Here is a 140,876-nt window from a genome sequence, read left to right as displayed (position 1 = left end):
AGCTCGTGGAGGCTGCGAAACGCCGTGATTTGTAAAGTAATAAATTTCCCATCTCCCTGCCAGCAATGCAAGAAGGATGGGGAGCAGGCAGGGGCCGGAGCCCTTCCCCAAGAGACCTGGGGTGGGGGTGGGGGTGGGGGGTATACAGGAGGACGCATTCGTTGCGTTCTGGCACATCAAGGGTTGGGTCATAAATCCCTTCCACCGTCCCGGCCACTGGAGCAGCCAGCACGGATTTGCCATTACCTTGTATCACCACGGCCCTTCAACCATGACACATTGCTCACAGCGTGGCCCCCTCTTGGTTCTGGTGGGAAAGGCCGGAGCCTCAAGGAACATCCTGGAATCAGAAATGGAGGGGGAGGGGGGGACGGCGGTGGCCAATGTCCCATCCTATCTCCTTTGTGGCCATTTCTTAGGTGAGGTGCCCAGTGCTTCCTCAGTTTCCCCGGGAAGGTGCGTCACAGCTCAACCTGAGCGGAAGGTCAAGGGGGAGCCCTGGAGCGGAGGGTGGGGTGAGCCTGAGGTGGGCTGATCCCCAATTTCCTGGTTGGAGTTGGGGGGAGGTCTGTGGAGGTGCTGAGCAGGCATTGGAACCCCCAAAGGTTTTGACTTCTTCTGGAGCCTGGGCTCCAGAAGGGTGAGCAGGTGGCTTGGCGTTTCCTGGCTGGACTCTTTGGTCTTGTGTTGGGTGATGGCTTCCACCGAGAGGAATCTGAATCTGTGTCTGCCTGATGGATGATGGCAAGGCTCCATGGGGCTCGGGCACGCCACTGGCCGGCCGTGTCCCCTTGCGGGGCACGTGGGCCTGGGACTCAGTTCAGTTCCTCACCTTCCCCCTGGCTTGCTTCCTCTCTCTGTCTCTTTCCCCCTCCTGCTCCTCCTCCTCCTCTCCTCCTCCTCCTCTCCTCCTCCTCCTCCTCCTCCTCCTCCTCCTGCTCCTCCTCCTCCTCCTGCTCCTCCTCCTCTTCCTCTCCTCCTCCTCCTCCTGCTCCTCCTCCTCCTCCTCCTCCTCCTGCTCCTCCTCCTCTTCCTCTCCTCCTCCTCCTCCTCCTCCTCCTGCTCCTCCTCCTCTTCCTCTCCTCCTCCTCCTCTTCCTGCTCCTCCCCCTCCTCCTCCTCCTCCTCCTGCGCCTCCTCCTCCTCCTCTTCTTCTTCCTCCTTCTCCTCCTCTTCTGCTACTCCTTTTTTTTTTTTTTTTCATTTAAATCACACTTAACATGTAGGAGCTGGATGAAAGGGAAATGGAGGCTGGGGCTTTCCTGACTGGATTTGGGGGGGGCACTGCGGGACACCCCCTTGCGGTTAGGACAGCCCTGTCACCTGCAGGCATCCTGGACCCTCACCCAGAGTCTCTTGGCAAGCAGGATGCTCCGGTCCCCGCTCCCCCCCAGCAGAGTGCTACTGCATGGTGGTGGTGGTGGCCCGTGTCAGAGAGAGCAGACTGGGAAGTGGGCTGGGGGAATGGGGAGCCAGGGAAGCCTGAGCCCCAGAGCTGCCCCTGGCCTCTCTGTTCCCCCCTGTCCTTGCATGTCCTGCTGTCTCCTTCCAGGCCGGGGCAGGAGCCCCAAGAAGGAGGCCCAGGGCCCTGTAATGGCGGATGCCCGTGGAGCAGGTGCGGCCTGGGTTCCCCGAGGGTCTGCACGCGCTCCTGCGCGCTCGCACTCGGTGCTGAGAGCGGTCGGAGCAGAGGCTTAGGAGGAAAGAAGCAGAGGCCCAGAGATAGTCCCCGACCCGCCCGCTTCCCAGCTAAGGAAGAAACCCACAGCCACACAGTCATTTTACACACTCGCCTGAGGGCCTGGCCCTGGGTTCTGACTCAAGGCGTCCATTGGAGTCCCTTTCCCTCCTTCCTCTCCTCCCCTTCCCCTCCTTTCCCCTTCCCTTCCCCTTCCTTCCTTTTCTCTTCCTCCAATCTCCCTGTGTCTCTCTCTCCCTCTCTCCCTCCCTTCCTTCCTTCCTTCCTGTCTCTCTTCCTCTCTTTCTTGCCTTTCTTTTTCTTTCTTTCTTTCTTTCTTTTTCTTTCTTCCTTTCTTGTCTCTCTCTCCTTCCCTCCCTCCCCTCCCTTCCTTTCCCTCTCTCCCTCCCCTCCCTTCCTCTTTCCTTCCCTCTCTTCCTCCCTTCCTCTTTCCTTCCCTCTCTTCCTCCCTTCCTCTTTCCTTCATTCCTTTCCCCTTCTCTTTTTCTTTCTCTCTCTCCCTTCCTTCCTTCCTTTCTTTCTTCCTTTCTTTCTTTTCTCCTTCCTTCCCTTCCTCCCTCCCTCCTTCCCTCCCTCCCTTCCTTCCTCCCACCTTCCTTCCTCTCTTCCTTCCTTCCTTCCTCCCTCCCTCCTCCCCTCTCTTCCTTCCTTCCTTCCTCCCTCCCTCCTCCCCTCCCTCCCTTCCCTTCCTCTCTCCCTCTTACCTCCTTCCCTCTCTTCCCTCCCTTCCCTCCCTCCATTCCCTCCCTTCCTTCCTCCCTCCCTTCCTTCCTCCCACCCTTCCTTCCTTCCTCCCTTCCTCCCTCCCCCCTCCCTCCTCTTCCCTCCTCCCCCTCCCCCTTCTCTCTCCCTTCTTTCTGCCCAGGGCCAACCCTTGGTGGGCGAGGCTTTGGGTGGACAGCCCCCTTCCCCATTCTCTAGCCCCCTCAGGTCCCGAAGAAATGCTCCAGCGAGTCACGTGCTCTCCGTGGGTTGGCAGCTGCGTGATTCCTGCTAATCATGAGCAAGGCAGGAGAGTGACTCACGCTGACTTAATAAACCTGCGGAGAGGGGGAGAGGGAGCGGGGCAGCTGATAAAGAGCCGGCGCCCCCCCCCCGTGCCCCCCTCCCCCCCCCGCCGGCGGGCCCCCCCCCCCGCCTGCCCCCCCGTGCCCCCTCCCCCCGCCTGCCCCCCTCCCCCACCCGCCAGCAACCCCCCTGCCTGCCCCCCACCTCCCCACCTGCCCCCCACCTCCCCCCCCCCGCCTGCCCTCCCACCTCCCCCACCCGCCGGCAACCCCCCTGCCTGCCCCCCACCTCCCCACCTGCCCCCAACCTCCCCTACCCGCCAGCAGCCCTCCTGCCTGCCCCCCACCTTCCCCCCGCCTGCCCCCCACCTCCCCCCCTCCCCCACCCCTGCCCCTCCCGCCCCCCCACCACTGCCAATGCCGACTCAACCTTCCGTGTGTGAGTGGTGACATGGGTGCCTTTGTCCCGGTGCTGTGGGTGTCCCGGGGTGGGGTTGGGGGCGTCTCTGCTGGGGGCAGGGGGAAGGGGACCCCGTTTTCCATTCCGTGAGGCCCCTCAGACTTCCCCGCAGACACATAGCTAGTGGACACTGGAAGCAAGCCCTGCGCCCCAAAACCTGAACTTGAAGGTGGGATGAACACGTGGGCCCCCCCCACACCTCTCCGGGCATCTCTAACACACGTCCGGCCGGCCCCGAGTTCAGCCCCAATACTGGTATGTAAAACACACACACACACACACACACACACACACACACACACACACACACACACACACACACACACACAAGTGTGTGTGTGTCCCAGTGGAGCAGGCCAGGGTGGCAGGGAATGGATCATTCCAGAAGGCTTGCAAGACCTTGAGCAGGCACCGATGTCAGGGTTAGTTCTGTTGGTTCGGTGTTGATTTCCCGCCTACCTTGGCTCAGGTGGGAGAGGAAAAGCAGAGGTGCGGGATTGTAGGCGGCACGGGGGGCCGGGGGCCTGGATTGCGACCCAGGGGTCCCCGTCTTGGAGCCCAGAGAGGAGGAAGCCGAGGGATCGGGAGAGCCTTGTTAGACTTGGTGACGCTGGTCCCTTAGGTCCCTTCTTTTGAGTTTCCTGTACTGGTTTCAAGGAGCCATCGTAGTCTGGTAGGTGCAGAGCAGGGCGTGTCCAAGAAGACCGCTTCTGACGTCACAAATCCAGCCTCTTCCTTCTCCCTTCCTTCCGTTCTTGGAGCTCTCCAGAAAAGTCGTGATTTGATGTCATAAGACGTGTTGAAGCACTTGTTGTCGGCATGATGAACTCAGAAGCTATTAGGTTTTATATCATTATAATATCAGTATTATAATGACCATAGGATATTATTATTATTGTTGTTGTTGTTGTTGTTACTGGTACGGAGGATGGAACTCAGAGCCTCACACTCTTTTTGGCTTCTTTGTTCATGGCTGGCACTCTACCACGTCAGCCATGGCCCCAGCCCAGCTTTTTGCTGATTACATTTGGAAATAAGAGTCCTGTAGACTTCTTGCCTAGGTTGGCTTTGAACCATGAACCATCAGGTCTGCCTTCTCTCTCTCTCTCTCTCTCTCTCTCTCTCTCTCTCTAACTCTGTCATGGGGCTGATCTCTGGGCCTGGGCGCTGTCCCTCAGCTCTTCAGCTCAAGGCAAGCGCTCTACTACTTGAGCCACAGCGCCACTTCTGGTTTTCTGGTGGTTCATTGGAGATAAGACTTTTCTGCCCGGGCTGGCTTTGAACCACGATCCTCAGGTCTCAGCCTCCTGAGTAGCTAGGATGACAGGCGTGAGCCACCAGCTCCCCGCTTCCCCCCCTTCTTAGCCTTCTCTTTTTAGGAATAATGAAGTACGTAAGATATAACCATGATCCTGTCTTGAAATCTTTAACCTTATTACTTCTAAAGAGATTCTTAGTCCAAACAAGATCAGTTCACAGTACAGATGAATATATATTCTTTTTCTTTTTGGGGGGGCGTAGAGAGGTATCACCATTCCATACATTCTACCCCTAGAGCAGTACAAAGTGCGGCCTGAAGAATGGATCACGAAAGAGAAGGAAGTACAGCGTACTGGAGATACTGAAGAAACTCCTGGAATCATTTGGGCCTTGGCTGTAGAATTAATTCGTATGAATGAATGAATTCGGGGACCGAAGAGCCTGCCCAACTTAGAAGGCCGGGGAACCCGTGGGAACCCTACAGGGCCTGTTAATGGAGCCTGCCATGTTGGGGATGGATCATGGCCTTCTTGTGGGGATGGCCTGGAAGGTTCTAGAACCTTCTGCAATGATGGCAAATGCACCTTATATGTCTGAGCTGTCCACTAGCTGTGTGTCTGTGGGGCTTGCGAAATAACCACCCTGTCACCGGTGAACTCACGGGCTGCTAACTGGACATCTAATCTTACTTACATTTTAAAGCAAATAGAGCTAGGCGACTATGGGCTACCATGTTGGATTGCATTCGTAGGTCCCGGCTTGCTTGGTTGGCCTCTGTCTGTCTGTCTGTCCTTCATTTCTCCATCAAAAAAACAGGATGATCACAAAGCACGATCATTACTCTTTTGGGTTTTTTTCTCCCCCATTTAATGTATGTAATGTTTAGAGATTTTTGCCTTTTGCATTTCACTGTCAAAAAAAAAATAAGATTTCCTCATAAAGAGCTAAAATGACTCTCTGGCTTTTTATGTATGTAATGTTTAGAGTTTTCGCGTTGGGCTTGGAGACTGAGCCAGATGGATGGAGCTGGGTTTTTGCTCTGGCTTGAGAACTGGCCTGTCCTCCTCTTCCTCAGCCTGGGTGACAGGAGACCCCCCCTCCCCCTCCCCCTCCCTCCTCCCCCTCCCCCCCTCCCCCCTCCGTGCAGAGGTTCCTGGGAGTTGAGCTAAAAGACTACTGTAGAGGGACATGCGTCTGTGGTTGCTGGCAGGGAGGGAGGAACTCTGTGCCCCTGGGCTATGAGTTTGGGGATTCTTAGCTTCTTAGTTTCAGTTTCTGGAAATCCACCATTTGTGTATCAGAAAGCCATTCCATCAGGCACCGGTGGCTCACGCCTGTCATCCTACCCACTCAGGAGGCTGAGATCACAGTTCAAAGCCAGCCTGGGCAGGAAAGTCCATGAGAGTCTTATCTCAAATGAACCACCAGAAAACCAGGAGTGGCGCTGTGGCTCAAGTGGTAGAGTGCTCACCTTGAGCTGAAGCGCTGAGGGACAGCGTCCAGGCCCAGAATTCAAGCCCCACGACTGACCAAAGAAAAGAAAAAGAAAGCCACTCTCCTGTCCCCCATAACTCCTTGTTCTGGTTTTGTTTTATTTTGCTGTATGGGTTTTCTTGCTATCCACTCCCCACCCCACCCCCAGCTGGATACGATCTTGCTTGAGAATAAGAATATTTATTCTTACACACTGTTTAGACACGGTCTTGAGTAACACTTCATCTCTGTACACGCGCGCCTGTCTTCTGTCCTTGTGGATGATAAACAGTTTGCCTAGGAGCAGATCAGGATCAAGATCTTCACCAACTGTGACTCCTGTGAGCTGAGCTCGGGTCTTCCTCTCTCCTCTTGCTTCTGCTCCTAGTGAGCAAAGTCTGCTTGCCAGCTTGCCATGGGCGCTCCCCTGCACCCCGGGGGTGATCTGGGCTGCAGGCATGGGCCCTGAGGGGGGGGGGGAGATGGGGAGAGGGGAATGTGTAGCCCCAGCCCCCTACCCGCCCTCCTGTTATAGAAGGGAGTTGGAGGGGGGAGACCTGCTGAGGGTCAAGCAAACAGCACCCGGTGCCCTTCAGACACAAATGAGGGATTTAGAGGCTAGAAGCTGGTGGGTGTTGCTAGGCAACCATCGGCAGAGCTGTGGGTAACACAATCTGCTAGCCAGGCCTCTGGGCCTCTGGAGGACAAACCTGAACTTGAGCAGCCCCCTCTGGCCTGACTTTCTTCTAGGAGGGATGCAAACGACTGCCACGTGTCTGTCTCTCAGTGGTCCTGCGTCCTCCGGCGGGAGGGCCCGTGATGTCCCCTAGCAGACCCTAGCGTGGGGACCTGGCCTTCTTTCCTTAGCTCATCTTGGGGGGGGGGCAGCCCTCTTGTCCAGCTAGGCTGCCTTGAAGTAAAGGGCATGGGCCCCAGCTCATTCCTGACACCTCCCACCCCATGGCGGGGTCTAGAGTGTTCTCAAACCCTAGAAGGTAATCTGATTCCAGTGTGCACCCCCCAACCATATACACATATACATTTCTCATGTGTCCTCATGTCCATTTGGGGCCCTGGGAGACGCCAGTGGCATCTCGTTCGCTTCTTGTGAGCTGGCCCTGATGTCAGCCATTTGGCCAACAAAAGGAAGTCAGGGGCCTAGGCCTGGGGCCTAGCCTAGCAGCTTGCCTGGTGTCCTCCAACTTCACGACCCACTCTAACCCCATCTTTGGCCTCATCCGATTTGGCCTTTGGTGTTAAGGTTGTGCCTTAACCGGCAGGGCCTGGTCCTTCGGGCCCGTGGCCTCTCTCTGGGAGGCAGGATGTGATGTCACACCTTGATGCTCCTACCCCCACCTCAGGGAAAGGGGAGGAGCTGGGAAGATACTGGAACCTTCTGGCTCCCCAGCCCAGGGCAGCTCTTGGGTTTGTTGATTGGTTCATTGAGTCACTCAACAAACAGGTCTTGGGCATGCTGGGTAAATGCGTTCACCTAAACGGAGTGCTGAGAGGCCCAGGGTTCTATGCTCCCTGGCCTACCTCACCAAAGCAAGAAAGCCCTCATCTCCTGTATTTTTTTTGGGGGGGGAGCTTATGAATAACAACCCTCATTCGTAGACGCCTGGAGGTATAAGACAGTGCCTGGGAGGGTTCAGGCCGCCATATTGGCCTCTCCTACAAGAGGAAACTTCTGGAGTACCTGGAGCCCTGGGGTCCCACTTGTCCCTGAGGAGTACTGAGGGATCTTGAACGATGGCTGCCCGCGCTCGGGTTACGCAGCCCGGCTCTCGGCTGGATTTCAGTGTGTTGATCCTCTTGGAGGAATGCAACCGCAGCCATCCCAGTTATGCATTTCTGAAATCCCCTGTGGTGGGCGCTGTGTTTATCAATGCACACATCTCCCAGAGGTAGAGAGCTGCGTAAGTAAAACCACATTTCTGTTTTCCAGGGTCTCAGGTACCAGGAAGGTGGAGGGACAACCAAGCCAGCTTGGGGTGCAGCACGGGGTGCATTCTCAGACTCCAGAAGAAGGTATCCACGGATAGAGATTAAGGGATGAAAACGTGGGCAAGACTTACTTTGAAGAGTCATGAGATTGCTCCAAGAAGAGCAAGCTCCGTTCTAGATGACTTGTCTGGGAAGTCATGTTGTTGAATTGCGAGCGCAGGAAGTGAATTTGTCCTCCTTCCCCTTTAGGTCATGGAGTTTTTCCTTCAGATTCATTACTGGTGACCCACAATGCCCTGGGGCCGCCCACCCCTCCCCCAGCCCAGCTACCAATGACAGCCCTGTCCCTCCCTCCCCCAGGGGCTCTCTCTGGGGGTCACACCGGCTGCCTGCCTTCACTGAAGGAGCCATCTATACCCTAGTCCTGCAGATGGGCATTCCTTGATACCCACGCTTACAGCCCTTTTGTCCAGTTTTGGCCCTGACCCTGCTAAGTCTGTCAGGTGGCCTGAGGAAAGGAATTTCTTCAGGTCTGGGAGTGGACAGTTCTTGTGGAAGATTAGTACGGGGATGGTAGGGGGGGGCTGGAGTGTGTGTGTATGTGTGTTTATGTGTGTAAGTGTGAGAGAGAGCATGTGTGTGCACACACATACACACAGGCACACTCAGGCTGTGGATGCCTGGAAAGCTCTAGGAATGAGTCCCAATCCTCCTGTCAAGTAATGAATGAAAATATAGCCGGGCGTCTCTGGCTCATACCTCTAATCCCAGCTACTCAGGAGGCTGAGATCTGAGGATCTAGGTTCAAAGCCAGCCCAGGCGGGAAAGTCCCTGAGACTCTTATCTCCAATGAACCATCAGAAAACCAGAAGCGGCGCTGCGGCTCCAGTGGTAGAGCACCTCCCTTGAGCTGAAGAGCTGAGGGACAGCACCCAGGCCCTGAGTTCAAGCCCCAGGACCGATTAAAAAAAATAAAAAAGAAAGTAAATGTAGTCTAAATAAGCCTTCAACCCCCTCCCCCTCCCCATTCGCTCCGGAGATGAAGAGTATGGACTCTGGTATCTTGACTACTTGGGTTCAAGTTCTGCTTTCACAAGGTAGTTGCTGGGCAACTTATCTGATTTCTCTGAGTACCTACTGCATGACAATCTCTAGCGTACTGAGTTGTGAGGATGGAAATCATGCCTGTCAGATGCTGACTGCCTCACCTGCCGTGACTCTAATGTGTGCTGTCTGGTGCTCTGGAGTTAAGAATGATTATTTTGATGCTATCCATCCCTTCCTCGATTGTGCATAAACCCCTCCCTCCTTGCTGGGAGCAGTGCTGTGCGCACGCAATTACAGGGAGAAGGACTAGATGTCAGTTTATTTCATCAGAAACAAATAAATATAGCCGGGCGCCAGTGGCTCACGCCTCTAATCCCAGCTACTCAGGTGGCTGAGATCTTAGGATCTGGGCTCAAAGCCGGCCCAGGTGGGAAATTTATCTCCAATGAACAAAATTGGAAGTGGTGCTGTGGCTCAAAGTGGTAGAACGTTATTAGCCTTGAGAAAAAGAACTCAGGGACTGCGACCCAGCCCTGAGTTTAAGCCCCATGACCAGCAAGAAAAATGAATAAAGGGGCTGGGAAGGTGGCTCAGTGGTAGAGTGCTTGCCTTGCAGGCATGAAGCCCTGGGTTCGATTCCTCAGCACCACATAAGCAGAAAATAAAAAGCCAGAAGTGGCGCTGTGGCTCAAGTGGTAGAGCACTAGCCTTGAGCTGAAGAGCTGAGGGACAGGGCCCAGGCCCAGAGTTCAGGCCCCACGATCAGACCCCTCTCCCTCCCAAAAAAAAAAGGAAAAGAAAAATGAATAAATACGCAAAAGGTAAATCTGTGTCCCAAAGGCTTCAAATCCATACCAGAAGATGATGATTAGTTACCAACATTCATATTAGATGAGTGCTTCCACCTAGGATGTGAGAGTCTGTAAGAGAATATTCCTCTCACCCTAATGATTGAAAAAGCCAGACGGTTTATAAAATCCTGCGCGTTCGGGTCTGTCACCAGGCCTGAGGATGCAAGGCAGTGTCCTGACCTGAAGTCTGGAGGCTGACAGCCTCTCTTAAGGAGAGAGGGGATGCACGATTCTCTTACCCTGGGCAGATGGAGAAGGAAGAGAGAAGAAAACAACCACCACGGTAGTGAGCTTACAAGAGCCATTATGACTTAGCTGCAGACACAAGGAGTATCTCCTGGCTCACTCTTGCAGGTGGGCCTCTACTGAGCCCGTGAGAAAATTGGGGGGCGGGGGCAGGCAGGAAGAGAATGCCACGTGGTCCAGGACCTGCCTATGATGTAATCGAGGTAAGGGAACCAATAACAATTCTCCCATGCATCTGACCTTTTGAGAAGACGAGGCAGAACTTGTCTGCTACTGGAAGATAGAGGAACGGGTTGCCATATCACCAATCCCGCAGGACACTGAGGCCAGAACCGGGGAACCACGACACGCTCTTAGGAACAGGCCCGGGAAAGAGTCTGCTGACATCAGACATTTTCCCAAACTAAGTACGTGTATGTGGGGTGGGGAGGAAGAAGAAGCTTCTGGAAGCCTGAACAGGATCATAGTCAAATCGCTCAAAATGGAGGATGGGTAAGAAGGAAAACATTTTTACTTAGAAACCTTCCGGATTGGCTAGAGGGGAAGAGAAAATTATGGAGGTGAGCAATGATCATGAGAGACAAATGACTTTTCATCAGGAGTTATTGGAGTCAGAGGGCAATGATACGTGCATTTTGGCATCAGAACGGGGGAGAAACCAAAACAACAACTTGTCGACCTATAATATGGAAAAATGAAAATGAAACACAGCGTGTAATTGGCCATGTAAAGTGAAAATAACAAAGGAACAAGGCATTATGGTCCTTTGGGAACTGAACAGGGACAGGAAGAAGAGAATTGTTACAGAGAATGTATTCTATTTTTTTTTAATTTTCACACAGTAATATTGTGTGTGGGTATGTACTAGTACTGGGGCTTGAACCCAGGGCTGCATGCTTTCCCTTGGCATTTTCCTTTAACATGGACTCTCTGCTGCTTGAGCTATACCTTCACTTCTGGTTTTTTGTTTTTTTGTTGGCTAATTGGAGTCTGGTGGACTTTTCTACCCCAGTTGGGTTTAACCTGTGATCCTCAGATCTCAGTACCTAGGATTTTACATGTGTGAGCAATCAGTGACTGGCTGTAAAATATATTTATTTAGGAGCTGGGAAGGTGGCTCAGTGGTAGAGCACTTGCCTTGCATGCATGAGGCCCTGGGTTTGATTCCTCAGCACCACATAAGCAGAAAAGGCAGGAAGTGGCGCTGTGGCTCAAGTGGTAGAGGGCTAGCCTTGAGCTGAAGAGCTGAGGGACAGCACGCAGGCCCAGAGTTCAGGCCTCACGACTGCCACAAAAAAAAAAAAGAAAGAAAGAAAGGAAAGAAAAAGAGTAAGTTATGATGAATTAAAGGTAAAGATTGCAATTTGTAAAGCAGTCACTAAGAGCAAAGAAGTCTGACTACAATATTTATTTAGGAGATGAAATGTAATGCTAAACAATGTGTTCTATCTCCAAACTTGATAGGAACAGAAAACAGAAAGTGTGATGGACAGAAAAAAGAAATCACCCCCATATCCCATTTATATCAAATCAAGATGTATGAATGGTTACACTGAACTAAATACTTTAGCCTTCCAAAGTAAAAGGTAGAGATTGTCAGGTTGGATAAAGAGAAATGAAAACCCCAAGTATACATGCTTTATTAGGAATATTCTGTACTAAACAGGAAGATGGAAACAGTCAAAGTAAAAGACAACATGCAAATACTGCATGTACACAAGAATACAGATAGTGCTATACTAAATCAGGAGTGGACTTCAAGATGACAAAGACATAAAATAGGCATTTTATGTTGATAGCAACGGTTTCATTTCTCAAGAATTAAATCCAGCTGGGTGCCAGTAGCTCATGTCTGTCGTCCTAGCTACTTGGGATCTGAGGATCATGGTTCAAAGCCAGCTTAGGCAGGAAAGTCCCTAAGAGACTCTTATCTCCAATGAACTACCAGACAACCAGAAGTAAAGCTGTGGCTCAAAGTGGTGGAGCTCTAGCCTTGAGCAAAAGAGCTCAGGGACAGTGCCCAGTCCTTGAGTTCAAGCCAACCTCACAACCAACCTTAAAAAAAGAAAAGAAAAAAATATATGTATGTGTACATATATATGTGTATGTATATATATATGTGTGTGTATATATAGTAGTATATATAGTATACATACAGTATATATTGTGTAGTATAGATACTATATATTGTATAGTATCTATACTATACAATATATAGTATAATATTGTATAGTATAGTATATAAATAGTATATAATAGTATAATATTGTACAATATATAGTATAGTATATAATGTACTCTACAATATTATACTATATATTGTACTATATATAATATATATACTTTACAATATTATACTATATATAGTATATATATACTATATATAGTATATATACTCTACAATATTATACTATATATATTATACTATATATTGTACAATATTATACTATATATATGCTATATGTATATATACTATACAATATATACTATATATGTATATGGTGATAGAAATCCTCCCATGGTTGATTCTTGGGACAAGAGATTCAGGGAGCTTGTGGGACTTTGTGGGTGAGAGAAACCATCCATGTTTAGCAGGACACCTAAGACCCCAGCACTTATTTTATGGGAATTACCTTTAAAATCATTTTCTTTTGCTTCAAATCCTTGTCAACAACTTGGAAGCACAGCGTTGAAGGTATACCAGTTGTCATAACCATTACCTTACGATGGGGGGGGAAAATGCTAAGCCAACACCATTTTAAACCAAATTAAAAACAAAAACTTTCAATGCGATCCACATGCTTCTAGCCAGTTCTCCAGCAGAACAGTGACTGCTCTGAGTCTCAGGCCTTGCTGGAGACTTTGGGGAGGCCGGGGTGGGGGGCGGGGCGGGCAGGGTGTCCCCCTGGGCTGGGGCAGGGGGTTAGGGGGCCCCGGCGGCATCCACAGAGATGCATTTCGATGGTGTCTGCTGTATCTGGTCTAGGACTCAAGAATACTTCAAAAGCAGAGCCTCCCCCGCTTTACCTCTCACAGAAGCCCAGCTGATCCCTCTTTCCCTGGTCGGTTCATGACATCAAAGCTGGTTTCATCTGCTTTAGTGGCGTCCAGGCCGGCTCTGCGGACAGAGGGATTCTGGAAAGGGGTGAGTCAGTTACTCTGAGGAGTAGCAGCCCCTACCTTCCTCTCCCAGCGACCGGACCCAGTCTGGCCAGGCCCAGGGGGTGTGCTCAGCTCTGAGGGAAGCAAGGCTGAGGCCTGGCTGGTGTGGGCGTAGCTCTGTTGTCTTATTTCTGTTCTCTGTCTTCTTTCCTTGGGTTCCTGGCTAGACTGAATTTCGTCCTCTTGAAACTGTGTGTATATAAATAATCTATGTATATATTTATATATATATATGTACATTTGTAATGAATGACATTCGTGGTAGCTGTCAACAGAAAGAGAATGAAAGGTTGTTTCCCAGATCCTGTCCCTACTCCTGGTATTCATGGCGGAGGTCAAAAATCCCCATGGTGCCGACGGCTCACACCTGTCACCCCAGCCACTCAGGAGGCTGAGATCTGAGGATCGCAGTTCAGAGCCAGCCCAGGCAGGAAAGTCCATGAGACTCTGATCTCCCATGAACCACCAGAAAACCAGAAGTGGCGCTGTGGTTCAGGTGGTAGAGCGCTCGTCTTGAGCTGAAGAGCTGAGGGACAGCGCCCGGGCCCAGAGTTCAGGCCCCACGACCGCCACCACCACCAACAGAAAAATCTCCATGGCTCCTCTCCTGACTCAGTTTCTCACTAACTCACGCCGCCCATGCGAGGTTTCTGTTGACCTTGGGTTCTGAACTTACTTGGGTACTGGACTTCCAGAGGTTGAGGCCTTGGTTTTGTCAGTCTATTCTGCGTCTCCGCTTGTGTGTGTAAACGGAGCTCGATCCAAAGTTTATGTCCGTTCCACCGACCTTTTCAAGAGTAAGATCTCTTTAACCAGGCAGCCCCAGTGAATGTTACTGGCGAGGCTGGGGAATGTAAAGGATTTATGAATGAATGTGCAAAAAAAAAAAAAAAAAAAATCCAACCTGGGGGTGTAAAATGTGGGATTTCAGTAAGGCATAATTCATGTTGCTGTTAGCCCTTAAAACAGGAAATAATATACCCATTTAACTTCATCACAATTTATATTACATGTGCATATTTCTAAACAAATGTTGTAGATGGAGAGTTCGGTAGTAATAATATTTATGAATCACACTTTTAGTTAGCAAAGGAAATGTGTGACCTCTTACATTTTGGCTTGACATTTGAATTGGGTGTCCAGTGTATTTGACAGGCATGATAGATTCTCATTAGCTCCGTGTATAAACAGGAAATGCTTCCTGGGTAAGCAGTTATTAATGGAGGCCATCTTCGACTTTGAACGGTCAGTAGCTTTCTGCTGTTTTTTGTTTTTTAAATTTGATTTCTATCTGTTAAAATTAAATAGGCAAAAGGTGGACGCTGTAATGCCCCAGGGGGTAAACCTGAAGCAAGTTACCAAGTGCCAAGCTCTGAATAAAAAGGCAGAAGTTAATTAAAATTAAAAATAAAAATGACAGCAGAGTGGGTGGCAGGCCGGGCAGCTGTACGGGGAAAAACAAGGGTAGCAGGCAGCTCCCCCGTGGCCTGGCCTGTGTCTTGTCTGCCTCTCTGTCAGATAACCTACAGGAATTAGAACATGGCGTAAGTAAGCCCACACTTAACCTTTACCCACAGCAGGATTAAAGCAGTTTGTGCAAAAAAAAAAAAAGGAGAATCAAAAGAAGGAGAAGAAAGAAAAATAAAAGACTTGAAATGCAGCCAAAGTCAGCGATTTTCTTTTCCATTTCCAGCACTAACTTGGTGCTTGACCACACCATCGCCCAATAGGGGTTAGAGTTGAGGCATCGCCCTAAGGGAATGAAAGGGAATGCAGCCAGCTGCCCGCCATCATGCCAGCCACCAGCCCCGGCCCAGCTGGCCCGTTCCCCGGCTCCTTCTGAGTAATGCTTAGAATCTAATTAAAGTCACTTAGAGACCCGGAAAGTGAAGCTGGCAGGCCCTTCATCTGAGATTTCAAGTTTTCGGAGAGGGAAAGTAGCGTTTTTATTGTTGGGGGTCAAAGTTTAAATTTAGTTTATATCAGATTACCAAAATATGCTTTCAGTAAGGTTAGATTCTCAGGCCGCGAGGAGACAATGGGCTGTAATAAAAGCCAACGGGGTGAGAAGTAATCCCATTACAGATGAACCCTTCACTCCAGCCTCAACTTTGGGAACTCTAACCGCAGGGTCCAGGTCCCCACAGGAAGATAAAGGCTGATACAGGCAGGACCCCCAGCTAGCTCCTCTTCCCCCTCCTCCTCCTCTTCCTCCCCTACTTCCCCTCCTCCTCCTCCTCCTGCTCCCCTCCTCCTCTTCCTCCTCCTTTCCCTACTCTTTCTCCTCCTCCTCCCCTTCTTCCTCCTCTTCCCCTTCTTCCTCCTCTTCCCCCTTCTCTTCCTCCCCCTCCCCCTCCTCCTCTTCTTCCTCTTCCTCCTCCCTTCCTCCTCCTCTTCCTCCTCCTTCTCCTCCTCCTCCCCCTCCTCCTCTTCTTCCTCTTCCTCCTCCCTTCCTCCTCCTCTTCCTCTTCCTCCTCCTTCTCCTTCTCCTCCCCCTCCTCCTCTTCTTCCTCTTCCTCCTTCCTTCCTCCTCCTCTTCCTCCTCCCCTCTTCCTCCTCCCCTCTTCCTCCTCTTCTCCTCCTCCTCTCTTCCTTCTCTCCTCCTCCCCTCCTCCTCCTTCTCCTCCTCCTCCCCTCTCCCTTCTCCCCCCTTCTCCTCCTCCTACCCCTCCTCTTCCCCCTTCTCCTCTCCTCTTAGAGCACTGAAGTTGTCTGTTCATTAACTAAGAGGTAAGCTCCTGATGATAAGCCTTTTTGTATTTCTCTCGTGGCTCTTCCCTGGCTTTCTAGATCCTTCTCTGGCACATAGGAAACACTCCCTGAAGGCTTTTTGGGTGAACCTGAAGAGAACTCAGATCTTCTGTGCAGAAAGAAATGATTTTTTTAGGGCCTGAGACAGGCACTCTTAACTCCGTACCGGATGCTTTTTGCTCATTGGCTGGTGCTCTACCAATGGAGCCACGCCTCCAAGCCCTGGGAAGATATATATATATCTTTTTAAACCAAAGACTCTAGGAGTCTAAGAGAAGTAAAGAGTGTTTCCAGCAGGAGGAAGGCAGCGTGGTCATTCTGGGGGTGAGGGGGGGCAGGTATCAGAACAGCAAACAGGTGCAGGCTGAGCAGGGCTCTGCACCCTTCTGATGGTGGACTAGAACCGGACAAGGGCAGGGGACAGGATTCTCCTGGGAATTCTCATGAAGCAGGCCAGCCTGCTTCCCCAGGGCTGGGGACCCCCGGGCGGTGTCTCTCTCTTCAGAGCTGGCTTTGCTGCTCCTGAGCTCTCTACTGGCTACCAGGACTTTCCTGGGCTCAAGAGAAGTAGGATGGGCTGGGCGCCCGTGGCTCATGCCTGTCATCCCAGCTACTCAGGAGGCTGAGATCTGAGGATCGCGGTTCAAAGCCAGCCTGGGCAGGAATAATCCGTGATACTTTTATCACCAGTGAACCACCAGAAAGTTGGAAGTAGAGCTGTGGCTCCAAGTGGTAGAGTGCTCACCTTGAGCTGAAGAGCTGAGGGACAACGCCCAGGCCCAGAGTTCAAGCCCAAGACCACCACCAACAAGTAGAATCTCACTTCTTTCAACTAAGTAGGAAAACCCTCTTCTCTAATCCTCCTGTAAACCCTGCCTGTATCTCCTGTGACTGGATTACCTTATCTTAGCTCCCTGCTAAGAGAGTTTAAGAGTTGGTGTATGTCTCTTGTGTCCTTGTGGGTTCTCAGAGCAAAACATCGTTTGTCAGTCTTGGAACCCCCAGATCCCAGGCCCTTTCCTCCCAAGGCCTGAGCACAGGGCAGCTCTCCATAAAGTCTGTTCAACTCCTTTCCACAGAGTGGGTACCCACTCAGGCCAGGCACGGAGTGGAGACGTGTGGGTCTGACTCACATGGCCCTGGATCTCCAAAGGATGGGCTGGGCTGCCTCAGGCCTCCACATGAGGCTCAGTGTTCTGGGAGAGAGCAGCCTGGTTGTAGATCACCCTAGAACTATACCTTGAAGGGAAAGAGGCAGCCTTTGCCTAAAGAGTAAGCTCACAGGGCAGGGAAGGTTAAGCGCTTGCCTTGCATGCATGAGGCCCCGGGTTCGATTCCTCAGCACCACATAAGCAGAAAAAGCCAGAAGTGGTGCTGTGGGTCAAGTGGTACAGCGCTAGCCTTGAGCTGAAGAGCTGAGGGACAGCGCCCAGGCCCAGAGTTCAGGCCCCAGGACCGACACACACACACACACACACACACACACACACACACAAAATGTTGCAGTAAGCATTCTCCTAGTAAAGACCTGTGGGACTTAAGCTGAACCTTCCAGTATCTTATATTTTATCTTTTTTTTTTTTAATTTTTGGTCGGTCGTGAGTCTTGAACTCCGGGCCTGGGCGCTGTCCCTCAGCTCTTCAGCTCAAGGCGAGCGCTCTACCATTTTGAGCCACAGCACCACTTCTGGTTTTCTGATGGTTTATTGGAGAGCAGAGTCTCACAGACTTTCCTGCCCAGGCTGGCTTTGAACCGCGATCCTCAGATCTCAGCCTCCTGAGTAGCTAGGATGACAGGCGTGAGCCACCAGCGCCTGGCTCCAATGTCTTTTTTGCACCAGAAACTCCTGTCTTGTATGTTTATATATATATAATTTTATAATATATAGTATTAAAAGAAATGTATATAATATATATTTTAAGTTAATAAAGAATGTATGTGATATATAATATAATATATATTATATAGCATGTATAATAACTATGATATATAATATATATGTATATCTCATATATTTATAGCTGTGAGCTAATCCCCTAGCGAACTCTGGTTTATAGAGAAAGATTGACCCAGTGCAGGGACCCTGATAATCTCCGTCCCGTAGATTTGGGTTCTCTTGGGACAGAGACCCTCATTCCCCCCCCCCAGCACCCCCATGGAACTGTGGGACCGCTTTCTTACTCAAGAGTGGAGTGGGCCTGACCCACGGTGAACTAGAACCAAGGTGGGCTTTTGTGAGAGCCTTAGAAACCAAGCCATGCTCTTGTCCCCTTTGGCGGTTCTTTCTTTGTTCTTCTGGACTCCAGGAATAAGGGCCCCAATAATGCCGTGATGAAACTCGGGGTGGGTGGGTGTGGGGGGAGGAATAGCTGAGGATGATATGCTAATTCTCTTTTGTTGAGCTTCTTTGTATGAAGGGCTTGGGCCAGGGGTTCCTAGACACCACTGTGCATGGGGATGGGCCAGGCAGAACTGACCTCAGGGCCTTTGCACCTTCTGAGACCTTCCTTCCCGTGTCACTCTCCCGGCCGGATCAGGGTCGGGGGGGGATGTGAGGGTGGTCTGTAGGAGGTGGGGAGCTCTTGCTTTACGCTTCCTTTCCCTTAGCCTTTCCTTAAGAGGTTTGAGCCCCGCTGGTGGCTCACACCTGTCATCCTGGCTACTCAGGAGGCTGAGACCTGAGGATCGCGGTTCAAAGCCAGCCGGGGCAGGAAAATCCGTGAGACTCTTATCTCCAATAAACCACCAGAAAACTGGAAGTGGTGCTGTGGCTCAAGTGGTAGAGCACTTGCCTTGAGCTGAAGAGCTGAGGGACAGTGCCCAGGCCCGGAGTTCAAGCCCCACGACCGACCCCCCCCCCCCCCAATAAAAATACTTTGAGCCCTTGGAAGAGCTCAGCAGCACCTTGTTTCCACGCGCCCCCTCTGCTGGGGCTAGAGGCAGAGTCAGAATCTAAAGATAAAAAAATTAAAAACTGGCACAACATTCATGTCTAACACACCCTGCAAACCATTGACAGCTTGGAGACACTAAGCCCATTTAAAAAAAAAAAGCCGCCTTGTTGTGCAACTCCTAACACTTGCCCACCTTCTAGAACACTCCATCTTCCTACACTCTAACTCCATGCCCAGCTAAATAGCAGCCCCCCCCCCCCCACTTCCCAGGGGCAGACTCTGCCCGGGGGTGTCTGCAAGTCACTGGTAGCCCGGTTACCAAGTGGCAGACAGGAGATTTGAACCCAGGGCTGTGTATTGACTGATAAACTGGAGATCCCCCACCCCCCCAGGCATAGACCAAGGCTTTGCGCTGGGCAGAGGGGCTGGCGGGAGGGGTGGGGGGCAGGAGGGCACTTCCTGTGCAGCCTTTGAAGTCAGTGATGTCACAAGCCAGCTTTTATGGGGCCTGGGAGGAGGTAGCAAGCACTTCGGGCGGGCAGCTGGCTGGGCCCCGGGGCCTGCTTTGATAAGACTAGGCCTGAGATGGAGGGGAGACCCGGAAGCAAGCCCAGGGCTGTGGTTTGTGCCTGGGAGTCAGGGCCTGATTTCTAGCCGGGTGGGCGGGGCTGTGAAGACAGGCTGGCGGCCCTGGGATTTAGAGGTTTAGCTTTGTGGCAATCGCCCGCCCCGACTTGCAAGGACTTGGGTTGGGTGGGTCAGACTTAAGGAAGAGCCAGCAGCTAGCAAACAGAGGGGCTGGGGGAGCTGGTCACACGCCTGATGGGTGAGACCTCCCTGGAGATCCCCCCCAAGATGGAGGGAGAGGAGGATCTGGGTTCTATGCTGTCTCTTCTGTAGATCCTCCTCATCAGTCGCCCAGGGCAGGGAGGGCAGGAGCCTGGGGGAGATGAATGGAACTCAGGACTTGCCTGGGACTAAACTCCTCTCAGGAAGGAATCGGGGCTCACCCAGAGGAAGGAGCAGGGTGGAGGGGCTGTCTGGGTGGACGTGGTGATTTTTTTTTTGGTCGGTTGTGGGGTTTGAACTCTGGGCCTGGGCGCTGTCCCTCGGCTCTTCAGCTCAAGGCGAGCGCTCTACCACTTGAGCCACAGCGCCACTTCCTGTTTCCTGGTGGTTTACTGGAGATCAGAGTCTCATGGACTTTCCTTGAGCAGGCTGGCTTTGAACCACGATCCTCAGATCTCAGCCTCCTAATTAGCTAGGATGACAGGCGTGAGCCACCGCGGCCTGGTGATTGTTTTTTTTTAAATCACCTCTGTTCTATAGAAGAGGAGCCCTGGGCTCAGAGAGGTCAAACAACTTGTCCAAGGTCACACAGATGGTAAATGCATTTGAACCGGGTGGCCAGGCTGAGTTTGAGAGGTAGTAAGATTTGGAGGGGGGGGGGGGGCGTTGTGTTGGATCTGGAGCTGTGTGGTCCGTTTGGGTTAAAATCTTGGCTCTGAGCGGGATGGAGGTGGCTCACGCCTGTCATCCCAGCTACTCAGGAGGCTGAGATTGGAGGATCACAGTTCAAAGCCAGACCAGGCAGGAAAGTCCATGAGACTCTTATGGAAAATAACAACATAAGTGGCGTTGTGGCTCAACTGGGAGAGCACTAGCCTTGAGCAAAAGAAGCTCAGGGACAGCGCCAGGCCCTGAGTTCAAGCCTCAGGCCTGGGGGAAAAAAAGAAATCCTGGTTATAGTTCTAGTATTTGTGACCGTTAGCAACTTACTGAACCTCTCCACACCTCTCACATGAGGACAAATGGCACACGTAGCACGTGATGTGTTGGAGAATCGATGGAGGAAAGCAGGCAGAAGGCAAAGCTGTGAGCTGATCTTGTGCTGGCTTTGTGTTCAGTGCTCTCAGCTGAAAGCAAGTGCGACGGTTTTGGGGGAAGGATGGAAAGAAGAGAGCCACGGTTGGCTTGTAGAGTGCCATGGCACCTCACTCCAACAGGGCTGGGGGGGGGGGGAGGAAGGGCTGAGCACACCCTAGAGTGAGCCCCGCCCGACCCCACCCCAAGACAGTGACTGGCTGTGAGGACTTGGGGTGAAACCGAAACTCCAAAGGCCCAGCATGCCCGTCCTCCTCCTCCCTTCCTCCCCATTTCCGCCCGCCCCTCCCCGCTTAGAGATTGTCTTGGGTTTTATTTTGAATTTCATTCTGCAATAGAAGTTACCTTTGTGTATCATTGTGGTCCTAGAGTGCTTTTTCCAAGCATGCACACACATGCAGGAATACACGCATGTACACACGTGCACACAGTTGCATGCATACACACATGCACACACCAGTGCACACATGCTCAAGCACAATGCACACGTGTGCACACAGTTGCATGCGTACTCACACATGTACACACACATACACACACGTACACACACACACACATACACCTCAGTCCTGGCCTCTGCTCCTTCCCCTTCTTTCTAGCTCCAAAAGACGATTCAACTTTTAGTAATTTAGTAATTTAAGTCAATCCAGTTCGTGGCTCAAAGTGGTAGAGTGCTAGCCTTGAGCAAAAGAGCTCAGGGACAGAGCCCAGGCCCTGAGTTCAAGCCCCAGGACAGACAAAAAATTATAGATAGATGGGCTGGGAAGGTGGCTTAGTGGTAGAGCGCTTGCCTAGCATGCATGAAGCCCTGGGTTCGATTCCTCAGGACCATGTACAGAAAAAGCCAGAAGTGGTGCTGTGGCTCAAGTGGTAGAGTGCTCGCCTTGAGCAAAAGAAGCTCAGGGACAGCGCCCAGGCCCAGAGTTCAAGAGTCAGGACTGGCAAAAAAATATAGATAGATAGATAGATAGATAGATGATAGATAGATAGATAGATAGATAGATAGATAGATAGATAGATAGATAGATAGCAGACAGAACTGTATCTATCTGTATATAGTTTTATAGATAGTCATCCTAACTGTTGCAGGATACGAGTGTGTTGATTTGTGTATCTCTGAAGGCTAAAGGATATTGCGTATTTCACATGTATTTATTGGCCATTGTTATCTTATTTTCTCTTTTGGTGCTAGTACGAAGGCTTGAACCCAGGGGTTTGGACTCTCGCTCGCTGTCACTCATGGCTGGTGTTTCTGCCCCTTATGCTATATCTCGAGTCTGGCTTTTAAGGTAACAATGTCTATTCAGTGTCTATTCAGGGCATTTGCTTGGTTTTTAATTGGATTACTTGGTTGGTTTGCTTATGCCATTGTTTGTTGGTTGGCAGTACTGGAGTTTAAACTCAGGGCCCCATGTTTCCCAGGTAGGCACTCTACCACTTGAGTTTCTCCCCCAGCCCTTTTTTTGCTTTGAGTTATTTTTCGGGTAGGGTTTTTTTTTTGCCTAGGAGCAGTCACAAATCATTATCTTCTACACTGCTGGGTTCCTCCCTGAAATAAAGCCAGTTTTTGATTGGCACTTTTCTTTTTTCTTTTTTTTTTGTCAGTTGTGGGATTTGAACTCACTGTTCCTGAGCCCCTTTTTGCTCAAAGCTAGCGCTCTACCACTTGAGCCATGGGTCCACTTCTGGTTTTTGAGTGGTTCATTGGAGATAAGAGTCTTTCGGGGACTTTCCTACCTGGACTGGCTTCGAACTACAATCCTCAGACCTCAGCCTCCTGGGTAGCTAGGATTATAGGCGTGAGCCACCAGCCCCTAGCTTGTGATCTTTCTAATGTGTTGTTGAATTTGATTTGCAACTGCGTTACTGAGAATTGATGCTGAACTTGAATTTTCTTCTTGTGTTCTGATCCAGCTTTTGTATCTGGCTTCATAGAATGAGTTTCACTGCAGATGGATAGATAGATAGATAGATAGACAGACAGATAGATACATTCATCCATCCATCCATCCATCCATCCATCTATACATCCATCCATCCATCCATCCATCCATCCATCCATACATACATACATGCATACATACATACATACATGATAGATACATAGTCATTTCCCTTTATGGAATAGTTTGAGGAGCCTTGAGGTTAACTGGTATAAAACCTCTAGTTCAGAGGCTTTCTTTGTTGGGAGATTCTTCATTACTACTCCACTTTCATTGCTTGTTGTCTTGTTGTAGAGCTTTTGAAGTTGTCTATATCCTCTTGGTTCAAATTTGGATTTTTTTTTTTTTGTCGATCATGGGGCTTGAACTCTTGGCCTGGTGCTATCCCTCAGCTCTTCAGCTCAAGGCGAGCGCTCTACCACTTGAGCCACAGCACCACTTCTGGTTTTCTAGTGGTTCATTGGAGATAAGAGTCTCACAGACTTTTCCTGTCCAGGCTGGCTTTGAACCATGATCCTCAGATCTCAGCCTCCTAAGTAGCTAGGATGACAGGTGTGAGCCACCGGCGCCCAGCTTTGGTTCAGATTTGGTAGGTAATATGTGGCTAGAAATATATTCATTTCTTCTGTTGTTCCAGTTTATTACACTGTGTTTTGATGTACTCTCTAGTGGCCTTCTTCTATCTCTAGTTTTATAAACTTCTTGCCCTTTTGTTAGTGTGGCTAAGGGCTTTTCAATCTTGATTTATCTTTTCAAGGAACCAGCTCTTTGTTTCATTGATCCTTTTGTATTGATCTTTTATCTCATTAGCTTCTTCCCTGGTCTTTATTTCTTCCCATGGAAACAGGTTGGACCCGTTCTTGTTTAGGTGTTTGAGAATGTAGGCATTCATATGGCATAGCTTTCTCTGTGATGCAAAGATTCTGGTAGATTGAGTTTTCATTTTCACTCGATCCTACATATTAAAATTTTTCCCTCTTATTCTGTTGATGACCCATTGATCTTTCAACAGTTTATTGTTTATGAATAAAGAATTATTCTTTATTCTCTGAATTTTAGTTTATCTTGCTGTTGTTGATTTCTAGTTTTATTGTGGTTGGATAAAATACAGGCAGTTATTTAAAATGGCTCTGTATTTGTTAAGACTTTCTTTTATGTTCCAAGATATGACTTAGCTTTGAAAAAGTTCTGTAGACTGCTGAGAAAATGTATATTCTATGGCTGTTGGGTGGAAAATTCTATAGGGCCTTGTTAAACTCATTTGATGTATAGAATCATTTAATTCTGTTGCTCCTCTGTTGATTTCTTTGTCTGAATGACCTACGTTTTGATGAGAATAAAATATTAAAGTCACCCACCGTTATTATATTGAGGCCTATCTGTGCTTTTATGTCCAGGAGTGTTTATGTATTTATTTACTTTTGTCAGTCTTGGGACTTGAACCCAGGGCTTGGCGCTGTCCTTGAATTCTTTTTGCTTGAGGCTAATATTCTACCCCCTTTGAGCCATAGCTCTACTTCCGGTTTTGGTGGTTCCTTAGAGATGAGGGTCTCACGGCCTTTTCTGCCCTGGCTGGCTTTGAACTGTGATCCTCAGATCTCAGACTCCTGAGTAGCTAGGAAGACAGGCGTGAGCCAGCTGTGCATGGTTAAGAGTGTTTATTTTATGAAGTTGAGTATGTATTTTTCAATTGCTATATTCCTCTTGGTAGATTGTTTCCTTTACTAATATTGGTGACCTTCTTTTTTTTTTTTGTCATTCATGGGGCCTGAACTCTGGGCCTGGGCATTGTCCCTTAGCTCTTCAACTCAAAGCAAGGGCTCTACCACGCAAGCCACAGAGTCACTTCCGGCTTTTTTTGCTTATGTGGTGCTGAGGAATTGAACCCAGGGCCTCATGCATGCAAGGCAAGCGCTCTACCACTGAGACACCTTCCCAGCCCCATTGGTGACCTTCTTTTGCCTCTTTTGACTATTTTTGGTTTGAAGTCTGAGTTGTCAGATGTGAGTTTAGCTCCTCCTCCTTCTTGATTGCAGGCTGCATTTCTGTAGAATACCTTTGACATCTTTCCATTCTTTGTCTTCGCCAGTGAGGTGAATTTCTTGTAGACAACAAATGGCTGTGTCTTGTTTTTAATTCCAATCCACCAGATCTGGAACCATTAACATTCAGAGTTATTACTGGGAAGTTTCTGTCGTTTTGTTGTTCTTCCCTAAACCCTATTTGAATCACTACACATCTGGTGATGCTCATTTTTCCTGTATTTTCACGATTGTGTTCATTTTTTTTTTTCTCTGCATAAGATTCCTTTAAGTGGGCTGGGAAGGTGGCTCAGTGATAAAGTGCTTGCCTCTCATGCATGAGGCCCTAGGTTCGATTCCTCAGCACCACATAAGCAGATAAAAGCTGGAAGTGGCGCTGTGGCTCAAGTGGTAGAGCGCTAGCCTTGAGCTGAAGAGCTGAGGGACAGTGCCCGGGCCCAGAGTTCAGCCCCCATGACCGACAAAAAACAAACAAACAAAAAAGATTCCTTTAAGTATCTTCTTCAGTGCTGGCTACTGGTTGTGAATTCCTTTAGTTTTTGTTTAACAAGGAATGTTTTTATATCTCCTATTATGCAAGAAAGCTTTTCTGGGTACTTTAGTCCAGGTTAGCAGTGCTTAACTTTCAGGGTTTGTAATACATTGCCTTCTTTGCTTTGACCTTGAGAAATCTCCTATTTTATGGGTTTGCCTTTATATATGACATGCCATTCATTCTTGCAGCTTTCAATATTCTTTCCTTGTTCTACACAATTAATATTTTAATTATATTATGCCTTAGAGGGTTGTTTGTTGTTGTTTCTGGTCTTGTCTGATTGTTGTTCTAAAAGCATTCTATGGCTAGATGGTCATCGAGCTATCTCCCAGATTTGCCATTTTTCTATGGTTTATTGATACTAGCAGATAAAGGCATGACTTGATTTTTTACATTTTTATTTTTTTAATAATTTCATTTTTTGTATTTATGTGGTACCAAGGAATCGAACCCAGGGCCTCATGCATGCTAGGCAAGCACTCTACCACTAAACCACATTCCCAACCCAAAGCATAACTTTAGCTTGTACCTCTTCTTCTGCATCCTTAATTTATATATTTTGGTCTTTTCACCATTCCTGTGATTCCAGAAGTTGTATGTGTTCCATTCATACTTTCTTGTTTTTCTAAAAAACAATTGTTATTGTAAAGATGATGTACAGTGGGGTTACAATTGCATGAAGCAGGTAATGAGTACATTTCTTTTTGGACAATGTCATCCCTTCCCTCACTCTCTCCAATTTTTCCCTCCCATACCCATCCATAAGTTGTATAGTTCGTTTTCTACATAGTGTCCAGGGAGTAGCACTGCTGTATCTGTTCACCCTTTGTCCCTCCATTTCTGTTCCCCCTCTTATCCTCCCAAAGACAGATAAAGAAACAAGACAGAAAGAAAAGAAAACAAAAACAGCCACAATGGAAAATCCTCATTTCTGTTTCCTGGAGTTCATTTCGATAAATACTATTTTATATGATCAAAGGCACACAGACATTGAGCCTTTGTGTTCTTCTCCTAAGAGAATCCTCCTTCCATCTCTCTGTGTGTGAATGTCCAGATTCCTGTATAATCTTGTTGTGTTTTTTTTAAAATTCTTTATCTGACTATTCTAAATCTGAGTTTTCTAATTCATCTACTTTGTTTAATTCAAGCCCTGGAATTCTGTTTTGGCATTAATCCAGTCTATTGACAAGGCATTCCACTCAACTTTTAATTTGACTTGTTGAGATTTTTATTTCAGAATTTCAATTTGATTTTTTTCAGGGTTTCTGTATCTTTATTGAATTATTTTTAAAAACGTATCCTGCGTTGGCTTTCTTGTTTCATTTAGGTGTTTGCTTTCATTCCATTGTTCGTTGCATGCATTTTGAAATTCATTCAGGTGTTTGTACATGTCCTCCTTTAATTTCATTGTTCATTTTTATAACCATTCTGCTGGGTTCTTTGGGATTTCATCCACTTAACTTTCACCAGTGTCCATTGTACAGTTGTCTTTTGGAGAGTCATACTGACTTTTTTCCCTCATGTTTCCAGTCTCTCTGCATTGGAATTTTGAGCACCTGAGGCCAAGTCATTAGTTAGTAGTTGTAATCACATGATTTTTAAATGAGCACATTTTCAGTGTTTAAATGAGCATGTTTTTAGTTTTTAAGCTGGAGTTTTTAGTGGCAGGGTTGAGATAGTTTCTTACCACAAGACTGGGGATATAGTTCAGTAGCCAAATAATTGCCCACAATGTTTAGCTCACTGGGCTGGATTCCCAACATTACTGAGAGGAAAATGAGCTGAGTTCTCTTGTTTCTTGAGTATGAGTTCTTGTTTTGTGTGACCATGTCTCTGTGATTAGTTGTCCTGTTGTGGGCTACTGTCACTTCTGTATCTTCCCTTTTTTGTGTTCCTGGCTTTAAGAAGCTTTGTAGCTGGTGGACCTGGTAGGTTTTGGCTTGATCTACAAACTCCCCTCTTCCCACCCTATGACCAGCAAGTATCCAAGCCTAAGGATTTCTCCCAAATACATCAGAAAATGGGAGGGGGGAGCAAACAGAGTGCCAAGTTCTGCACTGGCTGGGGGAGAACTGAGGGACTCAGGCATGATTGTTGCCAGACTCGGTGCTCTCAGAGTCTGCTCTGCAAACCCCGCAGGAGGGGAGTGAGCCACCAGGCCTTCAGACTCCACTAAGCAGTTCACCCTGTGGGACAGGGGGAAGCATGCAGTTTTCAGGACCTGGCCAGAGCTCTTAGTCCTGCAAACACATGCACTGGAGAAGGCAGAAGACCCAGGCCTGGCTTCCCAGGCTTTCAGGCTCTTGCATTTCTCTTTTATGGATCATGTTCTTGTGCATGTGGTGCAGGGTGAGAATGAACAGCTGTGTAAAAGGGAGTTATCTGATCCATAAACATGCTACATCTCCCCATCTCTTTAGAGCTTTGGTGTTGTTCATCCATGATTTATCATTTCATCTACCAGTCCTGTAGATCTTTTGCTAGATTTTTGCCCAAGGATTTAATTTTATGGTGCTACTGGAATGGGTACTGAATTAGTAATGGTTGTATTCCAGCTGTTCATTGCTAATGTAGAGAAATACACTTGATTTTTATATATTGCCTTTCTGACTTATGATCTTGTTCTCGGGAAGCCTTTATGGTGTATGTGTGTGTGTATGTGTGTGTGTGTGTGTGTGTGTGTGTGTGTGATACGGGCAATTATTGCATTGAATAGTCTGCCTGCCTTTTATTTCTATTCCTTGATTTGTTGCATGATGAGGACTTTTAGCATAATACTGAATAGGAATGGTAAGAAAAGGCCAGGTGGCTCACACCTGTCATCTTAGCTACTTGAGAGGCTAAGCTGCTAGAGGGGGATCATAGTTTGAGACCAGCCTGAGCAAAAGGGTTTACAAGACTCCTCCTCAATGCATGGCTTGGTAACATGGTACCTAAGCCTCCATCCTACACTGCCTGGTGAGCCGCGTTTTGTGAAGTGAAGCATGAATCCAGTGTACCTCCCCCACCCCATCAAGCTCCTCATTTTGGAGATTCATGTGTGTGTGTGTGTGTGTGTGTGTGTGTGTGTGTGTGTGTGTGTGATGGGACCTGAACTCTGGGCCTGGGTTCTGTCTCTCTGCTCTTTAGCTCAAGACTAGTGCTCTACCACTTGAGCCACAGAACTTCTGGCTTTTTCTGCTTATGTGGTGCCGAGGAATCAAACCCAAGCCTCTTGTGTGTAAGGCAAGCACTCTACCACTGAGCCATCTTCCCAGCCCAAGACTTGGAGATTCTTAGAAGCATTTCTAAGAGCCCAACTAGAAACAGTGGTCTAGTGATCACCCATTGATGAGTGAAGACATAGTGTATCTATACTTGGGACTATTAATTGGTAATAAAAAGGAACAAAATATTCGTATGTAACCCCCCCTCACAAAAAAGTGAATCTTGAAATTATGAAGTGAAAAAAAATTCACGCACTGGGGTTGGAGGCATGACTCAACCAATATGTGAATGTATCAACTCCCAGTCTCAGGCCCAAACAAACAAACAAAAACAGACACTGTATGATTGCATTTTTATAACATTCTTGGAAAGGCAAAAGTGTTACAAACCAGTGGAAGCTGGGGTCTGGGTTCAGGGCCAGGAATTGTCTGCAGAGGTTCAAGGGAGTGTTTAGGAGGGACAGAAGTGTTGATTATGGATCTGTGTTTTGATTGTGGTCATAGTTACATGGTTAATCAAACTGTGTCCTTAAAACAGGCAGATGAAGCCAAGCACCAGTGGCTCATGCCTGTCATCCCAGCTACTCAGGAGGCTGAGATCTGAGGATTCAGGTTCAAAGCCAGCCTGGGCAGGAAAGTCTGTGAGACTATTATCTCCAATGAACCACCAGAAAGTCGGAAGTGGCCTTGTGGCTCAAGTGGTAGAGCGCTCGCCTTGAGCTGAAGAGCTGAGGGACAGCGCCCAGGCCCAGAGTTCGAGACCCACAACCAAGAAAGAAAAGAGATAGAAGCCGGGCGCCGGTGGCTCATGCCTGTCATCCTAGCTACTCAGGAGGCTGAGATCTGAGGATTCAGGTTCAAAGCCAGCCCAGGCAGGAAAGTTCATGAGACTCTTATCTCCAATAAACCGCTAGAAAACGAGAAGTGGTGCTGTGGCTCAAGCGATAGAGCGCTCGCCTTGAGCTGAAGAGCATAAGGACAGCGCCCAAGCCCAGAGTTCAAGCCCCACGACAAAAAGAGAGAGAGAGAGAGAGAGAGGGAAAGGAAATGCATGATCACCCAAAGAATTTTAGGTGAATATTGATAGCAGCTTGATTCATCAGAATTCTAAGCCAGAGATGGACAAGCTGGTGGCGAGCGAGTGAACGGGCTCATGAATCCTGGACACACACATCACAGATGGAGCTCAAACTCAGGCCTGATTCCAGAATGTTCTGTGGAACTCCATGGAGCAGGAAGAGCTATTCTCTGAGGCATAGGGGAGGTTGGACTGAAAGGTTCCAGAGGAACCTTATAGAGAAACAGATCTTACTTTCCACTGGTCAGGTTACCTGTGTGCATACACCTGTCAAAATTCAACAGCTTGGGGTCGCCGGTGGCCAACGCCTGGCATCCTAACTACTCAGGAGGCTGAGATCTGAGGATCACGGTTCAAAGCCAGCCTGGGGCAGGAAAGTCCATGGGACTCTTACCTCCAGCAAAAAGCTGAAAGTGACGGTATGGCTGAAGTGGTAGAGTACCAATCTTGAGCAAGAAAGTTTAGAATAGCTTGAGTTCAAGCCCTGGTACCAAAAAAAAATTTTTTTAACAACACCTTTTAATATAAAATAAAATGTTCCCACCTTGCTCACAGCTCATGGGTGCATCTTACTGTATATTAAAAGAAAAAAAAAGGTGCAAGCCAGGATGTGTATATAGTTTGAAACTTTGATGACGTGGTTGCAATCCATGTGTAATTTAGAATCTGGTTTGAGACATTCTTGGTGAAGAACTGAAAACATAAATTAATGGTGAAAAGCCTCTTTTTAAAAAAAAATAGGATATTATTGCTATTATTAAAGAGTCATACAGAGGAGTTACAATCCATAAGTCAGTTGATGAGTACCATTCTTCTTAGACAATGTCACCTGAAAATCCTCTTTTAAAAAAAATAAAAGATGAAGTTGAAAGGTCAAATCATGGCTGGGAAGGTGGCTCAGGGGTAGAGTGCTTGCCTAGCATGCATGAAGCCCTGGGTTTGATTCCTCAGTGTACCACATATACAGAAAAAAATCAGAAGTGGCGCTGTGGCTCCAAGTGGTAGAGCACTAGCCTTGAGCAAAAGAGGCTCAGGGACAGCGTCCAGGCCCTGAGTTCAAGTCCCCGGACTGGCAAAAAAAAAAAAAAGAAAGAAAGAAAGAAAAAGAAAAGGCCAAATCCTATTGATAAGGATTACTGCTTCCTGTCATTTCTCCATGCTTTGCCTACCCAGTTTGGGAGTCTCAAGTGGGTGATTTGGGTCCCATTTTCTGGCCTCTTATCTCCTGGGAATTTGAATGATGCCTGCATCCTGGATCCAAAGGCCTGTTGTTTTTCAGTCTTTCATTTCCTGCACACATACATACAGGAAACTTGAAGCTGGTTTAGATAATTTCTGTGGGTTTGGGGAGTCGTCCCCTCTCCCCATGATCTTAATGATCTGGACATCATCATTAAATCATTTTGCTTTAATCTGGATACGCAATCTGCCGCGTGGGAGCGGTAGGTACATTGTCTTCCGAAATAAACCTTTGCTAAGGGAAGCCGAGGGCTGGGCTGGCGTGGCCTGGCTCAGTCTCCACTGAGCCATCGTGTTTAATTTTCTGCCCACAGGTAGGCCCTGGAAGAGACAGTTTTTCCCCGATAGCTGAAGGTCCCATGTAGTCAGCTAAGGAGCTGTTTTGTTTATATGTTTTTGTTGGTGGTGTTGGTGTGTGTGTGTCCATAGATGCCAGTACTAGGGCTTGAACTCAGGGCCTGGGCACTGTCCCTTCGATTTTTTTCTACCTCAAGGAAAGCCATAGCTCTACTTCTGGCTTTTTTTTTCCCCACTTTTTTTTTTTTTTTGGTAGTTGATTAGAGATAAGAGTCTCATAGTCTTTTCTGTCTGGGCTGGCTTTGAACCCCAATCCTTAGATCTGGTGGGCAGCTGGGGATTACAGACCCTGAGTCTGTTTGTAGATGAAAGGGATCTTACCCCGGAGCCATGATGTGAAAAACTGACAAATAAATAAGGATCCAAAGATAAGCAAGGTCCGGTGATGCCTGAGCCCTCCCCCTCCCCCTCCCACACCCCTCTCCCCTCATGTTCCCGGCCTAGGGACCACCCCACACCACAGCATCTCCATCGTACAAACTTCTGTCTCCAGTCCCTTGTGAGGCTGTCCCCTCCCTACCCTGTCATGTTTGTAGCCCGCGTACCTCCTAACCCCTCAGCCCACCTGAAAGATCCCTCCACTTTCTGGTGAAAAAGACCAACAGAAAGTTCTTAGGGCTTTAAGATCTTGTGTTACCCCCCCCCTCCCCACCTACCACCCCTGAGCAGGCCCATTTTACACAGGATCGAATTTCCCTTCTTTAAGTAGGAGCTCTGTGTGCCCAACACACACACACACACACACACACACACACACACACACACACACACCCCATCACCAGAGTCATGAATGTGAAGAACACATTTTTTTTTTTCTTTATTCCTCCCCCTTTGGTGTCCTAACATGGGTGGGTCGCGGTGCAGGGCCGCAGGTGTTGATTGTCTGTGCAGATCTGCTCAGGTCTAGGGGCTCCTAGATGGGGTGGGGAGGGGGAGGAGGAGGGGACGGGGGAGGTTACCCCTGGCTGAGGTGGAGAAATGCTTTTGTGCAGTCTTGGGGTGGGGGGGAGTTCATGGCCAGGTCACCTCTACCGCATCCCCCCCACCCTGTCCCCCCCCAACCCCAGCCCCAGTGGGTGGGGCAGAGCAGCAGCTGCTGTGTTTGGTTTCCTTTTGGTCCTGGGGATTTAGATAAAAGAACTGCTTTTATTGATTGGGGGGGACGGAGAGGGAGAAAAGGGGGCAGAGGGGTGCGGCTAGAAGTCAGCCTTTCTGCCTTTTCATTTTGTTTTTTCTAAGCAAACATTTATTGAGCATTTACTGTGTGCTCAGCATCCCGGCCAAATGCTTTTCAGACCCCATGCGTGGGGCAGAGGGGGAGGTTGATTCCTCCTGACAGCCAGCCTCCCTCCCCATGGCCGGTTAGGGTCTCTCTTCTACCCAGGGGGAGACAGAAGCTCAGAAAGGTGAAATGATTGGCCCTGGGCCACACAGGCTATAAATAGTCCAGGGAGAGGGCCTGGGAGCTTGCTTGCTTTTTTGTGGGTCGTGGGGCTTGAACTCGGGGCCTGGGCGCTGTCCCTCAGCTCTTCAGCTCAAGGTGAGCGCTCTACCACTTGAGCCACAGCGCCACTTCTGGTTTTTTTGGTAGTTCATTGGAGATAAGAGTCTCATGGACTTTCCTGCCCGGGCTGGCTTTGAACCTGGATCCTCAGATCTCAGCCTCCTGAGTTGCTAGGATGACAGCCTGGGAGCTTTCTTCGGCCTGGCGGGTTACACCAGGCCTGACTTCTCTCCTCTTGCTGTCCTGCATCCCATCCACCTGCACCCCGCCTTGCGTCTGCCGAGTCTGCCATTCCATTCCCTCAGTTACCTGGCTGGGCTGTGGCTTTTCCACCTGGGTCCCCCCCTCGCCACCCCAAACCCACACCAGCCCCCGGCAAACCTGCACCTTGCTTGACACAACTCCTCTAAGTCCATCCTCCGATGTGGGAGAGCCAGCCCCAACCACAGTCCCCATGTTCTGGAGGACATGCACTGTCTGTCTGTCTGTCTCTGCAACTCCTGCCCATGCTGGCACTGGATAGCCACTGGTTGCCATGGAAACGCCTACCTTTCCCCCTCCTCGGTTCTTACCACCCAAGGAACCTGTCCTGCTGTGGCCGAGTCCTGTCCCTCGCTGGGCCCTCATGGGAACTGCATGGGAGACCCCTCCCCGGTGGGCCTGGGGCCCATCCGTGCTGTGCAGGTGCGGCCCGACCCCGGCCTGGTGGGAACGTCGCAGAAGGAATAGGCCAGGGCTGCAGACGCAGGTGGTGTCCTCTGCTGTGCTGGCCAAGGGGACCCGTGGGGCCACCCGCCCCAGGGGGACAGGGCTCCCCGGCCCGGGGCTCGGGCTGGCCCCACACAGACACGGGGGGCGCGGGGTGAGCAGAGGAAGGCCAGGACACACACGGGGTACAGGGAGCAGGCCGGGGTCCTGCAAGTGGAGATGACAGAGACAGAAATGCGTGGGGCGCGTGTTTGCCAAGACCGAGTGGGAACCCTCCCAGCAGAATGAGGGGAGACCGGTGCCCCCCCCCACTTTAGGTGAGGGGCTGAGGGGCCTCCAGGGAAACTCCTCGGCCCAGTCAGGAAAGGAGACGGGGCTCATCCCCTCTTCCACAGCCCGGGTTTCCTCACTCGTGGCTTGCGGCCCCTGCGCTCGCGGGGAAGCCAGGGTCGTGCGGGTGTTGGGGTCTGGTGTTGGGGTTCCTGGGCTGTGGGGACCACCACCGCCAGCCGATGTCAGCAGTCACCCCGGCAGAACACCACCGGCCTGCCCTGACTCCCCAGGGGTTCTGTTAGGTTGATCCCATCAGTTCTGTGTGTCTGTCTGTGTGTCTGTCTGTCAGCCTATCTGTGTCTGTCCCTGGATCTCCAGGGGTTCTGTTAGGTTGATCCCATCAGTTCTGTGTGTGTGTGTGTGTGTGTGTGTGTGTGTGTGTGTGTGTGTCTGTCTGTCTGTCTGTCTGTCTATCTGTCCCTCATTCCCCAGGGTTATGTTAGGTTGATTCTATCAGTTCTGTGTGTGTGTGTGTGTGTGTGTCTGTGTGTCTGTCTGTCTGTCTGTCTGTCTGTGTCCATGTCCATGGGTGTCTGCAAATACTGGGGCTTCAACTCAGGACCTGAGCGCTGTTTGGCCCTTCACTATTTTTACTTCTGTCACTTGAGCCTCAGCGCCACTTCCAGTTTCCTGGTGGTTCACCCGAGAGAAGAGTCTCCGGGACTTTCCTGCCCGGGCTTGGCTTTGACCCGCCATCCTCAGATCTCCGCCTCCCGAGTAGCCAGGATGACAGGCGTGAGGGCCGCAGGGCGCTGGGCTAGGGCACCTGAGTTTCGTTCCTGTCCCGCGCTTGGGATTGAGGGTGTAGGAGGCGGCGGTCTGTATTTCGGGCTCACGTTGGTCACTTTAATTCCTGGACAGGACTCCTGGCCGTGGGGGAAGGACAGAACCTGTCAGGCTACTGCTGATACCCTAGGCAAACTGGGACCTCCCCCAGCCGGCCACCTACCATGGCCTGGGCGGCCGGGGCGGGGCCCTGACCCCAGGGAGAGCCCCTCCGCGCCTGCCCACTTAGCTCTGTCCAGCCCCCAGCGCGTCCACCGTTGAATCTATCAGGCTAATCTGCCCGGCCCTCGATAAGGGAGGGCGATCGGGTTTCAGGGGGATTTTCCTGGGATTACCTCCGCTAGCCGCGCAGTCTAGACAGGCCTCTCAGTTACGGGGGTACAGACAAAGGCGAGGATGGGGTGGGGGGGGACGCCTGCCTGAGAGGTGGGCCTAGATCCTCCCCCCCCACACACACCACCTCCCCCCTGCCCGCCCGCAGCCTTTGTCAGGGGGTCAGGGCAGAGAGGAATCGGCCCCGGGTCCCAGTCATTCCAGTGTGCCTAAACTAGTGAGCAGGAGACCCTGGATCCCCAGGCCCCCTCCACGCAGGGCCTCTCTACACCTCTCCGGGGAGCTGAGACTGGAATCCTAGCGTGCAGGCCTGCAGTAAGGGGGTTCCTAGGAGCCCGCTGCAGGGGGAGTTGTCCTAGAGATGAGGGAGCAGGAGGGGTACACTGCCCCTCCTCCCTCCTCCCTCCTCCTCCTCTTTCTTCTCTTTGTCTGTCTCTCTCTCTCACACATACACACGTTTATTTAGAGATTGGGTTAGTTGGCAGTTCTGTCTTTGTTTTTAGCTTTAGTGCCAGCCCTGGGGCTTGAACTCAGGACCTGGGCTCTGTCCCTCGGCTCTTTTGCTCTGAGCTAGCTAGCTAGCACTCTACAGTTGGAGCCACAGCACCAACTTGCAGTTTTCTTTTGGTTCATGGGAGATCAGAGTCTCACGGCCTTTCCTGCCCGGGCTGGCTTTGAACCGTGATCCTCAGATCTCAGCCTCCCTGAGTAGCTAGGATGACAGGTATGAGCCACCGGCACCTGTCTTGGTTTTTATTGTTATTACTAGGTAGTTGTACAAAGGGGGTTGCAATTCCCTCAGTCAGGGTGTGAGGACAATACTTCTTGGTCTTCTGCTCATTCTTCCCCATTTCTCCCCGTCCTGTACCTACCTTGGGTTATGTTGTTCGTTTATATAAGTTGCATTGAATGCATTCATTCCTTGTGCTTGCTAAGCAGATACTCTACCACCTGAGTCACGCCCCCCGTCCCTTTTTGCCATCCCATTTTTGCCCAGGCAAGCCTGGAACCACAATCCTCTATTTGTGCTTCCTGCACTAATAACGGGACAGTCAGGTACCATCAGGCCTGGCTTTTTTATTGGTTGAGATGAGATCTTGCGAGCTCTCTGCCTGAGCAGGCCTTGAACTGTGATCCTCCTAGTATAACTAAGATCATAGATGTGAGCCACCACCCCTGGCTGTGCAGTGGGTTTTCTGGAGACAGGATCTTGCTGCGTATCCCAGGCAGGCCTTGAACTCCTGATCTGTCTGAGTGCTGGGAGTTTCAGGTGTATGAAATGCTTGTGATACATTGGTAGGTACTAGGGTTTGAACTCAAGTCCTCCTGTTTGCTTGTCTGCCTTGCTCAGCGGGTGCTCTACCTCTTGAGCCATGCCTCCCATGCCACCTTATTGCTGGTTAGTTTGAAGATGGAGCCTCACAGACTTTTCTGCCTGGGCTGGTCTTGAATCAAGATCCTCCTTAGTAAGAACACAGGGATGAGCCACCAGTGCCCTTTTCTGAATGCGCCCAATGGGAGGATTCTTCCTGCATCCTTCCCACAGGCCTGATTTGAAAGCATAGAGAAGAGAATGTTACAGCAGGTGAAGCGTGTTTGCGGGTCCAGAGTCGTACCTGTTTGAAGAACTCGGCGCATCGGCTCTGGCCACGTGTGTTGTGTGTGATTCTGTCAAGTCTGGGTTTCTGAGACTCGGAAAATGGGGGTCAAATACAACTGCTTCCATTTCTAAGAGCCGACCGTGTTCATTTTTACAGCTGATTCTATTTCCTGCTGTCTCCCTCAGCCGTGTAGAGCAGAGAAAATTAGCCTTTTCTGGTTAGTCCATTGGCCGCTCTTCTCCTCGGGTGTGTGTTTGCCTGTATCATCTTATTTAATCTTCACCTGGGGGGCAAATCTTAGGACTATTTAAAATGTTTTATAGTGAATAGACATCTTGCTATAAGAATGAGATGACTGCCCAAACCACACAGCTAATACGAGCCTCCGTGTGGTACAGACTCCGGGCTGTGTACTGGGAATTCTCAGAAAATGAGTGCCCTCCAACGCTGCCTGTAAGTTAACAGGAAGAATTCAACCTTTCAGGCTGGGAAGGTGGCTTAGTGGTAGAGCGCTCGCCTTGAGCTGAAGAGCTCAGGGACAACGCCCAGACCCAGAGTTCAAGTCCCACGACCCACAAACACACACACACACTCTCTCTCTCTCACACACACATACAACTTATTCCTTAAGAACAATTTAAACAAACATACTGTCCAATCCAATCATCTGTCCTTAGGTGATCTATCCATATGGGTTTTGTTTTGTTTTGTTTTTTGTTGGTCACGGGGCTTGAACTCTGGGCCTTGGCACTGTCCCTCAGCTCTTCAACTCAAAGCAAGTGCTCTACCACTTGAGCTACAGCACCACTTTTGGTTTTCTGGCCCTGGCTGGCTTTGAACTGCGATCCTCAGCTCTCAGCCTCCTGAGTAGCTGGGATTACAGGCGTGAGCCACCAGTGCCCAGCCGTATAGGTTTTCTATTATGACTGTGAAGCATTCTCCCATGCTAGTTGATGATCATTACAGGCTAACAGGTCCAGTAGGGTCTCCCTAGGCTGATGGCAAGTGTGACAGAGGCTGTGTTTTCTTTCTGGAAGCTTCATTTTCCCTCGGCCTCTCCCAGATTCGAGAGCCTGTCTATAATTCCTCAGCTGCTGGCCATCTTCTCCGTGTCCCAAGCACGGGCCACGGCCTCCTCTTCTCCCACCACTCCAACTTCCTCCTCTTCTCTCCCATGCCAAGGATCTGATAATCACACAAGGCCTCTCAGTCCAGGAGAATCTCACTTTCTTAAGGGCAGCCGATGAGTGCCGGAACTGCATCATCCACCTTAATTCCCTCTTGTCACGTAATAGAACTGTTCATGGGAGATTAGGAGTTCAGGGGAGATTAAGACCTGGGCCTAGTATAACATGATCCGGGATAATCTTGCTTGCGTAAGGTCAGCGGATTAGCAACCTGTGCATCTCCGAGAGACCATTATTTCCGCCCACTCCACTTCCGAAGATAAATGGAAATACGTTGTCGATGGGAAGGCTTGCATGTGAATAGACAAGGTGTGATTTTTATTCTGTGTAATAGATATCCCGAGAAAAATGAAGAAACCACTGATAGATGTCATAACATGGTTGAGTTTCAAAACCATACTTGGTGAATTAAATTTTAAAAAAGTAATATGAGCCGAGTGCTGGTAGTTCACGCCTGTCATCCTAGCTACTCAGGAGGCTGAGATCTGAGGATCACAGTTCAAAGTCAGCCTGGGCAGAAAAGTCTGTGAGATTCTTATCTCCACTAAACTAAAAAAAAAAAAAAAAAAAAGCCAAAAGTGGAGCTGTGACTCTAATAGAGTGCTAGCCTTTTGAACAAAAGATGCTAAGGGACAGCACCCAGGCCCTGAGTTCAAGACCCAGGACTGGCACAAACAAAAGACATATTATAGCATTTCCCTCTCATGAGATTTCCAGCAGAGGGAGATCTGCAGAGGAGAGGCCATCTGAGGTTACTTCTGGGATCTTAGAACAATTCTAAAGCTGGGCTGTGGTGGAGAAAGTTGCACAATTCAATAACTAATTAATATCAATGAAGTATACACTTGGGGGTGAATTTTACAGTAAATAACTTATAAGTCACTAAAGCAACTTTTTTTGTGTGTGTTTTTGTGCTGGTCCTGGGGCTTGAACTCCTGGGCCTGGACTGGGCACTGTTCCTGAGCTTTTTTGCTTAAGACTAGGGCTCTACCACTTGAGCCACAGTTCCACTTCTGGCTTTTTTTGGTAGTTAGAGATAAGAGTCTTGGGCTGGGAAGGTGGCTCAGTGGTAGAGCGCTTGCCTTGCATGCCTGAGGCCCTGGGTTCGATTCCTCAACACCACATAAGCAAAAAGAAAAAAAGCCAGAAGTGGCACTGTGGCTCAAGTGGTAGAGCGCTAGCCTTGAGCTGAAGAGCTAAGGGACAGCGTCCAGGCCCAGAGCTCAGGCCCCACAACCGGAACCAAAAAGAAAAAAAGAGATAAGAGTCTCATGAACTTAACTGCCCGGCTGGCTTTGAGTCATGATCCTCAGATCTCAGCCTCCTGAGTAGCTAAGATGATAAGTGTGAGCTGTTGACACCTGGCTAAAACAATACATAAATAAGTAGATGTATATATAATATATATTTAAAGTATTTAAGCAAGCAAAAGAGGGCTGGGAAGGTGGCTCAGCGGCAGAGCGCTTGCCTTGCAATGCATGAGGCCGAGTTCGATTCCTCAGCACCACATAAGCAAAAAAGAAAAAAGAAAAAAAGCCAGAAGTGGTGCTGTGGCTCAAGTGGTAGAGCGCTAGCCTTGAGCTGAAGAGCTGAGGGACAGCGCCCAGGCTCAGAGTTCAGGCCCCACAACCCGACCAAAAAAAAAAAAAAAAAAAAAGAATACAGCTAGATAGAATTTAAAAGCCATGGAAGGTAATTAAAAGCCATGGAGGGCAGTTAAATGGGTGTGTTTGGGAATTTAGCGATACACTGGAAATTTTGAGCAGGTAACTTGAGTGTCTTCCGGTGCTGGTGGCTCGCACCTTTAACCCTAGCTACTTAGAAGGCTGAGATCTAGAGGATCTCACTTCAAGAACAGCCTGGTAAAAGAGTTCACTAGACTCCAACTCCAAAGTGACCAGCAAAAAGCCAGGCTGGAGGCATCATTAAAATGGTAGAGTACCACCTAAGCAAACAAGCAGAGTGAATTCAAAGCCCCGAGTTCAAAACTCAGTATCAAAAAATAAAAAATATCTGTGCTCTTCTGCATACAAAGCCCTAGAAACATTGATGCCTTCATAGCAAACAGTGTATATGTAGTTGCTCAGCTAATATGTTTTCTGCTGGATTGTGTCACAAATGGGAGCAGGCCTTGTTGGAGAACTGGCTGATTTCAGGAGTGGGTAGAAAAAAAGTACAAGTGCCAGAAATGTTGGCGTCCTCAAAGAAGGGTACACGTGTGAAAAGCAAAAACAAAACAAAACAAAAACTTCTGCTGGGGCTGGGAAGGTGGCTCAGTGGTAGAGTGCTTGCCTTGCATGCTCGAGGCCCTGGGTTCGATTCCTCAGCACCACATAAGCAAAAAGAAAAAAGCCGGAAGTGGCGCTGTGGCTCAAGTGGTAGAGCGCTAGCCTTGAGCTGAAGAGCTGAGGGACAGCGCCCAGGCCCAGAGTTCAGGCCTCACGACCGGACCCAAAAAAAAAAAAACAAAAAACTTCGGCTGGCCCAACCTGGCATGTGCTCACGTCAAAATATATGTAAAGATGAGGCTGGATTAGAAGCCATTAAACAGTCATCTCTGGATTGTCTACCCCTTTATGGGCTGTGTGTAAAGGGCTGAGTAAGTTAGACAAGTCTCTGTCCAGCACTCAGTGTAATAATAAGTAGTTGGGGCAGGATTAATTAAAATCATTTCACATTTAATGGTGAAAACACATATGCATACCATTGGTCTTCCACTTGGTACCCCTGCCCTCTATGATGGCAGACTGGTTTTTCTCATTTCTTTCTCTCTTTCTCTCTGCCTTTGCCCTCAGTGGGTAGCGATGTTTTTCCATCACTGAAGTGTCAATGGTGCTTCCTCTCCTAGTCTCCTGTTCCCCGCTCCTGTATGGAGCAGCAAGCGAGTATGGTGGGGACCAAGTTGTTGCCCGATCAAAGACTTGTGGCCTATTTCTTGGATTCTAGAACATTCTGAAGCAAAAGAAAGGTTGCCCTTGAGTTAGATTCCATGGGACAAGTCGTGGCCACGATTGGTTTCAGAGAAATTGACTTTTCCCAGAGCAGTTTTTCTTCTGTGCCATAGCTAACAGGTTACACAGGAAATTGCATTTTGGGGGCTCACACGGGAACCCAGAAAGGTGGGCAAGTGCTCAGCCTGGAGTGTCCCCGCCAAGGCATCCGCCACTTGGGTGGGGATGACCAGGGTGTCATCCTAGGAAAATGACAGCCAGAGGGTTTCTTGAATGAAAGCAACAACATTGGTTGTGGATGACCTAGGTCCCATCTCCAGGCCCGACCTCCAGGCCCAGGGACCAATGGTGTCTCTTCTCAGTATTTCTTGCCTGCTTCTTCATTTGTATGTTGGTTGGGCCATTGTAAGACCTTCAGCAGTGCCTGTCTTTTTCTGGGTGGCCTGTGGAAAAGGCATCTTGTGAGGAAAAATTCCCCAAGACACCTTGCCAGTGACCCCTTCTTGGCTTAGGAACTGTGGGATAGGATGGAGGTCCTTCTCCCCCCCCCCCCCCCCACCATCACCTAGCTCTGAGAAGCTCCTGGGGAGTTTGATCTGCCACACACAAATAGAAATCCATCATCTGGGAGCTGGGAATTGGGTTTCTGGAGTCATTTTTATGTGCTGTTTGTGTTGGCTGCTCTGCTCCAAATGGCTCAGGGCCACCATGAGAGGAGAGGAAAGGGAAGGACTGTCTACTCAGGCAAGGTCACTTGGGGCAGGGTGAGGAGCCTGGGAGGGGTGTGGGGAGGGGGTGAGGAGCCCGGGGCAGGGGGCAGGGTAATCTGGTAGAGTCACATGCCTACCCTTTGGGGCCGGCTCTGGTTTGGGTTGTGTGTTCTCTTGGGAATGGTGGTGGTGGGGACGGACAAGCCAGATTGCTTCCATGGAGGGAGAAGCAGTTTCTCCCCCAAACACAGCCATTGTGTGGCCTGGGCATCCCAACCATCCTTGCCTTCCTCGTCCTCTGTTAATGGAGCTCAGGGAACATCTGCTGTCTGTGTGCCCCTGCACCAGGCCCTGGGAGCAGTGGGACAACATACGCAGGGGTTCTCTCTCCCTTCATGGACCCAGGTGCTCATCCTTCTCAAGGAGGCCAGACTGGAGGCTTTCCCAAGCTTCCTCCACACAGTATAAGGCCAGCTGCTAGAGACATGTCCCCATTCACTGTCTCCTGGGCAGGGAGCCGCACAAACAGATAGATTCCTCCCTCCCCTTCGTCTGCAGCATTTCCCCTCAATACGAGCATTGCTTTTTGTCTGTCCTCCTTGGAATTTGCTGGGTCTTCTAAATCTAATGATGAACCCTGTCCACTGATTCCTTTCTCTAGGTTTTTGTTGTTGTTGGTGGTGTTATTTGGGATTATTTTCTGGTGATAGTAGAGTCTGAACTCAGGGCCTCATGCTGCCTGGGAAGATACATTTTGTAAGGAAACTGAGTCATATTAGAAGATATTAGACTAAAAAAAGAGCAGAAAGCAAACTTGATAGGCCAGATCAGCTTTATATGGGAAGCTGAAGAGCGACGCCGTGGTAACCAGAGGAGAGGCAGGAGGTGTAATGGGGGCAGAGGTGGAGGGACTGGAGTATGGTCCCAGAGGGTGGGTGTAGTGGCTGGATGGTACTTGCTTGCAAGTTTGTTGCCTCTGTTTGTTGTTTGTTGTCATGGCCTGAAGTTGATTACCCAGGCCTGGCTCCAGGAACCAATTGTTGGATCAAACCCCCTGCTTAGTCAGGTATGACCCGTTTGAGGAATTTGGTGGGGGTGGGGGTGTAGGGAGGGGATTGTCACGGGGTGGGGGGGGGCGGGTAGAGAAAGGGTTTTCACATTTTGAGATTGCAAGTTCTTATCACTTTGCGGGGGGGGTTTGGTCGTGGGTCTTGAACTCTGGGCCTGGGTGCTGTCCCTAAGCAATTCAGCTCAAGGCTAGTGCTCTACCACTTGAGCCACAGCGCCACTTCCAGCTTTTTCTGCTGATGTGGTGCTGAGGAATCGAACCCAGGACCTCCTGCATGCAAGGCAAGCGCTCTACCACTGAGCCACCTTCCCAGCCCCTTCCCAGGCCTTTTAACAACTCTAGATCTGGAAGAGGAAGACGATTGCTTCTCTCAGGGCTGTACCGAAGCCAGGCAAAGCAAGGACAGAAAAGCAGACGGACTGAGACACAGACACCTGGGAAATGGCTCCTGGCCCACGATTGGCTTTCCCACAGGCCTCTCCTGACTGTGTCCACATCTGACGTGTGCAGCCGGAACATTCCAGGCTCGACCACTATCCCAGCCATCCTGTACTAATAATACTCAGTGCTTGTCCCATTCAGAAACAAGGTAGAACCTGATCCTGAACAAGCCCCTTCCAGACTTCCTTGCATGTCCATAGCTAGTGGGCAGACAATCCTCAAAACTGGCCAGGTGCCCGCTTTGCAAAGATTCCTGCCCTCAATCCCTCCCTGCTTGCTTTCCCCTCCCCCGCCCCCTCTACAAGCACACAGACAGCCAGAGAACTTGGGGTGCCTGGGCCTTCCGGTAGCTTTGGGATACCAACCCACTGTGGAATAAGGGTTTGATCTCTCTAAGCCCCCAAAACGTAATTGCACACCCCCTCCTTCTCCCCATCATCAGCTCAAGAGAAGAGACAACCAAGGCTGGGAAGGTGGCTCAGTGGTAGAGCGCTTGCCTAGCATGCATGAAGCCCCGGGTTCGATTCCTCAGTACCCCATACACAGAAAAAGGCAGAAGTAGAGCTGTGGCTCAAGTGGTAGAGCGCTAGCCTTGAGCAAAAGAAGCTCAGGGACAGTGCTCTGAGGCACTGAGTTCAAGCCTGGGGCGGTGGGGAGAGAAAGGGGGTAGGAAAGAAGAGAGAGGGAGGAGAGAGAGAGGAGAGAGAGAACCCATAAGCCCCAATGCTTTTCTCTCTAAACTTTTCTCATTTGTTTCAGGGCCTGGCTGTCTACTACACCTCCAGAGTGGTTCGCAGCGCAACCCAGTGCCCCTGGGTATGGACTTTGCAGCCCAAGAAAACTTGGCCCCCGCGTCCAATTCTGTCTTTCTCCCTGTGCATCTTCGGCCAAGTCATTTTACCTCAATTTGCTCATTCTCCAGAACAAGATAATCATATTTTCTTGGGTGACTCAGCTTTCTCCTACTGCGAACATATCTGAGAGTCCACTTATAAAGGGGAATAAAAGGTTTTATCTTGGGTCCTGTTGGAGAGGTTCTGATCTGTGATCTGTTGATCTCAAAATGAGGAGGTAGCTCATCCTGGCAAGAATGGATATTTGCCTCATGGAGACGCGGAAGGATGAGAGGTAGCCAGGAAGATACGGAGGTCCCATAATCCCCTTTTTAGGGCATGTTCCCAGTGACCTCCCGCTAGGCCCCACCTCGTAAAGTTTCACCCTCTCCCAATTTTATGAAGCGAGGGCCTGAGCCTGGAGACAATCAAGATGGGAACATCTATTTACAGAGGTATTCCCACTCCAAGCCAAACACCAACACGGATGAGAGGAACAGATCTATGGCATGGAAAGTTCTGGCACCCACTACTTAGATAATGGCCATTCCACAGTGGTTGTGTATGTCTTTGTGGGAGTGATTATCTTTCCTTCCTTCCTTCCTTCCTTCCTTCCTTCTCTCTCCCTCCTCCTCCTTTCCTTCCTTCCTTTCCTTCCTTCCCTCTCTTCTTCCTTCCTTCCTTTTCTTCCCCTTTCTTTCTTTCCCTTTCTTTTTTCCTCCTTCCTTCTTTTCTTGTCTTGTCTTCCCCTTTCTTTTTTCCTCCTTCCTTCTTTCTTGTCTTGTCTTTCTTTCTCAGTCCTGGGGCTTGAGCTCAGGGCCTGGGCACTGTCCCTGAGCTTCTTTTCGCTCAAGGCTAGCATTCTACCACTTGAGCTTCTTCTGTGTATATGGTATGAGGAATCGAACCCAGGGCTTCATGCATGCTAGGCAATCACTCTACCACTAAGCCACCTTCCCAGCCCCATTATTTTTCTTGAAGTCCTGTAGTTCTCTAGTTGAGTTAGAGACTCGGAGAAGCTAAGTCACTCCCTCAAGTTAGGGGAAAATGGAACTTGGAAAAGTGAAGGGGATGGGTGGGGTGGGGAGAGATGGGGGGGGATGGTGGGAGGAGGGTTGCTGATCAAGACACTTTGTACTCGTTAACGGATATGTTGCATTGAGACCCCTTTATAGAACTGCTGAAAGAGAATAGGAATAATAAGCCAGGAGTCAGTGGCTCAGGCCTGTCATCCTAGCTACTCAGGAGGCTGAGATCTGAGGATCAGGGTTCAAAGCCAGCCTGGGTGGGAAAGTCTATGAGACTCTTATCTCTCATTAACCACCCAAAGGTGGGAGTGGAGCTGAGGTTCAAGTGGCAGAGTGCCAGCCTTGAGCAAAAAGAAGCTTGGGGACAGCACCAGGCCCTAAGTTCAAGCCCTAGGACAGAGAGAAAGAGAGGGAGAGGGAGAGAGAGGGAGAGGAAGAGGGAGGGAGGGAGGGAGAAAGAGAGACAGAGGGACAGGGAGGGAGAGGGAGGGAGAGGGAGAGAGAGGAAAGGGGAGGGAGAGAGGGAGAGAGGGAGGGAGGGAGGGAGGGAGAGAGAGAGAGAGAGAGAGAGAGAGAGAGAGAGAGAGAGAGAGAGAGACTGGCTCATGGAGATGTTGGCCTTGAACGTGGATGAATTAGTGACCAAGGGCTGTGACACCCACAAGTTCAACACCCCCCCCTCCGAGGTAGGCCAGGCCTCAGGCATGCACCCCAGCTTGACAGGATGCACAGGTGGCACCTGGGGGGAGGGGTGACCCCGGGCCAGTGTCCTGTGCAGTGTCCCGCGCCGTCTCCCCCCCCATGGCCCTCCCCCCCCCCCCCCCCCGCACAGGCCCCTCTAGGGCTGAGCTGCCTGTGGGAGGCGGCACAGGGTGCTTGGATGGAAGGGTCAAGTTCAAAGCCAAGAGCAAGCTCGCTCGCGCGCTCTGGATCTGCAGGGCAAGGGTGAGGCCAAGGAGGTGGGGATTCCTAGTAAACCGTCACAGCTCCGCCTCTCCCGCTCTGCATCGTCCCACGAAAGCCACACGTGCGGGCAAGGCCCCCCCCATTTTCATCAGCGCCCGGCCTCAGCCCAGGGTGATGCCCAGTGGAGCCGGTGGCGCGGGCGGCCCACGGGCCTGCCGGAACATCCGAGGGCCCTCCCAGACACTCAGCTGCCGCCCATCCCGCGTGTGGACTCGCAGCCAGCAAACGTGGTGAAAGTTCACTCTCCCCTTTACAGGAGTCTATAAAAAAAAAAAAAGGCTCTTAAAGCAGAGCCCCGGGGCTGGAGCAAGACAAATGCAGGGGGGAGGCGGGGAGGGGGGAGGCGGGGAGGGGGGAGGCTCAGAGCTGCACCCCCCCTTCCCCCCCAGAGCAGGGAGCCCTCGGCCAGAGCCCGGAAGCCTGGCTACCGTGTGGTTTGTCAACTCTACCACAGCGGGCTTGTACCCCCACATCCCCCTCACCGCCCCCCCACACCCCCAGCCAGCCCGAGACCAGTGCCCTGCATCTGGGACGGGGTCTGTCAGGATCTGGTAAGTGGAATGGGCACCCTGCCTGGTGACCTGTGTCCCGATGACCCAGAGGGCAACATGGAAGCTTCATCCACGCCTCCCTCCTGCCTCAGTTTCCCCCTATGTCAGGCTAGGAATGCCTCCCCCAGCCCCCCCCCCCATGTGCTGGCCAGTCTCGAGAGGTGGTCAGAGGGAGAGGGTGGGAGAGACCAGCGAGGAAGGTGGGTCTCGTGAGTGGCATTTGGTGGCCTTAGACAGGACGTCTGTCAGGAGTGTACCTAACACTGGGCTGAAGATGGCCGCCGCAAGCGCATCGGGCTCATTCCCACCGCTTCCGCCATCGTAGCTGACCCTGGGAAAGCTGGGGGGGGGCCAGCAAGCAGGGCCCCCCTGGGATCCGGGGGTGTTTGGGAGCACCAGGAAGGTCCCATTAGAGGGGCCCCCCCAGCCCTATGTAAGGCATCGTTTCCCACCAAGGAACTGGGGTCCGTCAGCCAGCATCAGGCAAGCCCGAGCTGGCCCTAGAGAAGCCGGGTGACCGGTGGGAAGGGAGGCGGACAGCCCTGGAGAGGCCGCGGCCCCTCTGTGAAGAGCGGGGGGGCAAGGGGGGCTCTATGGAGCCTGGCCGCCGGTCCGGGCCTTCCAATGGCTCTGGGAAATGCCTGCCTGTGGCATTTGCTTCAACCCCCCCCCCAAAGCCATGTGACACAGAAAGGGGGACCACTCCACTGAAGGGACCTGTGGACAGTGGACGTGGTGTCCTGAGCATCGCCTAAGGTGGCAGCCACTGGCTACACGTGGCCGCCATCTTCTTGGAACGTAGCTAGCATGAAGGAAGAACTGGGCTCAGTTTAGACACACCACAGGTACATCTGTGGTGCTGGACAGAGACGTGCTAGAATGTTCTTTCTACATTAGACAAGACTCCACTACCTCCAGCAACCCGAGCTACTCACAGGCTGGGCCCCGAGCATGGCGGGTTCTCAGCTTCCACCTCGGTGGGAATAAAGAGATATAAAAATGGTTTCTTGCGGCTAGCTACTCAGGAGGCTGAGATCTGAGGATCGCGGTTCAAAGCCAGCCCAGGGCTGGAAAGTCCATGAGACTCTGATCTCCAATGAACCACCAAAAACCAGAAGTGGAGCTGTGGCTCAAGTGGTAGAGCGCTCGCCTTGAGCTGAAGAGCTGAGGGACAGTGCCCAGGCCCAGAGTTCAAGCCCCATGACCACCAACAACAACAAAAAAGAGTTTCTTGTGGGCCGGGCACCAGTGGCTCATGCCTTGTCATCCTAGCTACTCAGGAGGCTGAGATCTGAACGCTGTAGTTCAAGCCATTCAAGGAGCCACCAGATTGAGTGCAGCAAGAAACGCAGAGGCTCAGGGTCTGTCCACCTCTGCTGGGTCACAGCTCTGGACTGGGCGTGGCCAGGGCAGCCGCAGACCTCCCCGTGGGAATGGCAGTTTCAAGGAGATCCAGCCACCTGCCCAGGACAAGCAAGCCAAGCCCTGCCCACCACCCACCCACCTACCCACGCCCACCCCGCCTGAGCCTGGCAGGGCCCAGAGTTGGGGGGGTGGGTGGAGGTGGCTGACGGGGCTTAATAGACACATTGTCCCCCACCCGTGAGGGTCCCGCCCGGCCACTTCCTCACACGCCCTCCTGGGCTGCATGAGCTCATGTCTGAGGCTGCGGGACGGCCGGGGAGAGCCGGGGCCGCGGCTGCAGGGAGGCCCAGCACCCGGCGAGAAGCCCCGCGCGGGCTGAGTTGTGAAGCGGAACGTTGTAATGAGCGACGCCGGCTGGATTTATGGGGCTGCGCACGTGTGCCCGGCTTTCCTGCCAGGGCCTCCGCTTGGGAACAAAAACAAGTCCTGGCCCGGGAAATGGCGCGACTGGGTCTTAGCAAGAACCCCCCCCCCCCCGTAATTACTGGTAGGCTCCAGCCAGGAGAGACCAGCCGAGGGTCTGGTTGTCTGCTTGGGTCTAGCTGGCCTTGGATGGGAGTCCTGGGGTCCCCATCACGAGGACCCACGGGGTACAGACCTGGGATCATTAGCTCTGGGGCTCTGGGCAGAACACCACGCCGATCTCCATTTTCCTCATCTGTAATGTGGGATGGCAAGTTGGGGGAGGAAGGTGCTGCTGTGTGACCTAGGCAAGCCACACCAACCTCTCTGATCCAAATGCTTTTCTAGAAGCAGGGATCCAAGGTCTGTGGTGCACAGATGCCAGGAGGCTTTGGTAACATGCAGGTCCCTGAGCTCCTTTGTGCTCAAGGCCTAGTGCTCTACCACTTGGACTGCACCGCCCCTTCTAGCTTTTTCTTGATTAACTGGGAGATGAGAGTCAGGTGGACTTTCCTACCCCGGCTGGCTTTGAACCGCCATCTTCAGATCTCAGTCTCCCGAGTAGCTAGGATGACAGGCGTGAGCCACCGGCGCATCTCATGCAAGCACTTTCCTTCCTCCCCCCCCCCCCCCCCCCGCAATGCCCAGGAGTGCATGTAGATGCCCCGCGGGCCCCGTGGGTCAGGTCGGCTGTCTACCTGGCGGGCGGGTAGTAAGTCAGCGAGGACTTCCCGGAGGAGGTGGGAAGGATGGCAAGGTGCCAAGGCCCCCAGGGTGAGCGGGGCTGCAGAAGGCCAGACACAAATGGCCAGGGCAGGGGCAGCGTGGGGGGGGCGCAGGGTGAGGGTGGTGAGGGTCTTCTCCCTTCCCGGGCCTCCAGAGGCCTACCAGGTGGCGTTCCCAACGTCCATGGGCCTCAGTTTCCCCACCTGTGTAGTGGGAACATGAGACTATCTCGGGGCGTTTTGGGGGTGCTGCCCCCCAGTAAGACAATACTGGCTGGGGGTGTACAGCGACCTCAGGCAAACGCACTGCAAGACCCTCAAATCCAGCTCTGTACTCACCGTAGCAGCCACAGGGCCTTGGGTGCCTCTGGTTCTGGGGTCCTCAAGGTAGGAGACACAGACACAGACACACATAGACAGACACAGACATAGACAGACAGACAGACAGACAGACACACACACACACACACAGAGCGCCTAGGCCTCCGTGGGATCTAATGAGGACCTGCCGGGTTTCTGAGGCGCCAGGTCCCCGGCTCGCACCGTTTGACTGACAGCTCATTACCTGGCTGCCATTTTGGGGCGGCGGAATTTAATCCCCCCCAGATGGAAGCCAATCAATCCGCCCATCCGCCACAGCTGAGCTGACGGGAGCCCGGCTCTAATTTATTCTCTGCAGCTTCGGAAGCCGGGGCGTTTTCAAGGTAGACAAAGATCAGGTTTCCCAGGTGGCCCGGCGGGGGATGGCGCAGGCTCGGTGGCCTGAGCCAGGTGATGGCCGGGGCTGAGCAGAGGCTCAAGGCCCAGAGGGTTTGGCGGGCCTGGGGGTGGGGGTGGGGGGGGGGGTGTGCTGGGGGGGGGGAACCATCCGAGGGGCATCGGAATCAAAGCCACCTGTCCAGGGCTCTGGGTCAGTGCCGCGCCCATGTGTTCGAGACTGGGTTCCTGTGGCTGTGAGCAGCGCTGTGGTTTCTGGTCGTGAGTCCCCCCGCCCTCCCCCAGGCGCAGGTGCCAATCTGAGGCCTGTGACAGAGTCGGGGCTTCCTGGCCGGGGCTGGGCCCCGCGCCAGGGGGGGGACATGCCTGTGGACACCTCGTGTCACTGCAGTCCCAGTGGCCGCGGGCTGGGTCCCCAGCGGCTCAGTACCTTCTTCCCGGTGCTCCAAGGGCCTGGGGAAGGGGGGGAGGAGGCATTGGCAGCAGACCTGCCCATCTCAAGGGTGAAACGGGGCCAGAGAGGATCTCTCTAGAAGTTTCCAGCGATGTGCTGTGGGAGAGCGTGGAAGCTGCCTTCTGTTTGAGTCTGAGTCGTATTTATTAGCGCGTCTCTTAGCGACACTCCTCAGAGGTGGAGAGGGAGGGGAGGAGGGGAGGAGGAGGGAGAGGAGGAGGGGGAGGAAGAGGCAGCAGTGTTTCCAAGACGCTCATTGGCCAAGTGTGGCAGAGGCAGCACTGCAGGGCGGGCTGGGGGAGGGGGGTGTCAGGGACAGGCGCTGTTTGCACACCTCTGAGCCCCTGTCAGGAGCCCCTGGGATGTTATTTTGATATCAGGAGCCCCCCCCCCCCCAAGCAAACACAACAGGCCAGGCTAGAAAGAGAAGGAAAGTCCAAGCAAAGATGGCCTCACCCTCTGGCCATTCAGCGTTTCCCCCTCCACCCCAACCCCCCCCACACACCTTCAAAGCCCATCCCACCCCCCCTTGCTCAATGCCAGCACCCAAGATAACGCTGGTGGCGGTGCCAGCAGCAGATAATGCATATCATGGTTGCTAATGAAGACGTGAGCTAGGCCACCCGTGTGACCAGTGATGGACACCCAGAAGCCCCGCCCAGCCGGAGATCAACACATCCCGGTGGGGGCTGGGAAGGTGGCTCAGTGGTAGAGTGTTTGCCTCCCATGCATGAGGCCCTGGGTTCCATTCCACATAAGTAGAAAAAGCCGGGAGTGGCGCTGTGGCTCAAGTGGTAGAGCGCTCGCCTTGAGCTGAAGAGCTGAGGGGCAGCGCCCAGGCCCCGAGTTCAATCCCCACAACTGGCCAGAAGAAAAAGAAAAATGTTCAGGTGGATGCTGAGGGAGGGTCCAGATTGGGGTTGAGGGGGGCTGGGATGGGCAGAGCTGGTTGCAGTCACACAGACCTAGGTTCGAATCCCACCTCTACAGCGTCACCTCTTTAGCATCCTTTGCTAAGCCTTAAAATAGCGGCAGTGTGGCATCTCTGTGTGGGGTTGGCCGGACTTAGGGGGGAATCCGTGTCCCATCTCAGATGACATCTAAAGGATCACGGAGAAGCCTGGGAACCGGCGTGATGATTATTGTAGAAAGCGAGGCTGTTGGTAAGCAAGGCCGGGGGATCCGTCTGCCTGGGAACACCTCAGGATTGTGGGGTTCCACGGCCCCGGGGAAGCACTCCCGGCATCTAGCCAGTGGGATCTTGGGGGGAGCTCCTGCCAGCTCACCACGCTACTAATTACCATTTTTGTGTGTGAGCATTTTAAGAAGTTCCTGTGTGTGTGTGTGCGCGCGTGTGTATAAATACTGGGGCTTGAACTCGGGGTCTCAAGCTCCCTCATTTGGCTTTTTCCGCTTAAGGTTGGCACTCCACCACCTGAGCCACACTTCTACCTTCCTGATTTTTTGCTGGCTAACTGGAGATGAGACTCACAGGCTTTTCTTCCCAGGCTGGCTTCGAACCATGGTCCTCAGACCTTGGCCTCCTCCGTAGCTAGCTTCCAGCGTGAGCTACCAGTGCCCGTCTTTCGAGACTGCCCCGGTTTTCTCCCAAGTCACGAGCCCTTTCCTCCATTTAAACCCGAGGCTGCCGTCGGAGAGCGGTTTCTGGATCCGGGATTGAAGACCTGGCTGGGGTGGGTTGGTTTCGATCATGGAATTGCAGGCAGGTGGTTGGCTCTTTCTCCTGGGCTTCGTGGAAAGAATAAACCTCTTCAGGGCACCTCCCCGGGGACATGATGTTATTTAGGATTATTCCAAGTTTAGAAACATGGTAAATAGCGCGTGCAAATCCTGACACATGCAACGTATTCTTTTGTGGGCTGGCAGGGCAGGGACGCCCGCCTCTTCCGTAGAGCGACATCTAGTGGGCAGTCACGGAAGAGGACAACACATTTTCACCCCCTCTCTCCCTGTCTCTCCTCTCTCCCAGCTCCCCTCTCTTTTCCTCCCTCAGCCAAATTTCTAGTCAAGAAGTGGGAATACATAACATAGACCTGGCAAAGATACGGCTTAAAAAAAATTACTAGCCAGGCGTCCGTGACTCACACCTATAATCCTAGCTGCTCAGGAGGCTGAGATCGTGAGACTCTTATCTCCAATAAACCACTCAGAAGTGCACTGTGGCTGAAATGGTACAGTGCTCACCTTGAGCTGAAGAGCTGAGGGGCAGCGTCCAGGCCCAGAGTTCAGGCCCCAGTATTGGAGATGAGGAGATCTGGAAAAGGCCCATTCTGCTGCAGGCTGGTCGTTTGCCCTTGGCTAGGAAAAGCCGTCCCCTAAAGTGTCCCTGCTCTGTGGTGTCCAGTCTGTGATGTCCATGCTCTGCGGTGCGTGTCCACGCGCTGTGGTGTCGACGTGCTGCAGTGGGCATCCACGCTCTGTGAAGGTGTCCACACTCTGATGGTATCTACATGCTCTGGTGGTGTCCACGCTCTGGTGGTGTCCACGCTCTGGTGGTGTCCACACTCTGGTGGTGTCCACGCTCTGGTGGTATCCACACTCTGGTGGTGTCCACGCTCTGTGGTGTCCACACTCTGGTGGTGTCCACGCTCTGGTGGTGTCCACGCGCTGTGGGTGTGTCCACACTCTGGTGGTGTCCACGCTCTGGTGGTGTCCACGCTCTGGTGGTGTCCACGCTCTGGTGGTGTCCACGCTCTGTGGGTGTCCACGCTCTGGTGGTGTCCACGCTCTGGTGGTGTCCACGCTCTGGTGGTGTCCACGCGCTGTGGGTGTCCACGCTCTGGTGGTGTCCACGCTCTGGTGGTGTCCACGCTCTGGTGGTGTCCACACTCTGGTGGTGTCCACACTCTGGTGGTGTCCACACTCTGGTGGTGTCCACGCGCTGTGGGTGTCCACACTCTGGTGGTGTCCACACTCTGGTGGTGTCCACACTCTGGTGGTGTCCACGCGCTGTGGGTGTCCACACTCTGGTGGTGTCCACGCTCTGGTGGTGTCCACGCTCTGGTGGTGTCCACGCGCTGTGGGTGTCCACGCGCTGTGGGTGTCCACGCTCTGGTGGTGTCCACGCTCTGGTGGTGTCCACGCTCTGGTGGTGTCCACGCTCTGGTGGTGTCCACGCGCTGTGGGTGTCCACGCGCTGTGGGTGTCCACGCTCTGGTGGTGTCCACACTCTGGTGGTGTCCACGCTCTGGTGGTGTCCACGTGCTGTGGTGTCCACACTCTGGTGGTGTCCACGCTCTGGTGGTGTCCACGCTCTGTGGGTGTGTCCACGCTCTGGTGGTGTCCACGCTCTGGTGGTGTCCACGCTCTGGTGGTGTCCACGCTCTGTGGGTGTGTCCACACTCTGGTGGTGTCCACGCTCTGGTGGTGTCCACGCTCTGTGGGTGGGCTGCTCCTCCTTCTCTAGGAGCATTTTTCTTCTTAGAGTTGGAGGAAGGCTTCTGGGCACTTTGGGCAGGTGAGATGTAGACAGCATGCAGCAAAATGTATGCAGGCTTTGCAGGCCAGGCTTCGCTGCTGGTCTGGCTAGGATCTCTCTGAACTGGTAAGCCCGGTCCCTGGCAGCGCGCGGTGCACGTGAGCCGGTGGCACAGACCGAGGACCTTGCTGAGGGCGGCCTGCCCTTAGGACCTCCTGGGGGGGGCCCTCCCCCGTGGACCCTGTCCTGTGGGATCCCCGGCCCACACCGGGCATGGGGTGCCTGCCACCCTTCCCAGCCCAGCCTCAGGCTGCACTGTGAGGTGGGGGTCCCCACCCCGGGTGCAGCTGCCACCGTGGGTATGGGCTGCCTACCCCCCCTCCCCACGGGGGTCAAGGGCAAACGGACTCGGGGGCACACACTCAACACATGCCAGTCGTTAACAACAGTTTTGACGTTTTACTAAACCAGTTCACACAAATTCCAGATTGCAAATGTGAGGAAGGATAACACGTGTTTGTTGTGCCTTTAAAAACTTTTTTTTTCCCCATTTTTTTCAAATCGTTAAGACAAAAAAGTCAACAGGAAATCAGGTCTGTTGCAAACTTCATGATTTTTGTTTCTGAGGGGGCGGGGGGTGGGGAGGGAAAAAAAAAACAAAACAACAACCTAGGTAAAAAAGATCGCCACGGGAGTGCGGAAGCACCACAACACGTCGCCGAGGGGAGGGCTTCGGGCGGGGACTGCCGAGGCCCGGCCCCCGCGCTGCTCTGCGCCAGCCAGGGCTCATTAAAACCAAACTAGAAGAACCTCCTAGGTCACACTAAAGTCAGACACGGTCTGCACAGTGCTCACAACAGCAATGCCAACTATCAGTGCTAACGTAAAAACATTTCAGAGGGGCGAAAACAAGTAAAACTGGAAACCAAAACCTTAATTTTCCTAGATGAGCAAAACTGAAAAGGAAAGGGGGGCCCACCGAAGCGGGGTGCCGAGGGCGGCTCTTCTCCTCTGGCCAGGGCTGGGGGGGGCGGCTCCGGCTAGTTGGCATCCAGCTTGGCCATCTCCTGCACGTAGATGCCTATGCTCTCGCTGTCGAAGAGCACGAAGTACACGGTTTTGATGGAGGAGGACATGGTGGCCACGAAGTAGCTGGAGATGGCCTTCAGGATGAGCTGGGCAGCCGTCTGCTTCGGGAATCCGTTCCTGCAAGGGAGGACACGGTGGTGGGGGCCCGTCCCGCCGGCGGGGCACCCCCGGGGGAGCCGGGCCCCCCCCCCCGCCTCGGGCTGGGTGAAAGCGCCGCGTGCTTTGCGGGCTCGTGGCCACGTGGAGCCGGGCATGCGCTGTGCCGGGCAGGGGAGCAGGCGGCCAGCCCCCCCTACCGCTCCCCAAGGAAGCACACGGGGTTTGGGGAAGGGAACCGGGGCAGCCGGAGCTCCACGCTGCTCTTCCCCACCAGCCCTGCCCGGCGCGGCCTGGAAGCCCGCGCGTGTCCCCCTGAGGAGAGCTGGGGGACAGACACTCGCCTCCCCCCAAAACTGGCACAGAGGCCCTCAGGACCCCCCCCCCCACGGCAGACCAGGGCGCCCCTGTGGTGCGGGGAAGAACTCGGGGGCCAAGTGGCCTCTCCATCTCGGGGATGTCAGCAAAGTCTCCATGCCGATCGTTCTGGAATCTACTTAGGGGCTCCACGTGCGACCATTTTTAGAGGGTGGCATGGGGTGGAAGCCCCGATCGCCCCTCTTCCCAGTCCATGGCGGCCAGGACAGCGGCTGGGCGCTTCCTCGTTCGTGGCAGACGGAAGCTGCCAGTCTGCTTGTGCCTGTGCCCCTTCCCGAGCGTGTGGGGGCCCCTCCTCCCTCCCGCCAGGCCGGGAGGCCGGCCCAGGGTAAGGGGATGTCCCTCACAGCACGCCTGGCCCTGCTGTGCACCCAGGGGCTCACCCAGCCGGTGCCGCCCCGGACAGCGCCCCTCGCTTTGGACAAACATGGCTTCCACGACAGTGGCATCGGAAACGTCTGCGTGCGTGAGCACGGCATTCGCGTTTGTTCTGAGATGCCCATTCCCAGCCGGCGGGGGCCAGCACCGCGGCCCCGCGAGGACCGCAGAGCTCGCTGCTACTCAGGAAGCTGAGAGCTGAGGATCCTGGTTCAAAGCCAGGTCTGGGCAGTAAAATCCATGAGCCTCTTATCTCCAGTGAGCCAGCAAAAAGCCGGAAGTGGAGCTGTGACGCAGGCCGTAGAGCGTAAACGCTCAGGAGGGCCGGCGGCTGGCAGGGAGCGGCGGCTCTTGCTCGCACAGCACCGGCCTTGGTGTTCCGCCCGCCGTTGGGTGGACGTGAATCTGGGTTTGCATCCGGGAAAAGCTCTTGTTGACAAAGCGGTTTCTGTCCTAGGATGCCACTCGGCAGAGGGACGAGGCCACTCCGGACCTCAGAGGCTGCCAGGAAAGAATGGCCCAGCGACCGCTTTCCCGGGGTTTCCAGGCGGGGCTCCCCGGCACAGCCGAGGTGCTGCCGGCTCTGCACGCCCAGCTCCGCCCGCCCTGCGAACATGGCCCCGGCAGGCCAGTCCCAGCTGCCCGGGGAACACGGCTGGCCCAGCAGAGTGCCTCAGCTGCGCACTTCCTGCACCACACGGGAGCCCCGCGCGAGCCTGTGTCCGTGCGCAGGGGACAGGCCCAGGCCCGGAGCAGGGTCTTCGGCCGGAGGCCGGGTGGTCTCTAATGGCCGCATGGCCACCATGGCTGCACTGTCGCCATCACAACACCGCCTAGCAATGCTGGCACCTGCAGAGCCGGCAGCCAGTGCGTGTGATGGCAGGACGGGCTCCTGGGCTGGCGGCCTGGACGGAGCTAGCCACCCTCTGGCCTGTCCTTCTGGAGCAGGGGCGCCCCCACACACTGCGCCGGGACCCCGATCTCCTGATGTGCCCTCTGGGCTCCCATGGGCTCCTGCGAGAATACACGCGCTGTCTGAAGCCCTCCACACTCGGCTTGCTCTGTGATGTTGACGGCCCACGAAGACACTTGACCCCGCGCGGTACGCAGAGATCTGGGTTCACGAGGGCTGCACCTCCAGCTCTGCAGGCACAGGCCGGGGAGGGAGCTGGGGCCGGAGGGACGGGAGGCAGGAAAGGGGTGCGCTGTGTGTGTGGGGGTCGGGTGAGCTGAGGGATGTGGCGTGGATGCTTCTGCCAGGGCCTCTGAGTGGCCAACCACGAGGATCCAGAGCCGAAAGCAATGGTGCCCAGGAGGCGGACACCTGCGGAGGGGTGAGGGGCGTCCTCCTCGGCGCCTGACCGGTCCCGCGCCTCCCGACAGAGAGTAACTGGCTGGCCTTGTGCGCCCTCTTCTCCGCAGGTGGGGTGGGCGTGCAGAGGGGGTCAGGGCTCCCTGCACACCCGCACACGCGTGCGGGCGGCCATCCTGGGGCCTGACCGCGTACGCGGGGAGCACAGGACCGCAGGTTCGAGTCTGGCTCTGCCCGGCAGACGCCGTGCGACCTCGGGTGTGCTATTAACCCTTCCGGGTTTCGCTTCTTCGTCTCTGAGCGTCTGCCAGGCGCTGGCCTCTCAGGGTGGCTGGGAAGGTGCAGGTGAGCACCCCCGAATGGTAGCTTGCAACCCAGCGGAGCGGCTTGCATTCCATGCTCATAAATCTACGGGAAGTTTAATCAAAGATTCTCCCCCAAATGGGCCGTTCCTGCCGTGCTGCCCCTAATGCTAACCAGAGCCAAGGGAGCGGGGGGGGGGGGGGGGGGGGTGCATACACAGGGCGGCCGTGATGGCCAGGCTGCACAGCGGGGGTCCCCACGCCCCCGCCAGGGCTGAGGCTGCCCGGGCCCGGGACAGCGGCCGCAGCCTGTCACCACGTTTGTGTGGACTGTACACCAGGGATGCGAGATGCCGCGAACAAGCCGCTCTCGGCCCCCTCGCAGCCTGTGGTTTACTAGCGGCTCTGGAGCAGCCTGAGAGAGGGCGACGCACAGCTGTGCGCGCAGCTGCAGGGCGGGCGGTCTGCCGGGCAGATGTGGCCCGGAGCCCCGCACATGTGCTGCCTCTGGCGTTCGGCCCTCTTAAAAAAGCTTTCGATTGATGAGTTTCAAAAATAAACTTTTTGCTCCATGAAAAATATAAATAAGTGTGTAATAACAGATGCTCTTTTTTTTTTTTTTAATGGGAATTACTTTTAGGCTTCAATTAAAAAAAATTTCCCAATAGCCGTATGAAAGAGCGTGAAATTATGACCCCCAATAAAGGCTACTACTGCCCCGCTCTTCGGAAGCGCCTTTCATCCAAGCAGATCAAAGTGCATTCGAGGCACTAATTAATAATGAACGGAGCCTCGGAGCCCTCTGGGAGAGGCCAGGAACAGAGAGGCTGAGTTTGCTTCCTAAATACCACAGTGCTGGGCACACAGGAGGGGGACTGGCGAGCGGCTCGCTCTGCAAGCCCTGGCACCCGCACCCCACGGCCCAGCCCAGGGCCACCTTGTGCGGGACACGGCTCCTCTCCTCAGAGCTGTCTCCACAGGAGTGAACGAGCGCAGTAGGAACAGCAGGAGCTCAGGTGTCCATCCCCGCTCCCCGGGTGCTGCGGGCTTTGGGGTGCAGGGCTGAGGGTGGGCGGCAGACACGTTTGCTTATCCTCCGCTGTGTCTCTGCCCGCTGCACTTGTTAAAGGTCCTTCGATCGAGAGGTCCCAGGCCAGAGCTCCAGAGCAGAGCAGAGCCTTGGGGACCTCGCTCACAGAACTGCAGAACCAGAGAGGGGAGGCCCAGCCCCAGCGCCCCTTGCTGGAGGGGCTGGGGAGCTGGAGTGTCTCGCTGTGGGTCCGTGGATGGCGAGGTCAGCTGGTACGTCACTGGTGATGGACTGCCCCCCCGGGGGGAGGAACAGGACTCTTGTCCTTGATGGTGAGGAGCCAGACAGTCCCGACCCGCACTGCCTGCGGTGAAGACGTGTCCCAGGGTGGCGGGCTGCCCGGTGGCTCCGCCCTGTCCCGTCCTGGTAGAGCCGCGCTGCCCTCGACGCAGCCCAGGACATGGCCGGGGAGTGGACGGCCGCACCAGTGTCCCCCCGAGCCTACGCTTACTTACATGCCGTCTGTCAGTGGCACGGACCCCAGGCCACCCGGTGGCATCTGGGGGCGCATGCGCAGCTGCTGAGGGACCCCTGCTCCAGAGAAAGCCCTCAGGGGTGGGGGGCGTGAGGAGGCGAGTGTACTGTTCTGAACACCCTGGTGAGGCAGTTCCGGTCCTGTCTAGCTCATGCCATTTCCACCCGGACCCTCACAGCTCCTGCGGGTCACGAGATCACCCGTGGGTCACGAGGTCACCCACAGCCCTGGGCGGGAGATGGAGAGGACGAGGTATGCGGCCCAGGGCCTCGCTGCGGTCTCAGGACAGCCGTGTGTCACACGCTCCCGGGCTTGCTCTGGGACGGCCCTGTGTGCTTCCATTCCCTGCCCTTCAGAGCTGTCCCCCCGTGGGACGGGTCTGCCGTCCCCCTCCGTGCGACACTTGCTGCTGCAGCTGGTTTTGCGTGGCCTGCAGCCTGCAGCTCGCCCTCTCCTGATACCGGTCCTCATCAGCCCCTCCCCGGCCCAGGTGCACCGGCCCCACAGCCAACGTGGGCCGTGGACCACGCGAGCCCTACCTGCCACTGCCGATGGATGGAAACGCGATGGACTTGAGCTTCTTGTCGTCGGCCAGGGCCAAGCAGTTCTTCACCGTCTTCTCCAGGAGTTCTTCGCACTTGTCTGCGCCCCACACCGGGCTGTTGCAGTGGATCACAAACTTGGCGGGCAGGCCGTGGCCGGCACTCATGGCAGCTGGAGCAGACAAGGCAGAAGCCCGTCACCGGAAGCCAAAGCCAGGCCATGCCCGAGGGGACCTGGAGGCCCTGACCAGAGTCACCTCACCTTGGGGGACAGCCAGCCACCACTCCCTGGGGGACAGCTAGGTGTGGACGCGTGTTTACCAGGAGTCCTGGCCAATTCTGGGGAGCCCTCTCTCCCCAAAGGCAGGGCCTCCACCTCTAACTGGACTGTCGCTTGGGTGCCCCTAGCTGTGATGCACATCACCTCTCCTGACAAAAACGGATCTAGGGGCGCGATACATCCCAGGAGCCCTGAGCCCCACCGCCACCTGCCTGCTGGCTCTCCCTACATCTCCAGCCTCTGCCTGCAGCAGAGATGGAGTCTTTATTATTTGTTTGGCCAGTCCTGGGGCTTGAACTCAGGGCCTGGGAGCTGTCCCTGAGCTTCTTTTACTCAAGCCTAGCGCTCTACCACTTGAGCCACAGCACCACTTTGGCTTCTTCTGTGTATGTGGTGCTGAGGAATCGAACCCTGGGCTTCATGCATGCGAGGCAAGCGCTCTACCACTGAGCCACCTTCCCAGGCCAAGGAGGAGCCTGATTCTTGATCATCATCTGCACACCTGTTCCTCCCTGTCACGCCTCAGGCTAGCCTTGCTCTCCTGTAACAAGCCTACCTATCTCCCCGAGCTCTTGCAGGGTCTGTCTGCAAGACACTGTGCAAAGGTGGTGGTTCTGAGCCAGGCCAGGCATATACGCCCCCACCCCACGGTGACCCCTCCACAACCAGAGGTGCAGGGCACGGACTCCTGGCAGCATGGATGACATGCCCAATAACTGACCAAGACCTGCAGTCTGTGAAGCGTGGCTCCTATACACGGACACAGAGAGGCCCAAAAAGTGGGCTCACTTGAGCCTGGCCTGAGGTAGCAGAGACCCAGTCTCAGAACTAAGTAACTGGGCGTGGTGGCCCATAACTGTCATCCCAGCTGCATGGGAAGCAGAGGCAGGAAGACGTCGGTCCATGGCTGGCCCAGACAAAAAGCAGGTGACCCCAACAAAACCCCTCGTGCTACTGATGTGTAATAAAAGACAGTACAATGCAACGTGTGTCTATGACATATATATGCATTATATATATATGTGTATTATACACACATACACAAGGCTACGTTCTAAAGACAAACGAAAACCAAAAGGGTCTAGGGGCATGAATCTGCCAAGCAAACACAGCCCTTGAGTTCAAACCCTAGTACTTACATATATGTTCTAAAACAGCTCTTAGGATCAAGAATAAATGCATCATTAAAATAAGCCAAAATGTTTTGCACCAGGCTAAGTGGAAAGGGGAGGGCCTGGGCACCAGGCTAAGCTGAATGGCAGGGCCTGGGCGCCAGGCTAAGTCGGAAGGGCAGGGCCTGGGCACCAGGCTAAGTCGTAAGGGCAGGGCCTGGGCACCAGGCTAAGCTGAATGGCAGGGCCTGGGCGCCAGGCTAAGTCGGAAGGGCAGGGCCTGGGCACCAGGCTAAGTCGTAAGGGCAGGGCTTGGGCACCAGGCTAAGTCTTAAGGGCAGGGCCTGGGCGCCAGGCTAAGTCGTAAGGGCAGGGCCTGGGCACCAGGCTGCCTCGCGCCCACTGTTGTGTACCAGGGTCCTAGCCAGGTGCAAGCAGGGTGCATGTGCCCTCCCCACTTGCTGGGGGGCTTGGGCGGCTTTATAACTAGCATTTTGCCAAGTGACCCTCAGGCCAAACAGAAGTGACAGAGCTCGGGGCGGCCTGGGGAAGGCCACCCTTGATTCTTACTGGGCCCCAAGACTGGTCCAGGGTGGGGGGAGGTAAGGTCTGGTGGTCCCACTGGGGAAAGGCCTGTGTGGACGCTGCCTAGTAATTACTGACAGTTAGTCAAGGTTCACTTTTTGAGCAGGTTCTGGGGCGTGAGATGGGAGCCTGGGCGCTGTCCCTGCGCTTTTGCTCAAGGCTGGCGCTCTACCACTTGTGCCACGGTGCCACTTCCAGCTTTTGGGGTGGCTCATTGAAGGTCAGAGTCTCAGACTTTTCCTCCCTGGCTGGCTTCAAACCTCAATCCTCAGATCTCAGCCTCCTGGGTAGCTAGGATGACAGGCGTGAGCCACCGGTGTGTGGGCTAGGATTTACTCTGAAACCGAGCAGGGTTGAACAGAATAGGCATTGGGGTGCAGCTCTCCCTTTGAGGAGGCGGGAAGCCCTCTGTTTTCTGTATCCTGCTCTCCACCTATCCTCAGGACTCGGGCCTGCCAGTCTGCTGAGCACTGCGAAGCTCCTCCCCCCCGGCAGGTTCCCAGTCATTTTCTTCCCTATCCCGGAAGGAGAGGTGTGGGTGTGAGTGGCAGGTGAGCAATGTGGGCGTACGTGTTTTCCATGAAAAGCCACAGAGGGCCAACATCCAGGAGCCCCTCCCTCTGAATGATGATGAGAGATGAACTCTTCAGCGGCAGGCCCACACTCCGGGGACATCCCTGTGCCCGGGCCTTCGGGGGGGGGGGGGGGGTGTCCAAGGCTGCCTCCCCGGGTCTGCGCACCCCAGCTCACCTCCAGCTACTTCTAGGGGCCCGTTCTTTTTCCGGAGTTCCAGAACAGCCTCCACAAACTCCTTGCCGCCCTTCTTCTCCAGCGTGTTCCCTAGACAAGGACAGGGCAGGGCGGTCAGAGGCCACCCGTGTCTGTGGCACAAGCAGACACGGAGCATGTCAGGTGATTACAAACTTTCAATGGTCTGATCAGCTAAACTCCCACAGAGCTGCAAACAGGAACTAATGCCTTGGCTGGGCGGGGCGAAGCGGAGCCGGGGATTGCTTCTGCAGCTCCTGGGCCGTTGCCCCTGGGGGCCGAGTGTGAGTGTGTGTGTTGGGGGGAGATGTCAGAGGTGCAAACACACCTGCCTGCCCCCCACATACACACACAGACATTTCAGAGGCTTGAGAAACCAGCTGGCACTGGCTGCCACGGCTAACACCCACCCACCCTGGTTTTCTTTTCTGGTTCTGGGGAGAAGCCCCAAATTAAGGAGGCTGCGGAGCTGCGTGCGCACTGTGCACCCCCCCCCCCCCCCCCCCGCCCAGGGGCGGGAGGCCTGCCTTCCTCTTCGGCCCACGGAACCGGCTTAGTTCCTGCTTCGCAGCTCTGGTGTCATGTGTGAATACAAGTAAAGGAACAATGATCTCAGACAGTTTTTTTCTTCATTACACTAATGATTCAGAACCATCCCGGGGACAGGGAAGGGGAACATCAGAAGCAGAGCTTAAAGATGAGCGTATGCTACGTAAAAGCTTGGGGAGAAAAGAAGGGCGTTTTGTTGCTTGGGACCGGATTTCTAAAAGCCAAGCCACCTGCGGAGGCTGGGAGCACTGCGCAATGAGCACTCTCTGGAGGGAGGGTGCTCGCTAAGTCGTCCTGCACGGGGACGAAAGCCAAGTGCCTCACAAGATTCCCAGGGCCCGTAAGAAGCTGGGAGGCCTGGCGTGTGGGTCTGGCAAGCAACCATCAAAGGGAGTGACCAGGGGCTGGCCAGCACGGGGGCCTGTCTTCCTTAAGCTCTGATTCCTCCATGTTGCACATTTTAAAGTACTTTTCCCTCACAAGAGGACAAAATACTCCCCTTAAGATTCACCGTTTGTCTTGGAAAATTCAAAGCGTGCCTGGCATAATTCTGGTACGGACTGGTCAAGGTGGACTGGAATGCACCGGCCCAAATTTGGTCTTAATTATCTTAGCAAAACCTGCCTGCTTGTTCTGCGGAGGTGGACTAACCCAGGGAAGCATCTGGAAGGAAGAGCCCATCGGTTGGTCCTGGTCACAAATTAAGACAGCATCAGGGCCTGAGGGTAGGGGCTGAGCCGGGCGCCGCCCTGCTGCGGGGGTCCGGGGCTGCACGAGAGCGCGTGAGCCCACTCAGGGAGCTCTCAGCCAGGGCAGAGGCTGGACTTGCAGAGATAAATTCGAACTCTGGACTCTTGGGGGACCCTGTGTCTGTCTTCCTCAACTCAGGCCTTCAGCGCCCTGGGCGGCCACATGAGCCTTGTAAGGCAGGTGTCACGGAAGGTCACTGGGCCGCTGCTGTGTGCTTGGTGTAACAGCATCACGGGTGTGGGCTGAATGTTTTAAGTGCGTGAGGGCCTGAAGCCCAGCTCGCCCCGCCGGGAAGTAGACCCGTCCAGCCCAGGCGGGAGACCCCAGTACAGGGTCCCGGGGAGCGTCCGTGCAGCTGAACAAAAGGGGCGCGAGCCCAAACCTGCTGCCTCCCATCAGCCCATCCTCAAGCGTGGCGGGCTAAGACAACGGGCCAGCTGTCGGCTGGGACGCTCGGGTCCTCGCTCTCTGTCCCGGCTACGCTCTGTCGAGAGCTGGGAAATTTGGAATGCCAGCACAGCACGGCCCCTGTGAAGACCGCCAAGTCCCTTGTACGTCATCAAACATCTCCTAAGAAAATGGGCTGCTTTATCATTAAAGGTGTTATCTTAGGAAGAGTGTTTACTTTAAAATCATTTACTTATAATTAAATGCTGCTTTAATTAGAAGTGAAATTGCAAGTTGAAAGTCCGCTGGATGCATTTCTCAAACTTAAAAAAACTTAAACCCTAGGTCACAGGCAATCGACCCAGTCAGGACTGGACTCCTACACACACATATGTATATGCACATGTTCATGTAGACACACGTGTACTTTTTAACAAGAAACAGGCCCGTTTTCAACTGTGTTGTCAACGCTCAAAGTAAGGCTCTTGCTTTTTAGGCTTAACTTCAGGGTTAATCGTAAAGCAATTGGCTGATACGCCCCCAAGCATACTCATGTGTTACTCTCCAATATTATTTCATGCTTAGAAAGCAGGCAGAAGTATCAGTGTTCAAAACAGCCTAAGCGAAAATTTAGGCTTGGACAAATGTCAGGCTAAGCCTGTGGTCTATTTCACTGTTAGAAAGAACTTCGGATGGGTAGAAGTTAATCACTGGGGCTAAGCATTCCTGCACTCGAATTCCTTCTTCCAGCGGTCTCGGACTCAGGAATTCCACACCAAACGTGAGAAGGGGAGCCGGCACTTCCTGGCTTTCTCTTTGCCCCTCTCGCACAGCAAAGTGGGGGCTGGAACCAATTGAGACCAGGCATGCGTCTGGAGTAGCCTCCGTCTGGGCTCTTACGAGGCAGGCGGGGTGGGGACTAGTTTGGACCGGCTCGCCGGGCGGAGAAAGCGGAGGTGGGCTTTGGAAGGCTGGGTTCTGGCCTGGCAAGGTCTTCCCTGCAGCTGAGGTGGCCATGGCTGTGACCGGGTGGCACTGCCCTACACGCGTGTCCGGGGAGAAGCAGCAACATCGTCGCTACCTACCCCAAGACCAGACAGGCTCAGAAAGGGCTGGCTCGTCTGGGGGGGGGGGGGGGGAGGAAGGGGGGATCAGCTGGCTCTGCCTGTCCCTCTCCAACCGGTGGGGCCCCTTTCAAAGCCTCCACGTCTCCCCCTGGCAGGCTGGCACTTTCTGCGCTCCTTGGGCCTGCGTGGCTCCTTCTGCCCGAGGAACGTCACCATTTCCGTGCCGCCCGATGGTGTGGGCCAGGACCACGGGCCAGGCCTAGATCACGCCCAGCTACAAGGGGGACAGGCCCTTCACTGTGCGTTTATTTATCTTTCTGCAAGTAAGTGCTTCCCTCCCGTCAACTTTTCCTGGGGTTATGGGAGGAAGCGTATTTCTCTTAAGCGGCTTCTCTGGGGACCTCTTAAACTCCTCTCAAGTCTTGGGGGGTGGGGGGGGGGAGCTTTATTTTAACCGCCTACAGCCTGATTTCATTTTGGCTCGGCAGACTTGGCGAATCCCAACTTTCCATCTAGTTTGTCTTTCCATCCACATCCAAACTCCAGCGTGCTCAGGAGAGTCATTAGCCCCCACTGCAAATCCAGGGGAGGCTGAGAACAGCAGCCTCTGCTGGGGACTGAGGCGAGCTGGGCCGTCTACGGGGCCAAGCTACGGACGGCCAGCCAGGCTGCAACTCAGGAAAGCCCTCATCTCCTCCTGCTCCGAAATGAGCGGACTTGCAGCTTATTAGAAATGGCGCCATCTGCTGTGTTTGAGTCCACACAGAACGCTGCTCTCGGGCTCAGCACAGGTACACGTCAGACTGTATGTGCACGCCAGAGCAAGACCGTACCGCGAGCACCAGTCATGCGCGGTCGGCCAGGCGCCAGACATTTCATGGGATTCTCGCTATTACCAGATGGAGAAAACAAGGCCATGGAGAATTTAGTCGCCTGCCCAGGCCCTACGGCCTATGAATGCGGAGGCTAGCCTGCCATTTCCTACGTAAGCTTCCTGTGCACCAGGAGGGCAGGGCGCCGTGCATTCGTGGGCACGTGCTGGGAGACCCACCATGGAGTGCCGGCTGCCAGCACACGGGCAGGGGCCCTCTGGGTCCTAGAACAGCTTCTCAAGAGCTGCCTGAGGGCATTTCATCAAAACCAGGCGGTTTCCCTGCAGCTCCCGTGGCGCTCCGGCTGGGGCCATCGTACATGCGTGCTACGCTCCTGACTCGGAAGGCAGGACCCAGGGCGCGGGTGGTTGTGCGTGCGTGTGCTCTTTAGAGGACACGGGAGCCGTCTAAGAGGGCTGCTCAGCCGTCTGCCCTCCTCCTCCTGCAGCCGCCACCTCTGGAACCCAGAGCCCAGTCTCCAGCAAAACTGCACCTCGTTGATCAGGGGAAGAAACGGTAGTGCCCGGCCCGCTTCCAAACTAGAAGCGCTCGCTGGCCAGCTGTGGCTGACAGCTCAGCCGTGCCTTCCCCAGTTCACAACCCCGGGGGTCGGGGGGCCTTGGGGGTCAGGACAGCTGGAAGTGTGAAATGAATGCAGCCCTGCATAGCTAAGAGGATCAAGCTATCTGCGGCGGCCGACTGCCCATGCACACACACACGCGGCAGCACCCGGCTGGGCATTACCTACTTCACCACCGATGTAGAAGTCATTGTTTGTCGGGTGAACGACAGCATCACTGTCGATCGAGGCAATGTCAGCCTGTACAACTTGCAACTATAATGGGTAAACAAATGTACATCAACTGTGTTGGACCGAGACCCACACACAGGCACATTTACTAACGCCCCAATGGCAGGGCTGGCCTACCTGGTCGATTCCAACACACGAGCCCAAGGGGCAATCAGTCCACGCAGTGCGCACACATGTGGATGGGGGTGAGGACAGGAGGAGGAGGAGGAGGAGGAGGAGGAATATCAAATGTGACATGTTTAAATTAAACACTTGAATGACAAGTCCAAAAAAAAAATACACATGAGATCATTTTCAAAGGTTAAAAGAAAGAAAACAAACGCCCCATTTCACTTTGCAAAAACCTATAAAACTGGCACCCCACTGAGAAGACTACAAAAACATGGCATCCGCTTTAAAAAAAAAAAAAAAAAAGTGGACCATCAGGCCAAACAAAACAATGAGTTTCTCCATTTAGTCTGCCGAGGTCAACTTGCAGGCTCTGATTTCTGTTCCTGGGGCATCTGTTGTTTTTGCCTCCCTTCAAAACCAAGAACATAGTGTAGACACGCGTGGAAGACAGCCTCCCTGGCGGCCGGTAAAATGCTTCCGGGCCTGCCTTGCCTCTGACTTGTATGCATTTTAATGTGAATGGTACTCAAGATAGAATCCTTGCCTATGATGTCTTCCTTTAAGGCAAGTATCTGTGTGCACAATTTCAAGCAGGGCATTTGGGGGGGGGAAGGGGCGGTCTCAGCCCCTGCATCTCAGGCTTTCTGAGATGCCCACTTTGTATGGGGCCGGCTGGGCCTCTGGGGCTGGCACTGCCTCTGTGGCGCGTCGGCACAGCCTACGTCTCCTGGCCGGTCTCTCTACCAGGAGGACAGGAGCCTCGTTGTGCCGTGGGCTGGCATGGTGAAAAGATGGTGGGCACAGGTGTTTCACTCGGACTGTCTTCCTTCTTCTGCAGGGAGGCACCGTAGGCACACACTCACAAAGAGACGGTGCCCTCTGTTTAACTGCCCCGTCCCCAATAATGCGTGGGGAGCACACGGTCGCACACTGTTTGAGAAGTGACAGTAAGGTGGTAAATTTGGAGCACACCAATCTGCCTGCGGCTGAACGACAGCTCATCGGCATACGGATGTAGCTCGCCTCGCTTTTCTCTCTGTGTGCCAGACCTAATCGAGGCTCAAATGGAGAAACTATTGTTTTGTAGTTACCTGAAATTTCCCAGCTTGAAAAGGAAAACAAAAAACACATGGTTTACAATCCCCTCCCGAGAAACCAGCAGTCAGTGCAATTGTTATGGAAGAGAATTCAGATGTCATGTGCTCGTGGTTGAGGGGGAAGAAGCCAATTGGACTCGGGGAATGCCAGGCCATCTCCACCGGAAGTGGCTCTGAGGGAGTAATCGTGCAAGGGGCACACTCAAACCTCAGTCGTGGATTTGGGGGCTTGCCTTGGGTGGAGGCACAGTCTAAATTCTGGGTTCCATAACTCTTCCTCTGACAGCTGGTGGTGCCGAACCCCGTCCCCAATTACCTAGGTCATCTTTAAGGTCAATGTCAGCATTGGTAGGATTGATTATGGCCTCCACCTCAAAGCCGGCTAAATTACTGATTTCACTGTGAATAAGGTTCAGCTGAAAAGAAAAGCATGAGGTGGGAAATAACGGGAGAGCCGGCAGGTCGCAGAGGAGCAGCCCTGGACACGGGCGAAGACACGGGGCACTCACAGTGCCCTGGGCACAGGGGGAGCCGGGGAGCCGCCAACAGGAATCCACTTCACACGGGAGACTCGGGTGCGGCCGGGCGCTGAAAGGAAGCAAGCTAGGCGGAGCGGTCAGAACCTGTGGGTGAGGCTGAGGGCAGGAGAAAGCAGGAGCCCCGCGGGCCTGGGGGAGAAGCCGCAAGCTGGGGGCCAGAGGGAAGCGGAGCTCGGTGAGGCGGGGCGGCTGGCCCGCCGGGGCGTTAGGGCAGTGGCAGAAGCCTTCCAAGGGGCCGTGGGTCTTCAAGGCTGCTCCGAGCGGGTGAGCAGCAGGAACGGTCTGTTACGATCTGGCGAAAGCCAGGAAGCAAACTAACAGTCCTCCGGCAAGACAACGCATCTTTAAAGCGTTTTCCCGTCCTTGGTCAGGCTGCTCCGCGGCCCGATGGGTGGCTGGCGGGCGTATTCCTTGCGTTCTGTGTCTACCTCACCATCTTGGGTCTTTCTGAAGAGCCGCTGGCTGCTCCCTTCCCCCGCCCCGTTCTGCTGCCATGACAACACTGGGGCCCGCCCCCCACCCCGACTAAAGGGAGTGCTGGACTCTGCTGTCCAAGGGGCACTGAAGTCCTGGCCCTGGCTCTCCCCCTCCTCTCTTTAGGGACCAATGCCTGCGGTAAACCTGCATGTGCACGCCATCTTGGAACAGAGCCACGCATTCTCTGGTGACAAATTCCTGGTTGCAGTAGCGACCTGAAAAGCCCCGCCAGCCCCCAGTGGCTGCTGCTCTGACAGACTACGATGCGGTCTTGCAGGAGGCTGTGGCCTGCAGGGTGGAGCTGGGGGGAGCCCTCACCCCCCCACACACACACACCCCAGAGGAGGCTCCTGGAAACAGTTCCAAACTGCTGAAATTGGGGGGGGCCAGCCATTTTGTTAAGAAGAAAAACGATACAAGGTGACTAATACACTATGAGCAATGAAGCCAGGCGCTGGTGGCGCACGCCTGTCATCGGAGCGACTCGGGAAGCTGAGATCTGAGGATCGTGGTTCAAAGCCAGCCTGGGCAGGAAAAAGTCCGTGAGGCTCTGATCTCCACTTGACTTCCAAAAAAAGCCAGAAGTGAGGAAATGGGAGCTGTGGCTCAAGGGGCAGCACACTAGCCTTAACAAGCACGAGGAATCTTAGAAAAATACATTCTCAAAAAAAGGGGGGGGGGGGGGCGAAGAGAAGCTGCTTGGACCGAAGCCTTTAGGAACAGCCGCTGCCCTGGCAAGCTGTGGCCAAGAGAAGACTCCAGAAGGGAAGAGGACCCACTGTTCTTCACCTCCAGTCTCTGGTCATTTGTTCCTTAAGTGTCAGGTGACTGGAGGCCACGCACATCCCTGGAGCTGAACCTGGCGCCCCCCACCCCCATCCGGGGAGGAGGCTCGGGGCCCGTGCCCAGACTACCACAGAGGAGACAGCGGGCACAGGTGAGGCCGGGCGGGCCTGCTGCCTCCAGGATCTTTGGGGTCTGTTTTCAGCCAGGCCTTGCCGGAGAGCTGGCCTCTGGCTCCAGGAGCCAGCAAGGCCCAGTGGCCTGCTCTGGCTGGCTAAGGGAACGGGCTCTCTCGGGGACACTGTGGGTGTTCTGGCTCTGCTGCAGAGAGGGAGGGCCTGCAAAGAACTCGGGTTTCTTGGAGAATTTCCAGCTCTCTCTGTATTCGCCACCTTTCCTCTGAGCAGAGGCCGGCCGGCCGGCTCTGAGAAGCGCGGACCACTGACTGCCTACCACGGGGAATCACCAGCCAGCCAAGTCCAGCTCACCGTCGTGTCCTGCGCCAGGCTCAGGTTGGGGGCCTGAGCTACCAAATCATTTGGCCGCTAACAAAATCATATTCAAATGTGGATTGTTTTAAATCCTCCAGATTACAAAGCCGGGCAGGAGGCAGAGAGGTGGGGGGGGGGGGGGGGGCAGGAGGAGATGATGAGTTTGTTCAAGCACTTTGGAAAGAAAAATGGATCATCCTCTTGGCTTGCGCAGGCTGGACCGGTGGGCAGTGGCCAGCGTTGAGATGACCACAGGGCGCCAATGCACCGTGGATGTGCATGGCTGGCAGGGTCGCCACGGCCCGGGTGCTCAGCCCTGAGTGGGCGTGGCAGGGCTGGGGCCAGTCCCAGGAGGATCCCCAAGGGCACACAGCTACGTAAAGCATCTGGTGGAGAAGGGGTACTTGTGGGTGAGAAATCTGCTTTTTCTCCAAGCACAGTCTGATCATCCGGAAAGGAGGAGACTCAGTGATGGTTACAGAGTCTAAATAAGGTGATTACTACTTTGTGGTAACCACTGGGAAAGATGGAAAGCATTGAGTTCTGATCACAGCATGGGGGAGTTTAAGGCAGCTATGAAGAATCCTGGCCACTGGATACAGTGGCTACAGGACCTTGGCGATTAGAGTAAGCTGGAAGAAAGGGTCCTCCAGGTCCCTTCCCTAAAGGGACCCAGTTGTCCTGACCTTGAGTGGCTGCTGTCCTTGAGCCTCTACCACAGAGGTACGTTCACATCAACGCTCAATGGCAAACATCCTCAGGCCAAACGACTGCGTCCGCCGTCCACAAAGGAGAGTTGATAGAACGCCAGGGCTCAGAAGCTGGGCCCTAGCTGGCCAACCAACCTGGCCGCCTTGCCTGGCTGTAGGCCAGCACCCAGCATGTGGGGCAGGCCGGGCGAGAGCACACTGACCGAGGACAGGGAAGAAGACAGCGTGGCCTAGAGCCACTGGGCGGCCGTGGCAGCCTGCTCTGACCTGACCTACTTGGCTACAGAAAACAGTACGTTCCGTTTTTCAAATATACATATGATATATTTAACACGATCATTTTCAGAAAATGAACGTGATCAAGGTATCTGAGTCTAGCCAGGAGTCCGACGTCTCCGACAGACGGGAAGGGGGGGGGGGGGGGGCGGCTGATGTCACTCCCGTGTGATGGTCACGGAAAGTTCCAGGAACCCCGTGTGAAAGGCCGGTTTTCTAACCTGCCCTGGCCGGAGCGGTGAGAAGGGCACAGACAGCAGCAGCCTGTCCCCTTACAGCCGTGGCACCCAAGAAGAAGGGGCGCGGACAGAGGGGGACTGCGGTGCTGTCTTCCGTGGGCTCCCGTGGGGCGCGGGATCCCGATCGCTCACCTGGGAGGCGCAGAGACGCGCTCACACTGACTCAACTGCTTCCCAACCACTTCCAGTAAGTGACCTGCCACCATGACACGTATGTATACACACGCACACTGGAAGTGTTCTTTTGGAAATAAAGCCACTGGGTTTTAAACCCTCTGAAGAAAAAAAAAAAGAAAGGTTGCCAATCTCCCCCTGAACCTCGAAATAAAAACATTCCACTGGTTCAGATCCACAGCACTGTTGCTGTTGTTGTTGTTGTTTTAAAGCAATTCAACGGTGTGTGTGAACCCTGGGCAAAATCGTAAGAGTCATGAAGGTGATTACTCCGGGGACTTGGGTCCATGAAACACATCATTCACAACAACAATTAGATCCCAGGCCCCTAAGCCCAGAGCCAGCGACTGGCGCGAGCAGCTTAGCAACCGTGCCTCCCGGGCTGCGGTGCACAGTACCACCTTTCTCTCCAACAGCTTGCTTGTGATATTCTAGCGCTGGTTTCGCTGTCACAGATGGAAAAATAAGGTGCACAGCACACACGGTTCCAGTCATCGTTCTCAAAGTGCCTTTTGTGAGACACTTCCTAAAACCCAACTCTCCATGGGCGCTCGTACTAACTCGTTCATGCGCTTGGCCTAACGCTGTATGTGTATGTCCATTTCCTGACCTTTGTCCCCGGGCGCTCCCTGTCCATGCGGAGCCCAGGACATACAGCTTTGGAACAATGCTCTGAACTAGACGCATCGTCCCCAGCCACGGGGTCCCAACTCCCTGACACCAGAGTCCGGGGCTGACCGCAGGTGCTGCTGACCCACACAGCCGCCCGCCGTGGCAAGCTGGGGTCCTCTCCCTGGCTGTGCACCCCAGCCGGCGCGCTCCTCCTCACAGCGGCCAGCGTGGGCCAGAGGCTGGCTGAATGTCAGGGCCCGCGCTCTGCACCTTCTCTTACGCTGGCCATTTGACATGGGGGTTCCAGCTCAATCTCACCTGAAGTCAAGATCTCAAACAGCTCTGCGGCTTCCTGGTACAGCCCATGTTCTCCTGGGACCGCAGGTCTGTACGTTTTCTATGGCTTTTTAGAGTCCCGCTCTCTAATCCTGAGGGAGGTTCCAGTTCTAGACTGCGTCGGCCAGATGTGTAGTTCATTCCTGGGGTACCTGTCCACTGCCTGAGGCCAGGAGTACCCTGGGTGGGATCTGAGCTGTGCCCAGCCCTGACGGGGTGAGCCTAGGTATGGAGCGGACCCTACTTCCTGCCCAGAGCACAGAAGTGAGAAGTGCATGCCCCTGTGCACACAGGCTTCTGTTTCCATCGAGGAGGGTGTGAGTTCTATCTGAAGCTGGGGCTGGTCGCAGCAGGAAGAGGCGGGCACACAGGGAAAAGGAGGCGGGGCTGGACAAGGGATGAGGCGACCCCAGGGCTGACCTGTGCCATCTACCCACAGGCCCCTGGTCCTGGCTAACCCTCTGCCTTAGGGATCTAAGACACTCTGTGCGTGTGCGCGTGAAGCGTCTGACAGGCCACATCAATTGTCTACACGCCACCCAGAGAACACAGGCAAGAGTGTGAAAGTGGGCCCGGGTGGCTGCCTTGCCTGCTGAGCTGAAATTTCTTAAATGAGAGAAAAAAGATGTAAAGAACTTGAAAAGCTAAGACTTTAAGATGACAACTAGAACCGCTTTTTTCTCCTCCCTCTTTAGAAAAATACAAAATACAGACGATGGTTATAGAATGTAGAAGCAATGGTTAGATTCTGCAGGAGTCCACTTCGTGGGAATTGCATCATGGGAGACTGAATGCAATTAGTGACAGAAGAGGGACGGGGGCGGGGGGGGGGGGGGGGGGGGGAATCGGGGAGATTTGCGATGACGTGAGCAAGAGAACTGTGTCCCAGGGGTATAAAAATGATGCCGCTTCAGGACCAAGGTGCCATCACCGTTCACAAATGCACGTGCCAGGCCAAATCCAGTCTTCCTCTTAACATATTAACCCAGGATCAAAAACTAAGCTCCCGCCCCTTCCTTTTTAGGTTGTTATTAGTGGAGCAGTAAATATTAGCTCTCGTGCTCAGGTCTTAAAAGCTTTTGCATCATTTTTATTTTCAATAAAAGTGAATCATCTTTTACAAGACCATGGCATCCTGGTAAAGTCGCATCACTGGGACGGCTGAAAATATACGGCCCGTGGTTAAACACACACACACACACACACACACACACACACACACACACACACACACACACACACACACACACACACACACACGACTGGAGTTGTCTGGAGGCTTGGTGAGGATGCCCGGCGCACCCACCCATCTGCCTAGGGCAGCACCCTCCCCCCCCCCGCCTCCCCCTCCCCCCAGCCTCCCCCTCCCCCCCGCCTCCCCCCAGCCTCCCCCTCCCCCCCAGCCTCCCCCTCCCCCCAGCCTCCCCCTTCCCCCAGCCTCCCCCAGCCTCCCCCTCCCCCCAGCCTCCCCCTCCCATTGGATCCGTTGGGGCTCTACCTTCAATACCCACTCGGAGGTGCCTGCTCCAGGCTGCTGATGACCAGGCATCCCAAAGAAGGGGCCTCTTCCCTGGGCAGCAGTACCCAGGAACCTGCTACCTTCTTCACCACTGCTGCCCTTTCCCCCTTGCCAGAGGGCCCCTGCCCTGGCTTTGCACCCTACCCCCCACCCCCGGCCACTCCCAAAGCCCCTGCCCCTCTGTCTACCCACTATCCCTGAGATGGCCCCCAGAATTCCAGCCTGGCAGGAAGGGGATGGCCCATGCCCTCTGTCCCGGGGCCCTGGAGCGGGCTGGCAGCCCAGGTCTGCCTACCTTCTGGCCGAGGAAGAGACTCTTGGTAGAGAGAACCGTGAAGCCATCGGTGGGCGTGCCCTCGGTCGTGCTGTCTGCGCTGGCCGCCTTGCTGACTTCTCCCTGCTTCTTCTTGCACAAACAGAAGAGTCAGGACGCGTGCTCCTGAGCAAGCAGGGCCACAAAGGCCTGGGTTTTCCTAACCGAGAGGCCCCAAGACCTTGGCCACCCTGTGAGAACACAGGAAATGAAACCACAGCTCTGGGCATTTCTCCCCACAGGGGCCACACGCTGATTTCAGGGACAAGAGTTCCATGAAGGGTATGAAATTTTCAAACCACTTCATAACTGCTTTTTTTTTTTCTGTGCCATCCCTGGGGTTTTAACTCAGAGCCTGAATGCTATCCTTGAACTTTTTCTTTTCCTGCTCAAAGCTAGCACTCCACCTCTTGAATCATACCTCCACGTATGGCTTTTTGCTGGTAAAGTAGAGCTAAAGAGTCTCATGGACTTTCCTGCCCGAGCTAGCTTTGAACCACAATCCTCAGATCTCAGCCTCCTGAATAGCTAAGATTACAGGTGTGAGCCACAGACACCCAGCTCCGTAATTTTTTAAATAAAAGCTATTTAGAACTTGACAGTGATAATTGAGAACAGAATCATTTTCAGTAATTCAGACCAAGGAAATGTTTCTCCAGGTTTTTCCTTCCTAGATGTCTGCCTGCTCTAAAAATTTAAGAAGAACATAAACTGTTTTTAGGTCCTCCATTCTAAAAAGCCCAACAAGCACCCAAACAAGTCTCCGACCTTCCCCACCCCAGAATCAGCGACCCTGTTCCACGTCCCTGCGAAGCTGCTGTGAAGAGGGCGGCCCCCTCCGCCGAGGCGTGGGTCTCAACCCTCTCTTGGGTCTCTTCCTTGGTGGTTCTCAGACTATACCCAGGTCCTAGGGTTCCCCGGGGCCGCCCAGGGACACGTGGCCCAGATCCTCAGCTCTGGGGTGTCTTCTCCAGCACACAAGCCGTTCCAGAGGGCTCCGGGCTGGGTGGAGATGGCACCTGCCTCCCTTTATAACTCCCTCCTCCTGCTGCCCAGAGCCAACACTTAATAGGGCTCAGTGCCCTGGGATGGGGGTGGGGAGGGGGCGGGGGAGGGGAAGCATGCTTCTTGCATGCTTCTGTTGCTTCTTGCATGCTTCTGTTGAAGATAAAGCCTTCATTTGGGGACTTCCTGAACACACGGAAGAGATGGTACTGGGAAATGGCGATTGGGAGGGTACTGGAGGTGAGAAAATGGGGGAGGAGTGCAGCTCAGTGGTAGAGCTTTCTTAGCATGGACAAAAAGGCTCTGGGTTCAATCCCCAGCACCAGGATTGTGGGGCGGAGAGTACAGATGGCTGGGCCTTCCAGAAGGATACCCCTGGGCAGTAAGCTCAGAGCAGGGCCTGTGCCTCGTCCATTTGCCTGTGTAGGGCTCAAGTTCATTCACGTCAGTGTGTTAGCAGTTGTACTCAACTCAAAAAATAACATCCAATTTTGTCGACTGCTGTAACAGCAAGGCTGGCTTTGGCAGGCAGGTTTTATACCTGACATTTTCCATGAATTAAATGAGCTGCTCTGAACCTCCACGACGCTGGCATATGACAAAAATCCCGCTATCAAGAAATATAGTACGGGCGAAGATAAATTATTACTATGCTGATTTTTCTAATACTTTGAAGGTATTGCCCTGACCCATGAACGCCAAATAGGTCTACTCAACGATTACCTGCTAAGTCCTAGTAATAAGCCTTTTCTGACACAGCTTCCAAGAACCAAGAAAGGGAAAGGCTGGATCATAAGCCTTCCTCAATGCAGGTGTTTTAAATTCCACACACTGAAGAACAACGAGTTAACTTCCGGGAGGCAGTAGCAGTGAAAAGCAGGCTGATGGTTTGGTTAGCAAGAATGTCCCAGAACCGACCCCATGTGCCACAGTTATTTGGGACGTTAATCACACAAACTTGGGGGAGAAGTATTTACTATCTCCCTGCTTCTGTAAATAATAGGTAGGAATAAATAAAAACAGGCACTAATATTCTAGTAGCTATAGTATCTATAGCCATCAACATGAGCAGATTCCTGCTGGTAGTTATTTAAAAACACTTCTGTAGAGCCAGGTGGCTCACACCTGTCATCCTAGCTACTCAGGAGGCCGAGATCTGAGGATTATGGTTCAAAGCCATGCAGGGCAACAAAGTCTGTGAGACTCTTATCTCCAGCTAACTACCAGAAAACCAGAAGTGGCACTGTGGCACAAAGTGGTGGAGCGGTAGCCTTGAACGAAAAAGCTGAGGGACAGCGCCCAGGCCCTGAGTGCAAGCCCCATGACCAAAAGAAACAAAAAACTAAAAAACAAAATTGGTCAAGTTTTTTACTTCATAACTTTTTCATGATCAAAGAAAGACCTCTCTGAACTGTCTTTGTAACCCTTCTACAAAATCTAGTTATTCTAAAATAAAACGTTTCCTAAATCGAGGAGAGATAACATGACTCACATCAGAGAGAACATAGAGAACTAAATGGTATTACAACAAAACTCCTTGCCATTTAATTGTTTTAGTGAACAGATCTCCCAGATATTAGGTATTGATACTTACAAGTATCAATAATTAGAAGGAAAAAAAAAATCTATTCCTATTCACCCTGTTACAAGAAGTTTCCCCAAGAAAATTTTACTTTTTCTTTAAAACTTCCTATAATTTGTAATGCTTTTGTTCATGTAACCAAGTGTTTATTACTAACAAATGTGTTTATTACCCATCTTGGGAATCTATATCATTCAGTATGTTTACGTGTGGTCACAGGATTTTTTTTCAAGATACACTGACATCTGTGTATACTGTTTTGTTGCAGCAATCAGTTTTTTAAAAAGCCATACATTATATGAGCTAACACTTCCTCCTTAGCTCTCCAGTGTCCACCTCAAGACAGAAATGACGGTAAGCACAACAGCGTGTCACTGGAATGAAAAACATGCATCTACTCTTTTAAAAAAAGTTTCTTTGTATATTTAGTAATGGGAGTAGTTGGATTCCACTGTATACATTTAAACAATAAAAGGTTTTAGCCAGGAACTGGTGGCTCACGCCTAGCTACTCAGGAGGCTGAGATCTGAGGATCCAGGTTCAAATCCAGCCTGGGCAGGAAAGTTCCTGAGACTCTTATCTCCAATGAACCACCAGAAAACCGGAAGTGGCGCTGCGGCTCAAGTGGTAGAACGCTTGCCTTGAGCTGCAGAGCTGAGGGACAGCGCCCAGGCCCAGAGTTCAAGCCCCACGACTGATTTAAAAAAAAAAAAAAAGTCTCATGGACTTTCTTGCCCCGGCTGATTTCGAACTGCTTCCTAAGTAACTTACAGGTGTGAGCCACTGGCACCCAGCACAAAAACTTTTTAAATTCTTTCAGACCAGGTACCAGGTACTTATGCCTACTAGGTACTCAAATGGCTGAGATGTGGAGGAACATGGTTTGAAGCCAACCTCAGCAGGAAAATCTAAGAGATTCCATCTCTAACCAGTAAAATACCAGACTAAGAGGGGCGGTTCAAATGGTAGGGGCTCCCTGTTACTGGCACCAAAAAGAAAACCTTTCAGGAGGCAGGCAAGCAACAATTGTAGCTTGAAAACCACGATGCCATCCAGTGACTCACGTGGCACCTGCCTGTCTCCTGTCTCTCTCCTCTGCGCCTGTCACCCATTCATTTCTGCCACAGCGCTTGCTGCGCCCTCTCCTCTACCGCGCTCACTGAGCCCTGAGGGAGACGGGAACTTGGTGCTGACTGCAGTACTTGTACCAAGAACAGCACCTGCATGTGCAGTTCAGTAAGTGGACATTCTGTAAACCACTCAGAATCAGATGGTAAATGGAAGGGGTATTAATGGGGTTAAAATAATATGCAAGTAATAACCATCAAGACTACACACACACACACACACGCTACAGATACACTGGCTCGTGAGCACGGGCGGTGGCCGGTGACACGCAGTGTCAGGTCTGGCTGTACAGCGCTCATGCACAAGGCAGGCACCCATGGCCTCCCATGTAACACCACGTGTTGCCTGCGGGCAGCACAGCACCCATGCCCAACCCTGCTCCCGCCCCAGCTTTTTACGGGACATCTCTTTTAAGTCTATCACCACCCAGGTGTATTTTTACAGAGGAGGAAACAACACCAGAGAAGTAACTTCGCACGGTCACAGAGCTAGAAAATGGCAGAACTCAACTACAAGGCCAGGTTACTCACCCAAGAACTTGCATTCTACCCCACTAAGATACACTGCTAGACCTGTGCTTTATGTGTCTATTTAAAGCGGGAAGAACGGGAAGGGTTCATCTATTGAGTACTACCTGTACTGACTTTCTGCAAAGACTTAAAAAACTCAGGACTTTCTGAAAAGACTAAAAGTTCATGACAGAGCAACTCTGATAACGTATTTTGTGTGTGTACAGTCCAAACGTACACATATTTCTTGCCTGTGCAAACACATGCGGTAGGCCTCGCCGTTGGACTGTGGACTGGCATGGACGTTAGCATCTTATGGGCTAGTGGTAGACTGAGGCAGAGAGAGGGAGGAGACTTTTTTGAGGCCACCCAGGTAGGGAGGAGGACCCCCGGGCACAGCCGAGACCCCGGCCTCGCAGCCCCTGTGGGGTTTGCTGCGGTCTGACCGTCCTGGTGCTGGCTGACACAGTCATCACCACTGGACATTTTCAAAACTGTCAAATCACATAGAACTGAGAGGGAAATTAGGATTTGGAATTTGAGTGTTGACACTTGAAAAATACCAACTCCCTTCCACTACAAGTGCTTCAGCCTGTTTCTGAGTGCTTCAGTGTGTTTCTGAGGCTTTCTCTGTACGTCCCTGGAAAGGTTATTTCCAGAATGTTCCACTTAAGCCTGGAGATGCAGGGTTCTCCGCTGATTCTGGGAGCTGACACCACAATTTACATTAAACAAATGTTTTGAAAATTAGCTGTTCACGGTTCCAATTTCAGCTCCCCCCAGGGTTTAATGTTAGCTAAGCTGTGGTACAGTAAGCAGACAATGTGTTTTATTGTGCGGAAGAAAAACAGACCACCACTACAGACTTCCTGCTTTTGTAATCAAGGGAAAAGTTGCGCGTTCAAGTGATTACTGGCACATGAGTACTAGAAACACGGAGTTCCAAATATAGCCGAAGACACACACACACACGGCTTCAAGTCAGGGAAAGGAAGAAAAAAAAAAAGACTCCCAGTGTTTGGTAGGCTGGAAAGTTCAGGACAAAATTTACTTGGAAAAGTGGTGGGGGGGGAGCAAAGGCCAGGTTTGCTGCAGAGCCTGCATGGGAGAGACAGGCTCAAAAATCCCAGCAACTTGAGCGTGGAAGAGGGCAAAGGCGTGGACCCCGGTGAGATCAGGGCCAGGCCGGGCACCCGGCTCAGCCTCTGCTGGACCCCGGCACCGCACCGAGCGAGGGCCAGGGCCCCTGGCTCGGGGGACAGCCGGGCTCCTGGGGGCTGTTTCCAAGAGTCTGGCTTCAGCATCTGTGTGGTTATTAACACTGGAAGGGCTGCACAGGCGCTCTGCCCCGACTTCCCCGCCCACCGCTCTCCCAGCTACAAATGTGAGAAGAGGGAAGGGAGCCTTCCACCCTCTTGTTTTACAGCTAGCAGGACCGAGTAGGGGAGCGTTCTGTGCAATCCCTGCCTGGCCAGCCCGACCTCCTCCAGGACTCGTGAGGGAGGGGGAAAGCGATGCCGGCTGCACCTCGAGATGGAGTTTCTCTTCACGAGCAAGCCAGGCGTGGCTCTGGGCCTGGGGAGGGAGGGAAGGAGGGGGCGTGGAGAGGGATCAGCTTGGTTTCTTTTTCTTTTAGCATCCAGAAGAGTGTGCAAGGAAATGCGGCATCTGCACGTCAACTAGTGTGGGCTGTTCTACAACAGTGGAACAGAGAACGTGGCTGAGGTCAAAGCAGGTGCCGCACCTGGGGTGAAAAGGTGGGCTGGGGATGGGGGGGCAGGCAGGGGAGGGAGCTCAGCAAGTCTGGTCCTAGCCCCTCCAGGCCCTGCTGGCCAATGTGTCCACGGCCCCTGACAGCTGACACACCAGAGCCTGCTCTCCCTAGTCCCTCCAGCCCCTTCCAAGGACTCCTGACTGAGGGTCTCACAGACAGAGGGTGGCCTTTGGCTAGGTGAGTTCCTCCGCGTCCTCCTGGGGACAGTTCGCTGCCTCAGGGTTCCAGCAGCTCCTCTCAGGAGCTGGCCTCAGAGGCCGGGGCGCAGCTGATAGGCCAGGGCCCCGCAAGCACCACCCACCAGTGCCAGGGCTCCCAGGAGTGACTGGGATGCAGGGCCCCAGGCGGGGGCTGCGCTGGGGCTCTGCCGGCTCCTCCCACCCTGTGTGCCTGTGTGACGCATGGATGAGGGGCTTTCCCTTGCCTCCACCAAAGGCCAGCAGCCCGGACACAGTTCAAAAGGGGAACTACCTGGAACACGGCTGCCAAAACCTGCCAGGCAGTGGAGGACGGCACAGGGAGAGTTCCTGAGCCTCGGGGCTCTTGGAGAGAAGCCCCTCCCACAGGCCTGTGCCTTGCCTACCCCTTGGCTCCCCACGAGCCCTTTAGCCCATTAGCCGTATCAGCCTCCTGATGGGAGGGCCTCCCGACCCGAGCTGCGCTCTTACAGTTACTCCTCTGTTTCCCATCCGTGGGGAGGTCCCCTGTGAAGCCCTGCCCACCCTCCCCCTCCCTCGCGGACCACGTACTTACCTTGGATTTCCGGGCCCCTTTCTTGCCTCCCGCCTTCTTGGACACGGGCTTCTTCTGGGATGGAGACTTGGCCTTTTTGGCCGGGGGTGGAGTGATGATGGCTTCCAGCTTCCCTTTGGACCCTCGCTTCTTCGCTAGCAGCTCGGGGTGGATGTTCGGCAACACTCCCCCGCTGGCTATGGTGACTCCTTTGAGCAGCTTGCAGGAAAACCAAAGTAGCAGCTGGTGAGCCGGCCTGGCCCGCTCCTGAGAAGTCAGCCTGCCCTCGCGCGCACACGCGCGCCTGCTGGCTCCGGCTGCCACTGCTGCTGCCTCACTGGTACCTGCAAGGGTGCTGACCGTGCCGGGCCCCGTGCAGAGATCAAGTCCTGCAGATCCCTCCCCCGGCAAGCCCGGGCTGCCATTTAGATCCTGTTACTCCTCCGGGGAGAGCCGGCACCTTGTTTCAGTCCCTTCATTCCCCCCCCCCCCCCGCTTCCCGTGAGGTGCCACAGGGAAACAGAGGCAGCTTGTGGTCCCAAACACAGTCCCCCAAGGTGGCTGCCCGTGCTTGACGGGGGGGGGGGGGGGGGGGGAGAAGAGCCCCTACCTGATTTAGCTCTTCATCGTTGGCCACGGCCAGCAGGATGTGCCGGGGCGTGACCCGTCCCTTCTTGTTGTCCCTCGCCGCGTTGCCAGCCAGCTCCAGGATCTCGGCTGTGGGGACAGAGGGGAGCACATGGTCAAGCCAGAGCACCGCGTGTCCCCGGTGCCCCCATTCCCAGGGAGGGGCGGGGGGCGCCTTGGGGAGTGGCACCCTGAGGTGCGAAGCTGTGGCAGGGCAGAGGAAGGCACAGAGGAGCTGAATGGCATAAAGGGAGACTTTGGGGCCTGGTGGGACCCTTTTGTTTTGGAGTTGGGGGAGGCACTGAGGGGAAGGGACCAGCTGGAGGGCACCGAGTGAGAAAGACCCAGCTCCAGCTCCAGCTCCCATTTTCCAGAAATGGCTGGCTGACGGCTGGCGGCTGGCGCCTGGGACGGGCAGGGTGTGGCCCTCGGGCGCACAGCACCTCCATCTCCAGGCTGCTGTGTGTTTGTGGGGCTGGGGGCAGGGAGCTTGGTATCTGGGGGGCCTGAGGAGTCACTGCCGCCTGAGTCCAAGATGAACACCCACACAACGGGGCCTGACCACAGCTCCAGTATCGCACCAAACAAGAGCAGCGTGAGCGTGAAAACAGGTCACAGACAGGAAACTGACTGCCACGGGGTCCTCGAGAGTCAGCCTGAGACGCGGGAGGGGGGGGCTGTGGAGCAGGCGCCCCACGCCAAGGAGCTGAGCTTCTGCGTCCAACAGTGCGGCTGCTGCTCACTCGAGAAGTGAGCGGTGAGGCATCTGTGTCTGTCCCTACGCTAATTGTGGCCACGTGTCAGCGGCGGCGTGGGAGGGTTCCGCTGGCAGAGGGCTGTGTCATCTGAACGACAAGCATGAGCCTCAACTCTACGTGAAATAAGCCAGGCGCAGAAAGGTTAACTAGTGCACAGTCTTACGAGTTCATCAAGTCTGAAAGGTGAAGTCACGGAAGCAGAGGGCAGAAAGTGGTCGCCTCACTGCGGGACGGGGAGGAAATAGGAAGCGCTGGGCACCAGGCAGCAAGCCTCGGTCACTCGGAAGGGTTTGTGATCTACCACAGAGAACGGGAACTGTAGTTGATCATGATTATTTCAGAATTGCAAAGAGAGTAGATTTTTTTTACATGGTTTCCACACCAAGAAATGAGCATGAGAGGTCAGCTATGCTAATCTATTCATCCTGTCACCTAGAAGCACACACGTACACGTGACAGCACACAGTTCTATTCATATAGCCACTTGTTAAGTACAAATAAAAGCAGTGTTTTTTTTTTTTTTGGTTGGTCGTGGGGCTTGAACTCTGGGCCTGGGCGCTGTCCCTCAGCTCTTCAGCTCAAGGCGAGTGCTCTACCACTTGAGCCACAGCGCCACTTCTGGTTTTCTGCTGGTTCATTGGAGATAAGAGTCTCACGGTCTCTCCTGCCCGGGCTGGCTTTGAACCGAGATCCTCAGATCTCAGCCTCCTGAGTAGCTAGGATGACAGGCGTGAGCCACCAGCGCCCGGCTAAGCAGTGTTCTTTAGTATTCCACGTGGTTAGAATTTTTCAAAATAAAAGGCAAAACTCAAAGCCCATGAGCTTGGCCCATACACAGCTGGGGCTCCCATGGCTTACTTCCCTGTGGTCCAGGGCATTTAAAAGAAGCTGGGCATCGTGGCACACACCTGTCACCCTAGCCATGTGAGAAACACAAACCGAGGATCACAGGCCAGCCTGGCTTGGGGGAAGGGAACAAGACTTGATTCAAAAAGAAATAAATAACTAAAGCGTTAAAGGCCTTGGGAGCGTGACTGAACTGGCAGAGTTCCCATCTAACAAGCAATACTGCCAAGAAGTTTAAAAACAAGAGCAAAACCCCTGCCAGGTCGGACCCTTACCACCACAGAATGAGCTCCGGGCTCTGTGGGAGAAGGGGAAGCTGTGTCCGCACTCGCTCTTGCATTTTTCCAGATGGAGAGTAACCATGGCGACAGCCACCAGGGGACACACAAGACCAAGCACCACACAGACGCGAGGTTCCACAGCCCAGCCTGCCCCAGCCCCGCAGCAGGGAATCCCACAGCATGCACTCGCCCCCGGCCAAGGGTCCCTCACACCGCCTGTCATTCCCAGCCTGCGTAAGTAAAGGCCGTTCCTAGCCCGGCAAGGGCTGCCTACCACCGTACAGAGTGCCTGCAATCAGTTTCCAACCTGCACCCCAAGGTGCCCTGGTATTCACAGGAGAAAGACTGGCAGGGAACTTGCACAGGGCACACGCCACCCAAGAAAAGATGGTCTGATGATATTCTCTTCCCAGCGATGACACTCTGCTTTGCCGATGACCTGGGGGCTGGGGGAAGGGGGAGGGGGGGCAAAGGCATGGAGGCTCAGGATTGTACAGGGACTTCTCCTGCCACGGCGGCCACGTCCCCAGGATGGACTCACAGCCCACCCGCAGGGATGCCCTGCTAGACGACACCACGGCCAGCTGCCACCCCAGCCCCAGCCTCGGGGCGCCTGCCCGGGCCTGCCCACGCGGAGGGGTTCCTACACATGGCTCATCCCACCGTTCCAAATGGTCTGGGCTTCTGTGCAATGTCTTGCCTCTGGCTAGTGGAAGAGAAAAGCGACTCTGAGAAAGAACTAGGAAGAATGCTAGATCTCTAAGCAGAGACGCTTTGCTCCGTCATCTCCAGATCTCAAGCCCTACATCCACCCTTGGAGAGATTCCCAGGACACAGAGCTCTGGAAGGTGCAACTAAAACCAATGGAATCCGTAGGAAACCCACAGGAGACAGGGACAAAAGCAACCAGGAGGAACCCCAGGAACCCTCGCCAGCCCCAGGACACTTCCCTCAAGTGTCCCCCACACACACACACACACAGCCAAGTCAGCTTAGCTAAGGGCAGTCTAATGTCATGGCCAATGAACAACACTGGAGCCCAGAGCCCAGAGCCTGGGGTCAGCTCTGGAGAAGATTCTAGGTGTGACAAGGTTCCCCAAAGGGGAAGAGGCCGAATGAGGTGTAGTGCTGGCCGGACACCAGCTATTCTTTTAGGGTACTATTTTTTTTTTTAGAATATGAATTGCAAGACACCCCAAGGCATCTCCTAGCTCCCAGTGCTGGCCTGGCCCATGTCCCATCTCCTGGGATGGCCAAGACCAGTGACAGCCCTTTCTTTCCTTACAGCCCCAGCGCGCGGAGACAGGCCGGGCCAAACACTCCCAGTCTCACTGAACATCGTCATTTTAAGGCAACTTGACAAGATTTCCCACAGCCTTGGAGAGCAGCGGGATTTGGCAGTACTTTGGAGCACAGACCAGCTGTCTGTGAGCTTGAATACCTTTGACAGGTCTACTTTCCAAGTTCATCCTGAGACCAAAGTCTCAGGGATTTTTTTTTTCCCCCTCCAAAAAAACAAAACCTGTCTCGAACTAAACCGTATCTGTTGTATGGAAGCATTTCATCTACCTTCCTTCAGGGAGATGAAGTCATGGCTTGCAGAATTAAGGCTCCTAACCGCTAGCAGGTGATGTGGTGAGGCTGAGCCCAACTGCAAACACAAACCTTGCACAGGAAAGAATCTGGGCTTTTACAGAGTCGTTTGAAGCGTTTCCTCTCACACACACAAAAAGAAGATTGGAAATAACAACCAGAAATCAAAGAGAGCAAATAGTTCACGTAATCCTAAGGAGAAAACATGCTTGCTACAAAGCGAAGGGGTATCTGTCTACTGTCTTCCTCTCGATTCTGTCATCCTTCCATTGGCAGTTCATTGAGTTCAGGACTGTGTGACACCACTGCAACCCCCTCGCCCCAACGTCCCCAATCAGAGGGCGTCTGCTCGGTATGTGTCGTCTGTCCTGACCACACCTCGCCTGGCCTTGTCTGATGAGCTTGGAGGCCCACAGTGCTTGCAACCTTATTCCCAAGTTCACTGTCCCCAGAGCAGCTTTTAGGAGGGGAGTGGCCCAGACTGAAGCCTGGGGAGGCACAGCACGCACCCCCCCCCCCCGCCCCGTCGGCCTGTCCCAGGACTGCAGAGGAACTGGACATTCCACAAAACCTAGAACGGTACTTTCTGTGCTGAGTGATCTCATTCCCTGCCGTCAGCCCACGAGCCAGGAGGCCCAGAGGAGCCTCAGAGGCAGGGTCCAGTCTAGTCTCCCGTCCTCCCCATAAGACAGAAATGCTGCTTAACTTACCAAGTTCCTTGCTCTTCATATCTTAAGAGTTAAAAAACAGTGTCAAGCCAGGTTCCGGTGGCTCACGCCTGTTAACGCTAGCTAATTCAGGAGGCTGAGATCTGAGGACTGTGGTTCAAAGCCAGCCCAGGCAGGAAAGTCCCTAAGACTCTTCTCGCCAATGAGCCACCAGAAAACTGGACGTGGCGCTGTGGCTCAAGTGGTAGAGCGCTACCTTGATCTGAAGAGCTGAGGGACAGCGCCCAGGCCCACCCAGAGCTCAAGCCCCACGACCGACAGAAAAAAAAGAATGTCACTTAATATTGGACAAAAGGGAGCTGCTGTGACTGCTGGCCAACAGGACATCACTGTAACCCACCAGCCTAGCCCTCCTCCACCTGTGCTTCTGCTCAGTGGCCTCCTCCACTCTCTATGGATGACCCAGCGGTCAGAGCTGGGGCCTGCAGTCACACACGGGCTGGGCACACAGCTCCTGCTCTTCGCTGGGAGATGTGGACAAGACACGGCCATCTGCAAAGTGGAGACCGACGTTACGTCTCAGGGCTGTGAAGATGGAGTAAAATGCTTAAGTGTACTTGGTAAGTGCAGACGACTCTCAAGCAATGCTTCAACTGCAACCCTTCCTTTAAAAGTGGGGGAGGAGCAGTTGGACACGATCTGAGGTTCGTGGTTCCAAGCCAGCCCAGGCAAAAAATTGTACGATTAACTATCAAAAAGACGTAAGTGGAGCTGTCACTCAAGTGGCAGAACTCCAGCCGTGAGTGGAAATGCTAAGGAACAGCACCCAGGCCCTGAGTTCAAGCCCCAGTAGTGGTATGCAGACACACACGTGAATGCACGTGCACACAAACAGACACATACATACAGACACAAGCACAGCAGCCTTGATTAGCCGGGGAAGAAAACTAGACTTCCTTTCCCTCAGCTTCCTCTGTGTAAATAAATGGGTGGACGTATTGATGTGTGTGAGGCGCAAGCAGGAGAAAAGCAACCGAAAATCCTCGTGTTTCCTCCCTGAATAGTTTATTCTTTTCTGCTACACTTAACCGTTTACATATGTTTGAAAAAAATGCACTTGAACTTGATTAACCTCGGTGATGCCAGACCTGCCTGGATGGAACACAGCAGCCAGGGCCGCCCAGCCCAGCCCCACAGGCCGTCTGGACTTCAGTCTGACCCCAGCAGGGTGCAGAACCCAGCAGGGCAGGGCCAAAGCCAGCCGCTGGGGTCCCAGGAAGAGGGAAAGAGGGGGTAGAGAGGAAGGCCGGAGAAATCTGTTCTGGCTGGCAGCTGGGCAGAGCCTCTACCCACCAATCACTCGCTTTCAAGGTCCTTAAATTAATTTACGAGGAAATGGCTAATGTGTATGTTTGTTTTAATGTGGAAAACCACAGCCATTTGTTCTTAATTCATCTCAGGAAGGGTGAACAATCAGGAGATGTCGGCTGCAATGATCTGAAGAGTATAATGTACAAGGAAGTTCATGCAGAGAGCCTCGCCGTGGTCTCACTTCCCAGATGCACCTCTAAAGGGGGGGACAAGACAAGAAGCGGAACCGTGCCTCGGAGAAGTGGTGCCTGCAGGGTCTATACACACACACAGACACACAGACACACAGACACCACACACACACACACACACACACACACACACACACACACACACACACACACACACACACACGTTAAAAACCTGCCAAGTTTTCAGCCCCAGTGGGAGGGGTCTGTAGAAACTACTCCTCTGGAGACCAGCTAGTATGCTGAATGACTTCGGAGAAGTTACGGCAGGCAACTCTGATCCTCAACTTCCTCTTATGCAAAATGGAAGGGTGAATTCTCAGGAAGTTAACAAATGTACGTGCAGGGTTGGAGGCATGGCTCAGCTGGTAGAGCACCAGCCAGTGAGTGAAAATGTCAGATACCAAGTTGAACTCCAGGCCTCAGACAAAATAAATAAGCAAACCAATAAATAAATAAGTTTGTGTAGGGCTTAACCAGGTTAAAGGCATGTATGCAGCAGATATTCTGGGATGTAAAGGGCTCCACCTTTGCAGAGAACTCAAAAGTACTTCCTCTACTATCCCCCAAACAGCTGAGACCGCCAGCCTCAGTCTGAATAGTGCGTGGGTTGAGGTGGGAGGGCAGCAGCAATGCCGCCCCAGTACGTGCCTCCTCTGGCTTTTAGCAGCCTCTGTCTAGATTCACAGAGGCAACACACCACCTTCAAGGCCACCTTCAAGATATCCATGACCAGGAAAGCCACAGGTCTCCCCCAGCCCGCCCACCTACAACAGGAGCTGTGCAGGGAAAGACCCAGCAGGGAAAGACCCAGCAGGGCCCCCTGCAGGCGGAGGGGTGCAATGCCAGGCTGGGGAGGTCAGCTCAGCACCAGGCACTCCTGTAAGCTGCTCAGGGAGCCAGCCAGAGCACCAGGAACCCCATGTTCCCGGACAGTGAGTGGAAGGAAGATACACTTGCCTAAAAAGGAAGAACCTGGGAGGGGGTGGGGAAGGGAGGGAGGGACCAGGGTCAGAGCCCGGGGCAGAGCTGGGCAGCTCAGCAAATCCAAGGACGGCTTACGTCATCTTCTTGGCAAGCAGAAGCGGAAGGGGGGCCATGGGAGGGGGGGGGAGGTTGGCTGTGATTAACACCCTCTGGGTCTGTCTTCTTGCTGTAACTTATTTATAGCTCTGAGGAGTGACTTTTTGCTTTCATGATATTTTAATCTGGGTTGACTAGACATAGAAATCCTCAGGCTGGAGAAAGCAAGCAAGAGGACTGTTCGGTACGGCCTGCCGCTTGCTGATGTTTTAGTTGGGGATACTGACAGAGAAAATACCCACCATATTCTTAGCTACCTCTCCTCTTTTAGAAGCCATGCCCGGTGGTGATGCTGTTAGTCCTAATGATGCTTCATCTCAAACTCCAGGATCTAGGTCCATCTCTCAACATTTCTGGGCAGCATTTGACATCACCCTGAAACTCATCCCTCCCTCTGATTCCTCTTCTATCTTCCAATTTAAAAAGCTGATCTGCTGAGCTGGGTGCTTGGTGGCTCATCCCTGTAATTCTAGCTACTCAGGAGCCTGAAATCTGAGGAACATGGTTCGAACCCAGCCCAGGCAGGAATTTCCATGAGACTCTCACCTCTAGTTAACCACTGAAAAGTCAGAAGTGGAGCTTGGCTCAAGGAGTAGAAGAACACTAGCTTCCAACACAAAAGCTCAGGACAGCACCCAGGCCCTGAGTTCAAGCCCCAAGATCAGCACACGCGCGCGCACACACACACACACACACACACACACACACACACTTTGCTGAGCACCTGCAAAATGTTGGTCCCTATGCTGGTAGCTGAGCCTACGGGAGGGCGCACTGGCCTGGCCCTTGGATTATGGAGATGGCCTCTGATAAGCCTGGCACTCACAGACACTCAATGTAAACCTGCCCAGCACCCAACTTGGCACCTTGTACTCAGTCAGGGCTTGGTAACTTTGGAAAGTAGGTCATTCCAGATGGATTACTAGGCGCTGTGGCGGTCAGGAAGTGATGAAGGCTGGACGTGATGTGCAGGTTTCACTATGGAGCTGCCGTTCCAGAGGAGAGCAGCCCAGGCTGGGCCCAGGGCGCAGACAGCCCTCCCCTGTCAGTCCCACGTGGGGACTCCAGCTCGACTGAGGGACCATGGTAGCTGAGGAGCAGATCAAAGAGCCTCAGATTCTCCCAACCAGTATCTTGGCCTGGATGCAAATAAGCTGTCAGCCTCACATCCTCCTGATTCACCATCCTGGGAATTTCATAGACTTTATTATGGAGAACAAAAGGAAAACAGAAATACCTTCAGGAAGACATATAGCACATATAAGAAATTCCTGGAGTTAGACGTAGCTCGGCGTGTCGTGTAGGAATGAGGGAGGACTGGACTTGAACAGACCTCAGCAAGGCAAAGTTTACTTCTGCAGAAGAGCGCACCATCAGCCAACACGCAGGCAGAGCAGGCAGGCCACTCCCTTTTCATCCTTAACCCAGCAGGCCCCGCCTCTCTGCTCAGACTGGCTAAGGATGTAGCTTAATTAACGGTACCTAATACCTCAAATCTGATGTTGCAAAATGTAGCAGGAAAAGGATGTAACTGAAGCACAATCAACAAGGCCAAGCCACCTGGTCAGAGTACAAACTTTTCAGAAAAGCAATGCTCACAAGAGTGACAGAAAGGAGGCAATCTACTTTTGAGAGAAGATGCTTTTCTCGCATAAGAGAATTGGGCGTTCCCACTGGAGATGCATGTTTCACATCCTTTGATGTGTGAATTTTACCGTGTGTAAAATCACTTATTAAAGGAAATAAATTCAGTAAATGAGAGTGACTCAAAGGTATGGCTCAAGTGGTACAGTAGTTCCCAAGCACAAATCCCCACACCCTCACCAAGGGAAAAGAAAAAAAAAGACAATGTAAGGCCTACCAGACACAAGAAAACACAGTGTATAATATATCAGACTAATGAAACATTAAAGGAAGTTCTGAAGTAATTATGTCTAGAAATTCTATGCCTGCTACAGGTAGTATATCACACCTCACCAGGGAAGAGATGGAATATTCCATTAATCCTGCTGGTATTACTGACTAACTCCATGAAACAAAATTGAGATTCCTTTCTATCTCACAGCATGTAACAGGGTAAAATCTAAAAAGTTCAAAGTAAAAATATGTAGAGTGAAATCACTAAAAATACTAACATTATGAAGGATTTCCCAGGCTTGCCACGTAATGACTCACGGCCCAGCAGAAATAAGACTCACAAAGACTTCAAGTACTCATTTAGATAAAGAATATAAAAGATAAGTGAAAATGAGGTAAAAACAGATTAGAAACACCCAAGGGCTAGAGAGGTAGCTCAGAGGTAAAGTAGTAGCTTGGAGGGGAGGGGGTCAAAGGAAAGGGAGAGAGAGTATCAGGGAGAAAGAGAGAGTTGGGGGAGAAGGTAGAAGGAGAGGAGGCAGAGGAGAGAGAGCAAAGGGGAGCAAAACCCCTAATTTCATCTTAACACCACAAAAAAGACCACATGCAGCCGGGCACCGGTGGCTCATGCCTGTAATCCTAGCTACTCAGAAGGCTGAGATCTGAGGATCACGGTTCAAAGCCAGCCTGGGCAAGGAAAGTCCATGAGACTCTTATCTCCAATAAACCACTAGAAAAACCGGAAGTGGCGCTGTGGCTCAAGTGGTAGAGCACTCGCCTTGAGCTGAAGAGCTGAGGGACAGTGCCCAGGCCCAGAGTTCAAGCCCCATGACCGACAAAAAAAAAAAAAAAAAAAAGACCACATGCATTTATCCTATAGAATTGACAGAAATGCAAGTGTCATAACTGCAATTTAAAATTCACTGATCGGCTGGGAAGGTGGCTCAGTGGTACAGCGCTTGCCTTGCATGCCTGAGGCCCTGGGTTCGATTCCTCAGCACCACATAAGCAAAAAGAAAAAAACCGGAAGTGGTGCTGTGGCTCAAGTGGTAGAGCACTAGCCTTAAGCTGAAGAGCTGAGGGACAGCGCCCAGGCCCAGAGTTCAGGCCCCACGACCGGACCCCAAAAAAATAAAAATAAAAAATAAAATAAAATTCACTGATCATTAGGGTTAGCTATAGCTAGAGAGAGAGAATTAGTAAAATGGAAATGATTCTGGAGGACAGATCAGAAATAACTACCCAGAAAAGTAGTATAGGAAAACATGAATGGAAAATGAAATGAAAACACTACTAGATGTTGAATTCTGGGTTCCATGCTGAGTGGCTGGGGCTGACTGAGGATACAGTTAAGGTGACCATGCCTGGTAAGCTTTAAGGATGAGCTCGAGACCAAGGCAACTATTTAGCATCAAAAGACCAATCGATGACTCAGAGGGAGAGTCTAGATAAAAGAAAGCACACTACATTTTGACCACACCTCTATCCTTATCTCAAATCAAACGTGGGTTTGGGGTACTGTCAACTAGTCCACTAACCCAACCCTTTGTATGGGGCCACGTACCCTTCCGTGGACTGATGCACACAGATGAACACTGCTTATTGCCCTTCAAGGTCATGACGTGGAGAAACGTTGAGACTTTGTAGCCATTAGCGATTTCTAAGCAACCCAGCTTACCCTAAGGAAAGCAGGATGGTGATGCTGAGTCTTCACACCGATGATACACGCTATAAAATCTAGCTCAAAACAGATCACAAGGACCTAAGGCAGCTCACAAAACCATCCAACTCCTGACAGCCCAAAGGAAAACCCAGAGGTCTCTGGGTCTGGTGGTGACCACACTATCCAGCCTATAATCTATAATCCTCACTACTCAGTAGATGACAGGAGCATCTTGAGCCAAGGCTGGTCCAGGTAAAAGCACCATAGACAAGAGATACAATGAAAACCAAACTAAAGCAAAAAAGGGGAGAGGGAGGGGGAGGGGAACACTTGCCTCACAAGCCCAAGGTCCTGAGTTCAATCCCCAGTGCCACACAAAATAGTAACTGACAGGCTGGATTTCATTCAGTTTAAACTGTTCTACTCTGTAAAAGACACTGCTGAGGGATGGGGAGGTAGCTTGGGGGTACAGCACTTGTCTATCAGGCAGGAGGGAGGCCCCAGGCTTGGTCCCTACATGGAAGAAGAAATTCCAAAAAGAAAAGAGAGAGAGAAAGAAAGGGAGAGAGATTTCAAAAGACAAGCAGTAATCCAAGCTGGGTAGTGTGTACCCACAATCCTGGCTCCGAGAGGCTGAGGCAGGAGGATTCTGAGTTCGAGGCCACTCTGAGCACACAGGGAGACCCTGTCTCAAAAAATAAATTTTAAAAACGAGAAACAAAGAAAGCAGCATTGAGGCCTTTCTGATACTAGAATGTGAGTTTGCACTGGAAGGGAGACAGGGGGAAATTATTTCATGAGGTGCACCAGGCCACGTCTACACATGCTTGCACAACTTCGTGAACTCTTCAGGAACAGATGAAGGAGGAGATGAAAACTCAGTTCTTATCTACAAGTGCCTGGAAGCAGCACGTCCTCAGGCCAGCCTCCAGCACTTCCTCACCCTGCTGGGGCTGGGGAGGACGGGGAGCCACGGCCACCACGCGGGAATAGTGCTGAACCCATTCTCCATCAAGCACCCCCCCCCCCCCCCCCGGGAGCTACGCACTCCGTCAGGAGACTGAGGGGAGGACTGGCTGGTAGGGCCTCCTTATGGCGTCTAAGACCTCGTAGTGATGATTCTGAGATTGGTCTTCAGCAAGAGTGGACAATTGTGTCTGTTCACAATCAGACTCTGATCCAATTGTGTTTTATACATATGTTCACCATGCTCAGACACCAATGGCTGTCTATCATAGAACGAGGGTAGGGGGGATTACAAGTAAGTTTCAACTTCCTTCTAGTTGCAACCTTCCAATTCTTAAAATTCTTCGTCTGTGTGTGTGTGTATGTGTGTGTGTGTGTGTGTGTGTGTCTGTGTGTGTCTGTGTTTGTGTGTCTGTGTAAATGGGGCAGGCAAAGGACTCTGCACAACTCTGTAAGCAGTCATCTGAGCTCTAGGGCAGTGTGAACGCCCTAGCAGATGCTAGCTAGCAAGGGTTGGCCGAGCCTGGCCTGAAATGTCTAAGAGGTAGTGAGAGACACGGGCAAGGGACAGAGGCATTCAGAGGGCTGTGGAACCTCAAAGGAGAGCACCCCGCTGTCCCCTTCCTGCTCTGTTTTTAGCTGTGAGAGTCCAGGACACACTTGGGCGTCCCAGACAGAAAGTGGAGAAGAGGCTCAGAACTCATTCTCAAGGTAAGTGACAGAGCCAACAGCACAACGGCAGGCCTGCCCCCTCTTTCAAGTTTGAAGGATGCTTCTTGCCCAGTGTCAGAGGTGGCGAGAGTGACGGGTGTGGGTTTGAAGGTGCATCTCTGTCACAGGATGTGCTGCTGACAGAAGAGGACACTGTCTGCTGCCTGCCAGGAGGTGGGGGCCCGGGCGTGACTCACTCGGCAGCTCCAAAAGACACCAGTGGCTTACATTTGTAATTGCAGCTACTCCCAAGGCTGAGATCACCATTCAGATGCAGCCTGGGCAGAAACCTCAGCGAGGCGAGGCTCCAATTAACCACCAAAAAGCAGAAGTGGAGCTGTGGCTCACTTTGAGTGGAAAAGCTAAGGGACAGTGCCCAGGCTTTGAGTTCAAGCTCTGGTACTGGTACATGCATGCGCGCGCACCCATGCAAGCAAGCAGGCACGCACACGCACACGCGCGCGCGCACGCACACACGCACACACACACACACACACACACACACACACACACACACACACCCCTCAGAAGTAGAACCTGATTATTTTTTATGCCTGGTGATTTCAACAGAATAATATAATCGCTGTCTCGACTGTCTACTCCAGGGAGCTGTTGGCCCTGCCGAGCTGGGAGCCCTGGGAGAGCAGGTGCAGCCCCTTCTTCTCTCCTACCTGGCTGTGCCACTGCGGAAAAAGTGCCTCGTCTTGCCCAATCTCCCCTTTCTGGCTGCAGGGCAGGTGGCTGCATGAAATCATGGTGCTGCTTCCTGGTACCCAAAACCTAGCTCATCACGAGGGAGCAGTTAAGTGGTGAAAACATTGGAACAGAACAAGCAGGCTTGGCCTTCTCAGCCTCTTGATAGTGTGTGCAAAACTCTAGGCGAGGCTTTTATGCTTCCAGCCTGGTTTTCACCTCACTAAAAAGTGGGGAAGAGCACCACTCCTGGCCTCCTGCGATTTTTATGAAGTCACAAAGAAGATTAGAGAGACCGTGAAAGGGAGACAGCCAGCCCCAAGACTGGGGCAAGGGAAGCTCAAGGCAAGATTGGCACGCCCTTCTGCTGACAGCCAGGAAACACACAGAAGCCAGCGGACACACACCCGAAGGACCTAAGAGAAGGCCTGAAGTTCAAAGTTCAGCTAATCTGGGTGGTAAAAGTGAAGAATGGCATGAATGGAGAAGAACGCACTGAAACAATTTGTGAGCCAACGCTAACAGCACAGACAGAGGGAAAGCACTGATTGATGGGGACTGAAAGAATGACCAATGCCTGGTAGCATGGGATTAAGGTAAAGCCACTGGGTGAAATACTGTGGTACAAAATAGGCAGAAATACAGACGTCACCTCAGCACTGGTATACATGCCACAGAACAGACCACGCCTGGTGGGAGGCACAGACTCACACACTGGTGAGTCTTGAATCACAGACTCACCCAGAGGGACGGACACACTGCAGAACAACTTGCCTGGATACTTCAAAATTGTCCATGACATAGCTGGGCACTGGTGGCTCAAATCTGTAACTCCTAGCTACTCAGGAGGCTGAGATCTGAGGATCGAGATCCAAAACCAGCCCAGAGAAGAAAGACTATGAGACTCTTCATCTCTAATTTACCACCAAAGCGCCAAAAGGGGAGCTATGGCTCAAGTGGTAGAGCACTAGTCTCAAATGAAAAAGCTACAAGACACACCCAGACCCTGAGCTCAAGCACCAGCTTGACAGCAAAAAAAAGGCCAATGTCATGCAAGAATGCAGACTTGCCAGGCACCAGTGGCTCACGCCTGTCATCCTAGCTACTCAGGAGGCTGAGATCTGAGGATCACGGTTCAAAGCCAGCCCAAGCAGGACCATCCATGAGACTCCTATCTCCAATTAACCACCAGAAAACTGGAAGTGGCGCTGTGGCTCAAGTGGTAGAGCACCAGCCTTGAGCTGAAGAGCTGAGGGACAGCGCCCAACCCAGAGTCCCAGAGATCAAGCCCCCTGGACTGACCCCCCCAAAAAAAAAAATTCAGACTTGATCAAAATTAAATAACACACCGACAGTAGGAAGAAAGAAAGCAAATGGGACAAAATGTTCATAGCTGGCAACTCCCCGTGGGAATAATCACTGTGCTATTCTCGTGACTTTCTGCTAGGTTTCAACAGGAAAAGGTCCCCCCCCCCACCCCCGTCCTCGGAGAGCGGACAGAACCGCCACATCTGCGGCTCTGGTGTCTGCGAGACGCGAGCTCACTCACCTGTCAGATACTCCAGGACGGCAGCCATGTACACGGGCGCCCCCACTCCGATCCTGTACTTGGGGTGGCCTTTCTTGATATACCGCAGCATGCGCCCCACAGGGAAGATGACTCCCGCCTTGGCGGACCGCGAGGTCTTGGTGGATTTCTTCTTCCCCCCGCGGCTGGACATGGCGGTGGTTCTGGAGGCAGGTCAGTGAGCACACTGGGAAAGCAAGAGGCACAGCGGTCAGGATCGCTGTGGACAGCACCCTTCCTCCAGGCGCGCGCAGACCCCTGCTAGGCACAGGCCCGGCCAGCAGGGGGCACTGCAGGGGGCACTGCAGGGCGCTCTGGTTCACGTGCACGGCTGAAGAGAGAAAGCGGACGTCTACACCCCAACACCAACATTGGTCATCTGCATTTTAAAGGTCACAATGGCAATAACCTTGAATAGTGCCTTGCCTTCATACCTTGCTATGTCTTTAAAATAGGATTTCCTGGTTATATTCCGCATACTTTAATAATTGCATTTTTATATATTTGAGACGGGGGTAATATATTTGCAGTAACAAGAAGACAGTGTTGTCTCCCCTTTAGAACACAGATGTAAAAGCCAGGGGCCCAGGCCTACAGGCTCATGCCTATAATCCTAGCTACTCACGAGGTTGAGATCTGAGGATTGCGGTTCAAAGCCAGCCTGGGCAGCATACAGTCCATTTAACACCAGAAAACTGGAAGTGGTGCTGTGGCTCAAAGTGGCAGAGCACTACTACTAGCCTTGAGCAAAAGAGCTCAGGGACAGTGCCCAGGCCCTGAGTTCAAGCCACAACTGGGAAAAAAACAACAACAAAAAGAACGGAGACACAAAGCCAGACACCCTGGTTCTATCATGATGTCACAACTCCGACCTGGGAGACGAAGGAGCAGAGTACAGGAGTTACTGCCCTGTGGCAGGGATGTCTGTAGAGAGCAGGGAGGCGCGTTTCCCCTCGCTGTCCCCCCAACCCCAGTACCCCCAGTCTAGTCACTCAGCCACGTGATCACAAATGCCTCCAGCCAAGGTCTCCTCGACTAGGCCCATCTTCTCCGATCCACTTTCTACATCATGGGCAGGGCAACTCTGCTCTCACTCATTGAGTATGTGCTGTCCCAAAAGCTTGTCAGGGCCGCACGAGTCTCGAGGTAAAAATCAGGACACCAGGCCACCACGTAATGCCCTAGAAACCCAGGCCCAGCACAGCTGTCCAGCTTTACCAGTACTCTGAAGTCGGACCCAGGAAGCCAAAGCCTCAGTCACTCCCGCCCCCGGGGCCGCCGCCTCCGAAGCCACTGCTCCCTTTTGCCAGATGTCCTGTATCCCTCGCACCTGGCAATCAGCCCGCAAGCTCATCCCGCTGCTCCATCCTCTGCGGGCCACCGCACTACGCACGCTCTCATGTCTCCCTCCCACTGCGGTGGGTGGACGGCTGCCCCTGTTTTCTGGGGTGGCAGGGGCTTACTCAGAGCCCCGTGCATTCAGCTTCAGGAACTCGATGCTCGGCTCTCCCGAGCCGGTGGGGAGAGAAACCACGAATAACCCGGTAGTCTAAATGGCAGTAATGAGGGTTCTAGGGGGGCAATGGGGGGGGGGGGGGAAGGAGGCCACAGCCTCCACCCACTCTGGGGTTGCCTTGATGCTTTTTCTACGGTAACTGGACCACTGAGCCAAATGGACAAGAATTCATGAGGCCACGCAACTAGGAGCCCTGGTTAGCCTGGCACGTAACACCTTATGCCAGGGCCTGTAGCTCACCCCTAACACGTCTCTACAGCCCCAAAGGCACTCCAGGGCATCTGTCCCACACAGACCCAGCTGTGAGGGCCAGAGACAGCAGGCTTCCCGGACACTGCTGGGCAGTTGTGCAGCTGGGCCTAGCAGGGGTGAGATGGTTTCGAACCCTTGTCGTGGGGGTCCTGCACTGTGCCCTCTTGTGGAATCCAGCTTTGAGGGCTCAGAGTTGAGAGTGGAGGGTGATTTCAGACACAATTAGCGACTCTGTTTCTAACGACACTCACTGCTCTGTGCGACCTCCCGCACACAGCGCATGCTCACTGGGCAGGGAACGCAAGGGCATGCACGTGAGCCCGTTTTCAGGCTTGGCAACCAAGATGGTTCACAGACCAACAACCCAATGCTTTTGGGCTGAAAGCTTATAATCCCAACACATCTCTCTCTAGCAGCCCCGAAGCTCCTCTCCCAACGGGGCTGACTTTGTCCCTGCTCTCTAGCAGGCCTGCTGGAAATCCGGATGCCATTCTCCCAAGGGAAACCATTAGTACCCAGGCCTGCTAGGACCGACACACATTCTTCCCTTCGGAGGGATTGCACATCTGGGCATAGTGGCATACACCTGTAATCCCAGTTACAAGGATGGCAGGCAGATTGCAAGTTCAAGGCTAGTAGTTAGCAAGACCCTAACCCCAAAAGCAAAACACAAAATGAAAGAGGCTAGAGGTCTAGTTTAGAGATAGAATGCACATGGCCCTGAAACCACATCTCGATGAGGGGAAAGGGAGAGGAAGGGAGGAGAGGGGAGGAAGGGAGAAGGGGAGGGCAGCCTGGCCCCATCCCCACCCACAGCCTCCAAGTATTGGCTGCTTGTCCGGCCTGGAGTGCCTTCCTCGTCCACCAGCTGAGTGGCGCTCACCCACCACCCCTCCCCACCACCCTGGAGGCTCCTGGGACCCAGCCACAGCCCGAATGGCCAACTGCGTGTTCCCACAGCACCTGCCCTGCCCGACGTGACGCATGCCGAGGGGCTGAGCGCCAGCCACGCGGCTGGCCCGGCCCTGGGCGCTGGCCTGGCCCTGGGGGTCAAGGATCCCAGTCCCCTCTCTGGTGGCGGGTGGACAGCTCACATCTCACCTTGACTGACTCCTCTTCAATGAAGGAGTCTCGAGGTTTTTTGTGTGTTTTGTTGTTTCTGCAGTACTGGGGGCTTGAACTTAGGGCCTCGTGCTTCCTGGGCCCAAGTTCCCGCCCAGACATGTGCCTGAGCTGAAGTCCACCTACTTCGGAGGTCCTTCATTGCTAGATCAGGCCCAGGCCACTGCGCCCAACTGCCCTTGGTAGAGACGGAGTTCTGCGGACTTTTTCTTCCCAATCTCAACCCTCCTCCCTCAATTAGCTTAGGATGATGAGTGTCACTGTGCCCCATTATGAGATGAGAGGAGGGCTTACAAACTTCTGTCTGCCCAGGCCGGCCTCCAGCTGCAATCCTTCTGACCTCAGCCTCCCAAGTAACAAGGATTACAAGTGAGAACCACTGGCACCTACTACACAAGGGGGATTTTAGGGGCTGGCCTCAGAGTGAAGCATGCTGCTCCTACAACAAGCTCTTACCTAGGATATGGCTACAAGAGCTCATGTGACTGCGGGAGAGGCTGGGAAATGGCCTGGTCTGGGGAACCAATGCCCCTATGGGACGCTGCACGCTCCCTGCTCTGAGGAGAGGACAGTCCTCTATCCTAGGCCCTCAGTCTGTCTTCAGGTACCGCTCATAGCACGCACACACATGTGCACACGCACACACACACACACACACACTCACACTGCCTGGCTGTCATCACAGCACACGAGCCCGGTGGCTCTTTTACCATCATCAGCCTAGGTCAGGAAGTCGTGCACCAATCCTGAGAGGATCCTGCTGGTCCTTACTCCTGTGCGGCCACGGTTTGGATGTGGCTGAGTGTCCCCAAGGCGTCGTGTGATTTTGTTCTCATGGTAATCCTGAGAGGTGGAAACAGCCTGGCCACAGCGCGCGCAGGCTGGCCCGTGGAGAGGTGATTAGGATTAGGTGAGGGCTCGGGGTGGAGCCCCAGGAGAGACCCTGGCAGCTTTATGACAGGGACAGGGGGAGGGGCACGCACAGGTGCCGCTAGATCCTCTCTACCACCTCAGACTCTGCCATCAAGAGGGCCATCACCAGATGTGACTCTCAACTTTGGGCCCTTGGCTTCCTACTTCCAGAACGGGGAGTCCAAAGTAATCTCTTTTCTTTAGAAAGCTGCCTGCCGTGGATAACTTGATACAATAACACAACAAAAACAGACTAATAGACCAGGCACTGGCAGCTCACACCTGTCATCTTAGCTACTCAGGAGGCTGAGTTCCAGAAGATTATGGCCCAAAGCCACGCAGGAAAGTCCACGAGACTCCATCTCCAAAACAACCAGCAAAAAGCAAGTTTGCAACATGGCTCAGGTGATGGCCCTATAAGCCAAGCAAGCGTCAGACCCTAGTTCAAACATCAGTACCACTCAGAAGGCTGAGATCTGAGGATCATAGGGCAAAGCCAGCCCAAGCAGGAAAGTCCATGAGACTCTTATCCCCATTGAACCACCAAAAAGCTGGAAGTAGAACTGTGGTTCAAGTGGTAGGGGCACCAACTAACACTGAGTGGAAACACTAAAGGCAGTGCTCAGGCCCTGGAGTTCAAGCCCCGGTACTGGTGTGCATGTGTGCATACGTGCACATACATCACACATACACACACTGAGCAATACCACAATAAACATAAGCCGCATGTGAAGAAACCCAAAGCTCATCCCATGGCAAATGGTTGCAGAGCTGGTCACGGGGAGATGTGATGGGGAGATCAGAGGCAGGGGTGAGGCTCCCAGGAACAGGGTGGTGTAAGAACAAGAGCCCTCTACCACCAGGGCAGGCAGGAGGCTGGGCGAGGCACGCGGGTGCCCAGGAGCGCTGGCGATGACCTCTTCCCCTCTCTGCATGCAAACCAGCTTCACTGCGCCCAGCCCTGTCTGCAGTTGCTCTAGCAGTCCCAGTCCTGGTGTCACATAGGAGCTCCTGCCCTGCAGTCCTGCTGTGTCCGTACCACTGTCTAGTCTGGGGTAGCTTGCTCCACGCTGAGACTCTAGCCTTATACAGACCCAGCTGATCCCTAACCAGGACACCCCCAGGCTAAAACTTTCCAGTTTCCCCAGTGGATTGGGGAGCTGGAGGGCGTGGCAGCTACAGTAGCCCCTGGGACCCAACTAAAACTGCTTTTAAATGTCCCTCTGTTTGCCCTGTCCGGGAACTTGCACCAGTTTTGTGTACCCTGCAGATGCAGTTTCCAGCCCTTCCTTCCAAGGGGCTAGCCACCTGAGATCTCATACCCTAATTCTAACGCCAGTCGCCCCGCCCCTGCCGGAGGAGGACCCCCCCCCCTGTGCCTGCTCTGCCGCCCAGCTTCCCCAAGCACCCAGGCCCTGCCTGCTACCCAGGTAAACACTCAGATACAGCTGGTTGGTTGGCATCTACAGGGGGCGGAGTTCCCTTGGCAAAGGGGAGGGCAGCTTTTCCCAGAGCTGTGGCTTATGGGCTTCCAAACCCTTTCTCTGGGAGCATTCATATACACACGCTTGGTGAAGTGCGGTGAGGGTCCAGCCCCGTGGAAGCTGGGGAGCCTGTTGGACCAGGAAGGACCCCTCCAATGCCCTGCTCGCTGAGCTTATGAATAATTCCAGGGCTCCATTGGCCTCTCCTCTGGCCACTACCTGTAGCACTGCCCCCCCCCCTTCGTGGAATGATCAGTGCTGATGAACTCTTTCATTGTCTAAGCAATGAATACATGTTTACATTGATCCTGAAAGAAATACTGACTGGAACGGTGTTCAGAGAGCCTGTGTTCCAGCCTGCGCCATCAGCACTGCGGGGGGAGAGAGAGCTGCTCACTTTGCCTACAGCAGGACACACACACCCTGCGTCCACATGCATCTGTCACCTTTCTTTTTGTCAGTCATGGGGCTTGAACTCTGGGCCTGAATGCTGTCCCTCAGGCTAGTTCCTACCACTTGAGCCACTGCACCATTTCTGGTGTTTTTCTGAGTGGTTTACTACAGGTAAGAGTCTCACAGACTTTCCTGCCTGGGCTGCCTTTGAACCGCGATCCTCAGATCTCGGCCTCCTGAGTAGCTAGGATGACAGGCGTGAGCCACCGGCGCCCAGTGCAACTGTCACCTTTCTATCAGCTCCAATCATTAGGCAACTCTCAGACAATGAACTCTGTGAAGTATTCTCTGTGGTCTATTCCTATCATGGCTGGTGTTAACAGCACTGCTGTCGGATCCCTGGAAAAGTAAGTATATACACTATACAGCCATGGCTCCAAAGCTGGGCTTTCACAAGCTGCTCACTGATTGGCTTAGAACAGAGATCTATTCTTAAGCACTAACCAATCAGGAGAAATATGTCTCCAATACACACCAAATGATAAAATAAGCCCAAGAGTTAAAGAATCTAGAGAACTACAGCCCACCCTCAGATATCAGAGGGATTGCAAATGGAAGACACAGACCAAGGAAGACAGAAGATAAATCCTACACCATGCTTTTTAAAACATTTTTCTTGGTCATGCATTAGGCTTTTAGTGGTGGTGGGGGGGGGGGGGGGAACAACCCAAACACAAGTGTCACTCATCACAAGCAGAAAAGTTTGTGGGAAACTAGCCAGGGAGAGAAAACTTCACCTCTGCAGGGCAAAGGGACTTGCACACCACTTTAATACCAACTCACTCTGCCTGCTTCACAAGGAAGCTTTCCCACTTACCTTCTCTCAGTCCCTATGGCTGCGCTGGACTCTAAGATAACCAGTCTAAGGGCAAGCCTTTAAAAGGAAAAGGGTGAAAGGCATGGCTCAGTTGGTAGAGTGCCAGCCAATGAGGGAGTGTCAGGTACTGAGTTCCAGTCCCAGTCTTGAGCAAAAATAAGCAAATAAAAAGAGGAAAGTTAAATGCAAGCTTCAGAGGGCAGAACTTTGGTCAGGCCTAGCATCCGGAAGCCAGCTACTCAGAATCTGCAGAATAAAGGAAGAGCTCCCAACGAGAATAAAAGAGCACAGATGGGCATGGTAGTTTGCACCTGTGATCCCAGTGCGGCGTGGGAGGGGTGGGGGAAGAGGAGGAGGATCCCAGTCCAAGGCTGTTCCCAGGCAAAAGCGCCAGACCCTATCTGAAAAATAAATGAAAGCAAAAAGAGTTGGGCACATGGCTCAAGTGATAAGAGTCCTAAACTCACACCCCAACACCCCTCCCCCCCAAAAAAAAGATTTTAAAAAACATCCACCTGCCCACATCTCTCTCCTGCTCAGGACCCTTTAGGGGGATCTTTAATGCACTTCTGGTTTGATCAAGATCCTTTATGATTTGCCCCATTGGCTTTACCGGACTAGGATTCTGCCACCTAGGTATCTGGCAGTTCCCCCAAAGCCCCGCTACTGTCTCCTCGGATCTGCACGTGTGGTTCCAGTCCTCACACACTGGTCCCCAGCTGCCTTCCTTCCGGTGCCTGAGAAGCACTCATTTCCCGGCTAAGTTACAGTTACTGCCCTTCCTGGAAGCTCCTGTGGCCTCTTGCCCTGACCACCTAATGGTGACACGACTGTCTCCTCTTCCTAAGGTCAGTGTTCCCAGGCAAGCCTGGGCCTTTCTCCATCTGTATGTTGTCTCCTCTGTACGAAGCAAGAGCCAATTCTCAGGAGTATTTGTTGAAAGACTGCAAGACACCAGCTGGTCAGGTTAGAGCCCGGCAAACTAGCAATATGAATCTTTGGAATGCAGAGCTGAGTGTTCAGGCCCACTCAGAAGAACTGAGGCTTGCTGGCCCTTTAAAGAGGGAAGGGCTCAAAGGACAGGTATGCCCCGTTCCCGCCCTTCCTCATTCCAGGACATGGGGTCCACAAAGCCCCCTTTAGTGACATTTGAAATAAGAATCAGAGGTTGGATCTGACTGAACACCAACCACATGAAGATTCTGTCTTGTTTTCTCATGGAAGGTTTTTCAGTTAACACTTTTTTTTTTTTTTGGTTGGTTGTGGGGCTTGAACTCTGGGACTGTGCACTGTTCCTGAGCTCTTTAGCTCAAGGCGAAGGTTCTACCACTTGACCCACAGCACCACTTTCTGTTTTCTGGTGTTTAATTGGAGAGAAGAGTCTCACAGACTTTCCTGCCCAGGCTGGCTTTGAACCGCGATCCTCAGATCTCAGCCTCCTGAGTAGCTAGGATGACAGGTGTGAGCCACCGGTGCCCAGCATACCCTTTTATTTAAATACGTCTTAAATGAATGGAGACAGCGTGAGCTCTGAGGTACACTACAGGTGGCTCCCAAGAATACAACCATTCTCAGCCTCTCCGTGGCAAAGGAAGGAGGGGCTCCCAGCTATGTTACTCCCTAGCCCGGCCCCATCTGATGAAAAGCAGGCCAGCGATGTGGTGGTGTCACTAGAATGTCACAAGAAGTTCCAGAAGACTCTCAAAGTTTACCGGAGCTCTCCCTAAATCAGATTCTGCTGCAAACATTTTTCAGTTCCAACCCCCTCCTGGCTTATCTGGGAGCAACAAATCAAAAGAATAGACCAGATTGCTGTCCCTCGCTCCTAGTATGGAAGGGGGAAGAATGGGCAGTGTTCAGGAGTTTCACCGTCATAAGACAAATTGAAGTTTAGAAGCACAGTCATCCCAGTGGACAAGTCTCCACAGAGTTCGAGTTACAACTGCCCAAGTGGGTACAAGGAGTCTTCATTCCACCCAGGCGCTCGGTTCAGAGTTAACAACATGGTGGACAGCAGACCAGGGTCCTAAGGATGAAACCCTGCAGTATAGGCGACAGGTGGGTTATCTGGCAGCTTCTGCTTAAATTTGCAACCTGAGTCTGGCAGCTCAGACCTCCAAAGCTGTTCCCCCCATCCCCCCCCCCCCCACACACACACAAAAACCTGAACTCCCCAAAGCCAGGAGCCTGAGAAAGAACAAAGCACTTCCTCCCTTTTAACCGTAAAACCTCAAACCACAAACCTGTTAGGAAAGAGGGCAGCCTAGGAGGGGAGGGGAGAGGCCCCCCTTTCTCTACCCTCCCCCCTCCCTCTAATTGTCTATTCTTCTCTGCTGTTTATTGGATCTTTTAAAAAGAAAAGAAAGTCTTATTGCAAGGGCTTTTGGGAGTCATGGCTCCAGCGTGGAATTCCCGGCCTAGCTCAGCTGTGGGAACTTTGGGTTTTTGTTTTTGTTTTTTTTTGGGGGGGGGGGGTTCTTAGGGGGAGGGAATACGATTTGGACCCAACCTCCTTTGCAAATGTCTTAGGATGCACCTGACCAGCCAATCCAGTCTCCACAGCAGCAAATCTGGGCGATGAGGAGCGAGGGGAAGGGGGGGGGGGGTGTCCCCTGCCTCCTCCTCCTCCTCCTCCTCTCCCCCTCCCCCTCCAGCACACACCTGTTGTCAGGTGAGAGCCCAGAACCAGCCTCCCCGTCGCTGGTGGCTCTCCACCCCGGCCCTGAGTCCCGGGGCGCCCCCCTCCTCCACCTAGGGGACCCCCCCCCACACACACACACCTCCTTCCCAGTCCTCTCCCCACCCCCCCCCCCATCACCTCAAACACACACCACCCAGCACACCTCCCCATCACAAAGCAAACAAAAGGCCAGGAGCGCGCTGGGGTTGGCGTGACCCCCGGGTGGGGGGGGATCCCCCGACCTCCCCATCCCCCCACCTCCCCATCCCCCCACCTCCCCATCCCCCCCACCTCCCCATCCCCCCCAGCCCGGCTGGGCCCAGGGGACCCCCCCCCATCCATCAGCACCCCTGGGGTTCGAGGCCCCCCCACACACACCCCCTGCTCACCCTGCTCCCGGCCCCGTCGCGTTCCCCTCGCCCCCCCCCCCGGCCGGGCCCCGCGCCGTCGAGCCGCGGCCCGCGCGCGGGAGCGGCGACTCCGCACAACTTGGTTTCCGGGTCGGCGTCCATTCGCCTTGCGGCCGACGCGGGGCCGCGCGGGCCGGGCCGGGGGAGGCCGGGCCCGCGCCGCACTTACCGGGGCCGAGGCCGAGGCCCAGGCGAGGGCGGCGTCCGCGCGGCCGCAGGGGTCCGGCCCGAGCCCGTCGGCCGCTCGCTCGCGCCTTTTCTCTCCGCGCTCCCGCCGCCGCCGCCGCCGCCTTCCCGCCCGCGGCCCGCGCTCGCCCCCCGCCGCCCCGACGCCGCCGCCGCCGCCGCCGCCGCCACTGGAACCAGCGCCGCGGCCCGGGGCTCCCACAATGCCGCGCGCGCCGTCACGTCCCATCCGGCCCCGCGCGCGCCGCCGCCGCCGCCGCCGCCGCCGCCGCCCCGCCCCCGCGCGGGACCCCGGCCGGGCCGCGACCGACCCCGGGAACCCCGGCAAAGGCCCGGGACCCCGACCCCGGGAACCCCGGCACCGGCCGGGACCCCGGCAAGGCCCGGGACCCCCGACCCCGGGAACCCCGGCAAGGCCCGGGACCCCCGACACCAGCCGGGACCCCCGACACCAGCCGGGACCCCGACACCAGCCGGGACCCCGACACCAGCCGGGACCCCGACCGCACCCCGACACCGGCCCGGGACCCCGACACCGGCCCGGGACCCCGACCGCACCCCGACACCGGCCCGGGACCCCGACACCGGCCCGGGACCCCGACAAGGCCCGGGACCCCGACAAGGCCCGGGACCCCGACACCAGCCGGGACCCCGACAAGGCCCGGGACCCCGACACCGGCCCGGGACCCCGACCGCACCCCGACACCGGCCCGGGACCCCGACCGCACCCCGACACCGGCCCGGGAACCCCGACAAGGCCCGGGACCCCGACCGCACCCGACACCGGCCCGGGACCCCGACACCGGCCCGGGACCCCGACAAGGCCCGGGACCCCGACAAGGCCCGGGATCCCGACCGCACCCCGACACCGGCCCGGGACCCCGACCGCACCCCGACACCGGCCCGGGACCCCGACCGCACCCCGACACCGGCCCGGGACCCCGACCGCACCCCGACACCGGCCCGGGACCCCGACCGCACCCCGACACCGGCCCGGGACCCCGACCGCACCCCGACACCGGCCCGGGACCCCGACCGCACCTCGACAAGGCCCGGGACCCCGACCGCACCCCGACACCAGCCCGGGACCCCGACCGCACCCCGACACCGGCCCGGGACCCCAAGGCCCGGGACCCCGACAAGGCCCGGGACCCCGACCGCACCCCGACACCGGCCCGGGACCCCGACAAGGCCCGGGACCCCCGACAAGGCCCGGGACCCCGACCGCACCCCGACAAGGCCCGGGACCCCGACCGCACCCCGACAAGGCCCGGGACCCAGACCGCACCCCGACAAGGCCCTGGACCCCGACCGCGCCCCGACGCCGGCTCAGACCCCGACACCCACCCAGGCTGCACCCCGACGCGGACCCCGACCCCGACTGCACCCCGACCTAGACCCCACGCCAGCTGAACCCCGACGTAGACCCGGACCCCGACCCCGACTGCACGCTGCCGTCGACCCGGACCCCGACCTCGAGCCGAACCCCGATGCAGACTCGCGCTGCACCCAACCTGTACCCCGACCTAGACCCAGACTCAGACCTCGACTGCGGACGGACGGCCAGCCTCCACCCAAACCCCGACATCGACCAGGACCCCGACTGCACCCCAACCCTCGCGGGCGCGCCCCAAGACGTGGGTTCCCGGGGTCCCCCAGCCCCCCCCCCCACTCCCAGAGAGGCGCTTCCCCCCGGCCCGGCTTTCCGGGGAGCACTTCCTGCGGGGCCTGTCTCTGAACCTGGGGTGTCTCTGCCTGCTCCCCAGTAACTTCATCAGCACGAGGGGGGCTCCCGCCCCTCATCAGAGCAAACTTCAGTGTGCCCCCCACATCCCCCACCGGCATCTTCAGACTCCAGCCCTCCGCAGGCCCGGGGTCTGCCCAAGGCCCACCCCTGCACCCCTGCACCCCTGCACCCCTGCCTTAGCTCCTGGGGCTCCTCAAAGCCAAACCCACCCACCCCAAAGTCTAGTCTCGCTTTGTGCGTGGAAGGAGCTTCAGTTCCACCATTGTGTGTAGGTTTGAGGCCCAGGTTGGGATTTATAAAGACAATGAATCTATACCACCCCCACCACCCCCACTCTTCAGGTGTAGAGCGAGTTGGGGGGGTACAGTCAGTATACCCCGAGTACTTTGAAGAGGGTGGAGTAGCCGATGTGCTACTTTGCCTTGCTTTGCCCCGAGTCTTGCAGAAAACGTGAAGTGAGTCCTGAAGAGTGGAGATGCCTCTTTTTTTTTTTTTCTGAAGTCATGGTGGCATGGATGGCTTGGCTGTCACCAGCGGTTATTACCCACTCTTATTTCTATACCAATCATGCAAAGAGCAATTGTGTGTGTGGTGGAGGGACAGTTGTAGCATTATCCACTGTATTTGCCAGTACCGAGGCTTGAACTCAGGGCCTGGGGCCATCCCTCAGCTTTTATGCTCAAGGCTGGTGCTCTAACCACTTGAGCCCAACTGACTTCTTTGATCTGCAGTTGGCAGCGACAGGAGTCTGTTTTCCTAAGCCTCCTGCCCCCCTCTGGTGTTTGTTAAGCCCAGAGCCTGTAGGTTGAGTGTTAATTCTAATAGATGAATAACAAAGAAGCTAGGGACCCACCCTGCCGGGCCTGTGGGGAAACCTGGAGCCTAGTTATCCTTTTATGCCTAGGGGGCCTCTCTAGATTTAAATGTTTTCTTTCCCCTACCTAAGGTTAGAGCCAGGTTGAAAGAGTCAGGCCTCCTTTAGAGCAAGGGTTGGGCACCCTGTGGGGGTTCAAGTAGCCTTTCCCTAGCTCCAAGCTCAGAACTGCTTTATTCTCAGCTTTCTCCCCCGTGTTGATAGTACAAAAGCTGTGTGTGTGTGTGTGTGTGTGTGTGTGTGTGTGTGTGTGTGTGTGTGTGTGTGTGTTAGAGATGGGAGTGGGGGGCAAATTATGGTACCTTAGTGTGGAGCAAGGAAGTATTCCCAGCTGGGTACCCGTGGCTCTGGAGTGTCATCCTAGCTACTCAGGAGGCTGAGATCTGTGGATGGAGGTTCCAAGCCAGCCCGGGCAGGAAAGTCCCCTTGAGACTCTTATCTCCAATGAACCACTCAAAAACTGGAAGTGGAGCTGTGATTCAAAGTGGTAGAACCTTGAGCAAAAGAGTTCAGGCCCCAGGACCAACCAAAACAATGCAAAATGGATATGCACAAAGGTTAACTAGGGCTGTAAACAAGCACAGGAAGTTGTTGAATAAGCTAAGATGTGCTGCAAGTACAGAATGAACACTGTGTGGTAAGGGAAAAGATAAAGGATAATGACCCCAGGGGTTGCTAAGGGAGAATTCCATGAGATACTATGATCATAAAATAAAGCGCAAGCACTCACAAACACACACACACAGATACAAATCGAAACCAAAGATCGACCAGTTCCCTATAAAATACTGAAGATGGCCAGACACTGGTGAGTGGCTCACACCTGCAATCCTAGTTTCTCAGGAGGCCGAACTCTGAGGATCTTGGTTCAAAGCCAGCCTGGTCAGAAGTCCTTGAGATTCTTATCTCCAAGTAACTAGCAAAAAGCAGGTCTAGAGGTGTGGCTCAAGTAGTATACCAGCTGTAAGAAAGCCAAGTGAGAGCCCAAGGCTTTGAATTCAAGCCCTGGTGTATGTGTGTGTGTGGGGGGGGGGGGGATTAAAAAAATTGCCTCACAGTTACTTAGAAGACTTGAAAGCATAAGAGAAAGGTGGAGCTGGAGTATACATTTTTTGCATGCATATATAAGTTAATGTTTTAAAATTGCATCTGTAATGATAGGTAGGGAGGAAAATCCCTCAATCAGAAGGGAAACTAAAACCAATAAACCCAACTGTATTTCAAAAGAGTTGTCACCATTCTACTGAAGAGGAGAAAGAGATCATATAAATAATTTACGAACTGAGTATTGTGGCTAGGGAGAAGGCTAGAGAAGAATTACAAACAAATCCTGAAGTGTTGAAAGTTTGGTTTTGTGGTGGTTTGGGGAAATCCATTTGCACAATGTTAGATGTATTACAGGTTTTTAAGCAAATGACTACACGTGTAGCCTCGTGCCCCAAGGCTCACGCCTGTAATCCCAGCTACTCAGGAGGCTGAGATCTGAGGATCCTGATTTAAAGCCAGCCCAGGCTTCAGGAAAGTCCATAAGGCTCTTATCTCTGATTAACCACCAAAAAAGCCAGAAGTGGAGCTGTGATTCAAATGGTAGTGGCGTCTAGTGGCTTTAAGTTGCCTTTTCTTGATGTCGATGATGTTCAAACACCTTTTTGTAATTTCATGGTTTTTTTTGTGTCAGTAATGGGGCTTGATCTCAGGGACTCAGACTCTCACTTCGTTCTTGTGCTTGAGGCTGGCACGCTACCATTGAACCATCCTTCCACTTCTGCTTTTTGCTGCTTAATTGGAGATAAGATTCTCACAAACTTTCCTGGAATAGTAGTCCTCAGATCTCAGCCTCCTGAGTAGCTGGGATGACAGGCGTGAGCTGCCGGCACCTAGCACTTTTCATATGTTTTCTGGCCATTGAGTTGTCTTTTCCTTATTGATTTGAAACGTTGTATATTCTAAAATGGGTGCTGGTAACTTCTACCTGTCATCCCAACTACTCAGGAGGCTGAGATCTGAGGATTATGGTTCAAAGCCAGTCTGGGCAGTAAAGTCCCCATGAGACTCTTATCTCCAAATAACCACTCAAAAAAACCCAAAGTGGTGCTGTGGCTCAAGCGGTAGAACACTAGCCTTGAGTACAAAGAGGCTCAGGGAAATGCCCAGGCCCACAACTGACCCCCCAAAAAGGTGTATATTCTAGAGACAAATTCGTTATGGGAATTACCAATGTTCCCTCCCACTCTGGCTTGCCTCTCTGCTTTTTCTGTGTTCTCTCCCTTTTATTTGAAGTTTTATCCCAGTCACTGTAGATCTGCATGTAATTGTAAGAAGTTATGCGCTGAGATGCCTTGTTACAGTTGCCTGCTTCTTCACAATAGCAACATTTTGTGTAAAAAAAAAAAAAAAAAAAAATACTAGGAGCCCGGAGCCAGTGGCTCACGCCTGTCATCCTAGCTACTCAGGAGGCTGAGATCTGAGGATCACGGTTTGAAGCCAGCCTGGGCAGGAAAGTCCACAAGACTCTTATCTCTAATAAACCACCAGAAAACTGGAAGTGGCGCTGTGGCTCAAGTGGTAGAGCACTTGCCTTGAGCTGAAAAGCTGAAGGACAGCGCCCAGGCCTGGAGTTCAAACCCCATGACCATGTCAGTCATGAGGCTTGAACTCAGGGCCTGGGTGCTGTCCCAGAGCTTTTTTGCTCAAAGCTAGCAATATATAACTGCTTTGAGCCACAGTGCCACTTCCAGTTTTTAGGTGGATAGTTAAAGATCAGAGTCTCACAGACTTACCTGCCCAGGCTGGCTTCAGACCGTGATCCTCAGATCTCAACCTCCTGAATAGCTAGGATGGCAGGTGTGAGCCACCAAGTGAATTCAAACCCTAGTAGTGCTAAAACAAAATAATTTTAAAAAACCTAAATAATGCTGAGACTGGTGGCTCACGCCTGTAATTTTATCTACTCAGGAGGCTGAGATCTGAGGATCACGGTTTGAAGCCAGCCTGGGCAGGAAAGTCTGAGACTCTTATCTCTAATTATCCACCTAAAAACTAGAAGTGGCACTGTGGCTCAAAGCAGTTATATATTGCTAGCTTTGAGCAAAAAAGCTCTGGGACAGCACTCAGGCCCTGAGTTCAAGCCCCACGACTGACACAAAAGAAAAAAAAAGCTGAAAGTCAATGACCAGGTCCCATGGTCAAAGACCCAGTACCAGCACGTATATGCACACACATACAGAACTGTGTTATATGTGTATGTAAAACCCACGTATGCTTGAATGTGTGTATAACAGCCTGTGTGTGTGCATGTGCGCAAGAGCCCATAAATTCAGATCTGAAAAAACTTCTCTCTTTTGGTGTGTGTTTGTGCCAGTATGGAGGCTCACACTCAGAGTCTGGGCACTGTCCTTTAGCTTTTTCACTAATAAAAGAATGAGGAAGTACGGACAAAGGAATGAAGAAATAAGGAGGGGACAGGAAATCTCTGGTGTCTCCAAGCTACAGGAAACAGAAAGGAGACCCATCCGTCAGAAAGCCATGTTCTCCCCCATTTAACCGGGGGCCAAGCTCTGTACAGAGGAAGGCATCCAAGATGCCCTCAGCTGGGTCTGACCTTTGCCTTTGCTTTCCTTTTAGGGTAGGCTTCCCTAATCAATGGAAATGATTCAGTACTTGCTAGAACGGCTTGGTTTCTGGTTCACTCATTGAATCAGGTAGCTCTTGTATTCTTTCTCAGAGCCCCTGGGCTTACCTGTCTCAAGAGCTACTGATCCCTTGCTTGGCCCCATTAGAAATAGCTTGGGATGTTGGGTGTGTCCTGTAGGAATAAAGACACCACCTGGAAGGAAACTCCAAAGGCAAAGTTTACAGACTGCTCCTTTTATATCCCTAACCCAGCAGGCTCCGCCCCTCTGCCCCCATTGGCTGAGCTCAGGTTCACAATCCACAAAACAATGCTTCCCAATTAGCAGGATGTATCCCAGGTAAAGTATTCAAGAAAAGGATATAGACAACTAAAATGTCATTAACAAGGGCCAAGCCACCTAGACAAAGCAGGAACCCTCCTGGAAAACCATTCTTTCAAGATGAACAGAAAGGAAGCCGACTACTTTGAAAGAAAAGATGCTTTTCTCATACTCTTCCCCCCTTTTTATTTTCTATTCTTTTCTTCAAATTCTTTTAGCATTATTTGACTATCTTCCTCAGCTGTATTTCACAATGACAGCTGTATTTAACAATTAGGGGTGGTTTTTCTTCCCCCCCCCCCCCATAGGTCATGGGGCTTGAACCCTGGGCCTGGGAGCTGCCCCTGAGCTCTACAGCTCAAGGCTAGCCACAGTGCCACTTCTGGTTTTCTTGTGGCTTATTGGAGATAAGAGTCTCATTGACTTTCCTGCCTGGATTGGCTTTGAACTGCAATCCTCAGATCTCAGCCTCCTGAGTAGCTAAGATTACAGATGTGAGCCACCAGTGCCTGGTACACATTTTCCTTTTATACAGTATCTTCTGTTCCCGCTGTTGTGCTTTTTTACCCTTTTCCCTCAAGTTCTGGGCCTTCCCCTAACTCTTCCAAAGATATATACTTGAATACACCATACATAAGGTGCCAGTGCCTCACACCTGTATGCCTAGCTACTCAGAAGGCTGAGATCTGAGGATCACAGTTCAAAGCCAGCCCAGGCTGAAAAGTCCATGAGACTCTTATCTCCAATTAAACCACCAGAAAACTGGAAGTGGTGCTGTGGCTTAAGTGGTAAAGCACTAGCCTTGAGTTGAAGAGCTCAGGGACAGCACTCAAGCCCAGAGTTCAAGACCCATGAATGGAAAAAATAAATTAAAAAAAAAAAAACTAGAAAGAAAGAGAAAAGAAAAAGAGGTCTCTTGTTTCCATATCTTGGAGTTCATTTTCAGCATGTATATTATTTTATGTAAATATGAAGAGGCATTTGGGCATTACACCTTTGTTTCTCTCCCAAGAGTATCTTGTTTTTGTTACCATGAAGCTTTGAACTTGGGGCTCCTGTGTACTAGAAAACCTGGGTTACTTCTCTTTTTCTAGAGGTAAATAGTTGAGAGCCCGACCAAAACCCTGAGCTGCTTATTAAATCATCTCTCAATCTGCAGTTCAAGACCTGGAGTTCAAGCCCTCCAGCCCATTCAGAAATCATCAAAGGTGCTGTTTGGCTTCTCAGGGCTGCTTTTAACCAACTTTTCAATTAAAAAACAAACAAACAAACCCTGAGCTAGCTGAGTACCTATGGCTCACACCTGTAATCCTAGCTAGTCAGGAGGCTGAGATCTGAGGGTTGTGGTTCAACTCGGGAAGAAAAATCTGATACTCTTTATCTCTAACCAGAAAAAAAAAAAAAAAAAGGCTAGAAGTGTAACTATGGGAAACTGGTAACCCTGAATGAAAAAGCTCAGGGACAGTGCCCAGGACCTGAGTCCAAGCCCTAGGACAGGCAGCAAAACCAAAACAAAATGTGGTAAATATGTCAAAGAGAAGAAGGTGGCCAAGTACTGGGCCTCGATCTTTTGGACATTCACACACACACACACACACACACACACACACACACACACACACACACACACACACACACACTATTCTCCTCGGCCTCACTGCTACAGATCCTACCTTGCCTTTTATGGCTGTCAAAGAAGTTCTATGGCCCATCTTTTCCTTCCTCTTCTAGTTAGTTTTAGGTGGAACTAATTCTGGGGGTGGAGAGGGGGTAGTGAGCCCTCACTCCCAAAAGCAGAACTCACAGCCTTGGTTTTCAGAGGAAGCCACAAGGTACTGCCAGAGAAACGGCTGTTTTCTTACAGGCTCAGGGAGGGAACAACGTGGTTTCATCCATGTTCATACTTCTTCTTTTTTCTTTTCTTTTTGTGCTTGGTAGTGGCTCATGGGCTCAGAGCCTAGCACCTTCCCATATCTTTTTCACGCAAGGCTAGCGCTCCAGCCCTGAGCCACAGCTCTACTTCCAGCTTTTATTCGTGGTTCACTGGAGATAAGAGGCTCATAGATTTTCCTGCCCAGGGGTTGGCTTTGAACCAGGACCCTCAGATCTCAGCCTCCTGAGTAGCTCGGATGACAGGCATGTGGTGGCTTTAGCCCATTTTCCCATCAGCCAGAGAGGTTTTTCATCCCTGAAAGAAAGAATGCAGGGACTGGGAAGGTGGCTTAGTGGTAGAGTGCTTGGCCTAGCATGCATGAAGCCCTGGGTTCGATTCCACAGAAAAAGCCGGAAGTGGCGCTGTGGCTCAAGTGGTAGAGTGCTAGCCTTGAGCACAGGGCTCAGGGACGGCGCCCAGGCCCTGAGTTCAAACCCCAGGAGTGGCAAAAAAACAAAAACAGAAAGGGTGCAGGTGGAGTTATTAGGAATAATTTTGAGGCAAATGGGAGTGGGGGGTGGGTGTCCCATACCCTTTACGGTGACCTCTCCATAATCCCAGTGTCCTGTTCGCTTCCTTCAGAAACCCACACCATTCCTCCTTTTGACAAGAGGTCCTGTTCCTGGGTGCATCAGCTGCTACATCACACTGCCCCCTGGTGGTTTGGGACTGTTAGCTCCTTTTGAAAGGGGTCTGCAGGGGGAGGGGGATTGTTAAATAAGGAAAACAATTGGAAAACAATAAATAAATAACCATTATCATAACCACCCAGGAAGCCCGAGGCTTGCCCTTGTTAGAACACTCCCTAATTTTTTTGATTTATTATTAAATGAGGCACAAAGGGGTGACAGTTATGTAACTCAGGTAACCAGTACATTGGTAACTCAGGTAATGAGAACATTTCTTTTCTTACTTTCTCTCTTTCTTTCTTCTTCTTCTTTATTTTTTTTTTTTTGCCAGTCCTAGGGTTTGAACTCAGGGCCTGGGCACTGTCCCTGAGCTGCTCTTGTTCAAGGCTAGCACTCTACCACTTGAGCCACAGCACCACTTCTGGCTTTTTCTGTGTCTGTGGTACTGAGGAATCGAACCCAGGGCTTCATGCATGCTAGGCAAGCTGCTCTACCGCTAAGCCACCTTCCCAGCCCCATGAGCACATTTCTTTTTGGGCAATATCACCCCTCCCCAGGCTTTCTCCCAGTTTCTCCCCCCCCCACACACACACAAGTTGTATAGTTCGTTTTCCACATAGTGTGTAGTGAATTCCACTGCTGCATTGTTCACCCTTTGTCCCTCCATTTTTGTGCCTTCTCCCTTTACCCTCCCAAAGACAGACAGATGAAAAAACAAGACAAAAAAGAAAAGAAAACAAAGACAGCAACCGAGTAAACTTCTTGTTTCCATTTCCTGGGGTTCATTATGCACACCTCCTAATTTAAGAACTAACAGGTCAGGGCTGGGAAGGTGGCTCAGTGGTAGAGCGCTTGCCTTGCATGCTCAAGGCCCTGGGTTCGATTCCTCAGCACCACATAAGCAAAAGGAAAAAAGCCGGAAGTGGTGCTGTGGCTCAAGTGGTAGAGTGCTAGCCTTGAGCTGAAGAGCTGAGGGACAGCGCCCAGGCCCAGAGTTCAGGCCCCCCTACCGGACCCAAAAAAATAAAAAAAGAACTAACAGGTCACCTGCCAGGTGCCCGTGGCTCACACCTATCATCCTGGCTACTCAAAAGGCTGAGCTCTGAGGACTGTGGTTCAAAGCCAGCCAGGGTAGAAAAGTCCATGTGACTTTTATCTCCGCTTAACCAGCTAAAAGCCAGATGTGGCTCAAGCAGTAGAGCGCCAGCCTTGAGTAAAACTACTAAGGGACAGCAATGAGTTCAAGCCCTACTACAGCACATGCGCATGCGTGCGCGCACACACACACACACACACACACACACACACACACACACACACACACACAGAGGAGTCCATAGGTTACAAGCAAGACGCTACCATGGTTTCTCAGATTGTTAAATATACTTTGGAGTTAACTTCAAGTTCAGTGGTTGGGCATGGTTTTGGAGCATAGGGTTTGCTCTTGTTTAATTCAGAAAAGGTGAATGACTTTAGCAAGTAGGTGATGCACTTCCTATTTTCCTCGGTGGAAATGTGGAATGTCCTGCCCAGCTCTTCCTGGTCAGGTCATCTAGCTCCCATCCACAGGATGTCAATGGAACCCAGACTCTTCCTTGTATGTCTCTACCCTCCTCTAGTGCTCCTCTAGAGAACTTCCCCAGCCATCTGGAAAAAGCAATTAAGGGTGGTCCACAGGAGCGTGTGGAGGGCAGATTTGGAACCTGCACCTGTCCCTTAAGTCCACTGGTAGCATTCCATTGACCAGGATTCACTTACAAGGGGATATCTACCTGCAAAGGAGTCTGGGAAATGTAGTCCAGCTCGTTGTCAGGAAGATGTTAATTGTTTATATATAAACTTCAGCGCTCTCTCTCTCTCTCTCTGTCTCTGTCTCTCTCTGTCTCTCTGTCTGTCTGTCTCTCTCTCTCTCTCTCTCTCTCTCTCTTTCTCTCATCACCCTCTCCCCCCAGTCTGCTACCCAGACCTTCCTGGTCCCCTCATTTCCATACTTTACTAAAACTTCCAGTTTGACAACAGCATTGGATACTACTAGTTTTCCTTTTCTTTTTTTTTTTTTTTTTGTCAGTCGTGGGGCTTGAACTCTCGACCTGGATGCTCTCCAGGTCAAGGCTAGCTACTTGAGCCACAGCGCCACTTTGGGTTTATTCTGGTGGCTTATTGGAGATAAGAGTCTCACGGACTTCCTGCCTGGGCTGGCTTTGAACTGTGATCCTCAGATCTCAGCCTCCTGAATAGCTAGCTAGGATTACAGGCGTGACCCACCGGCACTTGGCTAGTTTTCCTTTCTGATTGCCAAAAATGAAACGCATTTTCCCACTAACACGTGGAATGTTCTCTTGGTCCATGGGGAGAGTTATCAGCCAATGTTAAGTTTTTGGCAGTTTGGGGTTAGAACTCAGGACTTTACACTTGCTGGGCAAGTTACTTTACCACTTGGGTCATGCCTCCCAACCTTTTTGTGTTGGTTATTTGTGAGATATGATCTTGCCTTTGGTTCGGGCTGGCCTATTTACACGTCTTACACAGCTGGGATGACAGTTGTATGCCATTACCCCCAGCCTTTTCTGTTGAAATGGGTTCTCCTACACTTTTCGTCTGGGCTAGCGTCAAACTGTGATGTTCCTGATCTCAGCGTTTCACGCCTGCTAGGCAGGCGCTCCACCACTTGAGCCACGCTGCCAGCTCTTATTTTGCTTTAGGTTATTTTCAGGTAAGGTTGGCCTTGGATGAGAGCCTCTTACATTGGCCTCATGCATAGCTAGGATCAGAGTCATACACAACCACATCCAGCTTGTTTGTGGAGGTAAGATCTCAATTTTTATCTTATTTTTTTTTTTTGGTCTTCATGGGGCTTGAACTCTGAGCTTGAAACTCTGAGCTCTTCAAATCAAGGCGAGCGCTCTACCCCTTGAGCCACAGTGCCACTTCCGGTTTTCTAGTGGTTCATTGGAGATAATAGTCTCACGGACTCTCCTGCTTGGGCTGGCTTTGAACCGTGATCCTCGGATCTCAGCCTCCTGAGTAGCTAGGATGACAGGCGTGAGCCACTAGCTCCCAGCTTCAATTTTTGCCCAGTACTGGTACATACACATCCACACACAAACCCAGCAAAAAAAGAGCCAGAGGTGTGCTCTGCCATTCCCACGATCCCAGGCCAGACTCCTCTGGGCTTTCCTCTAGATGGGATGCTACTAAAACCATTTCTGAGAACAGATCTAAAGGACTCTGAACCCCAGAAAAAACTGATCTCACAGAATATTAGGGAACCGGGTGCCAGTGTCTCATGCCTGTCATCCTAGCTTCTCAGGAGGTGGAGATTTGAGGATCGCAGATGGTTCGATCACCTTTCTAGCAAGTACAAAGGTCTGGGTTCAACCAGTATTGCCAGGAAACAAAGACATTTTCAAGGTTTGTAGGATGGGGAGGGAGGTGGGAGTTACTGCTTATTGGATACGGTGTTTGTGTTTGGAGTGATGAAAGTTGACGTTTTCACGATAATGCGAATGTAACCACAAAGAATTACCATTGGAAAAAGTGCTGCTTTGTGCTGTATCTACCTTGGCATGATTCAGAAGAATTTCCTGGAGTGCTTGTTGAAGGCACTGACGTGCTCGGTCATCTCCTGTGTGTGTGATGAGGTACCACATCCTGTTTTAGAACTGCAGATCTCTCAGAGACACGAACGGCGCATGCTTTCTCTCCTGTGCGGAAGCTAGATCTGAAATCCCCCGGGGACCTGAGAAACTAGGCAGAGTGCTAAGCATTCACCCACAGGGAGACCAAAGGAGGATGCTCTTAGGAGAAGAACACAAAGGCCCAACGCCTGTGTGCCTCAGGTCATAGACACCAACGTCTACCCAAATGAACTCCAGGAAATGGAAACAAGAAGTCTCTTTTCCTTGTGGTTGTTCTCATTTTCTTGGATTTTTGGTTTATGTCTTCGGGAGTAGAAGGGGAGGCCCAGAAATGGAGGGACAGAGGGTGAACCAATGCAGCAGTGGTACTCACTGGATACTATGTGGAGAATGAACTGTATAACTTGGCGGTGGGGACAGGAGGGGAAAGCTGGGAGAGAGAGCCGGGGTTGGGGTGACACTATCCAAAAAGACTTGTAACCCTTCTGTACATCGCCTTTACAATAACAATTTGAAGAACTTTTTTTTTTTGGGGTCCGGTCATGGGGCCTGAACTCTGGGCCTGGGCGCTGTCCCTCAGCTCTTCAGCTCAAAGCTAGCACTCTACCACTTGAGCCACAGCGCCACTTCCGGCTTTTTTCTTATATGGTGCTGAGGAATCGAACCCAGGGCCTCTGGCATGCAAGGCATGCGCTCTACCACTGAGCCACCTTCCCAGCCCAATTTGGAGAACTTTTTAACGAAAGCAAGCAGAGGAAAGGAAAATTGTATCCCCCCAGTGGATGGTATTTGTTCAGTAAAAGTAGGCAGATGACTAATCAAGAAGAAGACCCTGAACAAGTATAAAACATCTTCTTAGCTGTTGATTGAGAATTGGTGTTGTGTCCTTTGGTTGCCTGGAACCCCAAATATTCTTTTTCTTTGTTTTTTTTGAGGGGGAAAGGGAGCCATGGGGCCTGAACTCTGGGCCTGGGCGCTATCCCTCAGCTCTTCAGCTCAAGGCAAGCGCTCTACCACTTGAACCACAGCGCCACTTCCAGTTTTCTGGCGGTTCATTGGGGATAAGAGTCTCTCAGACTTTCCTGCCCAGGCTGGGTTTGAACTGTGATCCTCGGATCTCAGCCTCCTGAGAAGCTAGGATGACAGGCGTGAGCCATCAGCAACCAGCTCCCTGACATTCTTTGAGGTCAGTTTTCTCTCGAGTTCAGAGTCCTTTAGATCTGTTTTCAGGAATGATTTTAGTAGCGTCCCATCCAGAGGAAAGCACAGAGGAGTCTGGCCTGGGAACCTGAGATTGGGGTCTGCTTCTCCTCAGAAGGGCAGCAGGAGGGAAGGAGGGCAGATCGACATATCAAGCACTCAGCCGGGCACAGAGCTAACCCAGACTCTTGGGAAATGAGACTCAGCCCATCCCCAGCCTCAACCTGTGCATTGTCAGCCTTTCCTCCCTTCGGGACATCGTGGTACACCCCTGTGGTGAGGGACGCCGTAGATCCTGGCTGAGACCTGTTCTTTAAAACCCAGTGTGAGCCAGGCACCAAGGTTTTACCCCTGTCATCCTAGCTACTCAGGAGGCTGAGATCTGAGGATCCCAGTTCAAAGCCAGCCCAGATAGGAAAATCTGTGAGACTTTTTCTTTTTTTAAATGGTGGTGGTGGTGGGGCTTGAACTCAGGGCCTGGGCACTGTCCCTGAGCTCTTTTGCTCAAGGTGAGTGCGCTACCACTTAAGTCACAGCATCACTTCTGGTTTTCTGGTGGTTCATGGGAGAGAAGAGTCTCATGGACTTTCCTGCTCAGGCTGGCTTTGAACCACGATCCTCAGATCTCAGCCTCCTAAGTAGCTAGGATGTCAGGTGTGAACCACAAGTAACTGGCTTGTGAGACTCTTCTCTCTCCAATTAACCACCAAAAAGCTGGAAGTGGAGATGTGACTCAAGTGGTAGAGCTGTAACTTTGAGCATTAAAAAAAAAAGTCAGGGACATCCACCAGGCCCTCAGTTCAAGCCCTAGGACCGGCACACACACACACACACACACACACACACACACACACACACACACACACACACGAACATTAAGCAAAAGAAGTAGTGCATATAATTTTATATACAAGAATCTTACTAAACTCATCGCATCTCTGATGGAAAAAGTGGGAGAGAAATAAACTCAGACATTAAAGGAATTAACTCCAGATGGTAGGAGAAGAGATATGGTTCCAATTTTCTACTCGTAAAAGCTTTTCTCAATGATGACGAACATTTTCTCTTTATTTATTTGTACCCACTGCGTTGCTATGGATTTGAAAATGTATTGGAAGGAAACCTATCTCTACTAAATATGACATACATCTAGGAAGTGGAAATGCTGGGGGGGGATCTTTTACCCTCCTGACCTGTACTAAAACCAAGAAACAGTACCACTGGCCACCAACCTCTCCTCTCGACCTCTAGTCCTTTCTACCTGCAAGAATGACCGTTTCCTGGCTTATGTCTATCATCCTAGCTACTCAGGAGGCTGAGATCTGAGGATCTCAGTTCAAATCCAGCATGGGCAGGAATGTCTATGAGACTCTGATCTCCAGTGAACCACCAGAAAACCAGAAGCAGAGCTGTGGGTCAAGTGGCAGGATTCTAGCTTTGAGTAAAAAAGCTCAGAGACAGGACTCAGGCCCTGAGTTCAAGCCCCATGACTGACCAAACAAACAAAAAAATGGTGTAAGTTATGACTGTATATGGTTGAAGTATAGTGCTGTGAGTGTGTATCATTTTTTTGTTCTGTTTTGTTTTATGCCGGTACTGGTGGGACTTGAACTCAGGGCTTGGGTGCTGAACCTTCGCTTTTTCACTCAAGGTTGGCGCTCTACCACTTGAACCACAGCTCCACTTCTGGCTTTTTTAGGTGGTTCATTGGAGATCAGAGTCTCACGGGTGTTCCTGCCCAGGCTGACTTCAGAGCCACGATCTTCACATCTCAGCCTCCTGAATCGCTGGGATTACAGGCATGAGCCACCAATGTTGGTTGAGCATGTATCAGTTTTTAAACTAAACGTTACTAAATGGACCACGGGTTTTTCCACTTCTCGGATACTGTACTTCCTAGGGGATGTTTTTCGGTCCTCCTAGGGCCCCTGGCTGCCCGGAAATTCTCTTGCCCATCTGTAGCTTCAGGACTAGGAAGGATTTGTGCTGGTCTTCCATTCACACCAGCTCCTGACTGTGTTTGAGCTGCTGGAGAAGGAGGGGGGGGGGGGGGGGGAGGAGGAAGGCAGCCAGGCCAGGCAGGAGGCAGGGTGGAGAGAGAGCTGGGTGAGTCTTGCCATTCAGGGTGTCAGGCAAGAGGCTAAGCTGGGGGGTGAGGGAGGTCAGTCCTTGGGTGTCCCAAGGGGTCAGATCTGCCTGAACGGGGGGAGGGGGAAATTCCTCGCTTCCTTCCTGCCTGGTGGTCCTTGTCTCTGGCTTAAAAGCAGAAGCTAATGGATGGGATGGGAAAAGACGGAGGAGGAGGATTTGAAGGAGCGACATGGGTCAAGACGCATTGGACTCATCAGTCTAACGCGTGGAATTGAAACCCCTTTGTACCACTCCATAGACAGACAGAAAGGCAGGCGGGCAAGTGAGTGAGCGGGCAGGCGGGCGGACGGATGGACAGATGGACAGTTAGATTGGCAGGCAGGCAGGTAGATGGATGGATAGATAGATATAGATAGTACATAGAGATAGATAATAGTAGAAATAGATAGTACTTAGATAGAGGTAGAGAGATGAAAGATAGATAGATAGATAGTTAGATAGATAGATAGATAGATAGATAGATAGATAGATAGATAGATAGATAGATAGATAGATAGATAGATAGACAGACAGACAGACAGACAGACAGACAGACAGAGTAGAAGCTTCCTCTTGAAATTGGGCCTCTGGCTCTTTCCTCAGCATAAAGCACCCACAACTTTGTATTTGTGATGAGGCTGTCATTATTTCCCATCTTGTGAACTCCCCAAAAAAACTGAGGCTTAGAGCCAGGCCCCGGGGGGCTCCCGCCTGACATCCTAGCTCCTCAGGAGGCTGAGATCTGAGGATCGCGGTTCAAAACCAGCCCAGGCAGGAAAGTCCATCAGACTCTGATCTCCCATGAACCACCAGAAAAACCACAAGTGGTGCCGTGGCTCAAGCGGTAGAGCGCTCGCCTTGAGCTGAAGAGCTGAGGGACAGCGCCCAGGCCCAGAGTTCAAGCCCCAGGACTCAAAAGAAAACAAACAAACAAACAAACAAACGGAGACATATTGTTTTACAACTCTCTCCCCCACCTCAGACCTCAGCCTGCATGGGCCAGGCGCGCAGAGCGCAGGCCCTGGGTGCTGACCTTCCCCTTCGTAGCCCGGACCTGGCCTGGCCCCCATCTTTGATGTTGGCTCACTAAATGACCCCAAATCACTGGCCGGCTCTGATCTCTCCAGCACCTCATAATTCAAACGGCCAAAAGCAGGGAGCAGCTAATCAACCCTCACAGCTGCACGGGGCGGGGGGCGGAGGGGGCTGCAGAGAAAGGGGGTTCCCCCCCCCTTTCATTCTGCACGGGCTCCATCCACAACTTGATAACGGAGGCAGACATCGCCCCGGTGCTGGGCCCCGGGGCTGGGGAGGGGGGGGGAGGTGAGGTTAATTCCCGCCAACTAGGGGTGACCCTGTGACAAGGTTTGAATCATGGCTGTCCCGGCTGAGCCATCGGGTGAGAATTAAAATTTAATTTCGCCAAGTCCTGTCTGTGCGCGGCCCTGGTGGGCCACGGCCTAGGGTGATTGACTGGCTCGTTTCTTTCGCCTTTGCATGCCTCGGCTTTTTACTGGCAGAGGAAATGAAGGCTGAGCTCGGGGCAGGAAATTCCGTGTACGCAGGTGTTTCTGATTAGCCCCGTGCACCTCGGCTAAAGCAGAGGGCACCACCAGGGGCTGGGGAGAAAGGGGGTACCTCCGTGAGCCCCCTTACTAGCCCGGCAGCTTACATCTCAGGGCACTGGGAATGTTGCAGAAAGAGAAGTCAAGCCAAAAAGAAACAACAACAAAAATGCTGCTCCGGTGACCACCGGCCATTGGCACATGACTTAACCGCGCACCAGGCCTGTGTGATTTGGTGGTGGCACCAAATAAAGGCTTAGGAAGTCCAAAGGCACCACCTCTGCTTAGAAGGATTCTAGAGGGCTTGGGAAGGGCAGAGCTGGGCTTGGTCCCAGGTGGACATGGGGGGGGCGGGGATTGCAGAGCCTAATGGAGACACCTTTCTCCATCCCATAATATCTCTACGTTGCCATGGAAGCGTGTTCGCCCTTAGTCATTGGCTGCCGCGAGTCAAGGCATCCCTGGCTCTTGTCAAATACAACAGGGACGTGGAGAGGGAAGTCCCCATCAGGCCCTGGACCTGGGAGTTGCACATGGAGAATGTACAGGTTCCCTCTCACCCCGACAGGCAGCTCCCGCGGGGAGTGGAATGTTCCTGAAAGAATTGCTCCAAAGGGGGATGAAAACATCATTTCGTGAATACTTGGGAATATGTCTTTCGAACACAGCCCTTCCCCAAATACCACAGCCAATTAAAATACCTGTCAAAAGAGCCAGAGGTGCCGTAGCGCATGCCTGTAATCTTAGCTAGTTGGGAGGTAGGAGGATCACCGTTGGAGACTCACTCAGGCTGGAGGCTGAGACTCTATCTGGAAAAAAGAAAAAGTAAAAGGACACCCCTTCTCAACCCCCCCCCCCCCGCCCTGCCCCAGGGACAGGGCTCATGGGATAAGAATTTGCCTAGCAAGCTTAAGACCCTGAGTTCAGGGCTGGGAAGGTGGCTCAGTGGTAGAGCGCTTGCCTTGCATGCCTGAGGCCCTGGGTTCGATTCCTCAGCACCACATAAGCAAAAAGAAAAAGGCCGGAAGTGGCACTGTGGCTCAAGTGGTAGAGCGCTAGCCTTGAGCTGAAGAGCTGAGGGACAGCGCCCAGGCCCAGAGTTCAGGCCCCACGACCGGACCCCCCAAAAAAAAACAAACAAGACCCTGACTTCAATCCTTAGGACCATGGGAACGCTCATCAATTAGACACGAACGTGTGTCCGAGATGCAGTTGTGAGTAAACAGCAAGAATGAATCAGGCTGGGAGGGTGGCTCAGTGGTAGAATGCTTGCCTAGCATGCATGAGGCCCTGGGTTCGATTCCCTAGCACCACATACACAGAAAAAGCCAGAAGTGGCGTGGTGGCTTGAGTGGTAGGGCGCTAGCCTTGAGCAAATGAAGTTCATGGACAGCGCCCAGGCCTTGAGTTCAAACCCCAGGACTGGCAAAAAAAAAAAAAAAGAAAAGAAAAGAAAAAGAATGACAAGTATGAATCCAAGTTAAAGGACCAGGAAACAACCGGAAAACCAGCCTGATGGGCAGCCGAGGCCCCGAAGAAGGCTGGAGGAGAGGGTGGGTAAGTAATTGCTCATTTAAACATTGTCTTTTGATGCTGTGTCAAAATGAAAACTGAGTCAGTACGACACTAGCAAGGTGCATCGAAGCCACCAGACCAGCTGGAGGGAGAGAGACAGGAGGCCTGTCTGCGCTCTAATGGCTAGATGAAGACAGCATGTGTCCATTTATTACGGATGAGGTCAGTTCCTGGGCGGACATTTTATACGCCCGCTTGCCAGGGTACCGTCAGCGCACTGAGACTCCTCAGAGCGGGCTGCTTTGTCCTGGGGACCCCCTCACCCCATGCCCTGCTTTCCCTACGGGCAGCAAGCAGGGAAACTGGGGATCCCTGGTCTCCCACTTTAATCTAAAGCCCAATGTCTCCATTCCCAGCCCAGAAATCTCCAAAGACCAGACCAGCCTTAGCTGGCCTCTGAGCTCAGGATTGTTCTAGAATCCGGGCTTGGTCTACATCCCTGGAGAGCAGGAGCTGGGCCTCTCCCCCGCCCACTGCACCCTGCACCCCTCCCCTACCCCCCCTTTTTTTGTGCCAGTCCTGGGGCTTGAACTCAGGGTCTGGGCGCTGTCCCTGAGCTTCTTTTGCTCAAGGCTAGCGCTCTACCACTTGAGCCACAGCGCCACTTCTGGCTTTTTTTTTTTTTTCTGGTGGCTAATTGGAAATAAGAACCTCCTTTCCTGCCTGGGCTGGCTTGGAACCTCGATCCCCACATCTCAGCTGGGATTACAGGCGTGAGCCACAGCACCCTGGGAGTTGGGAAGCCACACGTTCCCTGTCCCTAGATGCCATCAGAGAGGGGACTGTCATTTTGCAGTGAAGGATGATAAGGTCACAGCCTAATTCTGGGGTGGGGAGGGGCGCCCCTCAGTGTTGGGGTGTTGTTCCAACACGGGGAGAAAGCATCTCACTACCATCCTTCCCTCCTTCCCTCCAATGGGGACACCCCGGGGGCCTTTCTGTTTTACAGACAGAAGAAATCGAGGCTCCAAGAGGTCGATTCCTCCCTCCAGATATAGGAACCCCCCCCCCACCCCCCCCCCCCCAAGGTCGGAGTTTATCTTTGCTCTGAATCCCTCCACTCGGCCTTCCCTCTCAGGCTGGGGCATTCTAGAAGCGTGAGCTCTGTTTCTTGTCAGCAGAGGTCTTGCAAGTCTTGCAGATTGACCCCAGAGACAAAGCCTGGGTTGGACAGAGAACATGGCCCCATCTAAGAAGCCCAGAATGAACTGGCTGGCATCACGGCCTTCCTGGGCCCCAGCCCTGGACATGGAAATACCATTTGCAGCCGGCGCTGGAGTTGGAGCCTTGCCTTTCGGTGCAGGGAGTCGAAAGACCACATGGAAATATTTTAGTGGAGCCCTGGATCATAGCCACGAATGAGGGCCGGGTCCAATAACACTCCATAACGCTCCAGCTACGCCTACCGCCAAGTCATGAGGGGAGCTTGGAGACTGACCAGCAGCGCTGGCTCCCATAAAGTCTCTGCCCTGATGGGGAGCAGGCGGGGAGCTCGGGAAACAGAGGCGTCTGCGGCCCTGTGAGAGGAAGACTCTGTTCTGAGCACCCACCGGGCCTCTTGGGGAGGAAGTGCTCGGTGCTTGTCTGTGTTGGAGCTGGAAGATCAGAGTTGTCTACATGTCTGTTCGTCTTTGTTTTTCTGGGGCCAGTCCTGGGGCTCGAATTCAACGGCCTGGGTGCTGGCCTTTAGCTTTTTTCCCCTCAAGACTGGCAACTTGACCACTTTGAGCCACAGCGCCACTTCCGGTTTTCTGGTGGTTCATTGGAGATCAGAGTCTCATGGACTTTCCTGCCCGGGGCTGGCTTTGAACCGTGATCCTCAGATCTCAGCCTCCTGAGTAGCCAGGATGACAGGCGTGAGCCACCGGTGCCTGGCGTGCGTGTGTGTGTGTGTGTGTGTGTGTGTGTGTGTGTGTGTGTGTGTGTGTGTGTATGTGTGTGTGCCAGTCCTAGGGCTTGAACTCAGGGCTTGAGCCCTGGCTGGTCCCTGAGCTTCTTTGGCTCAAGGCTAGTGCTCTACCACTTGAGCCACACCTCTACTTCTGGCCTTTTGTGTGTGTGTGTAACTGAACCTCAATCCCCAGATCTCCACTAGGATTACAGGCGTGAGCCACAGTACTCCTGCTTCCCATTTCTGGCATTTTGGGTGGCTAATGGGAGATAAGAATTTCATGAACTTTCCTGCCTGGGCTGGTTTTGAACCTTGCTCCTCAGATCTCAACCTCTTGAGTAGCTGGGTTGACAGGCATGAGCCAACAGTGCCCATGTCTGTTTGTTTGTTTTGTATATGGAGGGGGGGGGGATACAGCTTTCTCTGTATTCTCCATGGATCCACAAAAAGCCAGAGATCTGCCCATCCAAGAGCCTACAGCAGAAAGGCAAGAGCCTACGCCATCTAGCACGCCCCGAAAGACCAATCACCCCAGGATTTTAGGGGACACATGGGTCAAGCCAGTGTGCTCTTGAGAACGTGGGGAATGGTGTACAGACCAGGCGCGGTTCCCCGTGAACAGCAAAAATAAAAAATCCTCTTTTGCTTTCCTTCCCAACTCGACCACACAGACTGCAGAGTAGGTTCCCGCCCCCACTCCTTTCTGGGGCCTTTGGGGGAACCTCCCCACCCCCAAACCTGGTCTGTGAACCTCATCTCCATGCTCAGAGTTCCCTCCCAGGTGGGGTTACCCCCCCCAGCCCCAATTTCTCCATCAGTCAGCCTTGGGCTGTATATCTTCTCCGCCTGCCTTTTGGCTGCTGAATAGCTTGCTAGAAACGCCTTCTCCTCTCGGTGCTTGGAAATGTATCGTTTGACAGCATCTCAGTGTTAACTGGTGTGAGTCTTTGCTTTTCCTTTCTTTTTTTTTTTTTTCCTTTTTAATTTGAAGAGGCTTATTTCTCCGAATGGCTCTCGAGATCTAGGAGGGCATGCTCTCAAATATTAAAACTTCTTCTGGTTTTCTTTTTTTAAAGACATCTGTTTGATATTTAATTCAAATCGAATGGTGGGACAGGAACCAAATTACACTGCGAAAAAGCCCATAAAGTGTGAACCTCCGTGCCAGAAAATCGGAAATGACAGAAGATGGAGGGGGCTGTGGCCGGTGAGGTGTCTTCTTCCTCTAAGCTCCGAGCAGCAGCAGCGGCGGCGGCGCGGGGAGAAGGGAGGAGTGGGGGCTGGGCTGAGGTCTTCCATGTGCATATAGTTGAGGGTTGTGAGAACTCAGTCTCAAGCAGGAGTATATAATCCGGGTTGGCATTCAACTCCAACAGCTCCTAGGCCCCTGGGGATGGGACAGAATGGTGACTTTGTTTGGGACCCTCCAAGGGGCTGCTAGGTAATGCTCTCCTGGGGTAGACCACTGATCATGTAGTGTGTGTGTGTGTGTGTGTGTGTGTGTGTGGTTTGTGCTGGTCCTGGAGCTTGAACTCACGGCCTGGGCGCTGTCCCTGAGCTCTTTGCTCAAGGCTAGCGCTCTAACTTTTGAGTCACAGCACCACTTCTGGTTTTCTGGTGGTTCATTGGAGATCAGAGTCTCAGGGACTTTCCTGCCCAGGTTGGCTTTGAACCATGATCCTCAGATCTCAGCCTCCCGAGTAGCTAGGATGACAGGCGTGAGCCACCAGCGCCCGGTTCTGTGGTGTTTTCATTCAGGTTGTTATGTTACTTTGGCTAACATTTGAGAACGGGGAGTAGAATTGTTTTTTTTTCCTACCATGGCTTGTTAGAACGTCTTGTAAGAGCTGATATTTGCAGATAGGTGCATGGAATTTAATCATCCAATTTAACCATCAAATGATATTTAATCATTTATAGGAATCATTACATTTCCAATTAAATTAAATTATATGAATGTATAGTTAAATAAGCTGTATTTAATACAATGTAAATGATCAGAACTCACTGCTTTTACTCCAACGTTTGCTTCTTTTTTTTTTTGTTTTGCTTTGTTTTTGTCGGTCATGGGGCCTGAACTCTGGGCCTGAGCGCTGTCCCTCAGCTCTTCAGCTCAAGGCGAGCACTCTACCCCTTGAGCCACAGCACCACTTCTGGCTTTTTTCTGCTTATGGGATGCTGAGGACTTGAACCCAGGACCTTGTGCATGAGAGGCAAGCACTTTACCACTGAGCCACCTTCCCAGTCCTACTGCAACGTTTTACTTTTGTTGGCAGTACTGCGACTTGAACTCAGGACTTCTCGATCGCTAGATGAATGCTCCACCACTGGAGTCACAACCCCCGGCATCTTGCTCTTCATGTGTTTTTTGAGTAGGATCTCTTGGGTTTTGTTTTGTCCTTTTTGTTGTTGTTGTGCCTTGACAACCTCAGACTGTAATCCTCCTATCTCCACACCTCCAGAGCAGCTGGGACTACAGGCATGCACAACCACATCTGGCCAGGTTTAGTATTTCTAAAGCACCTGGGAAAAATGCCACCCTGGAAATGGGGAAACACCGACCATCAGTTGCTCCCCATTTACCTGTAGCTCCCCGATAGTAGACGCTGACAACAGCAGAACAAAATCAAGTGTTTTCAGAGGAATTGGGAAAGGCAGTGGTCTTTTGGCCCAATGCCTTTCCCTCGAACCTGAGCCCCCATGGACCTCTCATGAGGCCTCTTGTCTGCTGCTGTTTTCTCCTGAGCTGAACCAAACACAGCGTTTGCTCTGCTTTGAAAAAGCCAGAGGGATTTTGTCTTTTTGACTGAAGAGTGAAATTCACAGCTCATAATTACCCTGTGGTTTTTGTTGGCTTTTTTTTTCTAGCCAACAGAGCCCAGAAGCAGGCGTGCGTGTGTGTGTGTGTGTGTGTGTGTGTGTGTGTGTGTGTGTGTGTGTAAAGGGGTGGTGATGATGAAGAAGAAGTCTGCCCGGCAACCACAGACCCCCTCCCTTCAGGCTCAGGGGAAGAGGAATAGAAACCACAGGGCGAGCTTTCCCCTTATTAGCTTCTCGCCCTTGGCCTCCAACAAGCGTTCGCAGGGGACCTCGGTAACCAGGCCCGGCGAAGTTTCTGGAAGCTTCCAGCTTGCAGCTGGCCCGCTTCCCGTCCTCCTGGGGGCCCATGTCGGAATTCTGGATCTGCGCATGTGTTTGTGAGTGGGGAAGGTTCTGGGTGGTCGTGCCATGCCTAGCACAGCCTGCGTGCATTGGAGAGCAGGAAACCCACACGGGCAGGTGGCATCAGAATACCGCTGGGATTGAGACCGCCGCTGTCTCCCCCCCCCTCCCCCCCCCCCCCCCCCCGCCCCAGGCTCAGATTTCTACCGACCCATTGATTCTATTCGCCGAGTGCCACCATTTGCTCTTCCTTCCAAGTCTTATCCCCTCACCCTACCAACCCCTATTCTTCCTCCTGGGCCATTCAGCCAATGGGAGCTTGACTGGAGACACACTAATGAGCCGGGTGACTGGCGAGCGACACCCAGAAGGTTCCAGTAAGTCGATATCTGAACCGGGCAGGAGGTGGTACCTGGCGTGCAGTAGGTACACACCCCAGGGCTGCTGACACATGGACATACAGATGGGCCTGCGTGTGGCTTTAGCCTGAGCCGTCCTTACACCCACTGCTGGCTTCTTCTGAGCTCTGCTCTGTGCCCCGCGGGCTGCAGGCCTCAGTTTACTTGCCGGTTGCTTCTGGCTGGCTTCAGGCCGCCAGGGGGCACAGATGGGAGCTGGAAGGAGAAGAGCAAAGTCAGGCCACCTCTCCCTCACCTCAGCCGTTTCTCCTTCTACCACTGCCTCAGGTGGAACCCCAAGTCTGTGGATGGCAGGAGCCGCCCCCACCGCCACCCCCATGAGGAGTCTTGCCCTCCCAGCCCCCACTTCCTCAGGGGTCCACCGGAAGTCTCCTCTGGTGCCACACAGGGCCTGCTCTGGCTTTGCTTAAACCCCAGTCTCTCATTTTTCTTCCCTCCGCCCCCTGGGCTGTAGGAAGATCTGCGCATGTTCGTGTCTGAATGGCGTCTCCCATTCGGTTTCTTGGCCATCTACCACTTTGGAAAACAATTCCCTGACATTTTTTTTTGGAGGGGGGACGGGAACTGAAGTGTAGAGTTCTGTTCGTTGGCTTTTGTCAGTCCTGGGGCTTGAACTCGGGGTCTGGGTGCTGTCCCTGAGCCTTTTTTTTTTTTTTTTTCCTGGAAGTTTAGTGCTTCACCACTTGAGCCACAGCTCTATTTCTAGCTTTTTTTGGGGGGGGGGGTGTAGTTAATTAGAGATAAGAATCTTTTCAGCTTTCTTGCCAGGGACTGGCTTTCGACTGTGATCCTCAGATCTCAGCCTCCTGAGTAGCTGGGATTACAGGCGTGAGCCATGGACCACAGGCATCCGGGCAAGAAGGGAATTTGACTGGGTACTGGTGACTCACCTCTTCAGCTGGATGAGTTAATAGCCTTCCCTCCCCTCCCCCTTTCCCAACACCTCCGTGGCAGGCAAGCTCTGCCAACCTGTGCCTTTGCTTTCTTCTGAGGATTTCCCCATCCCCCACCCAAGCCTCCACCTCTTCACAGACATCCCAGCTAGGCCTCCTTCCAGCAGTTAGAAAGCCAGACTCAGTTGGGCGTCGGTGGCTCACGCCTGTCATCCTCACTACTCAGGAGGCTGAGGTCTGAGGATCGTGGTTTGAGGCCAGCCCAGGCAGAAACGTCCGTGAGACTCTGATCTCCAAGTAAGCCAGAAGTAGAGCTGTGGCTCATGTGTTAGAGCGCTTGCCTTGAGCGCAGAAAGCTCAGGGACTGTGCTTAAGCCCTGAGTTCAAATCCCAGGACCCAGACGACAACAAACAACAACAACAAAAACCCTTCAACGCATGCACCAAGAGAAGAAACTAGAATCCAGCCTTCCTGGGGGTAGCTCGCCAAGCTTTCTGAACATCTCCTGGTGTGTGATTGGAAAACAAAGGTAAACTGGGACCTATTGCCTCCTGCACCCCTCCCTGTCCCAGCAGGCTTAAAGCAGCCTCGGCCATAAAGGGTTTATAAACTCTAAAGAAAGATAATAACTTCCCGTCTCAGCCTGCCCCCCTCCCCGGTCATGGGGAGGTAAAGGCATGTTCCCAATCAGCCGGGAATGTGACTTAGATGCCAGGTTTTATTTCACTGTAATCTGCCTGAATGCTCACCGGGGAAAGCAAAGAGGAATCAGTGCCACGCCAACCCAATTCATTAACTCCAGCTTCTCCCTCATTCCTCCTCCTCCTCCTCCTCGTCTTCCCCTCCTCTTCTCCTTCTCCTCCTCCTCTTCTTCTTTCTCCTCCTCCTCCTTCTCCTTCTCTTTCTTCTGGTCGATCCTGAGGCTTGAACTCTGGGCCTGGGCGCTGTCCCTCAGCTCTTCAGCTCAAGGCGAGTGCTCTACCACTTGAGCCACAGCGCCACTTTCAGTTTTCTGGTGGTTCATTGGAGATCAGAGTCTCAAGGACTTTCCTGCCCAGGCTGGCTTTGAACCGTGATCCTCAGATCTCAGCCTCCTGAGTAGCTAGGATGACAGGCACTCTTTCAGGCCACGCCTTGCCCCTTGTTTGTAGTCCTCTCGGGGAAGATATGGCTGCCTCCTCCAGGGTGGCTTCTGGCTTTCTCCAGGGGCTGCCTCAGGCAGCTGTGACGTGTGCTGACGGAGTCTTGGTTCAGCCAGGCGAGTGCTGGCTGGGTGCTTGTCTCTGCTGGGAGCCCGCAGTGCTGACTCAAAGCTGTCTCTCCCTTTCCATGAAAGAGCGCCTCAGCCTCTGCGGTCAATGTACAGAGTCCAAGAGAAAGGGGGCAAACATGGCCCTGCTCTGCCCAGCTTCAGGCCCAGGGCTGGCCCATGGTGCAGAAGAAGCAGAGACGGTTCACCTGACTGTCTGCCCAGGCTGCTGACCTTCCCCACCCCTTCAGGCTTTGGACTGCAAAGGGTCTAGTCTTTGAGAAGCTCGGCTGGGCGCCGGTGGCTCACGCCTGTCATCCTAGCTACTCAGGAGGCTGAGATCTGAGGATCCTGGTTCAAAGCCAGCCTGGGCAGGAAAGCCCATATAAGACTCTTACCTCCAATGAGCCACCAGAAGTTGGGCTGTGGCTCAAGTGGTAGAGCGCTCGCCTTGAGCTGAAGAGCTGAGGGACAGAGCCCAGGCCAGTTTCATGATAAGCTCCGAAAACCAACAGGCACCAACCTGTGGCCTTTACGTGGAGTTTTTCTTTTTAGTTGAAATTGTTATTATAAAGGTGATGTACAGAGGGGTCACAGTTATACAAGTCAGGTAACGAGTATATTTCTTTTTGTACAATGTCACCCCTTCCTTCTCTCTCTCTCTCCCTCTCTCTCTCTCTCTCTCTCTCTCTCTTCTCTCTCTCTCCTCCAGGTTTTCCCTCCCGGCCCCACCCACAAGTTGCGCGGTTCATTTTCCACATAGAGTCCAGTGAGGACCAATGCTGCATTTGTTCACCCTCTTTGTCCCTCCATTTCTGGGCCTCCTCTTGATTTCCCAAAGACCAATAAAGGCACAAACAGGACAGAAAGAAACAAAAACAGCAACAAAACAAGCAAACCTGGTTTCCGTTTCCTGGCGTTCACTTGGATATTTATTTATTTTTGAAGTCTGGTCGTGGGGCCTGAACTCTGGGCCTGGGCACTGTCCCTCAGCTCTTCAGCTCAAGCGCCACTTCCGGCTTTTTTCTTTTTGCTTATGTGGTGCTGAGGAATCGAACCCAGGGCCTCATGCATGCAAGGCAAGCGCTCTACCACTGAGCCACCTTCCCAGCCCCGTACATGGAGTTTTAAGGGAGACAGATGGGAAAGCTGGCTTGCGCTGTGTAAGATGGCTTCCTCACAGAGCTGCAGTTGAGTTGAAAAGATTCCAAGCGCTGGGAAGGTGGCTCAGTGGTAGAGTGCTCGCCTAGCACGCAGGAAGCCCTGAGTTCGATTCCTCAGCACCATATACACAGAAAAAGCCAGAAGGGGCGCTGTGGCTCAAGTGGTAGAGTGTTCACCTTGAGCAAAAGAAGCTCAGGGATAGTGCCCAGGCCCTGAGTTCAAGCCCCAGGATTGGCAAAAAAGAAAAGAAAAGAAAGAAAGGGGAAAAAAAGAAAGAAGATTCGCATCCTTGGAGGACTGTGAGGGTTAAAGTCACTTCACCTTTCATGAAGGATGACTTCAAAATTTCCAGACTTTGTCTCTGAGACCTGCCGTGCTCTGAGGTCTGCTTGATTTCACTTGATTTCCTTTTTTTTTTTTTTTTTTGTAGGTCGTGAGTCTTGAACTCTGGGCCTGGGCACTGTCCCTTAGCTCTTCAGCTCAAGACAAGTGCTCTACCACTTGAGCCACAGCCCAACTTCTGGTTTTCTGGTGGTTCATTGGAGATCAGAGTCTCTTAGACTTTCCTGCCCAGGCTGGCTTTGAACCGTGATCCTCAGATCTCAGCCTCCCAAGTCGCTGGGATGACAGGCGTGAGCCACCAGCGCTCACTTTTCCTTCTTGGTGGCAGATCTGTGTCGGTGTGCCTGTGCGTGTGCATATACACTCAGTCCACGTCTCCTTGCTTTCTATTCTGGCCAATGAGAGCCGGTCCTCTTGAGCACCTAAAGCACTAGGTGCTTAAAACATGATGTTGGCATTAATCAAGGAGGTGTTATTATCGGCCTCACTTTCCAGAAGAAATCATGGCACAGGGCAATGCGATCACTTGTCAAAAAGATCATATAGCTGGGTGCCGGTGGCTCACGCCTGTCATCCTAGCTACTCAGGAGGCTGAGATCTGAAGATCGTGGTTCAAAGCCAGCCCAGGCCGAATGGTCCATGAGACTCTTATCTCCAATTAAACCACCAGAAAACCAGAAGTGGAGCTGTGGCTCAAGTGGTAGAGAGCCAGACCTGAGCCTTAAAAAAGCTCAGGGGCAGCGCCCTGGCCCTGAGGTCCAGGAACAGTATGGGCGCGCGCACGCACACACACGCGCGCGCACACACACACACACACACACACACACACACACACACAAATAGAGCTAAATATAAAGCTTAACTGAGGTACAATGAAAAATACAATAACAGCATGAATCATAGCCAGGATCAAACAGCTATTGGCTCTTGAATGTTTGTCTTTCTCGAGTTCTCATAAACTCCCGGAATGCAGATTTTTGCCAGCCTTATTCACACCTGGCTTACATGCTTCGCACTTATCTGGTCCTAGATAAGTGCTTGGAAAAAGCTCGTACGTTATTAATTGGAGATAAAAACCTCAAGGACTTTCCTGCCCAGGCTGGCTTTGAACCGCGATCCTCAGAGCTCAGCCTCCTGAGTAGCTAGGATGACAGGCGTGAGCTGTTGGTACCCAGGCCCCGGATCCCTGTTTTGGAAAGCCCACTCTGAATTTTTCAGGCATCCCCAGCTCTCCGTCACTGTCCTGGAAGCTCAGCGGCATCTTTCCCACCAATGCGTGGGCCCGGCCTTTCCAATTTCCTCTCGCACCTCCCCTTCCAGCTCCCTTCCCAGCCCTTCCAGGCATGATCCCGTGGCAACCTGTCTGTGGATGGAGGAATCCTATTGGCTCTGCCAGCTGAGTACAATACTTTCTGTTGATTGAACACAGGCTAAGCCCTAAGCCCCGAGTGCCTGTGGGTATTTGAAAGCCTGAAGACAACCCCAACCGAGCTACCACAAATATAATTCCTACATGTGTCCATGCATTCCTGCGTGTGACCTCAGACTCCGCTTGCACGAAAGGAACAGCATAAAGCAACTGCTGCTCAGATGGTTGGGGGGGGGGGGCAGAAGGGGTGTGAGACTCTGGCCAAGGCCTAGTGGGGGGGGGCTCCCAGGAGCCCTTGGGGCCTCTAAAAAAAACCGATATGAAGTTCTCATTTACCTTTAGCCAGGGAGGGAGCTGGCCCCTCCTGCCCCACTCCCCTGGGGCCTGCTGGGCCGCTGACCTTGAACGTGACCCCTCCCGCCAAGCAGCCCCAACCACGTCTCCAGCCTGCTTCTCCAAGTCTCTGCGCTGCTGCTTCGTGGCCCCGGGCTCGCAGAAGGCTCCAACAGCATCTGGAAGGTTCCCTGTGGGGTTGTATTTCTGTCCCTCCTCCAGGACTTGGTGGGGGTCTGGGAAGAGTGGGTTCCCCTGGATGGGTTTTGGGGGGTAGGTAAGGCTGCTTTCCCATTTGTGGGTCTCCTCCTCGGCCTTGGGTCTGTAAATCAGGGGCCGGGATGGAAGAGGCAGGTGAAGGCCTCCAGGGAGGGACACCCCTTTCCCCCCTCTACCCCAATCACCATCTGGATGTGGAAGAAGGAGACCCCGTGGAGGAGGCTCAGGGGAGCCTTCCCCAGGTACCCCAATGCAGCCCACAGGCCCACACGCAGCTCAGGACCTGGGGGCAGAAGGCCAGCAGCACACTGCCCTTCTCCAAGTAGAGACAGGTGTCTGCCAGACAGCTGGGGCAGCTGCGATTGGAGGAGAGCTTCCCGCTCCCCGTCCAATCGGCAGCAGGCTGGTGTCATGCTGCCACTGTGGTTGGAGGGGCCACACTTGGCCAAGGCAGCTGGACCCAGCGTGGGGCGGGGCCTCTCCAAGGAGGAGAGCTGGGGAAGGTGGAAAACACACACAGCTCTGTGGCTTGCTAAGTAAGGCCAGACAGCCTGACCCTCATCCCTCCCCCTTTTAGGGTCACCTCTAGCCAATCAAAGCCACACATCCGTGCATACGGTTATTCTAGCCAAAGCCAGGATGAAGCCAAGGAAAGGCGTTGGCGTGGAAATACTTCTAACCCTCGCTTCATCTTTCCCTGGGGTAAGAATAAAACATCAGGGAGGCGTAGATGGCTCACGCCTGTCATCCTAGCTACTCAGGAGGCTGAGATCTGAGGATCACGGTTCAAAGCCAGCCTGGGCAGGAATGTCTGTGAGACTCTTATCTCCAGTGAACCACCAGAAAACTGGAAGTGGCGCTGTGGCTCAAGTGGCAGAGTGCTCGCCTTGAGCTGAAGAGCTGAGGGACAGTCCAGAGTTCAAGCCCCATGACTGACAAAACAAACAAAAACCTGAAAAGAACCCAAATGTCAATTAACAGGAAAAACAATGAACACATAGATTGTCTGGTATGCACATGATAAAATACTACACACCACTAAAAAGTCAGTGATCTAATGAGCTACCGCACCTCCTCCAGACCAGTTTTTGGTGGTTAGCATGAGATAAGACTCAAGGGCTTTGTGGTCCAGGCAGGCTTCAAACTGCAATCTGTAGATCTCAGCCTGTTGAGTAGCTAGGATGACAGGTGTGAATCACCAGCTCCTGATATTCTTCCTTCTTCTTCTTCTTCTTCTTCTTTCCCTCCTCCTCCTCCTCCTCCTCCTCTTCCTCCTCCTCCTCCTCCTCCTCCTCCTCCTCTTCCTCTTCTTCTTCTTCTTCCTCTTCTTCTTCTTCCTCCTCCTCCTCCTCCTTCTCCTCCTCCTCCTCCTCCTCCTTCAACAGTCCTGGGGCTTGAACTCAGGGCCTGGGCACTGTCCCTGAGCTTCTTTTGCTCAAGGCTAGCACTCTACCACTTGAGCCACAGCACCACTGCCTGCTTTTTCTGTGTCTGTGGTACTGTGGAGCCCAGGGCTTCCTGCATGCTAGGCGAGCACTCTACCACTGAGCCACCTTCCCAGCCCATCATTTCTTTTTAAGGCTGAATAATACCCAGAACTAGAGCTCCAGGCCTTTGGAAGGTGTGTGACTCAGCGCCCAATTCTAGCAGCTTCCCTTCTCCCCAGTGGCCTGCACTCTTAATATTTTTCCTCCATCCTCTGATCATTCACAAAACCAGCCCAAGGCATACCAACCAATATTTCATAGCCCTGGCGTAGGACGCTGTTCACATTTCGGTTATAAACGTGCATCTACTTTCTCCATCAGAAATATGTCTTTTCCACATGGCTGCTAAATATCATCGAAAAAGCATTTTCCTTCTCCCTGGGTCTCAGGGGGAAACTATATCATTAAAATGGAGACGTGATGAGAAAATGAGAAATCCTTCCCGTATGGCTAGCTCCCCAAGTTGTTTCCCAGGGGCTCCCAGAGACCACAGAACCTCAGGAGCTGTAAATCACCAACGAGGGCTGGCGAAGTGGTCACCTAGAAGCCTCACCAAGTGACCTGGCCTAGTTCTCTTTTTTTTTGTCATTCGTGGGGCTTGAACTCTGGGCCTGGGCGCTGTCCCTCAGCTCTTCAGCTCAAGGTAAGCTTGAAGAGCATTCGAGACTCTGATCTCCGATTAATCACCAAAAGAAAGCCAGCCTAGGAAGGATATCCATAAGACTCTCTCTTCCAATTAACCAGCAAAAAGCTGGAAGTGGAGCTGTGGCTCAAGTGGTAGAGTGCCAGCCTTGAATGACAAAGCTAAAGCACAGTGCCTAGGCCTGGAGTTCAAGCCCTACTACTACCAGCACGCACGCGCGTGCACACACACACACACACACACACACACACACACACACACACACACCCTAATCTTCCATTCTCATTCACCATTGGATGGGCACCACAAATTATACTTATACAAACCAGAATGCCCGTGACATCACTTGATGATAGAATCGTACGGAACTGCCAACCTGTAGGCAGTCTATTGTCAGCTGGAATGTCTGTGGCCATCTGCTGTGCTTAAAAGAACTTCAGACCAGATGCTGGTGGCTCACACCTGTCAGCCTAGCTGCTCAGGAGGCTGAGATCTGAGCTTCATGATTAAAGGTTGGCCCAGGCAGAAAAATCCATGAGACTTTTTATCTCCAATGGAAGAAGTGCTGTGGCTCAAAGTGGTAGAGCATTAGCTTTGGGTGAAAAAGCTCAAGGACCGAGCTCTGAGAAGCCCAGTTCAAAGCCAGCCCAGGCAAGAAAAATCTGTGAGATTCTTATTTCCAATTAGTTATCAAAAGAAAAAGAGCCAGACGTAGAGCTGTGACTCAAGAGGTAGAGTGCTATCCTTGAGCAAAAGAGCTCAGGGACAGTGCCCAGGCCCCGAGTTCAAGTCCTAAGACGCACAAAAACAAAAAAGCAAACCCTTCTGAGCCTTGCCCTAACGTAGAAGGTATGAGTGCTAGGGGGCGCTATTGGACAACTTTTCCATGCACAAAAACTGTTCCTGGTCCTTAAGGATTTTGAGAGGAAATATTTCCTGTTCCGGTTCTCAGTCAGCTCTAAGTACCCCAACCTCACTCCCTAGAGTCCCCCCCGCCTCGGTGCCATTAACTCAGTCAGTAGGCCCCTGGCCATCTTCCTTCCTTCATCTTTATTCAACAACTGTTAGAGCGCAGAGACTTTTAAATTTTATTTTGGTATAAATGATTTTTCCCAAGAAAACCCAGAAGGCAACTTTGCATTCAGTTCTGATATCTGCTGTTATTGTGGCAGTGACTGAGATCCCGGCGCTATTGTTATTCATTCTGGGTGCAAACATACAGCTGCGTTTACGTTATTTATGGATCTTCTGGAGAATTCATTCAGAAGCAGGATAGCTTGGGGAAAACGAGGCATGGGAAAAAGCAGCCAGGAACTTACAAAAATCATTGAACTCGTGGACAGCATGGCTAAAAGCACAGAAGCATGAATTTCTTGAAGCCTTAAGCACAAGAAAAGGAAAAAAAAAAAACATTTCTCTCTCTCTCCCTGTGACCTTGTTGGCTTGCCTTACTAATTAAGTATAATTCGCACGTTCTGGAAACTAAGCAAGAATACTTTTTTTTTTTTCCCCTGGTCCTGGAGGCTTGAACTCAGGGCCTGGGCACTGTCCTGGAGCTCCTTTTGCTCAAGGCTAGCGCTTTACCGCTTGAGCCACAGCGCCACTTCTGGCTTTTTGGTGATTAATTGGAGATGAGCGTCTTATGGACTTTCTTGTGCAGGCTGGCATCAAACCGCAATCCTCAGATCTCAGCCTCCTGAGTAGCTAGGATGACAGGCGTGAGCCATTTTACTATTAAAGCCCCTGGTATCAAAATAGTGACCTCCCCTTACTCCCTCCCCTTGGGGGTTGTGGGGGGGAGGGAACAGGTACTTGCCAGCCTGGGAAGGCCCAAGGCAGGGGGCTGTCATTCTGCCAAACTGCCAGTAGATGGCGAGCCAACCCCACTCTCCAACCTGGGCCAGATTCACCTGCAGTAAGGTCCCCTTCTGTCCACATCCCCTCCAGCATCTGTTGTTATGAAGAGTTCTTGATTGTAGCCATTCTAACTGGGGTGAGGTGGACTCTCAATGTTGTTTTGATTTGCATTTCTTTTATGTCTACGGAACGTGAGCATTTCTTCATGTGTCTATTGGCCATTCTCTGAAAGAGCCAGACGCAGGCTTCTGCACGGAGCTATGGGGTGTATCAGGATCTCCGCGTTCCCTGACCGATGGAGAAGAGGGACAGGGTCATTGCAACTCACTCTAGTGACCCCTAGGAAGGGACCATCCTGGGACAGTGGCTGTGTGGGTGGATGAGGGAGGGGTGGGTACTGGATGCCTGAACTGAGTAGCTTTCTACCATCTGCAGGGAAGGCCTGGATTTGGGCCTTTGTAGAATATGTTAGAGGTCGGGAGTCATGTCCCAGAGCGAACGAGGCCGGAGAAGAACATTCTGAGGGCTTCAGGGGCAGCAGCTGCCATTGGCTGGGGCTGGCCCTGTCCCCGCTGAACACCGGTAATGACAGTGGCCCGGGGTGTCCTGAGGACTTGCTCTTTCCTGCTCTCCTCTCTCTGCTCTCATGGTGTTTAACGGGGGGAACTCTGGACTTGTCTTCTCAGGTGTGGGGGTGTCTACCACAGCCAGGGGCCCCAACAGCCTGAGGGGAAGCGGGGAAGAGTGCGGGCCTGTGGGCCAGACCCCTCAGATGGCCACCACTGGACCAAGCACGTAGACTCTGCAGCATCATTCCCACTGGGCCGACGGCAAATGGAGGTTCACTTGAGGAAAATACCACACACGCTGGAGTGGCAGGTGGAGAGAAACTGGGCTGCTGGGGCCCAGGGTAGGGGTGGGGCTGGAGGGGGCGGGGCCAGCTGCCCCTGGCCCAAGGGGTAGAGAGACCCCCTTTGGGAACATCTGGCACAGAGAAGCCATCCACCATGGCCAGGGAGTGGTCCTCCATCAGCAAAGTCGGATCCTGGCCACATCCTCTTCCAAGGCTTCTCATCCGGGTACCTGGTGGTCGAGATTTCCCGTCTCCAGGTCCGGAGGCCGGGGTGGGAAGGGGGTGTCAGATCTCACACGGGCCTGCGATGGGTCCACATGGGAAGGCCCCTGAGATCTGGTCTGCCCAGCTCTGCTTCTGCATCCCGAGTCAAAGCCCAAGTCGGTCAGTGAAGACTGCAATCCATCCTGACTCTGCAATCTATCCTGACTCCAGAGCCACTTCCCCAAAAAACCCAGCCCCCCAATCCCTGAACACGCTCCCTACTGGGCCTGATTGCACACCCCTTCTGTCTTCTTTCAAATAGATTATTATTTTGCATGGAGATTTTGCT

General features: G+C 52.8%; 2 protein-coding genes across 5 annotated transcripts; one reads left to right on the top strand and one right to left on the bottom strand.

Annotated features, from left to right (window-relative positions):
- Nucleotides 1-53,687: 53,687 nt before the first annotated feature.
- LOC122100912 (core histone macro-H2A.1) lies at nucleotides 53,688-105,302 on the bottom strand. Of its 4 annotated transcripts, none has more exons than XM_042671309.1 (9): nucleotides 105,181-105,302; nucleotides 95,348-95,552; nucleotides 81,104-81,210; nucleotides 80,515-80,712; nucleotides 73,746-73,856; nucleotides 66,020-66,110; nucleotides 61,633-61,722; nucleotides 58,903-59,077; nucleotides 53,688-54,449 (listed from the first exon to the last, which is right to left on the bottom strand). In XM_042671309.1, the coding sequence occupies exons 2-9, from the start codon at nucleotides 95,517-95,519 to the stop codon at nucleotides 54,284-54,286; spliced, it is 1,110 nt and encodes a 369-aa protein (XP_042527243.1). In that variant the 5' UTR covers nucleotides 95,520-95,552; nucleotides 105,181-105,302; the 3' UTR covers nucleotides 53,688-54,283. The 4 variants fall into 4 exon arrangements, with proteins under 4 accessions (XP_042527243.1, XP_042527244.1, XP_042527241.1 ...); XM_042671310.1 differs by having other exon boundaries at nucleotides 73,746-73,853; nucleotides 105,181-105,301; XM_042671307.1 differs by lacking the exon at nucleotides 66,020-66,110 and adding an exon at nucleotides 67,611-67,710 and having other exon boundaries at nucleotides 105,181-105,299.
- Nucleotides 95,518-107,124, top strand: LOC122100931 (basic proline-rich protein-like). The gene is made up of 4 exons (XM_042671339.1): nucleotides 95,518-95,539; nucleotides 105,191-105,419; nucleotides 105,528-106,834; nucleotides 106,964-107,124. Exons 1-4 carry the CDS (start codon nucleotides 95,518-95,520, stop codon nucleotides 107,122-107,124), a joined length of 1,719 nt encoding a protein of 572 aa, XP_042527273.1.
- Nucleotides 107,125-140,876: the final 33,752 nt, after the last annotated feature.

The sequence above is a fragment of the Dipodomys spectabilis genome, unplaced genomic scaffold (genome assembly GCF_019054845.1).
Source record: "Dipodomys spectabilis isolate Male_0828 unplaced genomic scaffold, ASM1905484v1 ptg000611l, whole genome shotgun sequence".
Lineage (NCBI taxonomy): Eukaryota > Metazoa > Chordata > Mammalia > Rodentia > Heteromyidae > Dipodomys > Dipodomys spectabilis.
The sequence above is the reverse complement of the archived record's forward strand: the minus strand, read 5'-3'. Positions and strand labels throughout refer to the sequence as shown.

What these genes read in the sequence shown, in the direction of transcription:
- LOC122100931 (XM_042671339.1), top strand. Translation starts at nt 95,518, where the DNA reads ATGGCGGTGGTTCTGGAGGCAG. An exon ending in GGCGGTGGTTCTGGAGGCAG is followed by an intron (nt 95,540 to 105,190) that starts GTCAGTGAGCAC and finishes ACCGGGGCCGAG; the next exon opens with GCCGAGGCCCAGGCGAGGGC. An exon ending in AATGCCGCGCGCGCCGTCAC is followed by an intron (nt 105,420 to 105,527) that starts GTCCCATCCGGC and finishes ACCCCGGCAAAG; the next exon opens with GCCCGGGACCCCGACCCCGG.
- LOC122100912 (XM_042671307.1), bottom strand. Translation starts at nt 95,519, where the DNA reads ATGTCCAGCCGCGGGGGGAAGAAGAAATCCACCAAGACCTCGCGGTCC. An exon ending in GTCTCTTCCTCGGCCAGAAG is followed by an intron (nt 67,711 to 73,745) that starts GTAGGCAGACCT and finishes TTTTCTTTTCAG; the next exon opens with CTGAACCTTATTCACAGTGA. An exon ending in GCCCCTAGAAGTAGCTGGAG is followed by an intron (nt 59,078 to 61,632) that starts GTGAGCTGGGGT and finishes TGTCTGCTCCAG; the next exon opens with CTGCCATGAGTGCCGGCCAC.